The sequence below is a fragment of the Haliotis rubra genome, unplaced genomic scaffold (genome assembly GCF_003918875.1).
Source record: "Haliotis rubra isolate DU_JTF1 unplaced genomic scaffold, ASM391887v1 Scf13, whole genome shotgun sequence".
Classification (NCBI taxonomy): Eukaryota; Metazoa; Mollusca; class Gastropoda; order Lepetellida; family Haliotidae; genus Haliotis; species Haliotis rubra.
The window spans coordinates 4,264,595-4,377,062 of NW_025765225.1; the positions used below are offsets into that span (position 1 = coordinate 4,264,595).

General features: G+C 38.4%; 6 protein-coding genes and 2 long non-coding RNA genes across 12 annotated transcripts in view; 6 read left to right on the forward strand and 2 right to left on the reverse strand.

The window, feature by feature from the left end:
• The window catches only part of LOC124267195 (nuclear migration protein unc-83-like), a 131,735-nt gene extending 122,828 nt beyond the window's left edge, over positions 1 to 8,907 (forward strand). For all 3 annotated transcript variants that reach the window (XM_046702110.1, XM_046702109.1, XM_046702111.1), the window contains 8 exons: positions 1,104 to 1,271; positions 1,717 to 1,878; positions 2,421 to 2,526; positions 2,856 to 3,043; positions 3,605 to 3,759; positions 4,134 to 4,311; positions 4,687 to 4,973; positions 5,331 to 8,907. In XM_046702110.1, the coding sequence (XP_046558066.1) occupies positions 1,104 to 1,271; positions 1,717 to 1,878; positions 2,421 to 2,526; positions 2,856 to 3,043; positions 3,605 to 3,759; positions 4,134 to 4,311; positions 4,687 to 4,973; positions 5,331 to 5,586 (1,500 nt within the window). In that variant the 3' untranslated portion in view covers positions 5,587 to 8,907. The remainder of the gene's footprint in view (positions 1 to 1,103; positions 1,272 to 1,716; positions 1,879 to 2,420; positions 2,527 to 2,855; positions 3,044 to 3,604; positions 3,760 to 4,133; positions 4,312 to 4,686; positions 4,974 to 5,330) is intronic.
• A 6,881-nt stretch (positions 8,908 to 15,788) lies between these two features.
• LOC124267198 (double zinc ribbon and ankyrin repeat-containing protein 1-like) lies at positions 15,789 to 42,200 on the forward strand. Its single transcript, XM_046702112.1, has 20 exons — positions 15,789 to 15,848; positions 22,928 to 23,074; positions 32,137 to 32,284; positions 32,522 to 32,648; positions 33,031 to 33,127; positions 33,273 to 33,367; positions 33,799 to 33,911; positions 35,231 to 35,351; positions 35,597 to 35,806; positions 36,167 to 36,292; positions 36,473 to 36,591; positions 36,702 to 36,729; positions 37,670 to 37,868; positions 38,007 to 38,110; positions 38,273 to 38,447; positions 39,148 to 39,239; positions 39,698 to 39,778; positions 39,998 to 40,131; positions 40,775 to 40,849; positions 41,016 to 42,200. The coding sequence occupies exons 2-20, from the start codon at positions 22,966 to 22,968 to the stop codon at positions 41,164 to 41,166; spliced, it is 2,304 nt and encodes a 767-aa protein (XP_046558068.1). The 5' UTR covers positions 15,789 to 15,848; positions 22,928 to 22,965; the 3' UTR covers positions 41,167 to 42,200.
• Positions 42,201 to 42,998: 798 nt separating this feature from the next.
• On the reverse strand, positions 42,999 to 50,160 carry LOC124267199 (transmembrane emp24 domain-containing protein 10-like). Its single transcript, XM_046702114.1, has 5 exons — positions 49,868 to 50,160; positions 48,190 to 48,310; positions 46,289 to 46,359; positions 45,559 to 45,685; positions 42,999 to 45,106 (listed from the first exon to the last, which is right to left on the reverse strand). Exons 1-5 carry the CDS (start codon positions 50,045 to 50,047, stop codon positions 44,985 to 44,987), a joined length of 621 nt encoding a protein of 206 aa, XP_046558070.1. The 5' UTR covers positions 50,048 to 50,160; the 3' UTR covers positions 42,999 to 44,984.
• A 167-nt stretch (positions 50,161 to 50,327) lies between these two features.
• Positions 50,328 to 52,593, forward strand: LOC124267200. The gene is made up of 4 exons (XR_006895979.1): positions 50,328 to 50,377; positions 50,648 to 50,700; positions 51,739 to 51,845; positions 52,326 to 52,593. It is a non-coding gene; the product is annotated as an uncharacterized LOC124267200 (long non-coding RNA).
• Positions 52,594 to 55,737: 3,144 nt separating this feature from the next.
• On the reverse strand, positions 55,738 to 66,648 carry LOC124267202 (DNA replication complex GINS protein PSF1-like). Its single transcript, XM_046702118.1, has 6 exons — positions 66,518 to 66,648; positions 66,222 to 66,286; positions 64,853 to 64,948; positions 58,206 to 58,296; positions 56,754 to 56,945; positions 55,738 to 55,886 (listed from the first exon to the last, which is right to left on the reverse strand). Exons 1-6 carry the CDS (start codon positions 66,590 to 66,592, stop codon positions 55,818 to 55,820), a joined length of 588 nt encoding a protein of 195 aa, XP_046558074.1. The 5' UTR covers positions 66,593 to 66,648; the 3' UTR covers positions 55,738 to 55,817.
• A 59-nt stretch (positions 66,649 to 66,707) lies between these two features.
• LOC124267201 (lysophosphatidylserine lipase ABHD12-like) lies at positions 66,708 to 81,688 on the forward strand. 3 transcript variants are annotated; one of them, XR_006895980.1, is made up of 13 exons: positions 66,708 to 66,860; positions 70,307 to 70,437; positions 71,791 to 71,896; positions 72,152 to 72,271; positions 73,341 to 73,417; positions 74,304 to 74,433; positions 74,938 to 74,975; positions 75,542 to 75,621; positions 76,218 to 76,300; positions 76,798 to 76,876; positions 77,519 to 77,646; positions 78,480 to 81,224; positions 81,261 to 81,688. XR_006895980.1 is itself a non-coding variant. In XM_046702115.1 (12 exons), the coding sequence occupies exons 1-12, from the start codon at positions 66,763 to 66,765 to the stop codon at positions 78,514 to 78,516; spliced, it is 1,107 nt and encodes a 368-aa protein (XP_046558071.1). In that variant the 5' UTR covers positions 66,708 to 66,762; the 3' UTR covers positions 78,517 to 81,688. The 3 variants fall into 3 exon arrangements, 2 of the variants coding, with proteins under 2 accessions (XP_046558071.1, XP_046558073.1); XM_046702115.1 differs by having other exon boundaries at positions 78,480 to 81,688; XM_046702117.1 differs by lacking the exon at positions 66,708 to 66,860 and adding an exon at positions 66,995 to 67,076 and having other exon boundaries at positions 78,480 to 81,688.
• Positions 81,689 to 87,286: 5,598 nt separating this feature from the next.
• Positions 87,287 to 102,065, forward strand: LOC124267204 (lysophosphatidylserine lipase ABHD12-like). The gene is made up of 12 exons (XM_046702120.1): positions 87,287 to 87,398; positions 94,750 to 94,882; positions 95,333 to 95,435; positions 95,602 to 95,700; positions 95,906 to 95,982; positions 97,657 to 97,786; positions 98,718 to 98,755; positions 99,188 to 99,267; positions 99,668 to 99,750; positions 100,596 to 100,674; positions 101,067 to 101,185; positions 101,695 to 102,065. Exons 2-12 carry the CDS (start codon positions 94,798 to 94,800, stop codon positions 101,723 to 101,725), a joined length of 924 nt encoding a protein of 307 aa, XP_046558076.1. The 5' UTR covers positions 87,287 to 87,398; positions 94,750 to 94,797; the 3' UTR covers positions 101,726 to 102,065.
• On the forward strand, positions 91,032 to 104,531 carry LOC124267205. Its single transcript, XR_006895981.1, has 3 exons — positions 91,032 to 91,044; positions 92,001 to 92,002; positions 102,075 to 104,531. It is a non-coding gene; the product is annotated as an uncharacterized LOC124267205 (long non-coding RNA).
• Positions 104,532 to 112,468: the final 7,937 nt, after the last annotated feature.

Here is a 112,468-nt window from a genome sequence, read left to right on the forward strand (position 1 = left end):
AACAAATTGAATTTTAAAGGAATTTGTTTGTGTCTGTTATCTTTGGTACATGAACAAAGGAGTTGGTGTATAAGTCAAAGTGTGTGAACATTTTACAAACTCTGTGAACTGTAGAATACTTGTCTTCAAGTAATTGAAATATGCAGATATGTTTTAGTTGTTTGACAAATAACACCATTTATTAACAACTATGAACAATGTCTTAGCTTTGTTAAGAAAGAGAACAAAGAGAAGATAAAATCTAGAAAGCAGACTTAAGAGGTTTTTTTCAGTGATTCTGAATTCTGATATAAATTACATTGAGTTGTTTGTGAAAGGGAAACTTCACTTTCAAATTTATATATATATTAGATCAAGGTATACTGAATATGTTTGATTGTACTTCCTTAAGCATTAAATGCTGAAACTTTTTTAAGTGTGTGTGAATGTAACACAAGTTCTGCTGTATAACCTGAAGTCATTTTATCTATCATATATATTCTGTTAATGGAAACTGTAAAGTATCAGGATACGTATCATATCGCCACCATTGCATCGTGATGATAATCGTCTCGCAGGTTCCTTGCCAATACTTTCATGATATATAGCTGGCCTCATTAAACTGGTATCAGGATATATCGTCTGCCACTTAGGCCACGATACACAGCTCTAGTAGAAATCATATGTGAAACCTTCTGCTTAGTTAGGTCAAATTGTAGATACAGGTTTGGAGTGGTAAAATCTTACGTTAACAGAATATGTAGTAAAACAGGTTAGAAGAAGTGTTAGATTTAGGAGCATTAAAGATGCTTACTTAGATAATACAATACATTGTATCAAAAGAAGCTCTGCATTATGGGTTTCGGGTCATGCATATGTTCAAAGGGAGATAACTACATTGCACCAAAACAAATCATCAGCCATCATCAGTAAACCTTTTGTTGTCCACCACTGCCACTAATGTGTATTTGAGGACATGGATGTGTAGGAAAAAAACATCCCATGAGGTTGTCTCCATGTTGCAAAGTTGCTGTGTGCTGAATGGGTTAACATTGTCGTCTGCCTGCAAGTATTGGACATGTTGTTGACAAGAAAAACATTCAGTCATTGCCCGACTTTTCCAGTCCCCTCTGTACCCAGCGGTGTCTGATGACCCAATGGAGGAGAAGCTGCACTGGGAGCCCAGCGACGAAATGGAGTTTGATGACGACTTCCTGTTGCCAAACAACAGATCTGCTGCCAAAGCTGCTGCTGCTGCTGCTGAGAAGAAAAAAGCTAAAAATAAAATCATGGTGAGAATCTTCTGACAATAGACAAACTAATTATTCTACCAAACGTTTTTAAATCATTCCAGATTGTTTTGGTATTCCCAAAAATAGAAACTGATCCAAGTGTAGGTCGAGGCAGCTAATGATTCATTAACAGTTACACTAGATCATTGTGCATTAGGAGTAAGTCGGTGCCACGTGGACAGTATTTTAGTATTTCAGTTATTTCAAGATATGTTTTAACTAAAGGTGATAATACTCAATATCTTACACCATGCCCACTTCAGGGAAACCCACAAGAATAGGTATGTGCTGAAATACTTTACCAAAGAGTAAATCTGAGATTCAAGCTCTCAGTAAGTGGATCATGGTGCAGTTAAGAAACCACAACTCTGCATAGTAAAGATGCTGATACCTTATACGTTATGATGAATTCAGTATCTGACAAGATAATGCATTTTGTGTCTAGATCCCTGCCCCTGCCCAGTACGATGATAGTGACTCGGACATAGAAGACTTCCACTACGTGTTGGACCAGTCAGCTGACCAGATGAGGCTGGCTGACCAATCACTGAAGAAGAAGAGGAAGGACCCGATGGGAACTGGCATCTACCTCAAACCTGCTAAATATGTAAGTTCAGGCTCATTATGTATCATGAGGTGCCATAATGTATAGTTTAATTAGATTCAATACCATCAGTTGTCTAATGGCCTAATATGTAATCATTTAGAGTGTTTCATGTGAAAACCTGTGTCACTAGATTGAAGTACTAGTCAGTCGGGGCGGTGGGGTGGCCTAGTGGTTAAGGGTTTGCTCGTCAATTCCGAAGACCCAGGCTCGATTCCCCACATGGGTACAATGTGTGAGGCCCATTTTGGTGTCCCCCGACGTGATATTGCTGGAATATTGCTAAAAGCTGCATAAAATTAAACTTACTCTCTCACTAGTCGGTCAGTACTGTTTGCTTGTGATAGCTTATCTGATAGTCAAAAATGTTTTAGTAGTTTAATTGAGTTAATATGAAATAGAACATGCATTTATCCTACATTTTTTGCTTAGCATGTATTTATCCTATTTCTGATGTATATATGTTATCCTACAAGTGAAACATATCTTTATCCTGCCTCTGAAGTACATGTATTCTGTCATTCATGTGTTGCGTTGTGTTGCAGGCTGAGATCATGGCAACCTGTGTGACCAACATCCGCTGTCTGGAGAGCATCAGTCAACACCTGGATCCCACAGATGTCACCATGGATGACTGTCAGCGCATGCAAGGTACAGACCTAATAGAAGCCATGTACAGAAAACATTTAGTGAATTAACTTAAGTTTCATAATTATTAGCAAATGTACAGACACACAATACCTTATCCATGATGGCGTAGCTCTGTGAGCAGAGTTGCTTCCCTTGGGAACCAGCATTCACTTGTAGGTTCACTGTGATCAGTGGTCCTTGCATTCACTTGTAGGTTCACTGTGATCATGGTCCTTGGTGTGTTAAACTTGTTTCACTTTTGACTTTCCTCCTATATTATGGTGACACAGCAAGATACATGCTGAAATACTATTTAATAGAAACATTCAATCACTGACTCCATATTTCAGACATCCTTTATCAGTGGGAGAAGCTGCGAGCACTGGCGTCGGAGCGGCAGTCTCAGTCAACGCAGCTGGCCGGCGTCTACTCCAGCATCAATGAGATGAAGAAGAAGCATGAGGAGATAGAAAGTCTGATGCACACGGATAAGTTTGGCTCTGCTCAGGAACTGGAGGCAGCCATTAATTTACTCAAGGTGAGGTATTTAAATGGGCACACTTCAGTCTCCTGTGTCAGTGCAAACTGTTTTATCTGGAGCAGTTGTTGAAACTGTACATTATGTCTTCCCAAAAACATGATATATTGATAGGTCTAGTGCTGTACTGGTGCCTTTTGTTAATTCAGGGTTTTTTAAAAATTGGTTTTATGAGTTAGCAGCAACTTTGACTTGAACTAAACATTGCAGTAATGCTTGTTTCCGGGACAGATTTTCAAAACCAGACAGTATTGTTTCACCAAACTTGGCACACTGATAGGCTAAGTAGTGAATTGGTGCCTCTTGATATTTTGGAATATTTTATGCAGATATTTTTCAACATTCCATGGCAACAAGTTTCATACATTTATTCACAACTTTTGCCTTATCAATGACTTTTTCCCTGTTGTTTGGGCATCGAACTCCAAAGTTCACAATTACTTTCTTGCTCAATCACTGTCTTACTGAAAATATATGAATGAGACTCACTTCAACAGATGCTGACATGCTCAATCCCTTGTTTTACTCTTGTTAACTCTGATTGTTCCACTGATCCTGTAGGAGCAGCAACGAAGTCTCCAGGCACAGAGGGCGGAGGTGGGCGACCTGGAGAAGGCAATGGACATGTTTAATGAGCAGTATCCTGCAATCCCTATCATCAAATTCTATACTGAGATCGCCGACATCCAGGAGACGAACATTGAACTGCAGCACAGGTAGGTTGTTCAGAACCGCTTAATCCTACTCACGTTGTGGAAGCTTTTTATAAACATGTGTGTGATTATAAACAATGATGTTAAAAACTCATTAGTAGTTTTAATTATTGTCTGAAAGTAGGTGAAACACAAAGTGTTGACTGCAGGAATAAGGTTCTTCAGTTTTGAGAAATCTGCATTACTTTTAACCCCCAAAGGACCATGGGTAAGAATAGGGCCCATGTTCCATGTTTCTTGTTCCAAGAGTCAACTATAATTGTCAGTGGTCAGGCTCGGTTATCTAGTTATGGGTTATCATTGTAACATGACTTTTTCTGGCCCTGACTATAATCTGCAAAATATAAAGTATCCTTGTCTGTTTTGTCCGCTTCCAGCCTGCAGCAGCATGTATCAAAGCAGGAGCACACACTGGCGATATGGTTCGAGTACCTGGAGAGCTGCAGGGAGATGGACCAGCTGCTGTCTCAGGACCGCGACCGTCTGCAGAAGCTGCTGCGTCAGCGTGATAATGGGATCGTTGTGTTGAGGAAGGACCTGGTGAACGAGGTGGCGGTAAGGACACATGCTCACACTCTACTGGTCATGTCTTGAGGAAATGTAAAAAAAAGTCACGATTTTACAGCAGTCTCTGATCTATTGAAAGCATCTGTCAAACTTGAAACAGGGGTGCTGAAGGTGTATTCAAATTGGCTGAAGAGCTTTCATCTTTCTTCCTCACTTACACTAATTTGTGACTAAAGGAGCAAGGGGGTAGCCCAGTGGTTAAAGTGTTTCCCTGTTATGGCAACAGTCAAGTTTCAGTTTCCACATGAATAGTGTATAAAGCCTAGTTGTGGTGTCCCCCAGCATGATATTGCTGAAATATTCTCACTTAGTTAGATGGTTTATTCAATATTTGATCTAACCCATTCTCTGTCTATGTTGCAGACCCTCCAGTCTAGCTTGTCCGTGTACGAGTCTAAACTGTCCCACCTTCAGAGTCTCCGCAAGGAGCTCCACGGATCATCTGATGAGGACACACAGACAGAGTTCCTGGCCTCCCTGGCCGACATCCGCAACCAGCTGCTGGTGTATGAACAGAACTGTCGCCAGATTCAGCGCAACATCCACGACGAGGAGGATGAGGAGATGGCCATTGAGGCGTCACAGCTTGGACAGCTTGCAGTATCTGCTGCAGCCCTGCACGAGCATATTGCACGCAGTCGGCGGGAATCGTAAGTCACATTCAAATGCATTACTTACTACCAGCAATGGCTTCTAACTATGTCGTCTTCATAAAATCAAACTAATAATTGTTTTGGTGCAAATATTTATGTCTGATGTAGGTATGGTATTAACTTTATTCAGAACCTGATTTGGGTTCATTTCAAAGAATTCTAGGAAGAAAAAGTCTCCAGTGTAGTGATAGTCATACAAATTCAACTAAAACTTGAATCAGATGGTCTCAGGATGTCATGTGTAAATAGTACCCAGATGTTTGATGATCAGTTTAACTGTCAGCTGTGGCTTGTTTGAGTGTTTCAATACTGACTTATGGAAGCAAACTAAGTTGAGCCCTGTGTTTGTTACAGTGAGAGCGATGAAGTGGACGCAACTGAAGAAGCCAAAGCTGTCGGCACCAGCAGCTGGTTGTCATCGTGCCCAGTTCAGGTTGCCGCAGTGATGCTGCTGGCCGGGATCGTGTACTTGTTTGATCCCAGCATCCTTCAGGACATGGCTAACTTCTCTATCAGGATCTCACCAGAGCTGAAATATGTTAACGGTCCTCCCCCCAGTCTGAGTAAATCAGTGAGCCAATCAGAGATCAGAATGCTCGATCCGATCTAGCTCCCGCTCAGGTCCCTGTCGGACCAGTGTACAGTTACAACGCCCTCTAGTAGCAGATTAAGACACAGTCTAAATCTGCGGCGTGTCACACAGCGGCCTGGATGTACATAAGACCATATCAGGCAGATAAGTAGAGCAAACAGGGCCAGGCCCCACACAAATGCACACCAAGATTCAATAAAATATATCCGAATTAAATAAAAAATATCCAAGAAAACATATCAGGAACAAATTAAATTCATGTTATTAAACACAATATCCATGACATATTTGGTATTAAGACTAATAGTGATATATCTATATAGTGCATATTGTTGGGGCCTGGATGGATAGATGCGTACAAAGATGTACATACAAATCATACAGCCAGGGGCTGAAAACACTGAATTGTACATACAGTTATCCATGATCACAGCAGCCAGCACGACCAGCAGTTGAACGAACGTTCAGGAGTGTAGATATGGAGCTGGTAGTGAGTTGGTCACAGTCTGACATTGGTTGCTTCAAAGTTTTTCCTCAGTGGATTCTGTTCATACTACTGTACATTCAGTCAAGTCAGAAGTAATTCGCTACAGGTCTCCGATCTGTGGCTAATGAAACTAGGCTCAGAACCAAAATCCACTCACAGTGGTACAGTACCCGATGGTACTTGGGTATCGAAATGGTACCTCCATAACTTGCAATAATAGCTGCTTGAACAGCAATAGTCTATACACAAAAAGTTTAATATATGTATACTGTCTTAATATTTATACAAACATATTGTTTCTCTTTCAAGTACTTGTAAATAAGTAGATTATATCTATCAAGATAGGTATAAACCTATTATTGGGTATGAAACCACACATAATTGAATTGATGAGATAATATGTAAAATAATGTATATTTGGTAGGAATAAAACTATGGTTAAGGAAGTGATGTTTAATTTCCAAAAGTGTATATAAATCATGTTTAGTGCAAGAAGTGAAAACATTTCTTCATAAATATTTTCACTTTATCATGAACAATTGGCCTCGTACAGCATAACAATAAATCCTTTCAATAAATATGCACTTTTTGATAAATGGTGTCTTAACAGTTCTTCATGCAGTATGATCCTGTCATCAAGATATATGCTGTATTCTATCCAATGTTGGATACTATGTACATGAAGCTGAGAGGGCAGTTAATAGTGCTATGATTTCTACGTCCTAATCCAGTGTGTACCTGTCTAGTCAGTATCCGTAATCAAATTTTGGACTTGAAATGTACTTGTGAATAGGCAGCAAACTTTTTATGTGTTTCTGAAATTTTATCAAAATTGTTATTTTGATTTTGATAATTAGATTTGTCTTGACTTTTAAAAAACTGTTACTGCCATCAAATGGATGAATCATTGCTGAAATATTAAACTCCAGTGTGTTTTGTATTCTTTGCATGAGACACTTTGGTTAATATCATAATTTCATCTATGCTAAATATCAGCATGTGTATACTATCATCATGATCAGGAAATCTTTGTGTTATCACCTTAGTTCTGGTTGATAACATCTTATCACTGTTATGATATCAGAGAATGTGGGTATCAACAAAAATATTATTGTTAATATCATTCTTAAGAATAATGACAGTCATTCTTCTTAGACAAGTTACACATTGATAAAAACGAACACAACTGATATTAATTACGAAATATATTGGGAAGAATATATAACGATATCAACCTACTTAGAAGTTTGTATTGGTGATAACAAGCCACAAATGAGATTTCACTTTAGATTCTCATATTGGTATTGTTTTCAGGAAATAAGAACATAACCGGAATATGTGGATATTAAAATACATATATCGGTTTATTGCTATGACTAAATAGCAAATGTTTCTACAGACAGTAATCCTGTCAATGTAGGAAACGGGCTATCAAGGCGAAATGTTACCATCGTCAGTATACTGTGGCTGTCAATCAGGAAGTGTACAAGATACCAGCAGGTGCTTGTTTGATGTACACTGACAGCGAAATGTACACATGTATATAGGGTATTTTGTTGTAATCAACACCTGTCTTTTACACTATAATTCTTGGCAGCAGGGAAATAGATTTGTAATCAAGGAAACACAAACCACACATAGTATATTCACAAACACAATGATTATGTCATCAATGAATTGCCACAACTAGGTCTATTTTTAGGACAATCGGCTCGGACTAATTCATATCGTGATGTTTGTCAATTTCTACAACAACTCTGGGAGTGGCTTAGTTAATGTGATAAGACCTGTGGTGATTTGTCCACCACATATTAGTATAATGATTCTCACTAAATGTTACAGCTCTGGTGAAGTATTGATGGGAGGAATGCAGTGTTGTGACTTTTAGCTGTTGTTTACACTGTGCGTGTGCGTGTTGCATTGTTAATTGCTTTGTTTGTTGTCTTGCATTGTGATGCTAACACATAGTCAATACAATTATTATTTACAGATTTTTGATATTTTGTTAAAGCTTTGAAAATTGAAGCAGCATAAATGGTTTTGCTTCTAAATTTCATATTTCCAGTGTTGATATGATTTTGTTAAACAATCTTGATTAATTTAATTTGATACCGGTTTTCATGAACTTACAATAGTTTTGTAAACTTTGCTTGTTAGATAAGTGAATATTGTGAGGAAATACTGCCATTTTGACTACCCAGATTTCTTGATGTCTTGTTAATGAACTTTTTCAGTGAATTGCATTTGCATTTTTACAACACATTGATCATTGATATATATTTTCTTTGTAGACAACTTTTGTACCTCTTGATTAAGTGCCTGTTGAGTTACTCAATTTTGTACCTTATTTCCTGTTCTAGTTGACAGTTTATTACAGTGTTCATTTTGTCTTAATCACTTTTTATATTGTAGTGCAGAAAAACAGAATATTTCAGGTAGAACTTTCTAACATCTGTATGAGGGCATAAATGGGAATATCTTCCATCTTGTTTCTTATTTTGTAAATATTTTCAGAGTACTAGATTGGGAATATTTTTTATAGTATAACTCAATATTTACAGAAACTCCTAAATATGCTTTGGGAACAAAAATATATGCATGTCACTACTGATGTTATGGTTTGTAATTGAGGCAGTTTTAACAGGTAAGTGATTTTGTTTCCTGACAAAAATATCACACTAAATGGTGCTATCCCAAGCAGATGTAGCAGTACACTGCATTGTAATGCTAACCCAATTGTTTGTTCATTCCCTGTCTGGTGCAGTGAATTTGAGATGATATTCTCTCTTGAAATTTTTGAGTATTCTGAAGTCTCAAACACATTTGATGGGTAATAAATAATTTAACCTCTACCACTTGTCTTGTTGTTTATCATCATTGTGAGAGTGGTTTGGTTTGGTTGAGAGACAGATGGAGCAACAAATGTTTACATGACTTTCGGAAATAATAAATAGTTCATAGTGATTAAGTGAGGGTTGAAATAATTCATGGGAAAATGATCTCATGTGTCATAGTGAATTACTTTGGTGTTGGTTTAAACATATATTTATTCATGAAAGAATCTGGTTTGGTAAACAAGCAAAGCTTTGCTTTTGTGAATACCTCACCAGTACAAATATAACACAAACAGAACACACAAGAACTAGACAAAAGACAGCATGAAATAGACAAATGAAAATCTAAAATCGGAACATCGTATGTGCATTGAGAATTGTAATTAACAACGTGCTCACAGTTACGTTTCATTACTTTTTGTTAAGATAATTGTTATTTATTATTTCCTTTAGACCGTTTTATCGAAACGTTTAGTCTTGCAAATGAATTGGTGGAAAGACTCCATAATGGTGTTACACTCCTTTTAGCAATATACCAGCAATATCATAGCATAGACACCAGAAATGGGCTTCAAAACATTGTACCTATGTGGGGAATCAAACGCAGGTCTTTGGTATGAGCGAACACTTTCACCACTAGGCTACTGTAACGACCCCCCCCCCCGACACAGGTGGGGGCTTACTGAAAACCATAAACAAAGAATCAAAGTGTTGTCAGATTGAACATTAGTGAACAAACTCAGTTCAAACATCCATGTAACTAAAACATACTAAATATGATCGTTAATTGGTAATGAGTGTGTTCATCCATTCTTCAGTGGATGCTTTCTGTTAAAGTAAACATACACACATGGTGGTAAGTGTGTGCTCTTTGGAGGGAGTGCTTACATATCAATCAAGATGACTTATATACTGGTCAAGAAGCTGGAGGAAATATTTCGGCCATTTCAGTTCAAGATATAAAGAAAACAAAACAAGTCTGTAAAATAATGTCTGAAATCTAATATTGCACAAGCAGAAATAATGAAAATGTTCCCGAAACTATTAAGCCAAATTCCCAAACTACACTATTCCTGAAAACTAATTTTCTTCCTGATAATGGAAAACTCGGCCAACTGGACTACTTTTGATGTTTTCATCCAATGACAACACGTCTCATGAGATTCAGAGCATGTGAAAATTAACAACTGAAAAACAAACAAATATGCTGCAAGATGTCTAGCGATGGGTCCATTTGTACGAGTCGTTATAAGACCTGGAACAAATATTCCTTTTTGATAGGCAGCTTCCCAACGCAAGGGAGATACCTGCTTTAGAAGTGGAAACAGGGCTTTTTATCAATTATCTCCCTTGGCTCGGAAGACGCCCCACGGAATGATCGAATCTAGCACGGGTGCAGCACGATGTGAAATCAGCAGAAACACGCATTTGGCTACATAATTGATCCTCTTTTCTCTTTTCACCAATCTTACATACCTCCAGCTTTCCATCCTTGTTCTGTGAATACTTCAGCCTGTTCAAGCGTCACCTATTTGGATATTTTAAGGTAGATCACTCTTCTGATCTCTACTGTAGCCCAAACCCAGTCTAATCAACTGTATACACACTCCCCCCATGCTCGTGTATGAACCTCTCAGCCACACCCTGCCGTGTGCACAATACGCCCCAAATCATGTGCATTATCATGAACATCACTTGCTCGACATCAGTGTTGGAACCTATAAACAAAAGGTTCATTACTGAAGTTGTTCCATTATATATGCACATGAGCATAAATTACGCACCACCTAAATCTGAGATAAAATGATAAATTTGATCCAAACAGGCCATCATATCCTAGCATACTGGAATGCACATATAAAGCACGTGCGTGCTATCACGTTCACCTGCTGATAAGGCACCAAGCACATTGAGGTATATACATTTCTTAATTGCAGTATGTGCACTACATTTTTCTGAACTGATATAAAAGACGACAGAACTACAAATTAACTTCAATAGACATGGCAAGACGTAGACTTTCAGAAAATATTAAGTTAATGACATGTAAAACGCAGGGATCAACACACGGTTTTTAGTCGACTTGTGAGGATGCACGTGGCCATCCGTGAAGGAAACAATTGTCCAAGATCTGGAATCCTAATTCGTCCAGCAAGATATGCAATCTCATGACCCATGCTTAAGAACTGCGCCGGCAATGGAGAATGGTGAGCGAGTGAGGGAGTTTAGTTTTACGCCGCACTCAGCAATATTCCAGCTATATGGCGGCGGTCTGTAAATAATCGGATCTGGACCAGACAATCCAGAGATCAACAGCATGAACATCGATCTATGCAAATGGGATGCGATGACATGTGTCAACCAAGTCAGCGAGCCTGACCCCCGATCCCGTTAGTCGCCTCTTACGACAAGCATGGGTTGCTGAAGATCAATTCTAACCCGGATCGATGGAGAATGGGAGTCCGACTCTCCACCAGTACCATCAGAAGGGCGCTGTGGGCTGCTGGTCTGGGGGTACGTCGTCCGATAAAACGTCCCTTCCTCACACACAGGAACGTTCAGGGCGTGGTGCAGGCTCCGAGAAAACCTCAACTTTAGTACATGGCGAAGGGTTCGTTGGTCAGATGAAATTCGCTATCTTCACCACGTTAACGGCGCCTGTTGTCGTCGTGACGAGACTTATAAAAATGAGATGCTCTGTGTAGCTGAGCAGTTTGATGGGGGATCAGTGATGATGCGGGGTTGCGTTTTCCTCGACATTAAGCTGGATCATTATAGTACCTTGGACACTCAGTAGTCACCCTTATCAACAGGAAGTACTGGATACCGCCGTCGTACCACATCTTAATACCCATCCCCTTGCCAGTCGTCCCATATACATGAATGAGAACGCTGGACTTCACCGTTTTAAAACTGTCATCGCCCATTTTCAGAGCAATGCCATTGAAACATTACCACGCCCAACAAGGACCCCTGGTTTGGACACCACTGAACCTCTTTGGAACTTTCACGGACGTCAAGTTCGAGCTGGAGACCCTCCTGTTCAAAATCTGCCGGAATTTTCGAAGGCACTCCATGAGGAATGATAGAAGATTTTGATGCTGAGAATTCGACGCATGGTTGTCAGTATGAGGAGGAGACTGGCAGGTTTTATCTGAGACTGGTGGCTACACCAGGTACTGATGTGGTCGCCAATGGTGGCTCATACAATCACAGCAATCATTATGTGTCAACAGTGTGACAGTCAGATTGGTGACGTAGTCATGATGACTATACCTTGCTGATATTCACATTTTTGTGTATTTTTCTCAGATTGCAAGTAAATAAATTATTGTCACAAAATTGTTGTGTGTGTTTAAACGAGAGTACAATACAGGTTAAATGTAGGTTACCTTTACTATTTTAATACGCTGAATTTGCTTTTGAAATCATGTGCAACAACATGCAGTGTTTTCGTACTTATATAAACAAGAAGTGTGCGGTGCTTGATTTATGCTCATGTGTTCATCTTTTCCTTGCTCTCCTCTTGTCCTATCTGAAAGATGTATATGCTGTAGAAATCCATGACAAAATCTAAAGTAATAGCCATAAAAACTGAAACCAGCAATAAGTCAACATTGCCGTCGCTCCAGGCACTAATCGGAACCAACTGGAACGTTACGACGTGTCACAGAAATATGCAAGTGGTCACGAATATCCCGAGAGAATCATGCATATATTACAGACGCTTCGATGAGTGATAGGACTGTTCGACGTGAGGGCGAAAACTGAAACGTTAGCAGAAATGAACTTCCTTAAGTGGCATTTAGAAGCTGGTATGATGAAGTGGAAGACATTTTATGGATAAACAACTTCTTTGTCGTAGTAGTAGTTGCGACGTTTCGGTGTAGATCCTAACACCGTTATCATTTGCTTTGCTACCAATTTAGAAACCCGAGTCACACTGAAGCAAGCCCTAATGTAGCAAAGATATTCATTCCATAAAAGTCTTTTACGCAGGCTATAATGGCCCCATGAACTAAAATTCATAGTCATATATGATTCAATAGAGAAGAAACCCATTAAATGTACTCGAAATTAAGTTTATAACGTAAATACAAAACAAATATAGGTGAAATATATGCAAAAATAACCCCAAAATAGTCAATCAGCGGTTTTTGCCAGTGTAGGTAGACATGACCCCAATCAGTTAATCTATAATAGATGAGGTGGTGCGTTGTTGAATGGCTGATCACTTGATTCAGATACACGAACCATTTGGCTGGAGAAGGCCTTGTCATCAATAACGAATGTTAAAGCGGTTTCAACAAAATGGGAGAAGCAAGACATGCCCCTTCTGCATTGATCAGAATGTATAGTTGATACATTTATGAATCTCTAAATTAGTATGTTTTGGTTCGGGTAACACATCGCCCTTGTGGTAATCCCACACCAGTGTTCACCAGGAAATGGGTTCGTGCAGGTTTGGTAATGGGTATGGGAAACTGTATTTTCTATCCAATTAGCAGTGGATAAGATGAGCCTCAGGAGTATGGTGTCTTCCCATTCTGCCTACACGTTAAAACAAAATGATACGGTTCAGTGATCAGGAAGTAAGGTTAATGTGATGACCTATTCTACCTTTACTAAAATGAACTTGACCAAAAGTCAACTGTAGGCAATACGGGAAAAATGACAAAATAGCGTTTCAAGGTTTAAGGTATCTATATTCTTTCTGAATGCATTTCATTCATTGGAATTGACAAAATGTCATGGAATATAATTCTCACATCAGGCAACTTATGATGCCACTCCTCAAGATGGTTATTCGTCCTGGGCCCAATATTGCCGAACTGTGTTCAGATTCCCACAGGAAAGCGTGCCTCATAGTCCACCCATGTGCTTGTATGCGGAATGCTAGTCTGTCTCACAGTCCATGAACCACATTAATTTCCCTACTGCCAAGCCCTCTCTGCAGTGCTAAAGCCCTAAATAAAGCAAGTCTAGATTTCCTCAGTCTGAATCTCTGGTCTCCCTAGGGCTCCTTTTCAATATAAATGGGCTTGCTTGTTACTATCAAAATTATATATATTCAGAGACTAAGCCTTAGTCTAGCGGAATGCACACACATCCAATTAGAACATAAACATACTGTGTTAGAAAATCATAGGTCAAAAATTATTTCCCGTTCTGCCTACAGTAATATTTGTAGGCAAACTGGGATGTAGGCAAATTGGGACTGTAGGCATAATAGGATGTAACCTATTATATATCGGACACAAAATGGTTAGATCGTTTTACATTTTACTGCAACTCATCAAACCATCAAGGTTGAACAAGCAGGATGTGATCACTGATCACCGCTTCGCTTTACGACCGACAGTCCATACAACTTAATGTTTCCGGGTCAAATAGTTGAAGTACAAAAGAATTCACATGAGAAAATATTCCAGAAATGTCCCGTCTTGTCGTTTTTCATTTTAACACAAACATTTTGAATCGACTTTAACTTTTAACAAATATTTCCACTATGAATATTAAGTCCACCAAGTTTCAGGCAATGTTCAACAGCATCAAGGAATATAAAAAAGTGCTGCTCGCTCTTGGCATTGTCGTAGCACTGTGGGTCCGGAGTGGCAAGTGTGGTATTTAGCCTGCTGAATTGTTGTCACACTTCTTACCCCTGTCAACTCGTGAAGATCCAGGTTAGAATTGGTCTTCAGCAACCCATGCATGCTTTTCCTAAAAGGCGCTAAACGGTTCGGGTGGTCAGGCTCGTTGACTTGGTTGACACATGTCATCGGATCCCAATTGCGTAGATCGATGCTCATGCTGTTGATCACAGGATTGTCTGGTCCAGATTCGATTATTTACAGACCGCCCGCCATGTAGCTGGAATATTGCTGAGTGCGGCGTTAAACGACTAACCAACCAATCTTATCCCTGTCCGATGGATGCACTTCAGCGTATGTTCTGTATGGAGGGTGGGCGTTTTAAAACCGTAGAGGTTGAATTAAACATGGAGCGGATCAACCAATGTTTCCAACATTCATTCCTGATGGACAAGTTCACGTTATTATCGAAACATAACATCACATGTCTAAACATATGGAGGTTAAGACCAGCGGATATAGCTTTGTAACTTTTCTTGAACCTACCAGGATTAAGTGTATGAATGTGTAATACTTTTCACATTGGTATCCGCTTTAAATCGTCAGAATGTTCCAAACTGATTTCATTAACCATGTCTCCGATGTTTTAAATATAACCGTGTATATAATCGTATATTCTTATTCATCGGCAAACATCGCGATGGTAAATTCAAACTTCAAAAATGGTTTGAACATATGAGATATTGTTTTACAAAGATGTGTACATCTATGTAAATAATTCTAGACCATTAAGTAAGATATGATAAAGGAATTTTCTCAGTGTTTCAGAACCACGTTGCCATGATCGTGTCCGTTTTATTATGGAAAGATTTTTGTTAGTAATCATATGCAATCATTCCTTTTAATTTGTCATTTAAAGTGGCAATTTGGCGTATGTGTATGGACATATTGATGGGTTTACAACGACCCACCAAACACAGTGCCCCTTTAAAGTCAGAGCTTAGTGATCTCCTTTATTGATTAGATTTTAATGACATTGACCAAACCATCAAAAACCCGATACTAAGTATTAATGAAAGACCTAGCGTCCTTTCTAACCCACTTTCATCACAATAAACAAATCAAATTAATTCAATAAAAGAATACATAAAATATGTTTCCTATTGAAGGCAAAATATATAACAATTTGGTTCATCTCGGCTGCATGTAGTCTGAGCTAAGTCAGCTTCAGTGTGTTAGCGGTTAACGACTGTAACGCTTACCACATTATTACTTCCCCTGTTTAACCAATGAAAACGCCTCTTTCATTCTGTATCTAGGACGCTTGTTGCTACATGCCCAAGCAAGGTGTTCGGTTCGATTTGACAGGTAATTTATCGAATATTTTCTTAAAGATAAGCTCTCGATTAAATTTTAACATATTGATATATGAGCTTTTGTCACTTTAAATGCTGGAAAGCGGTTTATATGCTGTATAATATCCAATTTATCTTCGCACGAAGTTTTGGAGAGAGTGTTGTTGCAGGTGTGTGTTCCCGGTTGTCCGCGTTTGTTGTCGCGTTGATGGCCGCTCATCAGCATCGCGTTAACACGTTTGTCATGCTTCATTAATTTGGCAAGAAAGTAATAAGAACATTCTCTGTAGTTTGGGTTATGTCTGGATGTATGTTGATGAATAGCAAATCTTGTCACCTAAGAGACGGTAGATCTATATCACTTTCATCAATATCAATAAAGACCTATGCGTGAACAGATTAACGATGTTGACCCCAAACAAATGTAAACAAAGGATGTGGTTGACAAGTATATTTCACAATATACATATCCGGACAAGGGCAGCCACTGAATGACAATGTAGATTGTCCTATTTATTTCATGCTATAGGGTGTTAATGCATTTACATATTATCATTTAGGGGTGCTATTTAAGAAATTCAGTTTTCTGTACCCCCATATATAATGTAATAAAATACAGTTTTGCCCAGAACTGTTAAAGGATGCATGTGTCAGAGTGCCTTAATGTTATGATAGTTATTTATACTATATGTGGGGTACAGAAATAGGTATTTCTTTTCTAAGATGCCAAATTTGATATCCCAGTGTCAGTTTTTTTTGATGATGTACGACAATAGCGTAATTTTTATCTTTAATATTATTTAAAGTTTTTATTTTACTAACCTTGAGTGATAAAGCATATATTCATCTATTTTACACAAAGATATCAAGTGTATACTTCAAAACTAGCGTTGATGACATCGTACTGGCACAACTGTTGCCGCTCTCAACATCCAGGGATTTTGTATGCGTTTTCGATGATGAGCCATACTTTTTTCTCCGCACTGCGAGGGAGTGTTGTGATCATGTGGCTTCCTATTTATATACTGCCTGTCACTAGCAGACGACTGATTTTACTGAATTTGCGCTTGCTATTCAGTGTTCACGAATAGCGTCTGACCCTCTGACAAATCTGGTAGATTCGCCAACGGTCCGATAGAAGTCTACAACCCACCGGCCCCAGTGTCCGACTATATTTCACAATGACTTTGACTGAAGTTGTTATATGTGACATGTGACAGTTGTTTGCTGTTTATAAATCTTATGCTTGTTAATAATTTCAATGCCAATTATAAGAAAAGTTAAATCTGAAATGTGTGTCTAATTATATTCTATGGGTCCTGTGAATTTTCAATGGGTCAGACAGACATCTGAAACTTTCAGGACCCAATGTCCTGTTACTTTGAAACACCATTCGTGAACACTGGCTATTTTTTGTTTTAACGGAAACTGATTTTACATCTGAAGTGGTATTAACGATCTCGGGTAAATACTATTGATGTTTGTTTGCTTTTTAGATAACTTAACTACCAGATTACCATTCTCAATATAACTTCTCACAACAGCTACTGGGCATCCGCCCTACCAATGAAAATGCGTGTGCTCTTACTCCCCCGATATAGCGTGAGCAATGCAATTGTTGAAATCACCAGAATGTCAAATTCATCTCGTTTTGGGATACTAACTTAGTAACTGGAAATAAGGATAAACTAAGACACAAAACAAATACAGAACATTGTTGTCGGACACCCAAATTAACAATCATCAGGCAGGACTCACTGATGTGCTGTTCCTATTGATGTGCCTGCCCTCTAAGTTAAGATACATGTTACCAATAAAACCACATGATGAAAAATTTCAAGACTGTTTAAGTTTAGGTTAAGCATCTTGTTACAGTTAATATTATTGACTGGAGATAGGATTGCCATGGGTAATGGTGTTTCACCTTTAGATTATTACTGAACAAATGTGAGTGAAAGTTACCTAAGTGGAAGTTCCAGGGCAGTTTCCTGTAGCCAAAAACATCAAAACTAAAACAAATCATCCATCACTCAATGTTTTTGTGTGAAGAATATTATGTATGCAAATATAAAAGCAGTGTCTAAAAGTTAAATTTATTTGCCGGCATCAGTGTTTTGGCTCATGTTTCTTTAAATACAAGGGAAGTTGGCACAAACTGAGACCCCTAGCACAGCATTGTGCCCAATTTTCCAGCACAAAACAGAGCCTGCAAAGCTAGTGTTCAGAGCCCCAATATTTAGATGGGTGCAGGGTCAATAACTATATACATATAAACTGCTTTCCTTAGCATATTAATGACTAAAAAATACCAAATTACAATTTATCATTTCCCATTTATGATCCTTTTAATCCCTGTTTTCCTCTTAGTATGTTAAAACAAATAAAAGAGAATATATTTTAAGTGAAGGTGCTTTCATAAACACACTTGCTCTAAAATGCTATATTTAGTAAACAAATGTTATAAATGTTATTTTTTGCCTTAACTTCATGAAATATATCATCTCAGGACACATTTTTTCAAGATCAGTTTCAAACAATGCTTAAATTGGTGAAATGTAATTATTGTAAAGTAATTCTTTTAATATGATATTACAAATACTGTGTAAGTTGCTTCATGCAACACTCATCATGAGCATCATAATGCACTCTGCGAAATTTTCCTTGATGAACACACTCTCTTCAGGGATCAAGTTTCCTATGCAACCGTGCACCAGTGCAGGTAAAATATTGCTAGTGCCAATTACTTTTATTGTCATTTTGCACCATTTGCAGGTTATGTTTTCCACAGTTAGTGCATGGCAGCAGTTTTATTGGAATAAAAGTCTTTTCCTATCATGTGTACCAGGTTAATCTGTTACTGGAAGTAAAAAATGTATACAAGTTTGCTATCATGCTCATATATCAGTTACTAGACCACGCTCTGTGTACACAGTGTTGTGACATTTCATGAAAGGTCAGTGGTCACTATAATACATCACTTGTTATGGTGTACAAGTTGACTATGCCAACTGCAATCATGCTGAAAAGAAATTAAATTTATGAATGAAAATGTAAGTTAATAAATGACCACCTGTCAAGCAATTCCTCCAGACATGCAGTAGTGTGAGCTGTACTGATAGTGAAGATGGCCAAGGATATCCCTCTCCCACTGCTGGTAAGGAGAATTGTGTGCTGTTAGTAACAGTGATAAAACTCTTGGTAACATCGTGCAGCCAAAACTTTGATAGTGCAACCTGATCAGTTCACTTGGTTGCACTTGGTGCAGGTAGTGAAAAATAATGAAATCGTACCCTTTTTTCATGTTCATGTTGAATACCAGTTGTTAGTTCTTACCCACAATCATATGACAGATCACAAGTTTCGTTTGCACAAGGATCTACAAAGCTCTTCTTACTGACATCTCGTGTCACAACAAGTTAAGATAAAATGTCACCCCTGCTATCAAAACATTTCGGTAGCCAAGTTAATGACATATTTGGATTATTTCGATATCCTTGATGGATTTATGTTCTATTTTGACAAATGCCCAGGAATCATTTGTGCCATAGCTTCATATGCAAATTGGTCCAGCTATTTCTCAGCTACTTCCTTCAGAATTTCTTGTGAAAAGGGGTTAAATTTGATGGAGAACTGTATTATCACTGTGTAATTTAAAACCATTCAAAATGTGGCTGTTGTTTTGAGTGAATCTGGGGTATGTATAGTAATTAGAATGGAGATACACATGGTTATCAAAGTAGCTCATTGTCATCGACTATGATGATCATGACTTAAAACACCAAACAGCATAAAATAATAGTGATAGTGTTTCACTGAATAAATACTGTCATATGTAGTCTTTGCTTGACACTTGTATATAAAAGTGTTTGTGACCTCCAGGGACAAGGTCATCCCTGTGGTCTGTAGCGTCTGCCCTGACAGCAGAAGGTCAGCAGATCCCTGGCCACATCATACCCAAAAACACTGAATATGGTCATCCATCTGTTATATTGCTTCCGTTCATCATTAGGGTTTTTTAGCTTGGCTCTGAGTCTGAGTGGTGTATCAGTGTTACACTTCAGTACAGTACATGTAGATCATTTGGGTACTTAGTGACTAAAAACTAGCACAAGTCTGGACTGGGATGAGCAATAAACACTCATGCATGTACATTGCTATATGAGTTTTGTAATCTTGAAAACAGCTTTAAATCCAATGCCAATTCCCTTCCCAAACCTTCTACTCACTAGAGGGAAGACTGTCATGCTTCACTGAACACTGTTACAAATTCATTTGTGTCTTGTATATCATGTATCAAATTCATAAAGATGAATATGACACAGATATCCTTTGTACAAGTGTCAGATGTTTTCAAATGGGTTAACATTTATCATCATGATTTTTATGTAAAGTTAATCCTGTCTCACTAAAGAACTGCTTCTGCATGTTAGTACTTACTTTTCCCAACTCAGTTGTATATACTCTAGGGTGCTGTTGTACAAAGTGATCTTAGCGCTAAGGTGACTGTAACCCCCATACCTTGACATAGACTTAAGGTAGTCTTAGTGCTAAAGTTTTATTGTACAACAGCACCCTGATCCAGATCTGTCTGCAGTACTTGTAAGTGTTAAGTGATCCATGTCAGAATAACAACTTGGAAAGAAGCTAAGGTGGTGTCTTCTTTTACTGATAATCTTTCCTTTATGGACATACTGGGTAGCCAAGTGATTGAAGTGTTTGCTTGTCACACTGAGTTCACTAGATGGATACACTATGAAGAGGCCATTTCTGGTGTTCAATGCAATCATATTGCTGGAATATAAGCAACATAAAATCTACGAATACACATTGCCTTTTGGAAAGTGGTCAAATGCAGCATATGTTATATTTGGGATTAATTGATGATCCGTTGCATTTGACCACTTTGTTAGATTGCTGACTTTGTGTTCTCGTGATTAGGTGCCTCAGTCCGAGAGTGTGGGTAAACCTAAAACGTACTAGAACTTGTATTTTACTGAGACTTAACTTTACTGAGTGTTATCCCAAAAAATAACATAAGTAGCATAAAATCTAAATTTCTCACGCTTTTTGCATATTTCTCACATTGGATGACAGTCAAGTTTGTTGTTGCAAGTGGTGTCTCCTCCTGCCAGAGTAACATCAGTTAGGTTAAAAAGAGTACTGAAATAGATATTCATGTTTTCATGAGCCAGAGCCAGTCTTTATGTCGGCTGTTTTTAGTATTTTGTAAGACCAAAAAATAAAAAAATGTGTTTCCTCTTTTCTGACCAACTCTAATCTTGAGCCATGACCTTAAACTTTTCTTCTTGTTTTTGTTGAGATGCTGTATAGGTTTTGTCACTTATAATAGTCCTTATTATATGTCACTAGTTAATATTTGTTGTACTTCAATACTAGCATGTTGTAAACCAGTCAGCTTGCTCATTTAAGGAGAGAAAAAAAAGTTAATGTTAAACTTAGCAAAACCCTATCACATTTCTCAGTTGGTTTGAATAAGAAAACCCACATATTTTCTTTTTGACCCCTGTAGAAATCTACGGCAAGAGAAGATTCCCTTCCCCCTTGAGCATATTGTCTGGGCAGTGAATTATTCATCATCATTTGCTCCTGTTATCTCCCCAATCTATCTGTTTGATTAATTCAACCTAGGTTTGGCTGCTGTGATACTCAGTGGCATCATAGAAGCAAGTTTTGTAAGAAAGCTTCTTACACTGTTTTGTCATGGACTTTGTTTTGTAGGTATTTGTTTTCATTCATGAAAGTATGAAATGAATGTTTCATAATTTCATATTTTGATGTACCAGTATTAATTTTCAGAGCAAAATGGATGTTTAGTGTGTGAAAGCATGAATGTGTGCAAGCACATACATGCATGCACGCATGCACTATTTTTTATCCCCTGCCGCGCATTTAACGCGAAGCGGGTGATATAGTATTAGGCTCCGTACGTACGTACAAACTGGAATATCTTAAGAACCGTTGACTAGATTCTTTCATATTTGGTACCTAGCTTCATCACAGTATAGGAAAGGTCCAAGTCAGGTTTGGTGACCTTGACCTTCATTTCAAGGTCACAAAGGGACTTTAACGTTTTACCTGCATGTTAAGCTATCTCAAGAACCGTTCCCCTGGATTTTCTTCATATTCAATACCAAGCTTTATCTAGAGAAGGCGCATGTCCCAGTCGATTTTGGTGACCTTCACATAATTTTCAAGGTCATGGCGACACTGAAGATTTCAGCATGTAAACCTGCATGTTAAGCTATCTCAAGAACCGTTCACTGGATTTTCTTCATATTTGACACCAAGCTTCATCCAGGGAAGGTGCAGGGACCAGTCGATTTTGGTGACCCTCACTTTATTTTCAAGGTCACAGAGACAGTTTGAACATTTTAGCATGTTAAATTGCATGTTAAGATAGTCAGCAAGATATCGCAAATAATATTCACTGGATTTTCTTCATATTTGACACCAAGCTTCATCTAGGAAAAGGCCCAGGCTCAGTCAATTTTAGTGACCTTCACGTAATTCTTCAAGGTCATGGCGACACTTTGAAGATTTCAGCATGTAAACCTGCATGTTAAGCTATCTCAAGAACCGTTCACTGGATTTTCTTCATATTTGACACCAAGCTTCATCTAGGGAAGGCCCAGGGCTCAGCCAGTTTTGGTGACCTTCACTTAATTTTCAGGGTCACGATGACACTTTGAAGAATTCAGCATGTTAACCTGAATTGTCAGCAAGATATTTCAAGAACGGTTTACTGGATTTTCTTCATTGACTTTCAAGACTTCCCTGGAATGTTTTTCAATAAGCAATTTCTTTAGTACTATTTTTGCATATTTCATACACTATGACATTCATGTCAAGGTCAAAGTCAGTCTTGAAAATATTTGTGTGTTTGAACAACTAAAGAGCAAGATATCAAGAGAGGTTGACTGGTCATGTTTTTGTTGACATTTACCTTCATCTTAAACTTTCATTACTTTATAGGTTTGATTTGATAATTTGCGGCTGGGGATTATGTCACCTTAGTGACAATGCTTGTTGAAGTATATTTTTGAGTACAGTATAGTGTGATTGTTATTTCAGAGGTATATTGGGTGGTGTAGTTCCTGTCTACCAACATCATGACTGCAGGCTCTATCATTGTACCAACCATCATCCCTCTGCGGGCACCGGTGCCAGGGAGGTCCAAACTCTCCATAGACTCTGCTACCAAAATAGAAGTGAGAACAGGTGAGTCTTTACATCTTCATCATGTTGTGCTGTGCTAGGTAATGTTGCACATTTCCATAAAGCTTGTTCTCCAGTGGGTTGCAAGATTCAATCAAATATTGCCATGTGATGTGTTGATGTATAGTTTATTTGGATACTAAATTCAAAGAATTGAAGAACATACAAGCAGGGTTTTACCTTGTCCTTCAAAACTTAGGATCCAGACGATCCCCAATTATCAATATCAAGGTTACTTACAGAAAATATGTGGGTCCTGCAAAATAATTACATGGTGTACAGTTCTTAAACAAAGATTTAGTAATAATTTTAACTGAAGGAACCTTGTTGTCAAGAATCTGTTACAAAGAATGTTATTGTGCATCAGTTTGGATGCAATATATATATTTTCTGTGTCCATTCTGTACGTTTGTGCATACTGGATGCACATTTGTGTGTTCCGTAAAACCCTGTAAGAAATAGTTAATTTTTATGGTCGACTGAAAACTGAAAAATATTTGGAGGGTGTTGACATTTAGTCAGTTCTCCGTTTCACCATTCTCACATAGTTATCCATACAACATTGCAAGGAGGATACCACACATACATCAGGATGTTTTGCAACAGTGTTTGTCAGTTTGAAGCATACACTGTTTTCACTACTTGTTGGTATTAAATTCTGATCTGAGCAATGCTGAGGTAATGTCTGTAAATCTCAGAGGAGCACACGGTGCCCAGACAACCTTTAGATGATAACACAGCAAACTTCTTCTTTAAGTGGCATTGTAGAAGTTGGCAAGTACATTATAGACAAACTTTATGATGGATAACAACTTCTTTATTTCATGAGTGCGATGTTTTGATACAGACGGTTCTTGTAATGTTGCCAAGTAGGAATGTAAACATGCTTGGCAAAGGTACAAGAATTTGTATCGAAATGTCACACACATGAATTAAAGAAGTTGTTATCCATGAAGTTTGTCTATATTGCACAGTAAACTGAAGTTTTGATTTTCTTCATGGAGGCCAGCTGCCTCTTCTTGACTGAATCAGTCTGTTTCATGTACACACGCCAGTATCAGCAGACAGGATGTCTTACATTATTGATCTGGGCCCCAGCTTGGGCAACTCCTGGCTGATCATTAGGAGATTCACTGACAAAAAAAACCTCTTTTGTTTCTACTTAAAGATTTACAATACATCTGTGGGCTTGGATGACACTAAATCAATAACTGTACCCACATGTTTCTTTGACATGTGTCTGTGATAAATAGCTTGAATGACACACATATCATTGCAGTGTAGTTAAACGTTCTGTTCAAACATTGAAATGTGAACCAGAAATAACCACAGCTGTCCCACTTTATTTCACATGCTCATGATCATTCTTAATCATTCAGAGTAATATATACCACATATATTGACAAAACTCCCACATGTCCTGAACTGAAAGTGTATCATAGGCCATTGCAAAATAATAATGCTTTATTTCTGAATATCAGCAGCCAATCAAATTAATACCTGGGTTTAGTAAGATGCATAAGTGAATAACATTCTGACTGATCAGACTTCATTGATTTGAATTATAAAACTTTAAATCTTCAGAGTGATTTTATTTCTCCAAGCATGTTCTATTTATTGCTAAACATATCCACCACCATTCTTGGAACCTCCTTTAAACCTGTGACATTGGTGTTCTGTGGGAACACAGCTTCTCCTCCAAACGCCTTACAGCTCTAGCTAATTCAAGATGAATGCATTACAATTTCAGTTTAGCTTTTTGTCCCCCGTCGCAACGCGGAATGGGGGACTATGTATTCAGCAACTTGACGACTTTTTTAACGCTTGTTAACGCGATATCTCCTGAACTATTGTGCCCAATGTCTTCAAATTTCAGTGAGAGTCTACATTGGGGGATTACGCAGACACCAGTCGATTTTGGTGACCCTGACCTTATTTTCAAGGTCACCACGACACTTTTACCACTTTTCTAACTCTTGTTAACATGATATCTCATGAAATGTTGTTCCCAATGTCTTCAAATTTGGTTGACAGCCTACATGGTTCATTCGTGTTAAGGCGACTTTTTTTAGCATGTATAAACATTGAGCGAATTTCGTTTTCGCCTTCCCACGAATGCTGTCGCCTTTCCAATTAACATAAACAATGGGCGTGCGAATGTTTGTTCAAGTCCCTTCCATGGATGAACAGGCGATGTCGACAACAAAACAACTAGTTCATTTAGATATTTTGCCTTGTTTCTGGCAAAAAATAACAAATTTATTCACATGTTGTGACGCATCTTCACATATGAAACAGTCATTAAGCAAGTTTCAGAGTGTATGATGCCCTTTCAACATACCGATGACAGAGACGTGTCCGGTGTCAAGCCTGGTCTTCAAGTCATCCAGTTTTCGCTGAAGGTCTTGTCATACTTCTTCTTGTTAGGACGGAGGCGTTGTCCAGCGGTGTATTGAACCAAATGCATTTCTGTTGTCTTATGTTCTTTCATCAGGAATTGAATCAGTTCGAAAATATTTGGGTGGGCTCCAATAATTAACATCATTTGCTTTACTAATACGATACATATAATTTCCAACACAGAGATATCTGCCACCTCTACAAGTGGGAAGATATTTGTACTTGAGTTGTGCATTCATCATGATGATAGTGATATTCTTCGAAACAGACCCATTTATAAGAAACTTTAATTGCCTTGCTATCATAGTTAATTGATATAAGCTCACGATGACACATACTTATAAAACTAAACGTGAAAAAGTTCACTTTGCACCAAAAACATTGATGATTTAAAATGTGTTCACCACTGCATTCTTTTTCATATATTCCGCCATGGGGTACATATAAGCATTTAAATGTCCATTTAAAATCCCTATGACAGTTGTAGCAATATTTGAATAAAAATATTTACAAAACAAAAAACTACGTTTTTGTCTTGTGAGACCACCCATACAGGGCCCCACGGACCCCTACAGCCAAGAGCAGGTAACTCTAGCCTATAACCTTGTACCTCACTTTCCATGCTGTCGTTTGACTGACTAGACGTGGTGTCCAGATCGACAAGAGAGTTGATATTTGAAAATTCCCTGCTAAAGATGAGTGGTTCCGAAACAGCTACTGTATGTATGGTTCTCTTTTTTCCCTGCATGGGCGATTTAGAGATTGTTTCTGAAATTTTTTCATTCATCTTTTGTTGTAACATTGTACCTGTCCCTGTCGGCTTGCCATGTGCTTGTCAAGATGGCGGATGGGTACCTTTGCTATGCTTACCTTTTTTATTTATCCTCTTAAGGTTTATTCAATGTTTTGTGTAGTTGTAGTGTTTCAATTGTATTTTGAAGTTAGCATGTTAGGGCGTGTTTTCCGCTGCTAGTATTTTCCTATATACGATTTTTGTCGTATTATGGTGGTATATTGCGGCATGTCCAGCCTATTATTTGCTGGTGTTCAACTTAATGCTTGCTTTATCTTTCACATGTATGTGTTAGTTACATTAGCATTAGTTTTATCGCCCATGTGTGTCGTTTATGAATATGTTATAAGGGCAGGTTGTTGCACGTTTTTTTCACTTTTTGCAGTTTAAAACCTGCACTTCGTGCCTCGCATCCATACCCGTGAAAGACACTCACGAGGTGTGTTTGCGTTGTCTTACGGAGGGTAATCATGCAGTGAAGGGTTGTCCAGCGTGCGAACGTTATTCCCCCAAGACTATTAAGTCTCGAAGGGCGGATGCAATGTTCTACAGCAACTTAATCAGGGCGAGGGGTGGTATCTGGACCCAGGATCCCCCATCCAAGCGTTCGCACAAAAAGAAGGGGTCTTCTGGAGTCGCCTCCTCTACCGAGTCAGCTCCTAAAAAAGCTAAGGCCGTCAAGGAGGCCTCTACTACCCCTGTCTCCACCCCTGTCTCTACTCCTGTCTCTACTCCTGTATCTACCTCCCCTACACCTACTGTTACATCAGCACCTGTAGTTACATTCAATACTTTATCAACTTTATTTCAGGAGCAGATGTCGTCCGTGAAATCCTTGATTGACACGGCGCTAGCTGGCTTCCGCAAGGAGCTCAGCACACCTGTCATCAGCGATGGAACGGACGCATCTGGGGGGGGTTGGATGCGGCCCGAGTTTAGGCTCGGGAAGCCTGTAGGGGCAGGTTCTTCTCGGGTGCCTCGGCACCCCAGCGTGGGTTCCACCAGGGGGCAGGGCGACCCGAGCCTTCTGGCTTCTCTTGATCTTCTGAGCACTTCGTGTTCGGCATCAGTGGCGCCCTTGGCAACCTCTCTTGATTATGAGAGTACGGGAGCCGAGGAGTGTGTAGATGTCGACATGGAAGAGGATGAGGAGAGAAAGGAGTCGGAAGTCTGGGTTCAGTACTCCTTCGGGTCGTCCCTGCGGCAAGTTCACGAACGTATTGTGGAAATGCTGCCCCAGGTGGCTATACCGGTTCAGGCGCGCGATCCCGAGGAGTTTAGACTCCCGGGGGAGGTTTCGTGCCTAGCCGGGTCGCCGATCTACGTTTGCGCATTCTGCCATCACTGGTGAGTGAGGTAGTGAATCCTCTGCTGACTGGTGCACGGTCTCGGTTTGACTTACAGACGTTGGCAAACGGTATCAGTTGGGGGAGAATTCACTATTCGAACCGCCAGTGGTGGACGAGTGTGTGTTTGCCTCAGTTACCCTCGGGGGGTCGTCCACGTCCTCCCTGGCTTCGGCCAGGCAAGGCAGGCGGCCACCACCCTTTCAAGCCAATGCACCCACGCTGAAGTCTGCATACCGGTCCTTTGAGGAGGTTTACCGGTGTGCAGCTCAACAATTACGCATGGCTCTCCACTCTGCTTACCTGTCGGCCTTACAGGGGCAGCTAGTGGATCAGAGCGATAGCGGTGACGACTTGTCGGCACCCGTGCTCGCACGCCAGCTCACTGACGTTCACTCTCATCTGGCTAGGGACAGCATTAGGTGCTGTGCCAGCCAGATGATGGGTGCTGTCATTGGCATGCGCAGGCAACAGGCGTTACTTTCCCTGCCTTTCACAATGGGGTCTTCCCTATTTCCTTGGGCATTACAAGTAGTGCGGGAGGCGGTGTCAACTTTCAAGGATTCTATACCGTTGTTAGAACACCCCTCCACTTCTCACCAACGGCCTTTCCCTCTTGCTGCCGCATATCCTTCTGCCTCGGCAAAGGAGCCTACAAAGTGGACTGCCCCTTTGCGGAGCAAGCGTAGCAAGAGAGCACGAGGCAAGGGCAGGCCTGCTCAGTCACAGCAGCCTTTTTGGGGCAAGGGGAAGCCAGCCCTGGCTTCCCGTTGATTTTTTCCCTCAGAGCCCTTACTGCCCCCCACACAAGCAAGCGGAGACTTGCTGACTGTGGGGGTGAATTGCCTTCTGCCAAACATCCCTGTAGGTGGCCGACTGTCCCTATTCCTTCGGGAGTGGGAGGCAGTAACTTCAAATCCCTGGGTCCCGTTGATTTTTCCCTCAGAGCCCTTACTGCCCCCCACACAAGCAAGCGGAGACTTGCTGACTGTGGGGGTGAATTGCCTTCTGCCAAACATCCCTGTAGGTGGCCGACTGTCCCTATTCCTTCGGGAGTGGGAGGCAGTAACTTCAAATCCCTGGGTCCCGTTGATTTTTCCCTCAGAGCCCTTACTGCCCCCCACACAAGCAAGCGGAGACTTGCTGACTGTGGGGGTGAATTGCCTTCTGCCAAACATCCCTGTAGGTGGCCGACTGTCCCTATTCCTTCGGGAGTGGGAGGCAGTAACTTCAAATCCCTGGGTCCTGTTTCTGGCTCAGCCTCCTGTACTATTACCTTTTCGACTGGACCTCCTATCCTAGAACAGAGCGCCCCGCCCGAATCCCAGGATTCAGTGGGTGGTTTGGCCACTGTCCGGAATCGCCTTCAAGGGAGAGGAATTCCTGCACCAGTTGCAGACACAATTCTGGCTTCGCGGAGGGATTCAACAAACGTTCAGTATGAGGATAGATGGGCCTATTATGCGTGCTGGTGTGTCAACTGGGGGATTCTCGATCCCTTTTCTGCAGATTTAGTCTCTGTGTTAGAATTCCTCCAGTCTCGGTTGGAAGCCAGTCTAGCGGCTTCAACTGTTCGAGGATATTCAACGTCTATTTCGGCATTTCATATTCCTGTTGATGGTGCACTCTTGGGGCAGCACCCTCTTGTTCAGTGCTTTTTAGCAGGCGTGGACAGAATCCGTCCGACTATCCGGCGGATTAGTCCCCGTGGGACTTGTCAATCATTCTTGATTGGCTGTCTGGTCCTCTATTTCACAATGTGTCGGCTCTTTCCCTCCAGCTGTTAACGTGGAAGGCAGCTTTTCTTGTGGCGGTAACTTCGGGCAGGCGGGACGGCGGGTGGTGATATTCATGCAATGTCAGCCGATCCCGCGCTAACTGTTTTTCATAAAGACAGAGTTAGCATTCGGTTGCCTGATACTTACCGTCCTAAGAGAGATAGTGCCTTTCATGTAACGGCGCCTATTGAGCTCCTGGCTTTCACACAGCCCTCCCTGCCTGGTACCTCTCTACGACGTGCTCACGTCTTAGATGTCCGTAAGACCCTTAAGGCTTATATCAAGCGAACAAGGGGTATCCGTAAGGATAACCAATTGTTTTGCTGTTATGGCGGGGGCAAGGCTGGTCTTCTGGCAAACCATTTCTAGGTGGCTTGTCTCTGCCATTTGTATGGGATATACGCACAAAGGTCGTATACCACCTAAAGGTTTGAAGGCTTATTCGGTTAGGGCAGTGGCTACGTCGAAGGCATACGCTACAGCCCTGCCCATTGAGGAGATCTGCTCAGCGGCTATATGGAGTCGACCGAGTACGTTCATCCGTCACTATCAACTTGGCAGACACTCAAGCGAGCATGCTCGGTTCGGTCAGTCAGTTCTCTCCAGTGGGCAGGGTTCCACCTCTCCAGCTGATTGAGCTTTCGAGGTTTTAAGACATGAACCATTTATCTGCCGATTTTACCTGGTGTTGGGTATCTAGAACTTTCCTACCTATTCCCTTGGTGTCAGGTTTTATGGTGGTGGTTTTATCCCATGTACTGTGCATTCCTCAGTACTGCTCTAGTCCTATTGCCTTGGAAACCTTTGCTTGTATTGTACGGCAAAATATTTCTTGGGTTTATTGATAAATTCCCTTAACTTCGCTTCCTACTACCTACAGCAGGGAGGGGGGATTATTTGAGCAGTTTACATTAGCGAGGTTTCGCATTATAAACATAATATGTTTGACCCCTGACCCTGGCTCATGCCCCGCCTGGATTGCCTGTGGTGGACATGTGACCAGGTAAGTGAGCTTTTCTGCTATATTTAGCTCGGGAATTACTCTTATTGTCGGGGTTGTTTTTATACAGACAGAATACCACTCCCTAGCTCAGTCTTTAGGAGTCTGTCTAATGCTTATATGTACCCCAAGGAGGAATATATGAAAAGAATCGAACTAACCTGTAGAGGTTTCAGATTCTTTGAATATAGTCCTCCTTGGGGTACGGCCACCCACCTCCCCACATTCTGTCTGATTCGTTCAGCATGGAAAGTGAGGTACGAGGTTATAGGCTAGAGTTACCTGCTCTTGGCTGTGTATGGGTCCGTGGGGCCCTGTAGGGGTGGTCTCACAAGACAAAAACGTAGTTTTTTGTTTTGTAAATATTTTTATTCAAATATTGTTACAACTGTCGTAGGGATTTTAAATGGACATTTAAATGCTTATATGTACCCCAAGGAGGACTATATTCAAAGAATCTGAAACCTCTACAGGTTAGTTCGAATTTCGACTAGGTAAGTCGATAATCCTTTCGTTAATCCCTTAAACAAACATTACTAAAACAACACCAAACATCAAAGACTACTGCCTGTCACCTTAACGCTAATGCCTGAAACTAAAAAGTAGCCTTAACGCGAATACCCCACCTACATTGGGGGATTACACAGACACCAGTCAATTTGGGTGACCTTGACCTTATTTTCGAGGTCACCACAACACTTTGGCCACTTTTCAAACTCTTGTTAACGTGATATCTCATAAAACATTGCACCCAATGTCTTCAATTATGTCAACAGCCTACATTGGTTGATTTTGCAGACACCAGTCATTTCTTGTATGTGACTCAAAAATAAAATGTAATAAATATGTCATAAATATTTCATTCTGTTTTAGCGGTTGGGGACATGTTAATAGTAACAAACACTTGTTTGATAATAAATATCATGTTGTTTTATGCCAGATTACCCCAATGGATATTACAGATTAACATATTGGTCCTCAGCAACATATACCTTTGTTAAGAGGATATGAAATATTGCACATCCATGGGATGTTGCTCATAGTTGGGTTGCAGCACTAGTTATACACAACAGCAGACTATATCCACTCAGATATTGATCTACCAATAACTATTTTCAAATATGCTATAATATCAGCAGCTGAAGTACATTAGAATTAATACACAACTGCTAATGCTTTAGTCATGCCTAACATGGGGTAGGACTCCGTCTACATGATCTTAAGGTTAATGATTTTTATTGATCAACACAAATACTTTTTTTCTTTTTTGGGGGGAGAATTATATTTTACTCACTACTTTCACCAAGTTCGATACACTGTTGGGGTCAGTTCTGGGGTGGTGGGGTAGCCTAGTGGTTAAAAGCGTTATGCTCAGCCTGGCTCCATCTTGGTGTGATAAAATGTATCCCTTGTTTTTTAAAACCCAGGTTCGTTTCCCCATGCATGCAATGTTTGAAGCCCATTTCTGGGGTCCCCTGCCATGATGTTGCTGGAATGTTGCTAAAAGCGGCGTAAAACTACATTCACTCACTCACTCGGGTCAGTTCTAGCCTGGCTCCCAAAAGTTCCGATTATCTTGGTATGATAAAATGTATCCACTTGTTATTTGAAATATCTTCCACTGGAAATGCAGGTTTTGAAACTTACTGTGATGATCCCCTCATCCCTTCAGAGCAGAACATCTGTCGCTGCGGCAATTGTTTCAACCACATTTCAAATCAACTCAAATACTTGATTCTGGTTTTCAGAGACAAGAGATACTGACATTCATTACACAATCAATGGCACCAGACCCAACCCCTTCCAGAAGATGGGTGAGAAGTGTACGATGCAGTACCGGGGACCTTTCACACTTCCTCCAGGGAAACAGACAGTGAAGGCAGTAGCTGTGTCCAGGTGAGTACATCATGCATGCAGTATTGTAGACCTATCACACTGCACACTTGCACACTTGCACCAATCCTCAATGTTTTCCAGGTTATGCTAAGAATATTTCCTTCAACTTATCCTCAAATGACAATTTTTTCTCTTCTACCCCAACTTGTTCCATTATTTACTGATTATTGATAGCAAGGTTTTATGTCCCTTCTGACATGTTCATAGCTGAACACATGTGTATTTCTGTATTTCCAGGGATGGGTTGAGAGAGAGCAGTGTAGTTACAAAGGTATTTGACGTGGAATATGTTCCCCCACCTGCCCTGGAGCCTACTGATGATGACCTTGGCTTTCAAGAACAGTGGGAGAAGGAGCAATCAAAGGTATTTCAAATGGGATACATTCAGTCCTTTTTGCTGCATGGGAAAGAAGGGAAACCTAGTATTAAAATAGTGTTCAATACCCAGCACAGGTAAAATGTTGAGAAAGTTCCTGCTTGATGCCCTCTATCATAGCCAAAAAATGTAAAACCAACTTACTTTTCTCTTGTGGGTATATGTTTGTCATATGTTTTAATGCATATATTTTGTTTAGGATCTGACCATTGCTAAATTATTGAATAATCTGACAGCAAAATTTTGTTTTGAAAACTATTTGACACTAATGCTATGTAAACTTTTCATTTGATGCACTTTTGTATGTTGTCATCCTGATTAATATGCTTGACTATTCTGTTTACAATATTTTCATCAATCCTATCGGCAGCTTGATTTGAAGCGAGCAACAACAAAGTTGGCAACTTCATCACGTTCTGCCTGGACAGACGTCTCCTCCATGAAGCAGACACAGCAAATGATGGCTGGTGGGTTGATGTTTTCATGTTGACAAACAACAGATGGAAAGATTTATTAGGTTTGATTAATATTGTTCCAAACGTTGCAGTGATAGTGTGCCTAAGATTTATGGACAATGCCATCTGTGTTTTACAAAACTGTTCTTTATTGTAGATATGTCAGTTGGAGGAAGCTCACACAGACGTCCTGGGACTGGACCCAGATTTCTCAACTCTCGTCGAGGAAATATGTCTGAAAGAGGAACAGTGGTTAGTGTTATCTGACTGTTATAGTTTTGAAATGTTGATTGTCCAGTATGTTATATCTCCATTTCATCATGATAAATACATTTGACTCATTCATCACCTCTGCTCAAATCTGAATGACATGCTATAAATAGCCATCTGAATGAAACTCAAGGGCAAAGGAAACTGAATAGTGTTTTGGATGATAATATCACTTCCGACAAAACAACTATGATTGTTAATGGGTAATGGATAATTTTTACAGAATAGAATGGATGACAATTTGGATGGTCACATTTAAGAGAATGCAAGCTGTTAGAAGAAACTTTTTCTATTTCAAACATTTTGAAACAAATATAATTATTTATTGCATGCATAAATGTTGCACGTGGTAAAATCATTGTTGTAAGTTTTAAGGTACGAGATCATGACAAATTTTTCATGAATTGCTTCAGACATTTGACCACTCAGGAGAATATGGAGGCTCTGATACCCGTCGGTCTGAGAGACGTCTGCCAGACAACACCACTCAGGCCATGAGGCTACAGAGGGAAACAGACTTCCTCAAGTATGTGAAGGTTTATTGTCCCCGCCGCAACGCTGAACGGGGACTATGTCCTTATTTTCTTGTTAAAGCAATATCTCATGAACTGTTGTACCAAGGTCTTCAAACTTTGACCACATTGGGGATTACCCAGACACCAGTCGATTTTGTTGACCTTGACCTTCTTGTTACACTTTGATATCTCATGAACTTGTTAACGCGACATCTAATACCCAATGTCTTCAAATTTGGTGACAGCCTACATTGGGGGATTACGCAGACACCAGTTTATTTGGTTGACCTTGACCTTATTTTCAAGGTCACCACGACACTTTGACAGCTTTTCAAACTTATTTAAACGTGATATCTCATAAAAAATTGCACCCAATGTTTTCAATTATGTTGACAGCCTACATTGGTTGATTATGCAGACACCAGTCATTTCAGGCATCTTGTATGTGACCAAAAAATAAAAAGTAGTAAATAGAGATATTCGATTCTTTAGCGGCGGGGGACATTGCCATATCAGTGGCAAACACTTGTCAGAGATGATTTGCACATATGTTTGATAATATTGGCTTGACATATTTTTGTCATGGTAACACTTTTTGTCCTATTCTTTGAAAGGTTGCATCTCACTTTTTCATGTTTTCACTCACTTTTTACCCATTGGCCAAAGGCGATTCTCCACAGTGGTAATGTCTTTAACTCGATTCACGGAAGGCTTCCTTCCACATGCTGTCATATAGCTAAAAACACCGAAAAGAAATGTTAAACCCAGTTCATTATCTCACTGTCAGTCAAGGGGTGTAACACCAAATTGATCGAAATTTCATCCATCCAATCAGAGCGTTGCTTACCAGATCAGAACAGTAGTAGTGGGAATGTGTTTTTTTACTATGCAACCTTGGAATGGTTAACATAGGGTGTTCCAAAAGACATTTTTAGACTTGGTTTCATTGAAACCATGATCTATATCTCGCTTTAGTGGGATAAACATTTGATTCAGAAGACACTTTCAGTTGCCTGTAGGAAGTAAGCTGTTCGGTTCCCAACAGTGGTTATAAAGAATTCAATCACATGAATGTCATTAAACAGCTTTCTCAGGCTTTGTGGCACTAATTTCAAACTGGCAACTTCCATTCCAGACAACACTTTGAAAAGTATTTCAACAAAGCAAATTCAATACTGAAAACTGAGGAAAACAGCATTCTGTAATGCCTCATGGGCGTCTAAGATGAGATTTACCTTATTCCTGGCATCCTGTGTAGACGGGAGATGTTGGGTATGATCTTTGTCCCAGCTGATGTCTGTTGGATTCACTTCTACTGCCTCAATTGCAGGTGTATGTACTGTTTTGCTGATCGTCCATCTGACCCATATGCAAGGTTCTGTACAACTTGTGGTCAGCCTGTCCCTCCCATCCCACAGACACACAGAATTGCACCCCCTGAGCCTGGACAGGTCAGTTATACAAATTGTTACTGTGTTTGTGTGGCATCTCGATATCGGAGGTGATATGTATCTAAGTAAATCTAGATATATGGAATGACATTTTGAAATAGAATGAAAATGTGTCTTTTTGAATAAAACTGAATTAAGAAATTATCAAAAATCAAAATCAGAATGACCATTATCTATAGCCTTTTAAGATGGATGTTACTCTGTAGCTTGAGATTGTTTGTTCATACTGTGGGCAACTATTTCAGATGGGAATGTGTGTGTACTGCAAGTCCATGGTGCCTTTCAACACTGAGACGTGTGTGGTGTGTGAGGGTCCAATACCTGTCCAAAACCGCCCCCAGGCCAGCGTCAAGCTGTCTGACCGTCTCATCTGCACACTGTGTGGTACAGCCAACCCCAGCAACCTTGTGCTGTGTATAACATGTGACAGCAGGCTGCCTACCACAGCACAGCAGGTTAGTATGGATCTTCATGCCTGGAAAGATTGTAGCATTAGGCCTGTATGGGAGTCCAGGTTAGAGCAGGTCACCAGTTCCCGATCATTGTCACCATCAACTAAAATGATGATCGAGTGTCTGAAGATGTAACATGGTCATTAGTTATCCCAACATTTGCATTGTCAAAATTTTGATTGTTTTGACTATTTTTACAGTGTAAAACAATTCACTGCTTTGAAAATATGAGGCTTGCTGATTCTTTCCCATTTAGTCTGACAAACAATTTCTCTGTCACAAGTTTCAGATAATCTGTATGACACACCTACATTGTTGTTATGTCTTTTTGTTCGTTTTGATTGTATGACTTTGTAATGTCAGAATGCCATCCTGAGTGGAAGATCAGCCCCTCCGATCGTCAACCCGGACAAGCGTCATGTCACATGTAACAAGTGTGGCCGTGTCAACAATGGAGATGCCAGATTCTGTGACTGGTGCGGCACAAAGGTTGGAAGAACACTATTAACATTGTACTCTAATAACTGTCACTTTTTAATAAGTAACTATTACTGTATATAATGATTATTATTAGTTATATCCCCGAACTAATATCTAATTAATTGACTTAGTTGATCCAGATAACCTATGAAATGTTATAATAAATATTCTTGTACTGCTTTTATTCAGCCAAGCCAGCCAACAAGTGCCATGGTATGCTCCCAGTGCCATGCCAACAACCACCCTTACAGCACTTTCTGTGGGTCATGTGGTGTCAAAATGGATGCCCCAGTCAGGACAGAGTACAGGTAGGGGTCTTTTCCGAATTCCAAAGTTCGTTTGTTGCATTTATCAGTGTGAAGGATATATGTATTTGATAAATCTGTAATCTTGATCATTTGTTTGATTTTTATTCCAGAAAGAACCCTGCTGGCGGATCAGGCGATGTGAGTACACCATCACATTGTCTTAACATCTATATGTATCTGTTCCCTTATTTTACTGAACTATATATAACTTGTTAATCACAACCTAAGTAATAACTTGACAGCATGTATAAATAATAACTATATACACTTTCTCAGTATTCACTTGATGAAGGGGCAAAATGTAGGTCATCACGAAGAATGAAGAAGTTTGTCTTCCACAAAATGTTCCATGTCTATGTTCTTCCAACTTCTACATGCCAGACAGACAAATAGTGCAACAGTATTATGAACAAGCTTGTAGTATTATGAGAGGCTATGGTATATACATTTTAAAAGAATACCTTTCTTCACGTGAAAGTGCAAAATATATGTGATTAAAACATGCTTGTATAAACATCACCAAGTGTAAGGTACATGAATATAAAATGTCATAAATAATACAATAAAGCCTGACCTCAAGATAGAATATAATGTAGGATTTTGGCAAGTCAAAACACTCTTTGTTTTGACATTATATGCTAATCAAGCTCGCGTAATCACAGTTTATTTAAGAAAATGCAGGTTACAGCCAGTGTACATTCCATGGTGTTACATTCAGTATAATGTACATATACATCTCCCTCCTCTTCATGTTATGTTTCTGCTTGTCAACGGCACAAATACAATATACGAAGCCCATTTTCTGGTGTTTCCCCACTGTGATCTTGCTGAAATATTGCTAAAAGCGGTGTAAAACGTAACTCATTCACTGTATCGAAAGGTCACACTCATGAAATACAAGAAGCTGTTATCCATAAAGTTTGTTCAATATAGTACATCCCAACTTCTAAAATGCCACCCAAAGAAGTTACAGCTTGTGTATTTACAGGAAGTCAAGTGACACAAGTGATTGTTGACATTGTACAACAATGTCTGATATAAACAAGTAAACTGTATGAGATACCTTTGTTCCAATCAGTCCAAGTGGCTGCCAGTGAGTTTCCCTGTGGCCAACACACCCAAGCCGATGACCACTGTGGCCTGTCAGACTGTGGGACTGTTCTACCCATCCCAACGGGGAATGGAGAAACAGAAGGAGATTGAGGAGGAGAAAGCTGCCTTGGAGAAGCAGATGAGAGACAGACGGCCATTGCTCACTGCCATCAGCCCAGGCAGAGGTGAGTCATAGATTCCAGGGTTCCCCTGACAAGTAAAACAATTAAGCCAAAATTATAGAAAGGTTATGATAGTTGAGCTACAGTTTCTGCATCAGTTGTAACCATGGATATTCCAACTCTTCTCTGTTTGTGTTTCAGGTTACTGGCGTAGGCAGATTGAGCACATCTGCATGCACCTGAAAGCTCATGCCCAGAATGATGCTGAGTTCCGTGCTCTCATTGGAGAACCCAAGATGGGCAAGGTACTCTTTACTGAACTCTCATGAACTTATGTTAGTAGAAAGGAATCTATAATTAGTTTGAGGACAAAGGCTTTGAAACTTTTGGTTGTAAATGTGCTGTATTTGAGTGTTTTTTCACCTGCTTGGTAAAACACTGTTTACAGCTCTACTCTATTGTTCCAGCTGATCACAAGTGCCATCCAAGAAGACGGCTATGAGTTGAGCCTGAATCTGACGTTTGCTCTGAGGGGAAATAAAGACCCATTTGTGGGGAAGAAGCTTGGGGTTTCTCACCAGGGCTACCTGAGTATGCACACTGACAGGGACAGCATCAACAGCTACAACATGGAATCAGAAGGTAGGGACTACAACAGGGCTTTGTCTCGGGTGTACAGAGGGGATTTCCTCTGCAGTCAGGTTGGTATGGGTAACCTTGTAAAACCATCTTTACTACAAACTCCTAAATACTCTCTCACTCTCTACTCTTTTGTCAGTATTGAGAATTTCACAAAACATGTTGATGGTTAAAATATGGATGTTGTGCTTCTTGGTTTGTTTGGCAAGGAACATAATTTGCAGCTTTTACCTGTTATTTTTTTTAATTTCTTCCTCTAACATAGTGCCACCTGTGAAGATCCAGGTTAGAATTGATCTTCAGTAACTCATGCTTGCCGTAAGAGGCGACTAACAGGATTGGGTGGTCAGGCTTGCCGACTTGGTTGACACATGTCATCGTATCCCAATTGCGTAGATCGATGATCTTTCTGTTGATTACTGGATTGTCTGGCCCAGACGCTAATATTTACAGACTGCTGCCATACAGCTGGAATATTGCTGAGTGCGGTGTAAAACTAAACTCACTCACTCACTCACTCTAACATAGTGCAGGTAAGCTTATTCTTCTCAAACAATGACTTTGCAAAGATTGGTGCATGCTGACAACCTTATTCATATTTAATAGTATGAACAAATATTCTACCCTGTTTGAAATATATGACGATGTGTTGAGGAACCAAGACTTGTTTTGTGCAGCTTCAGTATGAGTGTTTGTCTTACAGACAGTGGAGAGGACACAGCCAGGACAACCAACAACAAGAAGTCAACTAAGAAAGCAAAAGCTAAGAAGAAAAATACTGGACCTAAACTCTCAGTAAGTGGATGATTTTGTTAGTCATAAATTAGCATGAAATATTTCCCATTTGTTGAACAATAACGGCATGTATGCTTAGATGTTGCTAATATGTGACAATGTTTACAAATGTGGTCAATCTTTAAGCATGTGCTTAATCCCTTAGGGATATCAGGTTAGACTCGATCCCTAGTACTCAAAGTTGTTTCTTGTAGAAATCAACTTGTATGGATGCAGATATCACAATCTTACGATACTTGCATGAATTGTTTGTCATGCTATCAACCTTTTGTTTGTCTTAAAATTTCATTGCAGTACTGCTGACTGTGGCTTAAAAGTATATCCCCCCAATTACCTTTAGAAAGTTTAGCATATGAATAATAGCAACATTTCAGCGTGTATCCCTTCTTGATAATGACTGTTGTGAGTTCTTGTCTCTTAATCCTTCCATCCTGCATGTTGCATGTCTTCTTTTGCAGCCCATTAACTCCAAACTGATGAAGGAGATAGGAGCTCATGGTGATGGTTCCCCCAGTGAAGTGCAGCAACTCTTGGATGAGGTATGAGACAGAGTGGTCCTCAAGAAACATGATGTGATGCATGCAGTGCGTTGAAATATCCTGCTTGATTTAGATTTGGGTTTAGTATTACTGTGAACAAATTTTTTCAAAATAAAATTTATGCTGACATTTTTTAAGACTTGTGTATGGTAGTGCTGAGCCAATGTATAGGCTGAGTATAATGACTATTGCTTTGAGTTACTACTCTTGTGTTGCCAGGGAGCTGACCCAAGCTGTGTTAACAAGAATGGTCTTCCTGCGCTTCATGTGGCATCCAAGAATCGGCACCTAGACTGTATCCCAGTCCTGGTTGATGCAGGGGCTGATGTCAACAGGAAGGGGCCTTCAACAATGTAAGATTTTTAAGTCCAAGAACTTTTCGCTTCAGAAAAAATATTGAAAGGACAGGATAAAGTCATGAAGGCTTGGCGTAATGTTTATCAATTGGTCACTGTTTTTGCTATCACTCACTCACTAAATTATATTTCAACATGATTGATGAATTTTATTAAAATCATAAAGTAAATATCCACAGGTGACCTTGATGACAGTTTTAAATAAGTTTGAAATATGTTTTCTCAGGATGGAATGAAATCTGCATTTGTTTTTTAGTATGATAGTGTTAGCAGTTATTTTTTAATTTTTTATGATCAAAGATAGAATATTGTAGGGCACTGTGAATTTTTATGCTAATTTTAGCCAACCGATGAGTACCAGAGAACCTGTCAAACCTGTCTGTTAGCGGTTTCTGTTAAAGTTAATGTGTTCTTATGCCAATATTATTTTTAATGGAATGTATTGTAGGCACATTTGTATCACAATACAGACTTTACAGAGATGTAATGTATCATGGGTCACATAGTTGGATAGAATAATGTATCTCTTTCACTTCTAAATTTTAATATTTAAGGTTCAAGGTTGGGTTATTTTTCTTATTACAATATATAGAGGTGGCATCTGACTACAATACATCTTCATGTTTCTACTTTCTAACAGAAAAGGCAACACCGCTCTCCATGAATCTGTGAACCTTGGACCCTCTGGTCTCAAAGTCATCGATACACTGCTAGAGTAAGTGAACCTTTATACACAAGACTTCAGCTACTCCTATTATGACATTGCATTTATTACAGAATTATTTGTCAAGGAAATACTATCATATTCAAGCAGTTATTACTCTTTTAATAACCCACGATGTATATGTTATAGATTGATATTTCTTTGGTGTCATTTTCAGCCTTGGAGCAGATCAGGCCATAAAGAATGAGAGAGGAGAAACACCATATGATCTCGCAGCAAAAGCTGGCTATGACTCGATCATCACAAAGTTTGCCTCGGCCCTTGGTCAGTCGCAGCTACATAAGATGACCAAGCCTAGAACAAGTTAATCTGACTGGCTGACCACAGTTGCTGACCACAGTTGCTGTACACAGTGTTGCCTAGATGTCCTGTACCTCAACCCTGAACCATTGAACCTAGTTGATGCCTTATTACCAAGTGCCAGTCGAAGGAAATGCCCATGAAAAACGCTTGTGCAGCATTTATCAGATTTTATGTTTATTTGTTTTCATTCACAAATTTGTTTGGTTTCATTATTGATAATCTTGACTGGTATTTTCTCGCATTGGAAGCATCATGATCTTGATTCTTACAAAGTCTTGGAAAATTATTTCTCATGGACTTTGGCTGAAGATAGTGACTTCAGATCTCAGGCAGTGAAACTTTGTTTGAGTGGATTAATAATTTGTGAACATGGAGAATGTGGAAAAGTGTTTCGTCATGATATCCATTTGTTTTACTGAAGATATCAAGTATTTTAATAGATCATGTATTTGCTGACTGGCAGTGCCTAAGAACCAGGATTTGTTTTTCCTTTAAGCCTTAGATTTAGTGGTAGATTTACATGGTTAATATATTTGTAAATAATATGATGACAGCTATCACATTTTACCTATGAAAAGCTATAGGAGCAGGCACAATGACTTCACCTGCCAGTGAAGGTGATTATCAGATTCAAGACTTGTGCTTCTATGTTATGCTGGTCATTACCTGACAATACTGCCACCTCAGCATAATTGTATATAACACTTCATGTTGTATTTATAATTATTAGACTTCACATGTTGCAAGTATGGATTTAGAAACTCTTGTTTATTTATATTTGTCAGAAAAGATGCATTGTTCACTATGTAAATGTTACATGCTTCAGAGGATGTTATTGGTTCAAATTTAAAACTCTTGTAGTATCCTAGTGTTGTGGAACTCCGTCCTGTGTGTCTACTATTGCCTATCTGTGATATTTAGTATGTGAAAACTTACGTTCCTGTCATGACTAGCCTTCAAACTACAGTATATTTACATGCTTTTATCTTAGAATCCTGTAGTTGTTTAGCAGATAACATGAAATAAACCTTTTCTAGCATTTTGTTTCACAGTTTTCTCTTCTTGAACATCTCAAATGAAGTTTTACAATGTTGGCGGGATTTAATCACCAATTATATCTTGGTATTGCCATATGCTATATGTTGGCATTTGAATAGGCTGTGGGTTGGGGAAGTGGTTCAAGCATTTCCAGGTCACAATGTCTGATTCCCAACATAGTAACCAATAACTACATTGTTACGAACTATCTGGTACACAGTTCAAGGCATCCCAATTTCGAATGTGATCATTTGTTTTGTGCTTTTGTCATAGTTTGAATCAGTGGTACAATGGCATGTGTCACCCTGTGTTCGCTCATCACGCCGAAGACCTGGGTTCGATGTGTGAAGCCCATTTCTGGTGTCCTCGCATTGATATTACTGGAATATTGCTAAAAGCGGCGTAAAACTAAACTAACTCACTCACTCAAAAAGCCATTCTTGCAAGTCAGTAAGAAATCCCCATAAATATGTCAATCAATACTCATATTCTTCAAATATATACTGGACAAAAATAGTTAGGGATATATGTAAATTTGGAAATTATGAATAAAGATTAAATTATGAATATCAATCTTAAAAGTACCAATATCCCTAACTTATTTTGTCCAGTATACTAGAGTGATGGGGATTGAAGAATTTGCTTGTCAAGCCAAGGGCCCTGTAGTATTGCTGTAAGAGGAGTATAATCCAAATCACTCACACTGTGAAGCCCATCCTCCCTGAAACTGACTGAGGTGTACTAAAGGTGGCATAAAGCCATCCTCCCTCAGTGACACATTCAACTTCAAAACAAATAATTTGTTTACTACATTTATTGCTCTTATAATACAGTGCTGGATTTAAATATTAACTAAAGCCTAACCTCACTAAACAACAACACACCATATGCATAGTATACCTACACTGAAAGAAAGATCACAATGCTGTCATCTACAAACTCAAAGCAGAGCCACCTGGTAAACACTAACAACAGGCCTTCATAATTATAATTCACAGAAATAATTTTTACCAGAATAAACAAAAATGCAAAGCTTCAGATACAGAAAAGGTTAAAAGAAATATGTACATCTTGCAAGCACTTGTCATGCTAGGTGCAGTTTTCACACAGTTCAATGTATTATTACTGCTAGCACTGGTGCAATACATACTGTCAATATAATCTGGTTAATGACATTCAATGGGCCAGGTGAGAGATGTTAAATGCTTATGTACCTGTCAAACAAAATTAACAATCACACTTCAGCTAAGCCTGCTTGTAACAGTGTTTTTAATATCAATATGAACAATGAGAGGTGTAAAAATAGATCAATGGACATGTTGGATGTTGATCTATGTGTTGCTTTCTTACGCTCATGCTGATTGTGATGGTCATATACAGAAATGTCCAAAAACAATTAAAATGACAAATTAGAGAGATATGATTTATAAATATTAAGGAAATCAACAATAGCTGTATCTCTTGAGTGCACAGTACCTAGTAGTTAATGATTTCAACAGAAACATTTCAACAAAGCATGGATACTGGAGTTCTGACTAGTGATCTGGCTACATTTTGACTTTGGTGAAAATACATTGTACTACCAGTAGTTAGTTCTCACTGTTCAGTCCATGACACTACATGGTAGCAACATGTGTACATTTCTGACTGCATTGAGGAAAATAACAAATGTACCAAAACGAACACATTCTATGGAAGAGCCTGTTTATATTTATTCTAATTTAGCATTCTCTCAAATTGTCATTGCCTGGGGAGCCTGTCTAGTAAAATAATATAATCATGAATATTTGACTTCAGATCTTATTTGTAGTTGATGTTATCGACTAGCCATCTACTAGTTTCTTTCCCATCTTGTAATTGATTTGCTAGCATTGCAAGCCCTATTCTCCCATACTGAGAGTTACAGAAACTGCAAGGTGTGAAGCGGTGCCTGATGTCATCTGGCATTGTAGTTTGCCCATCTTCATGAAACACAAGTATACCACACAAGAAATTAAATACAACTTCAGAATACACAATATGTACAATCACTCCATACGACTCAATGATCAGACCTAGCAACCTGTATTCACTAGACACCTGAAGTGAAGATTTTTACAATGAGCAATGGCAATGAAGGAATGACATGACATTAAGCTGAACATCCTCCTTTAAAACTCTGTTACATAGCTTCATCCAGTCCCAACATGAATTGGTATGGACATCCTTGTACAAAAATAGTTCAGATGGACAGACATCTGACCCAGCTCAATAAACAATTGGTTAGACAGCTGTTTAAATCTACCAAACTGGTGATATTTATCAGTACTTGTATTTTGAAATGCCCTTGATATAACAATTCAAAACATATCATTAAACTTGTTTCTACCCAAATCGAAGGGTGTATGTCAGTGTCCAAATGAAAACATCTCAAACAGACAAGGCAGATAACTCCAACAACTCTGCCACTGAAATTACAAATATGTCCAACAAACACACTCAAAATAGACATTAAAGATCAAATATGGATTAAAATCAATAAGTTCATATCAACTCACTGCTAATTAATACTGACAATTCATGATGGCGTACCCTGTCAAAAATGTTCATGCCTCTAATATTCTTACAAATCTGAGGAATCAATATGTTGAAGAAAATAGATTTTACAGTCTGACATGTGTAATGGCTTCTGGTGTTTTGGTACTAGTTCCACTGTTCATAATTCTTGCATGGATGACAATTCAGTTAGTTTAGTTGGCAGAGTGTTGGACAAGAGCTGGCCCTTGATGGTTATCAGGAAATGAGTTTATTCAATGAGTTTCTTTGCCTTGAAGTATCTGCGGAGATAGAGCACCTGCCATGTAGCCAGCCCAAGGAGGCAGCACATGGAGAAAAGGCTGAAGTACATCACACGAGAGTGGGTTGATTCTGGAAAAAGATGCCATTTGAAATCAACTGCAAAACATGACAACATAACCTGTCAACATTACATCATTGACTGTTTTCTAAAGTCTTCAAGATATATTTTAAATCTTGGTAATGGTTTGGTAGAATGGCCAGTCAACATGCTCCTAAACATCCAATGGAGATCTACTGTTCCAAAGAAACCACCAAGTAATATTATAGTTTTATATTGTTTCCTAAACTACGGTTAACCAATGGACGATTAGTCAAACACTATAATTCTTCAATATAATCCAGTCCCAAAGTTGACCTTTACAGTGAGAAATGTGTCAAATACTTTCTGAATTCCAACCATGGTATGAACAACCAGTAAAAACTGCTACTGAAATCTCCATTTTATTTTTCTTCTTGAACATGACTAGAATATAGTTTGCATGTATGAAGGCTGCTTGTATCTTTGTGAGAACATGTCCTACCATTAGTGTCCCTCATTTCTTCCTCCCTAGCCCTCATGTAGGCGAAGTCATCAACAATTGATTTAGACAAATCTTCCAACCGACGCAGCTCAACCTCAAGAGGCTTCAACTTCTCTGCTTTGGCAAGCTGAACACAACAGACAACAGTGGTTTAAAAAGACAATATGGTCAGCGAAATATGTTACTTTTGTAAAAGTAGCTGTATCCACAGTATTTTCTGGATCAGTCATCATTGCCATATTACAAATTTACCATTTTAAGTTTTCATGAAAATGGTATATTTTCAGACAACAGTATGAAGACAAAAGTGTGTTCCTGAAACTAGTACATGTATGTATTTCCAACTACACTAAAAATATGATGAAGACAGATACTACAGGGGTGGAAATAACCCATTGCCCGACGTCCGAGTCCAGTTTCTTTTCTGTCGGGCAAGCAAATTTGTATATCACACTGTACCGTTGTCCAGTTGACTTTCCAATGTTAATTATGTTGTTTATATAAAAAATCAACGAGAAAACGGCCGGTGTAGTGGAAAAATTATCAGAGCAAGTGAATTTACATGTGCCACTGTACCGGAGTACACTAGCAGTTTTAAAGTTATTTCCACCCCTGTACTAGTAGTATTCATGAAACTAGCATCAGTTCAGACAACAAAGAGTTTATATACTTTCCTAAACTGTCAAGCACTCGGGTTATGGAATGGCAGTTGCATCAACATGAATCTCACCTCTTCATAACTCTTTGCTTCCACACCATGCTTCATGTCAAGAGAAATTTCTCTGTCGCTTCCCTGGCCACCTGAAAAACAAACATTTCACATCATATCATGTGTGTTAAGAGAAAATTTTAAAAGATTGCGTTTTGGTTGCAATACTTCGCATTTTGGTCCAAATCACCATCTTTGTTGATATGTTTGATTTATTCTAATGATACTTTTTCAGGGGAAAACATTTAAATGAGCTTTGACTTGATCTATCGGAGAGCCAAGCCAACTTTCAATATAGTAGAGAAAGGACAGCTGGATAATCTCAGATTTGCTGGTACTTATTTAGCATAAACACTACTCGAAACATATATTACATGCAAAACATAGAATTTCCATTGTTTCCGTAAATGAGAGTCTAATCATATGGTTGTATTGAATGATATTGTAAAGTGAACAAAACATAACTAATTTCATTTTCTGAATCATCAAATGTCCCTGAACTGTGGCACACATGACTATCAGTGAAAAACACAAAATTCATACTGCTTTTAAGGTTTTTACCCAGCATCATAGAAAGCATTGATAAGGAGATTCTGAACAAAATACTGACAGTTAAACAAATCAAAACTCAGTACAATACCATAATAAATTTCTGAATTACACAAAACAGATGACCATTGTTCAAAATCCAACTGTTGACTTTTTTCACTTTGCCTTACATGATAACCATATAATGTGAGCGAGTGAGTTTAGTTTTACGCCACTTTTAGCAATATTCCAGCAATATTATGGCAGGGGACACCAGAAATGGGCTTCACACATTGTACACACGTAGGGAGTGTTTATTAGAGTGATGAATGAATGCCATAACCACTTGGCTACCCCATCACCCCCTATAACCATATCAATGTGCAGCATTTTGATATACTGCAGGGTTGTTTTTACACATAGAACAGTTATACAAGTCACTGTTTTCTGTGAATATTACTGTTGCCTCCCCACTTAGATGGCGAAAAGGTCAGATGTGTATGTTGACATGTAACAACCAAACTACAATTAACTGGACTTCTAAAGTGTCAGACTTGGGGTGTACAGGAAACAACATATATGTGTTTTGGGACCTACTGTAGTTTCCAACACAAACAGACATGGTAATTGTGACCGCAACAGGCCAGTGAAAATGTTGAAACCATCTGTCATTTTCTCACACACTTGTCTAACATTACCTATTAATCCAGGGATAGATATGTCATTTTTTAAAGGTGTGATTGGTATGCCTTTGTCAAAATAAGTGTACCCATACGTTTTGATGATCCAATTAAATGTAAAACACCACAAAAAATACATCATTTCAATTCTCAACGCCTATTTAAATCAGTAAACATCATGTAAACCTGCAAATTTAAGAACTGGATTTCCTGAACAATATCCTGACTGCAAGAATAGTTGTTCATTTCTTCTTGACCCATAAACTAACCAACAAACTATGTTATCATCCAAAACAGATCTCTTGTCATGTGCACTGGCACTCAAAATGGCTGTGCAACCAATACAAACATTGATGGGGCCCAAAAATAGGTTTTGAACCATTTGAATTGGCCACATTCATCACATTTCCATTAAATGAATCATGGTGAGTATTATTTGTATAATTTTTGGTGTGACACCAGGGCAGTGTGAAAATATTTCAGCCAACATTTACAGAGCCATGATTTGCAAATTAAGCACTATTTTGATCACTAAAATCCATCAAGATCATGAACAAAAATAACTGTTTAAAGCAGTTATGAAGGAATCCTTGGTTGGAATCTGAAACCAATGGTTATGTTCCTACCCGAATTCCTGATTCAGTAAGCATGATAAGTGTAATAATACTAATATGAAAATTACTCATAATGTCTTATTCAAACAACAACACTTACCTCCAACCATTTTTGTATCAAAGCACACTTCAAACATATCATATTCTTCTGTTGTAAATGCAAATCTACCCTTCTTAGCATCTTCTTTGGAGTACAAAATATGGCTCTTTGAATCTGTCACCTGCAAGAAAATGGAAAACAATATGTGGTTATTACAATCTGAAAGAAATACAATATATTGTTACTCCATGGTATCTCACACATGATCACGGGTGCATTTGTTGGGAGTTTCTTGTTTTTGTATATTGTAATCCAATAACATGATTTGAGATTAATTTGCTATGCCTTTTAGGCCAAAAAGAAATATATGTCTGTTTCCTATTACATGCTTTTTAAAATAGGGCAGGTGGATCGGTTTTATCTTATCTTTTACTCTTTTTCTTTTATTTCTTAGTGGCACCAAGTGGGCACCTGAAATCTTCAAGAGTACCATATCATGTAGTGACAATGCCTTGTGATGAAACATTGAAAGAATTCTTTATCAAATCATTATTTATGTTATTTATTTGCAGATTTGGTCCGTGAAGACCCATTATGCTATTGCTCACTCATTCAATGCAATCCATTTTGGCCCTACGTACACTGAAAAACATGAAAATATCATACTCAATATGGATGAAAATGATGAGTTGAAATGCATTCCAGTCATGATATTGACGTGGTTAAAGAAAGATTTAGGGTCGGTGTGTGTGTGTGTTAGGATAGGGTCGGTCGGGTTACCGGAAACGGACATTTTTTTTTTTGCCTTATTGGGCAAAGCATGGCACAGTAATACAGGATACCCATTGGCCTACATAAAACACATACCAGTATCAATTATTACCATACTTGATTTGACCATGATAAAAGGGAGCTGTCCTATCACATCTATGCCAACTGTTGCCACTTTAGTCGGGTTACACACTTCTCAGTTTCGCTGTTATTGTTAACGTAAGCATGGTTTTGCCGCTATGAATTAAGAGTCAAAATGCAAATCTTCACAAATCTGCACATAAATTGGAGACTATGAATTCATAACTGTTAATTGTGTGATTTATGTTGACAGCTTTTCAACATGTTCAAGAGGGTCACCATACCTACTGACCTCTTTTTCCTATCAAATGATCCGAATAGTTTAAAAAAACAGTTGATATATTCAGTATAACTGCTGGAAATAACACCCCTATGAGTATTAAGAGGCATGACATGACCATGCATGTGTACATCTGTGATCATGGGGAGGAATAAACAAACCTTATTAAATATATGTGACAAAAGTACTCATACAGAAATCTAAAAATATTGTTTCACTTTCAACTTCCATGACTGGCCCTCACTTGCTATTAATGGTGGAAATGTGTTAAATCATGCAAAGTCTGTTGACTTGAAATAGATGTAGACCAGTTCAGTTCCAATGATCAGAGACATGGCAGAACGGTGGAACATTCAGTATCTGCCATAGAACAGAAATCAAAGGGTTCATACACGTCTTGTCACTAAATGAGAGACCGAAATGTTTCTTGCTGAGAGTTGGGCAGAATGTTCGGCCGTGTGACAGATGTGCACTTGATCAGTCGTGTTCATCAGATTGAAAACTTTCACTATCCCGCTCACTAAATCACATTGACTGCACAGATAACATCGTATTTTTCATTTACGTTATGCTGTAAAAGTTACCGTCGTAAAGTGCAACACTTACCATAAGGTTTGCTTTCTGACCAGGGGCGTCCGACACTTCGTAGTCACCGGTAACCAGAACATCTTTATGAATTTCCTCTCGAAGGCACTTCTTTTGATTAGGTGATAAATGGAATCTTATGGCATCTATTGTGACTAAACATAACGTAAATAAGACAACAAATATGTTACTGAGGTCCATGATGAAGCAAACTATTCCGTTTGGCTCTATAACAACCGTATAAGTGACTGTAATGCAAGCACCTGTTCGCGTTGCACGTTTGCTAACGTGGCATTCGGTTATTTCCGTGTTACTCCGGTAACTTCCGTTGTAGTGCCGCAGTATATCGAATACAGAAAACTGAGGAATTAATCCTTTGGTTTTGATTCCATTTAAAACGGTTACCGCATCAGGTAAGGAACTTGTTCTGATTAGATCTAACGTACATGTAAATGTTTCCATATTATAAAAGGCGGCTCGGGGTGAATACGAGTTCTTGAATGTGAAGGTCGTCGTCGGTTAATTTTACAGGTGCGTGCAGCATGCATGGTGGAGATTTCATTTGATATATAATTTCGACGGGAAGCAAAAACACTTTATCCATGCAATTCCTTTCGAAAGAATATATAGATAATTCGACAATGAGACAAGGCCCCTCAGATAATGTTCATTGTAATTATAATTCACTACATGGTAACATGCATTGGTACTGAGGTGCTCACAGTCACACGTCTGAAAACAGAACGAAAATATTGTTCCGTTTACTGATTTAAACAAGTTGTGTATCCCTTCTTTTTTCAGACACATGAAAGTAAATATGTTTCACTGACATCTGAAATGGGGAAAGGATCGAAGTAAGTTAAAGGTTTTTGAATGATGGCTCATCTTACTGCAAGTTCTATATTCTAAGACTGCCACAGGTATAATCTTGATGTCAGCAGTGGTACAGGTCGAGATACAAGGGTTTGCCATTTATGAAATTAAATGAAATTCTCCACAGATTTATATAAATATGTTGACAAGAAGTGACCATCCACATGCTGGTGTATTATATTCACCGACTGCAACTTCAGCATGTTTAGCCTGAAGCCCATGTAAGATCACATTGGTATGCCAGGACATGTTATGTCAAAGTGGGATTTTAGGGGTTTTTTTGCTTGTCAGTTTCTCATACCAGCAAATCCAGAGGTTTATGCATGGCCTATTTCTGTTATTGTGTAGTTGTAGAACAATTAAGATATGCACCACTCTAGTCTGTTCCTATGATGACAGTTTATTTGAGGCAAAAAGACCTAAGTCAGGCCTGTTCTGAGGCAGAACAACCTAAGCCTTTGGACTTTTTTGCATAAATCATGCAAATTCAACATACTGTAATTCTGCAAGATATTAATGTATCAAAGTGAAATTTCATCACAATATAGATCTCAACATGACAATTAGAGGGGGTATTATTATGTCCAAACAACCAAAGTCTGACTGTCACTTAGGTTGTTCTGCTTCTCAACTCTTCATTTTACATCAAAATCAACATTTTTATCAAAGTAAATTTTTTTTAAAAGAAACCAAATTATTCATCAAAGTCTACATAATTTTACAACAAAGTCAACATTAAAGTCAATAAGGGTGGTAATTGTCCTCTCTGTAATGGTAAAATAACTGGGTGGCTTTGGTCCTAGGTGGCATTTGTCCGGTGGCTTTTGTCCTGCTTACAGTGCTGCCAACTGAATGAGGCAGGACAAAGCTCTATTGAGACCTATTGTCCATCATAACAATATGACAAAATATGAGACTTAATTACATACTTGTTATTGACACAATTGGGTGTGCAAATGTTTCTTTTAAGGTGAATAGTTTTGTACAGCTTTGATCTTACAGTATGAACTTAATTGCAGGATAATTATGGTGCTTCTGGAGAGCATGGCTGGCACAGGCCACAAGGTTATACGTATGCGTCCAAAGTTGGCAGAGAAACTAGAACAAATTGGCTTTGACCCACATGGTAAGCATTAACTACATTATTGAGTTTTTGTCCAGTCTAAGTAATAAAGCAAAGAAAATGGCTTATGGATTTAGAAATAATTGTTACAGTAATTAGTTATACCACAAGTTTTCAGCGCTGCTGGAAAATTATAAGGTTAAGAGCATTAGTTATGTGAGTGGGTTTAATCATTTAAGTTTTTCATATGTCAAAACAATAACTAATCGGCTTGAATATGAGAGTGATTTTTCGCTTCATGGGCATGGTTCATTGCAGTACTTTGTGCCATATTATGATAATTGTATCCTGAAATAATTTAAGTATACACAATGATGAATTCATGTATGTAGAAAAAGAACTTGGAAAGATAATGTTTCTAATAACTTTCTTAGTATGTATGCAAGATATCAGTTTCAGTTGTTCACATGATTAAAGTAATGAGTCATTGAATGAATGTTGTTGTTTTTCTGGTTAAAGGAGTTGTATTTCTTTGCTTTTCAGTTCGAAAACGTGTTCTTTATAAGGAGAAGAAGAAAATACGTTCAATGTGAAATATTTGGTCAACTCATGCCAGCTGTCATCATAATCATGTGTGCATGTGTGGATTTGGGAGTGCTTCATCCTTGTTCATAGGATAATAGTTTTGTTGAATCAAACCGCAACAAGCAACTGACATTGAATGTTCAAAAAAAGAACAATGGAGCTTTGTTGTGAATGCAGTTAACTACCGTGTCATGTGTTGTTCTCAGAATAAATATTTATCAATTCGTGCTGAACTTGTTTCTTTACAGCACAATTTGCTGTCCAGAGTTATGTCCCTTCCTCATGCCCAATGCCTATGATTGTGGGTTCAAATCGTGCTTCCTCCGATTGTTCAAAGTACCATACCCATGATCATAGGTTTAAAAAATGGGGTAAACATCCAAAACCTTCTTTTCCGATTCCCCAGACATTTATGCAGTGTGTAAAGTGACATGTGCATATTTGAGACAATCTCATTTAAAACAGATGCAGTGCTTGCTACTGTCACACATAGTGGTAGTGAGCACTGAGATCTGACTGAATAAGATTTTGTAGGGGAAAAGTGATGCAGGTCTAAGAAGTGAAACTCTGTGATTAAACCTTTGAGAAAGAGTGTTATGCTAGAATACAAAGACAAAGGATCATTTCAGAAGAGACCTGTGCTCCCTGCTGCTACAATTACCCACTGATTTATGGTGAGCAGAATGACAATATGGAGATCAATATTTTTAGGTTCCAGAATTTGTTTCTAACAAGATTACATATTTAAATAGGTAGGGGTAGTAACGTTGTCATACTTAGTGTGGCATCTGTCCTGTAATATTTTATTTACAGACCTCTGCCATTCAGCTGGAATATTGATGACTGCAACTTTAAACAACAAACAAGTCCTATAATATCTTGTGTAAGATTCTGATTAATTCTAATATTTATTCACATGTTTTACATCAGTTTAACTTGTAAAGCAGTAACTGACCCGTGAAGATCCAGGTTAGAATTGATCTTCAGTAACCCATGCTTGTTGTAAGAGGGATCAGATGGGAAGACTCAAGGACTTGGTTGACCCATGTCATTGTACCCCAATTGCATAGATCGATACTCATGCTGTTGATCATTGGATTGTCTGGTTCAGACTCGATTATTTACAGACCACCGCCATATAGCTGGAAAATTGCTGAATGCGGTCATAAAAATAAATTCACAAAGTAACTATTATTTCATTAGGATATGGTAGCTATGTTGTATGTCCTCGCTGATTGTTGTCATGTCCTGACCAGAATAGTGATGGATGGATGGATGGATGGTTTTGGTTGATTGATTTTGAATGATCATTTTGATCTTGAAAAGGGTTATTTTTGCAGACGAGTGAGTTTAGTTTTAGCTGCACTCAGCAATATTGAGTGAGTTTAGTTTTACAGCATGAGCATCGATCTGTGCAATTGGGAACCGATGACGTGTGACAACCAAGCCAGCGAGCCTGACCCAGAGCTCCAGATAAGATTTAGCTCATGTGGGTACAGTACCCACTGTATTTTTTGGGAGTGGGTATTATGAATGTTGAGTGGGTATTTCATTTTCTGTTACCCACTGCTTTCAAACATGTGCATATTTCAGTCATTTTACTTACCTAAGTATATGTCATTGAGTAAGTTTACTAAGCAGGTATGTTCTCTTATGTCATACCTAATCAAAACCAAGTTAAATATAATGGAAATGATTTCATAAAAAATCACTCATCCTATACTGACAGTACAACACTTGTCCTATACTAACAGTACAACTTGATAAGCGATTTTTATAAATATATTGTGTATATAACATTTTTAAATGCATAATTGGTACACAACAATTATTTTTTCAATGTGTAATTGGAAATTGTCTATGCGTATTTTACCCGGATACGCAGCTTATCTGGGCCTCTGCTGACCACCCGATCCCGTTAGTCGCCTCTTACGACAAGCATGGGTTACTGAAGGCTCATTCTAACCCAGACCTTCATGGGTATTTTTGCATATGAATAGCTGGCATTAAAGGACAATTCCCTCTTAATGTAACAGCCTCCTGATAGCTTATGGCTCCCAATAATAATCCACAGATTTCATTATATCATAATCACCAAATTTGGCATACATGACCTCTTCTGTTCAGTTGTTTTGCCTTTCAATGCTCCTGTAAGACTCTATGTACACAAACAAACCCAGTCACTTGACCTTGTAGCTCACCTGCATCCAATTCACATTCACAACAGGTTTGGGTTTTGGGAGACACAATGACCAAGGCCACACTAAAGCTGAGAGGTGAATCCATTATTAGCTCTGCTTACAATACATTTACAGTAAGATTATCTGTCATTAACCCCATTCACTTATGATCATTGTGGGGTACAGCTGCTATATTATGTACAAATAGAATCATGATCTCAGACAAGAATCTGAAGACAAGGTAATTAAGAAAAGTCATGAATGTTATTTCCAATTTAGTCGTAACTGATGAACTCATGTTCATGAAATTGTCATAATGTTTCAACACATATTGTATGACTATGATTTCTGGTTTCCCAGCTATGATATTGTTGGAATACTGCTAAAAGTGGTTTCAAACTCATTCACTGCTTCACACACACACACCAAAAAAGAATGTTTACTTCTGTAGTAAAACGAACATCTGAACATGCCGAAAGGTTTGCACATTGCCACACTAGGAGTGCCACACGTCGTCAGTATCGCATCATTCCTAATTTGGACACTTTCAAGGGAGGTCGATTTATCTTTTATTATTATTTTTGTCAGTCCTAAAGATTCTGCTTATCACACAATTGTGATACATTTCACTTTGTTCATTGTTCGTGTGTGAACTAGGGGAGTAGCACCTGTAACATGCAGTGCATCTACAGACTGTTGGCATGCTGCAAACTGTCTTTAGGTTACTGGAGTTATAGATCAGATGTGAAATCTTCTACATGTACATGTTGCTCATCCCCATGCTTGAAGGCCATATGTTGTCTCAACTTACAAACTGTCAAATCACCGATTTCAGTTAATGTAATTGTGGCTTGTCACTGAACATGACAGGTTCGTGGAGGACATGACAGGGAGATGTGTGTGTAAAGGCTGCCGACCATGTCAAATAGCCTGGCCATGCACCGAGGAATAGGACAGACAGCCTCAAAATGCCATTGGGAGACTTAAGACACTATGCCTTCTTGGGTATATGAATGTTTGACATATAATGACAATTTTGGGCTCTCCAATTACAGGGAGATGATAAGTGATGTCATTTGATTGTGATGTCATAGTGCCAGGTGAGCATCTGCCAGCACAAGTCCTAAAAGTAGGGCAATTGAGGATAAGGCATGCACATTAAAGTTTTAAAACAAAATACTAAAAACACATTTTTGGTATCAACTTTATAATTTAATGTAACATAAGACATAATTTACAGTTTGTACAGATCTTGATAATGGTGTGTTCATCAGTGCACTATATGCTCCAGTATGCCTTGTCTGATGAGGTGCTCGCACTCTGACCGGAGCAGGAAGTGCTGAAACAGAAAAGGATACATATACCTTTTCTGTAGAACCTGTTTCATATCAACTCCAGTAATGTATTTTATAGCCCCCAGCACTATGACTATCATATGTGTGGTGGAGTAACCTAGTGGTTTAAGTGTTTGCTCGTCAAGCTGAAGACTTGGGTTCGATTCCCCACATGGGTACAATGTGTGAAGCCCATTTCTGGTGTGCCCTGCTGTAATATTGCTGGATGGAATATTGCTTAAGTGGTGTAAAACTAAACTCACTTACTATGACTATGATACTCCCATAGTTTAATATAGATAGCTTTATGCCAGTAGGATCCAGTCCCTGGCAACTGAATACATGTGCATGCATTTTCGCCACAGATCTGAGTATCTATTCTGGTGTTGCATGTGGATACATGTTGATTTAAGTCCACTCCCCTCTCTAGTTTCTCTAATCGAAGCTGAGTCAATACAAATCATAGAAGATTAATCCAGGTAGGACCTAAATATACATTAAAACTAATTAATCTCCTCAATAGTTTCAATAGTTGTGGAAAGTGTGAAATATTGGTATGTGAAAATGTATGTTAATGAGTAGAGTTTTAGGCAGCTTTTAGCAATATGTGAAGAATATGTTGGGGGATGCTAAAAATGGCTCCACACATTGTACATTGTATGATTGTGAGGATAACCAGGGTTGTCAAGAGTGACAAGCAAAGTTTGTATCACTAGGGTACGCCAATAGTCCGCAAGATACGGCTACATAACTGTATACAAACACTTGTAGTCATTATACTTGTGATATTTCCTGATAAGCATATGCAAGCTATGGCTTTTTAATGAATGCAATCAATGTTTCACACGAAATCACATAGTATCTATAAGTACCTGACTATTCTTCTTGAGGACAATGACAATCCCATCCTGAGTTTCAAACTCGCCATGATCGACCTGACACCTCACTTCAACATACAATGTTTTGGGAGGTTTCAGATCCTGTGTAAGGTCAAGGCCACCCGCATCACCAATGGATCGCATGTAGCTGGCCAACATCTTGTTATACCGACTGAACCATTGTATCTGTGAACAATAAAAGATGTGACTTTTTTTCCATTTAATTTGAAGAGATCAATAAATCAAGGAATTGTAATCACCAGGTAACTAAATGACTTGATCGATTGCATGTCTTTGTGTCTGATGACAGGGATCCTAGCTTACAATATAGATCAATGGATTGTCTGCTCCTGTTTGAGGTACACATTTACAAGCAAGTGCATTAAAAAAATAAAGAAAAGCTACAGTGAAACTTTAGAAAAATGTTTAGGGTTATCTCAAGGTTAGGGTCAGTCAGGAAAGTGGAAACAAAAATGGTCAGAGGTAGTGGTGGTCCGATTAATTGAAATAATTGAAGATTGGTCGCAGTGACTAAACAACCAATCAATCGATCATGTTTTCTCATAATCGAACCCAAACAATTCTGGAACACTTGTTTGCATTAACAATATTTTCACAAGGTTGGTTTTGTCTGTTACATTTCATAAGCATTACAAGCTCGTTCCATGTCATGATTGAATTTATCTTAAAGACTCCAAGAAATTTATGTTCCTAACATATAAGTCATTCTTTAAAGTGGTCAAATTTTTTGCACTAACAAATTTCATAAATGACACTAACCAATTATTTTTGATGATTGATCGGTTGTAATGAACCAATAATCAATTATGATATTTTAACCAATTCCCAACACTAGTCAGAGGTCAGGGGTTCAAGTGTGTTTGATACTAGTTTACGCCATATTGGTGCAACATCACCTCAACGACATCAACAACCAAAGTTTGGCAGCAATAAGCAGATACAGTGAGACCCTGTTAGAATCAGTGGCTTGGTTAGTCATCTGACAACAAGCACAATGTATCATAATATCACACAGTCAGCAAAATTTTAATATAGATAATCATTACTGATGCTTCCCATTGACAGTATCTCTGATTATCGATCTTTTCAACCGACCATAGCAAGTGCAACAATCTTGAAAGTGATGTTAAACCCCAATTCACCACACCTTCACTATGGTCACTCATCAAAGAACATTTAATATTCAGCTGCCATTGTGTCCACCTGATTCCCCAAGTAACAAGCATGGGAGCATGTCCTTGGTTGTTATGTTGGCTGATAGGACAAAAGACTCGCAGATATCTGTTACAGATATTTTTCATAGATGTGAACATAATCTGATAATGGCCAACTATATCCAAAGGTATATAAATCACTAGTGTGGAATTATTTCGCATGCTCACAAATCTATAAAAGAATTCATGTTCATGCTTCCAGCAACCATACCTCTTGTTCACACAGGTTGTATTTGATATCAGTTGGAAGAACACTGCCGAATTCCCATCTCATCTTGCGAATCTGTACCAGGCGATTGTATCTGAAAATATGTACAAACCAAATGCTAACATGTCTTGTACTATGGGTCAAGGGAACAAGACACTTGTAATAAGTATACAAAAGCACTTAGTTTCGAATCTTAAGAAAGTAATCCAGTTCACATAGACTAATGCGTCCGAAACACACATTAATGCATCCAATATGTATACAAATGATTTCATCCTATGTACACAAATAAATGAACCCTAACCCACAAACTATTGCAGAGTGCAGCATAAAGCAATCTGCACAGCTGCAATTGATTTGATTGAAACATAATAGATTTACTCAGGCTTCTCACTTATGAGTTAATAATAAAAAGTTGTTTCTGTATGTACAGTGATAAAATTAATCATTGTAATTGAAAATATGAACTAGATTGATCCATTAAAAGCTTGAGGTAGAAATTTCTCCCTTCTCAATGTCAAATATAATCATGATGGAGATTCTTAAAAAATGTGAAGATTTCTGTGCCAGTGATTTGTTAATTGAGTATCAATATGTACAACTTTATCACTTATCGATACAAAAGAATGTAATTTTTACGATAAAATTATTATTTTTATACTTATCCTGACCCATGATTATTGCTTATCTACCTTCTTCGACCCTCGAGTGGAAACCTTGAATCCTATTCAAATTCACTGAAATGCTCGTACAATCACTCACCCAGAGTTACCTCCCTTGTTCCTGCCAAAACCGGTCCCACGTGACCTAAGCCTGTCTCATATCACTCTCTCTGGAAAATATGCCCGTATTGCGGCTTACAGTGAAGACCGTTATGCTGAGAGTGGGGACGGTCGGGAGGGCTTACCTCATGAGTCAGGATAAGTATAAAAATAATAATTTTATCATAAAAATTACAAATTTTCCTTATCCTGACTCATGATTATTGCTTATTAAATCCGACGGAATAGGTGGTGGGTCAGCCACCTACGGGATTCACTGTGGCTGTCTATATACAGTCTGATTGTTTACCCCCTGATAACTCCTGTTGCCGCATTCAGTTGTCAATTTATCATACAGGGGGACCACCTACTCTTAAGTGATTAAGAGAAGTAATCTTATAGATTTTGTGGTTTTAGACAATCTAGTATTCCAGATATCTTGGAACGAACCATATGTTAAGGTAAGGACTATTACCGAAACTGGAATCGCAAAACCGTACGTTAAGTAAGGACTATTACTTAACAAGGTTTATATCACTCATGTTTTGACTTATAAAATAAGACAATTGACATGGACTTTCTGGTGGTGGCAATTGAACAATTGCCTAGCGTCTACAAGTCAGCATGATTAGGGTGAGTTCTCAATGTCTGGTTGGATTTGTGAGCTGTTGAGCCACTACTAGTGGTCCGAACTGGTGAATGCCTGATATATCCTCTGTAGCAATATCTCGTAGATAGTGATTCACAAACACCATGTCAGATCTCCAAAAACAGCCTTCCATGATAGATGATAACGAGCTATTTCCATGTAATGCGAGCATCAATGCTAATGCTCTTATTTCATGTGGATTACATGCTGTAGGTTGGGGTAATCCTGCTGTTTTGTAGGCTCTTAATATGACTGCTCTGATCCAAAAGGATATTGTGGTTCGTGAAACCTCAATTGACGTGGTTGTTGATAAAGGAATGAAGAGACGTTTAAACTTCCTCCTTCTCGTAGCAGTCCGTTGTAAATAAATTCTTAATGCTCTTACTGGACATAAAGATAAATCCTCTGTGTCCTGATGTCCAAGGATTGATGATAGAGCTGGTATATGGAATTGACAATCTGGTTGACCAGGGAGTTGATTTTTTGCTATTAAAAATCCCATCTCAATCCTAAATGGACTGCTGCATGCTCTCCTGTGTCGGATCTGGTTCGTGCAAAATCTAGAGCATGTATTTCTGACATTCTAGCTGCTGTAGATAGAGCAAGTAGAAATATCGTTTTCTGAGTGAGTAGTTCAAAAGTTGTGTCTCATAATGGTTCATAATCCTCACTTGTGAGATGTCGTAAAACTATATTGAGGTCCCAAGTTGGAGCTCTAAACTTCTGTAGCTGATCCTCTAGTTTAAACGATCTCAATAATGCCACTAGTTCAGGAACTTTGATGAGTTTAACTCCCGAGTTCATGGTGATCACCGAGCTGATTGCCGCTAAGTACGTTGAAAGTGTTGATCCTTTCAAATGTTTGGTTGACCTCAAATGACAGAGATATTCTGCTACCTGAGGATGTGTTGCTTCCGCAGCCACAAATCCCTTTTGTGTAGCAAATTGATCAAAACTTCTCCATTTATCATCATAAAGATTACGAGTTGAACGTCTTAAGGCCAGTGTAACTGCCTTAGCAGCTCTCGTAGAATAACCTCTTTTCTTCAAGCAGTGCGTGAAACTTTCCATACGTGTAGCCTGAGGTTTGTTGGATTGCCGTGAAGTTGTTTTGTGTGAGGATGAATCAGTAGATTTGGCCAATCCGGAAGTTTTAGTATTGGTTTTGCTAATAACCCTATTAGGTCTGGAAACCATGTTCTCGCCGGCCAGTAAGGCACGACCAAAATCAGTTGTAGGGTTTTGGTCTGAGCAATCTTGTGTAGAACCCGTGGTATTGGTATAGGTGGCCGGAATTCGTACGCATGTAGGCCTTCTCATGGTATGGCGAGGGCATCTGTCGCCCATGCTAGTGGGTCTGGTACTGGTGAGACAAACGTTGCAATCTGATGATTGAATCGTGTTGCAAATAAGTCCTTGTTCTCTCGTTATTAGTAGAAACGCTTCCGGATGTAGTTTCTATTCCGTAGGAGATGGTTTCACCGGTCTGGCTAAAGCGTCTGCTAGGACGTTTTTCGCTCCCGGGATGTGACAAGCTCTTATCCACAGATTGAGGTTGTCTACTACAATAGTTGAAATGTTAGTCTTAGTAGCGTTGACTTTGTTGATCCTTGTAGGTTTATATAAAACGCTACTGTTAAGTTGTCTGTGTGAATCATGAGAACTTGATTCTTGAGTATGTGCGCCCAATGTTGAATCGCCTTTATGACTGCCTTGAATTCTAGTTGATTTATGTGTAATTCCTTTTCGTTTGGTGACCAAACTCCTGAGGCGACTTTTTGTCGTTGAAATGCGCTCCCCATCCTTGTAGGGATGCATCTACGTAAAGATGTAGTTTGTATGCCGGCTCTTGCAAATAAGTCCCGTTGCAAACGTTCGACTTGTTTGTCCACCACATTAGGTATTCCTTCAATTGTTGAGGAATGCTTATGGCTTGTAGACTGTCTAGATGTGGTGTCAAGAACCGTTGAGCTGGACGTAGCTGTAACCTTCCTCTGCGAGTTAGGGATTGAGCTGACGTTAGGAGGCCCAACAGTTTCTGCCAGTCTCTTATCAGTAGAGGTTCGTTCAAGGCGGTGTGTAGACATTTCTGTATGTCCAAGGCGGTGTGTAGACATTTCTGTATGTCCTCCCATCGTTCCTGTGGAACTACAATGCGATTTTCCTTGGTAAGAAACTTGATTCCCATGAATTGTAATTCCTGTGACAGACATAGTTCCGATTTCATCCTGTTAACTAACCATCCTAGTTGAGTTGGTAATTGAATTGTCAAATCTAGCTGATGTTTGAGTTGATTTGCTGACTGATGTGCCTGAATGCCGTCGTCTAGGTAGAAGGCATTGCGAACCTCTCTCTGATGTAGAAACGCTACAATTGGCTTTGTGACACATATAAATAGCCACGGGGCCGAGGAAATTCCAAAGGGGAGTACTTTCCATTGATAGTGTTTTCCTTGATATAGGAATCGAAGATATTTCTTTGATTCTGGGTGTATCGGGATGTGTAGATACACATCCTGTAAGTCTATGCTGGCTAGATAATCGTTGGGTCTTATTAGATGTCTCAGTTGAGGTAGATGAACCATCTTGAACTTCTGTGGTTTTAGTAGAAAGTCTAGGTTGAATCATTTCATATTGTATATGAGACGGAACTTTTCTGTGGAGTTCTTTTTGGGTATTAGAAATATTGGGGAATAAAATCTTGGTGTGAGGTTGCGTCCAGAGCGTCCTCTTGAGTTGTCATATGGTCGACGAAAATTAATTGCTTTGCCACCTCTCGCTCCAGTTGTTCTCTTATCCTTGGCTTTTTGTATGCCTGGGAATTTGGAACGAAATTGTCCTCTTTGTGATGATTGTCAATACATGTTATTCATCGTCTGCATAGATCTGATAAGCATCTGATCTCTGTTGTCTTGGCATACTTCTCATGATGTTGATCTATGACTTCCATCAAACGACGTGGATGCAGCCCATGGTTGTCGTAGAAGCGCCTTAATATGAAAATCTGACCCGTTGCAAGATGCAAGGAGACCTTGACGACAAAGTAAGGTTAGTCCTGCTGATGTTGATGCTAAATGATCCGACATGAATTCCTGATCCTTCTGTTGTGTGACTAATGCTGATAATATCATCCTTTCTGTTTCTGTTTTCGGATTCTGGAAGTTGTTGATTAGAGCTTCATTTATAGCTCTAGATCTAGCTAACCCGCAAAAAGTACGTCTTGTCGTCACATCTAAGTTGGCCAACTTCCTGTCTTCTACTTCATAAGTAAGTGGTTTAGATTCATTGATGAGATAATAATCATCATCAATCTCTGGTGCTCTGAAGAATGGTTCCATACTATGCAGTGGGAATTTCCTCGCATTAAATGCTGGTGTGTGTTGACCTTGATGTCTTGTAGCATTCGCAAATGATAACTTGAGGTTCAATGAAACCTGGGATACAGGTTTAATAGGTGGTATAGTCAAAGTTTCAAGATCATCATCTATAATGCAATAAAGTCTCTCCTGAATTCTCGTTGTGCGTTGGTGAAGTGATTGGTAACCCATCTGTTATCCAAGATAATACTTCCGCGTCTGGATAGATTGTAGATTCCTCAGTTTCTTGAAAACACGTTTCTGAAGTGTGTGTCTCTTCCTGAACGTTATCATTCATTGATGTATCATGTGTAGTTGTCTGTTGATTATATGATGATGATCGTTGTTGCAGAGACAAAACTACTTGGCATGTAATACTGGCTACAAAATCTTGATCGACTGATAGATTTGTTGAGTGTGACAAGTTCACGAAAGGTTGATTTGTATCTCTCTGTTGTTGAGGGTTCGCGAACCCTCCGTTCTGATGAGGGTTCACGAACCCTCTGTCCGATGAAAAATCTCTTTCTGTCTGAAGTGCAACAGTTGCTTGGTTTGACGAGCCTTCTGCTGACTTCATAGAGGTTGAATGGTCAGTAGATGTTGTCGTAGTGTGAGACGCTTGTGACGATCTATGTTGTTTGTCTGTCGAAGGGTTCGTGAACCCTGATGAGGTGGTGGATGATCTACGCTGGGACGAATGTTTCTTTCTCGACGATGACGATTTTGATGAGTGTTGTTGCGAACCTGAGTTAGCTAACTCTCTAGGAGTACTAGTAGATATAGTCTGAGATGAAGTCAAGATGATCTGCGGTTCTAAAACCGGTGGTAATCTATCAAGTCAAGATATTGCATTCGCAAATATCGTAGTTGTATCAGATGATCTAGTAGACATAGATGATGTAGATTTTGTAGATGTAGATTTTGCAGACAATCTAGACGATCGTTTCTTCCTCGTTAAACGTTGTAGTTCAGTCTCCTCTATCTGAGGTGACTTTCTCTTGGAGGTAGACTGCGTAGCTGTTTCTGAAAGTGTGATAGACATGGGAGAAATGCTAGGAATTTCCTCCATATTGTGTTGTGACATATTACTAGTTGTTATATGAGAGCAACCCCTTACCGCTGACTTGTTGACATGATGCTGTTTATTTATTGACTTGCGTAAGCAGGCTGATAAATATTTATTAAACAATTGTGGTGATAAATTATTACAATATTGACATTGTGATACAAAGGAACATGTATGAAGGCAACAAGAGGAGCAAACAGGATGTGGATCAAACGCAGATAGTCTCAATCTGCATTGTTGACATGCCACCATTGAGCAAACCCTAGCTGCAACGGAGTGAAAACAACGTAATTTTAGTAGAAATTTACATGATATTATACATCTAGAAGCATCCAATATTACTCTAAATACAATCTGCGGCCACAATTTGTAATATAAGGCCAAAAAATGAAGGATATTTGCCGCAAATAGGACCCGTAAGGTCCACCCAACCGTCGACTAGGGCGATGAAGGAGAGAGTGATATGAGACAGGCTTAGGTCACGTGAGACCGGTTTTGGTGGGAACAAGGGAGGTAACTCTGGACGAGTGATTGTACGAGCGTTTCAGTGAATTTGAATAGGATTCAAGGTTTCCACTCAACCGTCGAAGGAGAAAGGAGATAAGCAATAATCATGAGTCAGGATAAGGAAAAATTATACATATATATACACAAGTATATTGATGTTGCAACGTGTGATGACATTTCAAGTTTTGAGCAAATTGAGTGACTTGTTAGAAATGACGTCAGCTGAGCTCTATCTCCCATGTCATGGGCTAGTACAACTACTATATGTAGGACTATCCTTAACTGTACCAGAAGTTGATGTGAAAAACTTACAGATATGCTAACAAACATCGTTTGTTCCTTTCAAGTGCTGAATGTCGCAGTTGAACGCCTGAAAATAGTCCACTTTCTCCAGCAACTGTGGCACTCCTGAAACATTGCATAACATTGCATATCATTAAATTACATTTGTGACGTCATTCCATTGTCTGCTCGCTCCATTACTTTTCAGGAATGGAGCGATGTGTACCAGTTTCAAATTAAAGCCTTCATTTTGTCATTTAATTTTGATAACAGAAATATTCCCAATACTTTGAATGTAATTTAAGTAGGGTAATATCCTCGTAACTCTCCATTCCTTAAAATTAATGTGCCTTGGACCCTCCGGGGCCACGGCTCCATTATTGTTAAGGAATGGAGAGTTACTCGGCAATTACCCTCTACGTAGTTAACAGTGTGATAAACTTTGCAGCAGCATCAGTGATACACACTGGTAGTGTTTGGCACCACAAACATGTTACTATGGTTTCTAGAAAACAGTTAACAGCTACAGTTTTCCAGAGGTTAACCAATTCTCCAAATGATGTCCAGTAAAAGTTCCAAAATAGGAACTTCAAATATCCAACTCCATGCCAATTTAGTTATAACTACAGTTAGGATTTTTTGTAAGGTGACTTGGATGACGTTCTACATCATGGATAACAGGACCAAAGAGGAATAGTTCTTCAAGCTTTGTTTTACTTTTTTGGCTTGCATGCAGTGCTGAAATACATCTGAATTTAAGGACACTATTAAAACTTAAACCATTTTGTGTGAATTCATAGTATATGCATTTTGTATATATAATTGGGGTGAAGTTTGTATTCATGTGGGTTGTATTCATGTGGTAATAATTGCAGCAATATCAGTCCATCTTCTGGTTAGTTCTTATCATGTAGTGAAAACTAATTAATTATAGCAGTATAGTCAGCAACAGAGTAACTTAAGTGGCACAAGTGCGTGATAGGATTAACTCCACTGGTCTAGTCCATTATCAAAACAGGTGCATGTGTTAAGATACTTTCCATGAACTGCCTGTTAACTGTGGTGTCTGAGAAATCGACAAGGGATGCTATCACAAATAATTAGTGATCATTTGATACAAAATGTATGGAATGGAACTTTATGGGAATTATTTGTAGCTGACCCATACCCTGTCTTGCAACATTTACCAGAAAGGTGGCAAATGGGTGCCTAACCCTGAGAGGGGTGCTTGATCGGAAAGGGGATCCATGGGATAAAGATTGTTAGGTGTTACCCACCCAAACCCTAACACAACAAACACTAAAGATTAAAGAGGCACACAGGCGTCGGCAGTCTGAGTCAATCAGCGCCAGATTGATTAAGCTCGATAGACGTGTTATATCTAATATGATCAACTTACACATCTCTCTGATTGTGTTCAAACAAGGCTTTCATCTCCTCCAACACCTGACGCACTCCATCCTCCTGTTAAAAAACAAAATCTCCAGTTCTTACTTATATATGATATTTCAAGGAGTATCTACTATTGATCATAAGCGCTTTTTGTTTAACTGTTTATGTGAACTCGTGTAATGAAATCAGTGTTGATCAGCTGGAATATTGAGAAAGTGATAGTCAGATACGTGTTCAAATTCTTCACTATGTCAAGGACAACGCCTTAGTGTTGAACACATTTACCAAGTAAATTTTGCTCACGTTGTACGGAGGTAAAGTACCGTCGACTGCTCGTTTCAATTCACGAATTAATTCCAATACTTTATCCGCGAGCATGTTGACATTTCAAGTTTCGCACATACTCCCGCCAAGTTATATAGAAGGCGACTTTTGATTGGAGGAAAAACCTGTAACCTAGCCAATTACTATCTGCGTCATTGAGCCCATGTCAATCTATTAATAGTGAGCAAGTGTTTTCGTTCGAAGTGTTGTTGACATCAGTCACGATGTTTCGGGTTAGCAAATCGATGCCAAAGTCAAATGATTCCCTGAAAGACAAAATGGAAACTGCGAAGCTAGCGGGATACAATATTTTACCGAGCAGGTAAGATTTACACATTTAGTATCCAGTGTTGTTACAGTTTATCAGTGATAACAGTGAACCCGGAGCATTGGACTTTGGACCTTTGTTCATCGTTCATCGTCCTCTTGCACATGTTATCAATACAGATACATGAAGAATACACAGACCCGAGCTCCCGGACGACTAGTCATCGCCTTGTAACATGGAGGAAGAAAGTCTAGCTTATCATATATTCTGGTAATGGGATTTAGAACGCTGGAAACTTCTACCTGATTTTACACCTTAGGCTTATACACCAGGAAAAGACTGTAGACATCCAGTAATATCCTGGAAGAAAAAGAGCAAGCGGATAAAAGATTATCGACATAGTTTTCTGGTTGTCACCATGGTGCACTGCACTGATGGTCGACATGATCGTGTTTACTATTGTTTAGATATTATTTACGTACAAAATTTGGTAAATTATCAAATGATTTATTGTGTCAAACTGTTTCCTGCCACAGTTGTCCCAGATTAGTTATGTCATGGTAGACAAGGTTTGGTGTTGTCAGCTTTAATGATACATATATATGCATACATTTCTGTCATTTGTACACGTTTAGCCATAGGTTTCAGCCTCAGATTTTAGTCAAAATCCCTGTTTGATGCTGATACAAATCAGTACAAACATAAACCTCATTACTTAAGTAAATCTTTGTGATCAGGTTATAAATATGCTGTTTGAGTTTACAATCAAGAAGCAACCTTGAAAATGTTGATAGATGGATGACCATGTTTATAGCCCTGAGGGGTTCAACAATGAAAAAAACCCCTGTGTGGTCAAGTCTTGACTATTTGACCCGCTCCTTTCCTGTTTATGTATGATATTAATAATGCTGTTATATATCCAAACATTTGTGCTGGTCATTGTTGGAGTGCATTTTCAACCCATTTAAGAATCTGAATGATTTGATTACATTCATTTCTCATATACTTGAAGTGACAAAAAATGTGTTCAATTCATGTCAGTATTCAGTTGTAGGACAATACTTTACTCATAAACAGAGTTGATATATCAAATATGTCCTGCAAACTATGACTGTTCATGACAAAATGGCAGCAGGTGTGAATGTCATATAATGTTTAAAAGTGCAACAACAGTACCTAACTCCATGAATTATCGTATTGTTACAAACGAGAAATGTTGATTTGATGTTCTCAAAAAGCACAGCAAAACATCATACTACGGAAGAAGGCTGACAGGGTAACTCTCAGTCAGGTTACCATAGATTTTGTTTGTGTTTCATTTTGAACTAATATATGGGAAAATATTGAGAGTAGTAAGAGACAGACTTTCATCGTGGGCCGCTGAAAGTACTTATAATGTGTGGCTTAGTTCTAATAATTTTTATGAACCAACGTTTGTTTTGTTTTCAAATGCATTCTATATTCAGAATTAGGCATATTTGTTAAGGCAGATGCTATCGTGGATACATTTACAACATAGGCCATCTCAAGATTCTAAAATCACGGAACAATAACACGTTCATATGGATACAGGATACAGCAGCAAAAATCTGGGTACAATTCGATCATGGTTTGTACCTGTGGTGTGCATCTAATGGTAAACCGATCTCATTACCCTGCAGTATCAAGTATTATATACTGAATTGTTTCATGATTCCATTGAAGACAGTTTCTATTTATTTCCTAAGATTTCTAATTGACTCTAAATATAAAAAATGTAAAGCTAAAATTCCTTTAAATTCACGCATTAATTTTCTACACATTCATGACATTTGACTGTATTCAACAAGTGATCAAGTATATTTAATATAAGCATTCCAGGTAATCACCAAGGTTTGTCAAGTTTATTGTTAAACATACCAAACATTTACAGCATATACAGTACCCAGAGTAAGGCTGTTAAATAATCGTATTGGCACAGAGGGATATGTGCTCAGGTGGACATAATACACACTTCCACTTAACTGAACATCAAGGTCAGCAACCTCAAGTCTTTTGCACAGAGTATTATGTAATAGCTTTATGTCATATGTTGTAAGTACAGAAAATGAAATGCAGCAGTAATTGGTAGTGGTTTGCTATTTCCTATAATAATAGTTGTCTATATTAATTCAAGCATTATATTAGCTTGTAGTCATTGTACAGGCTACATTTCATCATTTTGTATGTAAAATTAGAGAGATAAAACTGAGAAAGAAACACGCACCTGTCAGTGATTAAAGATCAATTAACTTTATCTCCCTTAGGCTAATGACGACATTTTGTTCATCACTGGAGGAGGTGAGGTGCTAATTAAGGAAATGTTATGCAGCATTATGTGGACATGCATGCTGTGAGGTTGTTACCTGGATCAGTGTGACATGAGATGAGCAGGGAAGGTGTGTGTAGTGTTCCAGCATTAAAACATTCTGAACCAACAAACATGCATATTTAATTGTCATCAAACAGAATTTCTGTTTTATTTATGTTCTATCCAAATAACTTTACAGTGTTGAGATTTCTATATTCTATCAGTGTATATGTTGTGCATAATTAAAGGTACTATCCAATCAGCAGATTACATAAGTCAATTTAACAGTTCCCAAGAACTGCAATCCTACTTGCGTAATTCACGGACTAGGCAAGCTTCATTGCATAAGACCACCAAATGAGCAGTGATTTCCTTAATCAACAATAATGTATAAATGTTAAAGCTCAGACTGGGTGTCTGCATGATAATGAACTCCAAGTGTAACATCTCAAATATCAAACGTGTAACAGAGTTTTACACAGACTTTGAAAAATGGGAGTCATGGTGACTCACAATATCTATTTTTGGGAGTCATTTTCAATTATTTGGGAGTCATGAAAATTTAATATTTCTTTGTGTTTATAAATCAAAAAGCAAGAGTTTGGCAAATATTTTAATGTTTTATGTTGTATTGTCATTTATATAACTAGTTAGTAATATAAGTTGTATGCTTCTCTCGAGAGTAATATGGTCTGATGTACGTCTTTTTGTAGCAGTGTCACCCGAGCCAGTAGCAAGAATTACTGTCTCCTCTGAGTTCTTTGGAACAATCTTACAGCTCTGTCAAAGTCAAACTATCATTGAAAACTATCATTGTTTGCTTATCAAACTGATTTTATTGAATTGAATTCTGAGGGTCACCCGTAAAACTTGCGTCAAGTTGACTCGTATGATAGTATTTTGAGAGTCTTTTAGTTTTACAAAATTGTTGTGTCAAATACGCAGGAATCATGCGCCATGTAAAACCCTGCTGTATTGACATATTTCGATACAGATACAGAAATATGCATGGGCTTGGTGTACTGAAAATACAAATTTTCCCTTTCATCACATCCAGCCTCTGATTTTGTTGCTTATCAGATTCTCAGACTGTACTTTATTCTCCAATTTCGGTGGAAACACTGTCTTTATCAAAGAGGTTGGCATATCACAAGTCCAGTTTGTGTTTCAGGGAGTCGGCGAAGACAGCAGTGTTGGTAGCAAAGACAGTGTGTCTGACCGTGTTCATCATCTACGTTGCAGTGCCCATCTTTGTCAGAGCCAACTCTTGGATTTTGCCAAAGGTTGTTTTCTCTAATCTCGGTGAGTAAACAATATCCCAGTCTTTGACTGATTTAGTGACACCAGCTGTCTGCCATTGTTTGCCCTGCAACAGGTTGTTAAAGGTTTACTGTATTCATCAGGATTGTAGTAAACATGGTTGGGCCACACATTTTAGCTTACTTGACTAAAACACAATTTTCTAAAAAATTCTAAAAAATGCTCCTAAAATATTAATTCAGTTTTAAACATGGCTGCCATTTTTCTCCATTGTTCAGGTCAGCTGAAGAGCTATGTAGCTCTAATGGTTTTGTATGGTTTATGAACTATTAGTTGAAATTTGCTTAGGTCTAAAGAGTTTGCAATCTTGTCTACATCACATTTGATTTAATATTGTATCTTTTTATTTGATGTTTGCAATGTATCTGTTGATTTTCCTCATTTGTGAAAGACATAGGTGTCAGAGATGTCATGGCTCTGAATAGATTCCAAACCCCTACTCCATCCCCCAAAGTGTTGCTTAAGCTTTGGAAGTTTTGATAAACTGGGGTGATGTAAACACATTTAACACAATTTTATTCATGAATGAAATTGAGACATTTCTTGGATGTCTTCTTTATTGATTTATGTCAGCATACAAGTAATGTTGTGTTTGAACTAGTGGTGGTCCGATTAATTGAAATAATCAAAGATTGGTCGCAATGACTGAACAACCAAGCAATCAATCATGTTTTCTAATAATCGAACACAAATAATTTTGGAACACTTTTTTGCTTTAACAATATTTTTCACAAGGTTGGTTTTGTCTGTTACATTTCATAAGCACTACCAGCTCGTTCCAAGTTAGGATTGAATTTATCTCAAAGACTCCAGGAATTTATGTTCCTAACATACTATTCATCCTTTAAAGATGTAAAATTTGGAAAAACTCAAAAGAACTACATGTTTTTTCTTTATTATTTTTGCATTAACAAACACAACCAGGAAAACTTGATAAATAACGCCAACCAATTATTTTCGATGATAGATCGGTTGTAATGAACCAATCATCATTTATGAGATTTTAACCAATTCCCAACACTAGTTTGAACAAGTTTCAGCAAATTAGCAAAGCCTTTCCAGCTGCCTTATTCTCATGTTTGTTTAGCATGTTGAGAAGTATGACACTGACTGAAGTTAATAATGCTAGTTGTTAAATATTCCAGCTTGTAGATGTTTTTGCATTGTTGAGTAACACATCACACATTTGTAATCTAATACCATACCATAACAATATCTGATAATGATTTTCATCATTGGCATCATATTCTTGAGATTATCACCTGCTTATGTAAAGAAAACCAACCACACAATGTTACAGCATGATAGTTGTATAATGGAGATTCATCTTTCCAGTTCGCTGGCCTCCATTTATCGATTTGTCCAAGCCATCAGACTTTGGTCTGAATTCAACCCGGAACTTCTACCTCCAAACAGACAATGGCATTCATGTTGGAGTTTGGTAAGAAAAATTAAACTTAATTCAGTAAAATATCATTTGAGTTACAAGCACCTTAGTGCTACAATCGCCTAGTGGAATCGGTTCTTGAAACGTCTACTCAGTTGTTCAGAATACACAATCACAGTAAGAAATGATATACTAAATACCAAACAATCATACCCAATGTTAGTGATGACATGTGAAGAAATACAAAATATCTTACAAATATTGATGAAGGGACAAATTGAGGGACATTGTCTATTGTGATGCTTGTAGGCACACTCTACCATCGAGCCTGGTGCAGGATGGGAGTCCCGCAGATCCTTATGAGTATGAACAATTGCTGAAATCTGGGAAGAGGATTATTCTGTATCTCCATGGCAACAGTGGAACAAGGTAGGAGATATGTAGTATACAGCTGTTGTGCTGTGTGCCATGTGTGTGTTTATTGCACTGATAAATGGAGCAGTATGTTAAAGGAACAATATGAAAGGTTTACTTCTATAAACACGATAAAGAAGATATTACTATGGTTATAATATATATAACAAACTGAAAGAGACCACCAATATTTGGTTCATTTTAACTGTAGTTCACTGTACAGTTTGACTGTCAGACATCTTGGATGAAGTCATGTGACCACATCATATAACTCTGTGAATAACAAACAAATTCTTCCCATAGCTAACATAAGTAAATACAAGTTATATATTACTGAGACAGTTTCATTGACATACATGTTGAACATTGGTGTCTGAAGCTTTCAGTCTGTGAGATGTGTCTGCTCCATTTGAAGAAAGTATATTTGGTCGCTTATCATGCATTGATCATTCAGGAAATAGGACAAGGATTTGGGAATGTCAACCAGACATAAGGCCAAATAAAAGAAATGTTGTGGTTACGATTACACCTCTTAAATATTTAGGGTAGGTAGGTCGGAATTATTTTTTCAGAAGTAAAGTACAAACTTATAACACATTTATCAATGTGTAATTGTTTATTCAATCAAGCTTGTGGCCATCATATTGACTTTCTCTATCAGAGTGACAGATATCTGTTGGTGCCGGGAAAAGCATTGGTATCTGAAAGCTTATTTTATTCATTCCGCTTAAAAAGAATAGGGTCGGCACCAGAATTCAAGGGTCGGTCGGGTAGTCGGGTAAACCACAACATTCTATTTTTTAGGCCTAAGGAACCATACAACATTATTGATATGAACTTATTGTTAATTGCATTTATTTATGTCAATATAGCTTGATAATGGTGTTATCTACATCATAACTTCACTGAATGTTATAATCAAGTTGTTATCTGTAAATTTGTATGTTTCCTTATTTACTCTGGAATGTCAATCAAATACTCACAAAGGACATCATGCATATAGATTGTCAACTGTAGGAAGTATGCTGTTACTAGTGTTAGTAAAATTCCGTCTAAAGGTCAAATGCATCTGTTTTGTGTCTAGAGGGGGATTTCATAGAGTACAGCTGTACAAACTACTGGCCGGCTTGGACTTCCATATCATCACTTTTGACTACAGAGGTAAGTTTCCATGGAAACACAATTCAGTTTGTCTTTTGTATTGTCATGTTAGATATTTTAGCAGATGTTTTCTCTGGTAAATACTGAAGAAATCATGAATATTTTTGGACATATATTTTTGTTGTGAAGACTGAGCTAACAATTTCATGAAAATACATCCTAAATTTTCATGATCCCTTACTTTTTTCCTTCAGTATATAATAAGTCCATGGATCATGAAGGAAAATGATTATTTGATGAACTCTGTTGGAACTGTTTGACTGATCCATGATGCATATGTGTAATTACTCTATGTAGACCTTTCATCTCATGTAATGTATGCAGTGTGTGAAATAGTTTCCAAATGTTGCTAGCCAGTTGGCCTAGCTCTGTGTGTAAGGTATCAGCTCACAACATATTTCACTGGCCCGAAATTTGAAAGTAGACACGGATTTCATCATTTAGCTGCTAATATGATGTACATATTTATCAGGCCATAATCTTGCATGATTTAAAAGTGTGTTATAACTTAATAAGTCAGAGAGAGTGATATATTTACAAAATGACCACATGAAAATTCATTAGCCAATTGGGCCAGTGACTGTGGAGATCTACTGGCCCCACTGGATTTTTACTAGCCACGGACTAGTGGGCCAGTGGCTATTTGCATACTTATTGTATGTCTACAGATTGTTAGTTAATGGTCCAATGCAACATTACATGTACATAAAGCAAAAAAATGCTCTGTAACTGTCATAAAGTGCTTGTTAACTGACGTTCAAAAGAAAGTAGACACGAAATGAAGGTCTTCTTGGTATATCAAGGTTGTTTATTCCAAGGACACAATTTTTAATAAAGTGGTGTGAGTCTACAGTGTTTTCAGCCATGAGTCCTTGTGTTGCTGCAGGTTTCGGTGACTCCACTGGCACACCCACAGAGGACGGGGTCGTCCACGACTCCCACTTCATGTACCGGTGGATCAAGGAGAGGAACAATGGAGAGCCCATCTTCCTCTGGGGTCACTCTCTTGGCACAGCGTGAGTCATCCTTCTTTCAGTACCATTATCTTAAAACTTCGGAGACTTGTGTGAATCATTCTATGTGTGTGTTAAGGGGAGGGATTGTGGGCGGATTGTCAGAGACTTGAAAATGGGGAGCCAAAGGTAATTGCTGTACCAAAAATGGAGGAAATAGGAAGTCTCGAAGCGTTTTATAGATTTATTGACCTTTTTGGTTTGAAATGATATATATTGATCATGTTGATTTATATTAGAAAATCAGACATTGGCAGTAAAATTTATCATGGATGCCACTTTGCATGGCCATAGGTCCATAACTGAAAAGGCCTAATGACAATATTTTTGTGCAAATAAGTTGTGTCCAACAAGACACAAGTTTTTCCAGAGCACAGGATTCACTATTTTGCATCAGGTAAAAGTTTAATCTTGTTCCAACATTTTGTACATGGAATTGATATTTGTATCAGTATGCTCAAAGGCATGATGCCAAGTTGTGGTGTTATCATTTAATGTTTCTTTCAGAATAACTACAAAGTTAGCAAAGAAGCTCTGTGAACTGGGTAAGTTTCAAAAAGTTTGAATCTGTCCATACACCAGTGTACATGGTGTACAAAAGTCTTTCATATGGCTGCTGGAGGCTAAACCCAACTTGCATCTTCCAATATGCATATACATGCCTCTTGAAGATGCTACTCCCTTAAACTTACTTTAGTTGTTTTCTGTAATTTTTAAGAATTTTGACTCATGGTTATATTTTTGCATCAGTGTCATATATTGGCACAAGTCATGAAATGGTTTTATTCAGTGTGATAGTGCTAGAATACAGCAAGAAGCAGCTTATTATCACACCAACCACAAGTATACCGTAGTCATGCTTCTGGAGTCACGAACTAGCCTAGGAGGTAGGGTAGCTGAATGTTACAGCGTTAGCTACTCACACTGAAGTCTCATGTTCAAATCCCCTCATGGGTACTGTATGTGAAGACCATTTCTGGTGCTCCCTGCCATGATATTGCTGGAATATTGCTGAAAGGGTCATAAAACTTTATTCACTCAGTCACAAACAAGCTTTATAAAACAAGGGTGGTCTGCTGCTCTGATGTTATAATAAAGGCATGTATTGCAGATGACCATCCACCCGGCATCATCCTAGAGGCCCCCTTTAACAACATTCGAGAAGCTGCCGCCAACCACCCTTTTGCCCTGGTGAGTATCTGGTCTGGAACTATGAGAACTTAAGTAAAGCCAAGTATATGTCAACATCTGTTTATATTGCAAATTTGTTATGATTTTAAAAGCTCTATTGGTGCCAAGTAGAGAACACAATTATCAGTTGTAATGAAGAACTTATTGTACTCCTGTGGTAGTCTTGGATTGACTGTTGCCCAGTAATCTATGTTTTTCATAAGAATTGATCGTCACGATATGGCTGAAATATTGCCGATGTGACGTTAAATAATAACTCACTCACTCATAAGAATTGAGAGAAATGAATCTGCTGATTTGGTTGATTGTTGATTGCATGTCATACTGCAATGGGGAATATATCTTTATATCATTTATAGACTGCCATGAAATAAATTAGAAGGGGTACACCAGAAATGGGCTTCACACGTTGTGCCCATGTGGGGAATCGAACCTGGGTTTTCAGCATTACAAGTGAACGCTTTAACCATTACGCTGCGCCACACCCCAGGTGCCTATGATATGACTAGTATGCTGCTTATAGTGTCATTCAACCTAAAAATTGTATTTGTGACAGCTGTGTGTCTTCATAAGACTGACATTGTTTTTCTCGACAGCCCTACCGCCTTCTGCCATGGTTCACCTGGGTTTTCGTGGATGGCATCAAGGAAAATGGAATCCACTTCAGCACGGATGAAAAGTAATATTATCTCCATAGTACCTTATGCTAGTACTTGCCTTTAGATGCATCTTTGTAACCATATTGCTGTGTATTGCAATAAACAACAAAGATGCTTGTTTGGGTATTGGGTGTCTGAATGAATGTGTGGTGTGGCCTACGCTTCACATGTGACCACAACAGGTGTGATCTGATTGAGTTTTGTCATGGCACCATGGGTAGACATCCATACTATCAACCTAGGTGCTATAAAAGTGGTATTAACCACTGTGGTATAAATCCAATACACTTATGAATGAAGATTCTTGTAGTAGCCATGACCTTCTTTTTACTGACATGTTCACATCTGCTCTATCCTATAATGACAGTATGAAACTAAAATAACAGTAACCATGGAAACTATTATGGTATTCCTGAGTCTATATATCAATACTAAAATTTGTGTTCAATGAAACCCTAGAATTACGTAATGGTGATTAATCTAGCGCTTGTCCTGAATGTTGTATTTTTCTCCACAGTATTCGGAGTGTGAGTCCCCCGATTCTGATTCTTCATGCTGAAGATGACGCTGTAGTGCCATTCCATCTTGGAGAGAAGGTGAGATATTTGGTGTGAATCTGACAGGATGTTACTTAGAGAATAGCATCCACTTTACTCACACAGCCAGGAAGACACAGCATGGTCAAGGGGAGATAAGTCAGTCAAGTTAACATTTCAGATGGCAGACTTGTTTATTTAGTTCCTGTTAGACTAGCGCTTAGTCTCTGAATGTATATATTTTTGATAGTGACAAATAAATCCATTTAAATTGAAAGGGAAACCCAGTGGGATGGGAGATTCAGAAATTCTGAACCTGAGGAAATCTAGACTTGCTTCATTTAGGGCTTTAGCATTGCAGGGAAGGCTAGGCAGTAGGGAAAATAATGTGGTTCGGGGACTGTGAGACAGACTATGTACCTGTGAGAAATTAGTCATACCTTTCTAGGTAATCACTTATTATTTTTTAATGACAGAGATGTTCCTCCACTTGAAATACTTCTACTTGTGGGTAGGGGTGTAAAGTTTCTTCAAACCAGTCTTAAGACTATGACTTATGGCAGTCATAGTGCTAAGAGCACATTGTGGAAATGGGAAGTTGTGTTCTAGCTGTCTATTGTTTGAACTCATTCAACTGAAAAAGTATAGTTGTCTTGTTTGTGTGGGTTCTATAATTCAACTGGACTTTATTTTGTCTCACAGCTGTATGAACATGCCAAACAGTCCAAGCCGGATCACCATGCTGGTGTGGAGTTCAAGCGCTTTCCTAGTCACCATGGTTACGGACATAAACACATTTTCAAGTCACCAGAACTGCCAGAGATTGTCAGGTAAGATATGTTTCTCTGATTATTTTATTTGAAAGTATTAACAAACATTTGGTCATGGTACTTATTCGTTGACATGTCTTTTATCAATAAAATATATTTACTGTTAGCACAGTTACGGTTAATTCACTGTATTAGTGAGTGAATGTGATTTTATCCTGCTTCTGGTAATATCTCCACATTATCATGGCAGCAGATATGGGTTTTACACTTTATACCCATGTGGGGAATTGAACCCGGCCTTCAGCTTGACAAGTAAACACTTAGTACCCCACTAGAACATTGATGTCAACACCGTCATTATAACATCAATGCCCATATACAAGCAAGCTTTAAATGTTTAAATGAAAGAAATGAATTAAATAAACGCTGAAATTCTATTGTATTTCATGTGTATGTATATGTTCAGTGTGTGAAATAAGGCCCGTCTGACAGCCTGAGACCAGTTAGATTTCAGATGGACAGTCTAGATTTACAGCTAGCCAGCCCGATGGTCTGGTAAAAAGTTGAGATGTTATATACATCTGAGTCATATCTTGGTGTCTGGTCTGGTTAAATCCATTTTGGACTGGTAACATTTTGAAGTTACCTGTCCTGATGTCTGGCTGTGGTTTGGGTATTATTTCATACTGATATGTTCTGGCATATTCCAAAGTTAAACAACTACAGTAAAACAACTAGGGTAAAATGAGGGCTTACCCAACCTTTTGGCTTTTTTTGATAATGGTAGCTACGCCCCTGATGTGTCTACAAAATGGCTTAGGTGGTGACATTTGAGTCTACTTTATAATTGAGGAATATGTTTGGTAACCTAAGTATTTTTGGTTTCTTTTCAGATCTTTTGTTCACAAGGCCCTGGAGAAGAAGAAATAATTAAGACGTTGCTAAACCTTTACCTTCAACCTCAGGGAATCAGAGATGATTATCATTCCAAAATGTGGAATATATGGAATATGTACTGCTGTTAATATTGTGATACACAAACTTTATTCTTGATCCTGTAGTCATATTGACAGAGAGCATTCTCTTACAAATTTGGAAGAATTCCTGCTGTTTTGGTTTTTGCTGATATTTTGAAACTACTGTATGTATGGCCCTAGTGGTCTTCAGTTCTGCGACTCACTGTACAGAGTTACTTCCCTTTACCAGTTTTTGTCTCATTGGGAACCTTTGTATGTCAAGACTAGATCTTTTCTTATTGGCTTCTGAGAAGTTAATAGCTAAAACATTGAGACATTCTCCTGTACATCTGACACACTGTCCTTATTGGTACAAGTTACTACAACTAAAATATTGTTAAATACACCTCACAAACTAGTGCCAGCTTGCAAGTTCTGAAAATTGGGATTTGTAAAATTAAAACATGCATGCTTGCTTTGTTTGCATGGCTATATCAGATTATAAAATTGATGATAGGCGTTTATTTTTTAAAGATCTTATGTTAATGAACTATATGAACTTCTTTAGGCAAGATATGTAACCGGTGGTCATCAAGGAATTCCAGTATAAAATATTTGCATACTTGGGTGGTATTGTGCTTGTGGTATTATAACATACAGATATGGAACCAAGACCTCATTAATGAAGATGCATCTTTGGTTCCATTCACAGTAGTGAGAAATAAGAAAATCTTGTTGTAGATCTTAAATAACATAACATTCATGAAATAGCCTCTTGCAAATAACAGCAGAACATTATTTATTCAACTTAGTTTGAACAGAAAAATATCATGTATGATTTTTCATCATAAGCAATGATTTTTTCAGTTGATCTCAAAAGTTTAGAGTTTTAAGACTCAAATAAGTCTTGATGATAGATATATACATTTCAGTTTTAGATAACTAGTAATTAGATTTTTTAATGGATGGATTGTTTGTTTGTACAGTTAATCTTATGTCAGGAGGTTGCATGGTATTTTTAAACTTAAAAGAAAATTTGTTTACTGTTGTTTAGGAAATAGTTTTTTAGCACTTACCGGTATTTATGTTGTGTGTTTAATTTGTGCATTTCATATACCTTCTGCAAGAGTTTACAGGATACCAATGACTTTTATGGCCTCCTTGGCTTGTTCATGGTGTGTTGATTTGAGTGGCTTTATGCATTTGAAGGTTTTATTAATGTAAATTATTATATTAGGTAAGCATTTATACACAGGACTACATTATGTTTGTTATCACTTTCTGTATTTGGAGTAAGGAAAGCTTCAATACCTAGTGGGCTTGGTGTTCAAAATCTCACCCTTAACACTCACATGCCCTTAACATTAAAAAATCCTTATTTTGCCTTTTTGTCAACTTTTGCTTACAATTCCTGCACCAAGATGGTTATATGTAGTTTTCTGATGAACTGACCTTTCCAATAGTGCTGGACTCTGCAACAAGATTGTCCTCTTGAAATGTGTTCTTGGAACTGCTGTGTCGATTTTTTCACTCAGTTCGTGATATTGTATCAGTTCTACAAACATATGTATCTGAGTCGAAATTGAAGGTGGAATCCTTTTTTATGACGGTTATATAGAGGATGGCATAAACATGTTACTAAGGTTCATGAATAGTTATACTGGTCAGTCATGTCAAAGTTATACATGGCCAGTAGTCTGTGTTTTTTCGAGAATAGCTAATACTTTGATGGACTGTTTATGTTAAATTGATGACAACTCTGAATGATCTGAGGACCTAGATGTAACTAGTTGTGTCCAATCCTAGCCTGTCATCCTTAAACTTGTATGTCAAAGTGAAATGGTTCAATCATGACATTCTGGGCACTATTTGCCATGGTGCGGGGCTCCCCATCCTGACAATATTGGTTTGAGTCTACCCCACTAGACACTGTCCCCTAGGGACAATGTATGTATTGTTGTGGGAGTGTCTTGAATCATATTTGTCCTGTTGCACTATCTAACCCTTTGTTCTTGAGTTGATACCCAATTACTGCTTATGTTATACTGGTATCAATTTAACCTAACCTGGAGCAATAGCCATTGGCCTCTTCCTTACACACTACTGTAAATACATCCTTATAACATATTTATATGTGTGTTGTTTCAGTGCCTTGAACACGGAAGAGAGTTATCTGTATTTTGCATAGAGCTGTGTTATATCTCTGGAGCATAATAACCACATTTATTCAGTGAATTTATTATCTTATGACAAGCAAACGCTTTAACCACTAGGCTACCCCACTACCCCCAAGGTGGGTAGGGACAAGAAACAAACTATTACTGGTAGTGGTCAAGCTGTGTGAAGGGCTTTGTGGTGCCAAGTTTGTGTCTCAGCAGGTCTCTGAGAGAAGTGTATGTTTGTGTAACATTGAACATGTACTAGGATAGTTTGAAACATGGAAAGAGGAAATAAAATAAATGCTGTGTCTTGGAGACATGGTATTGAATCTCTTGATATTTTGAGGCCTTTGAGATAATCGTCGGCTGTTTACATGGTTTGTTCAATAAATGTTGTCAGTTTGATTATTAGATCTGACATGTTGTTTGGGTACAGAGGAGACGGGTAGAAGTACATATTCAAGACAAAGGACATGGAAGAGATTACCGCAGTATCTTTTGTATTTTGACAGAAAATGTTAATGTGATTTGTGAGGTTTCTCAGGAGGATCATGAAAAGAGATGAACAGTCATTTCAGAGATATGTTTTTGTTCTTCAAGAAGAATTGACTGGCCATCAACCTGCAGATGTCCTTTCCTCGTGGCAGATGACCTTCCCCTCTACGAGTAGAGTAGAATTTTGTCACAGGAATTGTAATGGAAGGGTATCCTGGTTGTTTTCTTCTTAATTATATGTTGATGGTGTAGCTAGAATCTGTTATGTGAATTTTAAGGATGTCAAGTTTATGATTGAGGGCCTATTTCAGGTACTGTTGCCATGGATAGAGGAGCAGGTCAATATATGACCTGGTTGGTTTTTCTGGAAACATTTGTTGGCCTGCAAGGGGAGGTGTCGGCAGATGGTCCTCTTATCAAATTGAACAATGCAAAGATGTTTTTATTCCTGTGATATATGTCTGTGTTATTGAATAAATGTTGATAAGAGTTGGATTGTTTTTCTTGTTATATATTTCTACAGGAAAATTGTTCAAATTATGTCTTCATTAAATAATGGCCTATGTTCAATAAAGTAGAAATATTCTACACAGAATATACCTCCAGTTCTACAGGCTGCTCAAGTAGGTCCTAAAAACAGTGAGTGAGTGAGTGAGTTTGGTTTTACGCCGCTTTTAGCAATGTTCCAGCAATATCACAGCAGGGGACACCAGAAATGGGCTTAACACATTGTACCCATGTGGGGAATCGAACCCGGGTCTTCGGCGTGACGAGCGAACGCTGTAACCACTATGAAAATGATCATTAACAATTCAGTATGATAGGAGATGTTAGAGCAAATGTACAAAGTAGTATATAAAATGTTATGTGATGTGGTATATTTCCAGTTACTGGTTGATAGAAAATTTAAATAAAATCTCACATGAAATAGTCACATGACTTATCTCTCCGGGTACCCATATTCTGCTGGGTGAAGAGAAGCAATTTTTAGACCCCATGTATCACATGTGTTTCGTTGTGGGGCAGGACTGAAGTCCTAGAAACTCTCAGGAGTCAAGCTGCCAAACAAGGTCACCGATCCAAGGACTCTCCGCACCAACGTTACTTGTGACCCGAGCTCAATGCACAGGACGACACAGCTTGGATGGGCACGTTTGGAAATCTTGCAGACACGCCCACCTTTACATCATTGTTGGTACTGTCCAGTATCCTGGAAGGTGTAATATGTGGTGTTTGCCAGGTTGTAGCAACAGTAAACCAAATTAATGACCTTGTGTACACATACCATTTGGACTGATCTTGATGGAGGATTCAGCTGGGTCACCCATGTCATATGTTATTGTTTCAAACTGGATTTTCAAATGTATGGATATAAAAAAATTGGAATGAGTTACATTTCGTGAACATATTACGTAGCAGATGCATTGATATCCATGTCCAAACTTGGTATAAAAAATACTTCTTTATTTCAAAGATATTATGGATCATATAAATCATTACTGGAACCTAAATTATACATTCTGTTAAAAATGAGAACATATTTGTGAACCTGTTAGAATGGTTAATGAATATATGCATGGTCAGTCTCCTGATTGGATTGTAGGTCATTTCCAGTGCTATTATAGACAACACAACGTATGTCGCCAATATCAACTGGTTACCTGCACAAGTCGTCCTTCACTGAGGGAATTGTCAAGTTATATATAATCACTATCAGCTGTTCAATACACGCACAGAAGTTGGTATAGACGTTGCAGACGAATTAGATGCACCAGAAATAGGTTTTGCGCGAAAAACCTTCAAATCGTATACACATATTGACAGTAGCAGGTGACCTCGCCTGGATGGACACTTCCACGCCAACTGTCGTTCATTTCTCGATTTCAGTGTGTCGCATGACTACGTTGTCAGCCAAGCAGTGAGTTAATGAATTGACAATAGTTAGCGCATCATGGAATTGGCTCACGTGAATCACTATCTTCATCAGCTGACGAACGTCAACAATACAACGTCAGTCCTAAAATATTGACGGATGAACACTGCCAAATCGGCTGTAGTCAACTGCATTGTTCCAACAGACATTATGAAGCCACCAGCTGTGATCAGCAGAGCGTGCGTGTCTCTGGTGTGTGTGTGTTAAATGAAGGCAATCTTCTGCTTCGGATCTATATATTTATTTTCCAAAATACGAATACTAATATTACTAGGAGATTAGAGTTTTAAAATGCATTTCCCTCCTTGTACGAGCCACATTCGCTCTGTATCGCTGGGACCTTAAACATGCCAATAGTCTGTCTCTACTCCAAACTTTCCGCCCAACCCTTTCTGCAATGCGAAAGTCCGAAATAGAGCTAGTCTAGACTCCCGCTGGTTCTGAATCTCCGAGCTCTCTGGTCTAATTCAATGTAAACGGAGTTATCAATATTCATCAAACATTCTTACTTTCAGAGACTTAGAGCTTTGAATAACGTACCAGGATACTGTAATTATGGATCGAAACATGCCCCGGATATGCTTATTGGTTTTTCAAGGGCATACCTATATTTCTGAATTTGTCCCACATTAGACAACTGCTGTAAGATCCAATATTCAATTTGCACGCTGTGTAGCCTTTTTATGGCATGTGTGTGCGTGTGTGTATTTCTTGTTGCATTTGTATGGGCTGGGGTTAGAAGTGGCGAATGTTATGCGTGTACCATAAGCTCCCATTTCTTTCTGGTGACCTGCCTTTGCGTGTGTTTGTAACAGGTAATAGAGGTAGGGCAAAATGTGCTAACCTCTTCCGCAATCTTTGACAATTTACATATGTTTTCCCGCTCTTGGAAATTTCCATGTTTCCAACCCTAGTAAACTTAGAACGAAATCAGAAATTTCAACACCTATTGCAATTAAAAGAAATGCATTGGAAATACTCTATGGCCACATATTTGTTGTGGGTACCTGTATCTTAATTCATGCTTGGAAATACCTGGAAATCCGGCCACAGCATACATGAAAGAGGTGCATGTGCATACGAAAATATACCAAATGAGCGTATGTTTCAAAGGTATAGCATTGTATGTGTCGCGGGTTCCGGCCTTCGTCTTGCCAAGCAGACAAATATAGGATGGAGATCCTCGTTTGTGTTAAACATCTCGTTTATTGCCTGTGAATTATGAAATCGTACAGGATTAGTAAGATGTTTTCAGGTTTCGCCTGAAACGATCTTAGATGAAGATGACTATTCATCCGATCACATGACTGTCCTAAAGCGACTAACTCAAAGGACTAAGACTACGTTTCTTATCCACGAGATTCTACAGAAAGCAGAATGTTTCCTTGGCAGTCACTTTTGTCGGCTCTTCAGTCGTCACCATCCGGCATTGTTCCCTGCCCGGGTTAACCACCAGGATCAAACAGCTAGGTCCCGGATGAGCAACTGGTAGGAAACAACACCGTTTTCAACAAGACGGAGAGATCCGCTCAAAACCTCCGAAGTCGTCACAGTCGTCATATCAAAAATCGACGGAGATGAGAAAAGTTCATTTATCTCGTCGGAATGAACATTCTGGGAGATGGGAAACACTGAAAAGAAAACCCAGACGGCCTTACACCAATCCTCAACTTTATATGTTTGTTTGTTTTTTGTTTTGTTTTGTTTTGTTATTTAACAGTACGTTGACATGTTGACTGTATACATGTCTCACTGTATAAACTATATCTTGAAGCGAATTTAGGCAATCCGGTTACAATTCTTGCTGCTTCAAGTTGTAACATTTCAAGTTTATCACAAATAAACAAATAAAATAAATAGGGCAATTATCCCAGACATCAGATGCATATTCTAAAATAGGCCTAACATACCTTTCATACATACTGTTATCTTGGTAATACGTACTTTAGCGTCCGTAATGAGGAAACACGTTTTTAGGCCTTTTCTAGTACAGCAGATACAAGATGAGACCATTTTGTATTATCTGAAAAGGGTTCACGCCCAGACTGTCGAATGTTTTATCGAATACACACCCGGACTGTCAAAAAGCAGTGGAGTGTGGCAATGCTCAACCCTGCTCCAATAACACCCGGACTGTCGACTGCCTTGGAGAACATGAACCTGTGAATAGCAGAAAGACTGCGCTAATCCGCTCTACTCTAATCAGGTGAGGTGAGGTGAAATTGGGTTTTACGTCGTGCTTGAGAATATTTCGCTCATATGACGACGTGCATGCGTGTGTATGTGTATGTGCGGTATGTGCGGCTGCTTGTACTAGCCCAGACTTAAGCTGGTTTTATAGTGCTAGCCCACTGAGATACCATGCCGCAGTGAAGCATGAATACCCCACTCAGACACATTATACTGACTCCGAGCCGACCAGTCCTTGTTGTACCCATTAATGCCCGCGCCAGGTAGGGACCAACAAGTACCATATTTTAACGTCTTTTGGTATGACGCGGTCGGGATCGATCCCGCGATCTTCCGCTCTCCGGGCGGACGATCTAACCCCTACACCACGGAGGCCGTCTCTAATCAGGGATAATCTACAACGTTATATAGTCTCCCTGCTCTAATTAACGAGGGCCGGAAGACATGAGTACTATTGTTGTTGAAATGAGAAAGAGTTTGAGTTAACTAGATTTGTCACAAAACCACGGAGGGTATGGTTAACACAATATCTTGAAACACAAAATGTATATAATAAAACTCAATCAGGCTTTCGCAAAAAAAAAGGTTTAAAAGGGGCACTTCTAAATTTTGCATCAGCCTTTCTAACAGAGAGAGACTTTAAGGTCTCCATAGACCATCAAATCTGATGATATATTCAACAACCTCAGTAAAAACATAAACAAATCCCAGTTTGCCGACGATGGAGCAATATGAGTTTATGAAAACCAGCACTTAACGTGGAACAAACACACTCAATTCATACAAGAAAAATGCAAGTCAGATCTCAACATTATTAAATTCCTATCGCATAGAAAATGGGGTAGCAACAAACATTACTACTACTATATAAATCACTCATCAAATCTAAATTACTCTATGGCTGCGAAATATTTCAAGATATGACACAAACACCAATTCCAAGCACATTCTAACAAACCCCAAATTAATTAAACCATTCATTAATATGAATCAATATATCTCATTCATACAAAATTATACCAATCAATCTAGCCAAAAAACCCATAATACAATAATTCTACCTAAAAATTCGACCAAAAGGGAGACATATGCCGGTGCATGCCCGTATAACAAAGTGGCCACAATAAAGAATGTACTGTATAACGTATTTTGTTTTCCTTAATGCCCGAAGCGTCGAACGCCATAGTGTTAACGCCTAATTACTTCCTTACGTAATACCCGAAACATTGAATTTATAAAATTTCAATTTTCAACAGTCCGGGTGGACACCCTGAAAAGATGACACCGAGGTGTTTATGTTGATGTACAAATTGACGTTCCAAATGTTCATTATTGAAAATCAAGTCAGGAACTTGTGGACAATTTCCATTTTTTTTAAAAAGCATGAATTTGGTCTTATTCGGGTTAAACCTAACTAACCATTTGTCAGCCCATTCTTTCAATTTTGCTAAATCATAGTTAAGAGTACCTTCTATTTATTTTTACATCTTTTCCTGCAACACCAATTGAAGTGTCGTCGGGAAACAGTCTTGTGACATTTGTTAGAGTTTCAGGTAAATCATTGATGTACACAAGGAACAAAAATGGACCAAGGACAGATCCTTGAGGAACCCCTGCGGTAACATTTAATTCTTCTGATACTGTACCATTGATGGAAACACTCTGTCGTCTATCAGATAAATAGTTTGTTAACCAACTAAGTAAATGCCCACGAACACCATAATTTTCTAATTTGCGCAATATATCTGTTCTAGCACTATTCTCGATTATCCAGTGTATTATATATATGTTCAATAAATACTTAAAATTACATAATAACGCCAGCATGGACTGGAAGGCGAGAAATTTGAAGCCATTCATTGATCTAAGGGGGGTAACTCTAAGATCATAACCCCCTTCTTACAAAAATAGACTGTTCCGGAAGTCAACGTTGGGAGATTCCAAATGTAGGGGATTTCCAGTCACGAGTTGTGTATGACAACACGGGGCAGGAAACGTAACTGTGACTTGTGAAAGTCGCGTCATAAACAGCTGACATACTTGCGAACTTTGGACAGCCATGTGGTACAGCAGAGATAGGTAAGATTTACATTTTATGTCATGATTAGTTTGGAACGAACAATGTAATCAATTATATCTACCCGCTGTTTGTGCAGTGTTGCTGTCGACTTGCCTACCAGATTATAACTGTTGACAAACAAACTGTGTTGATGTGTGTCGAGTTAAAAATAGACCACTGCTCGACCTCACAAAGACTGTTACCACTTTGTAAGTTCGGGCGGTTCTTCTAGTCTAATCATGCTTATGTAATGTTTTGTTATACAATGGATGACATCAGCTTCTTCAAATGTTAATCAACAGTGATGAAATAAAAGTTCAACGATATTGTTGACCATTATATCTGTATATAGCTCCTTCTCGCTGTCAGAGATTTAGATGGACCTAAATATTTAAGATCAGACACACTGTATATAGTATATCATCGATGTCCATTGATGTTGATCAGGGAACGCATAGTTCCCTACATGCAAAGTCTCAACCTCATCTTGTTCAGTTAAAATGACAGGTCAGCGCATAGTCTGTACACTGAGTGTAGCTCAATGGGATGGATAGCCGAGCATAGATTAGCTCAAGTGCAAATGATCGGGATATAGTTGGATTGCATAGTTAAACACATAGATCTACACGCACGTCACATATATAAATGGATATATGTGACGTGCGTGTAGATCTATGGTCTATGTTTAACCTACATGCCGATAACGGGTTCCTGTGCACAAGTGGCATAACTTGAAAGTGACTCTAAACCCGATGTCAGCCCAACTCACAATGACAATGTGTTCAGCAGTTTTATTCAACGTGTACTGGCTAGCGAACAGTTATCACCATATTTTAGCGTATTTACAAAATTACTCTGCCGTTTGTTAAATTAATGAAACAGAATTAATGATGGTACTTAATTAGCTATTCACCGATGTGTCCAGCCCGTTCACTGCTGCCGATCATGTTTTTATATAACGCAGCGGAAGGGAATCATAGAAGAATAAATAGATATTTTCTCTCAACTAACTGTAACAGTTATCGCCATTCCAAATTTCTCATGCCATTCATGAAATAATATATATTTATATCATACAGTAACCTCGAATAATTGATTGTGTGACTGTTTGAGTGTTTCTTTTACAGTAGATTAATGATAGTGAATGAAACAATTAATGACTTGTGAACTTGAACTTGCTATTATATAGGTTGTGGGACATTCCCCCGACTAAGTTCAAATGTTTTTATAGGGTTCATAACTTTATCTTTAATTTTTCTCTTATGTTCACGTGCCGAGAAGAATTTCCTTTTTACTGTCCTTTATTGTTGTCAAATACCAAAGGAAAAAATACCGGAATTGTAATTGACCGGAACTGTGCACGTTTGATACTGATGTATTGGCGATAACTATTACGTTGCGATAACTGTTCGCTAGCCAGTACAGTTGCCAGAAGCAGTCTTAACAAAATAAACAATGTAAGAGTTATATCATTCAGCAGTCTATTTTGATAACTGACATTTTGTCTTTTTCTGGGTGAGGGACCAGCTGGACATTTCTTGAATGGGGTTGGGGTGGCAGTGAGATTGATCATACAACTGCATTGGAGCCGACTAGGGCTGTAACGATGCATCAAACTATCGATGGATTGCAATTGTTGAGTCTCCGATAGCAATTAATCGATGGTAGAAAAGAAAACTATCGATGCATCGATAGTATGTGAGACTATTGATAGTTTAGTAATTGAATTCCTATGATAAATTAGACTAAATGCGCAACGCAAAATACAGGATGCAGACTTCACTTCATTGAGTTTATGTTTTAACTGTTCACTTGATCCGGGTTTCAAGTTTCTTGTCAGTTATTAAAAGAAACTGAAACTGCTTCAACTTGTTTTTATTTCATATAAACTATACATTCACTTGGGAAATGACTTCAAATAAGACAATTCAAGAAGAACAAAAACTGTTGCAATAGTTGAGTTCGCGCATTAGTATGTTGCAATAGACTATCGCTATTGCAGTAGTTGCTTCCTCCTCAGTAGCCACCCCTAGAGCCGACAAAGTCCTATTTTGCTGACCACAGCCATTTTCATGACCCCTGACTTTTGCTTCATCATATAAATTTCGCCTTCTTTCCTCCCAAATATATGGCCATTCCAACGAATATAGCTCTCTTGTTGATAGTACTTTGAAATAACTGATAATACCTATGCAAGATGATTAAAGTATAAAGACTTTTTCTATCAAGAAAGATTGTTGTTAACTATGTAAACTACATTGTGTTTGGTCTGGACGTTTTGGCAGTTTGAAATTTCCTTGATGCATAAAAAACTGCAATCCAGTCTAAATGCCAGACCAATTTTATTTCTTGTTTTACAGATTTTTGTCCTCAGAAAAACTAAAGGCAGGAGGGTATTAAAAATAAAAACCACTAGTCAAATTAATTTTCCTTTTAAATACTAAAAGTATTTTATTTTTGGCAATTGATGAAGTTTATATGGGGAAAAAAACAATGAAAAATTTTGTTGTTGTAAGTTTACATTTTGACCAATAAAAACATGAGGATTATATATTTTTGAGTGGGGAAAATTAATTTTTATTTTTTATTTTTTCTTTGAACAAGAGAAATTATGTGTGACATTTTGAAGTGATAAGAGATGGAGATCACATACAATATGAAGGTACAGGTGTGAGAAAATATAACTTTAAGTCACATCAGTATTCTTACAGCCATTCACAGCAACAATATAATGGAATAGCCATTATACCCAGGATAATCCGGGTTGAGTGAGTGAATCTTGCTTAACGCCCCATCAGCAATTTTGCAACTTTGGTAGCATTCCAGTTTGAAATGTGGCTTTCCCGGCCTGACACCATATAAATTATGTCTGATAGACATTAAGGATGCAGGTAAGGAAATATAGTATGACCAGAAATTATTGAGAATTTTAGGAATATGTTTAATTGGTTTACTAGTATAAACAACCTTGACCAGCTATCAAGTGCTTGGTTTCATTCAAGAGAGACAACTTCGTTAATCCTTTTCATTAGTTTGTGAAGAGTTATCCCCTTTACTTGCTAGCAGACGACATTTTCACTGATCCTCAGTATGGATGATTTAGAAGAGGAAGTTGATTTTAGAGTATTATAACAAGGACATCAGATCAGCTAAAGTGATTTCAAGTAGGACAGACATCCCTTTGTCCACTTTTATCGTGTTTTGAAAAATATTGCAAATGGATATGGCATTGAGCACCAGGGAGGAGCAGGTAGGCCCAGAAAATTGACAGTCGGTAACAGGAGGCTTGGTATTCTTGTTTCTAAAAAACAAACGAAGGAGTTTAGAAAATTTAAAGCTGGATATGATTGATAGAGGAACTGTGTCTGTCTGTAAGGAGACAATTAGAACTGAGCTGCATGCAATGGGTTGGCAGAAAAGTCGAGGAATTCCATCACCGATCATGAAAGCTGAACAAAGAAGAGCGAAGGTTGAACTGGTGCTTACAGCATAGAAACTTTAACTGGGACAATGTGATTTTCTCAGATGAAAGTTCTGTGTAGCTGTTTCCTATTATACACTGAAATTCTGGACCAAAACAAACTGAAAAACCTTTGTATCAGCCAAGTACAGTCCGAAATTTAACGTGTGGGGTGGCATATCTGTGTTAGGGCAACACCTCTCTGTGTATTTGAAGGGAATATGAACAGTGAGCGTACACAGATATTCTCGAGGGACAATTGTTTCCATCTGCTCACGTGTTCTATGGAAATTTTGGATTTTCCAGCAGGACAACCACCCAAAACATCATTCAAAGCATTCACAGTCCTGGTTTCGGACCCAAAATATGACATTATTAGATTGGCCAAGCTATAGCCCTGACCTAAATCCAGTAGAAAATGTTTGGGGACTTATGAAAGAAAGTTTTAATAAGAGAAAACTCTGACAAATATTGCTGAAATGAAAGAAAAGGTGGTCCAATATTGGGACAGCATGGACCACTCTACTTTCTAACTTCTTTGATCAGTAGTATGCCCCCGCCGCATTGAAGCCTGCATTGCTGCCCATGGTGACTTGACAAAATACTAACTGTTCACCTGTCTTTGAATCTGGAGTTATGTTCTGCTAATATTCACAGTTAATTCGTGAGTAATGAGTGAAAAAAATAAATAAATTACAATCTTTAAATTCTCAATAATTTCTGGTTGTACTGTATAAGGCAGTGTATTAGTTCTCCAGATAATTATCTTTGACTTTTAATCACATTATTATTAAAATATATCATTGTTATTGAGTATTCAATCATGCTGAAAGAACTCATTTTAATGAAATTTGGTATTCCATTCATTAAAACATATTGAAGAGCTGTGCATTTGTTGAATTTCAGAATTTTGGGGTTGGTCCATTATTGATAGATTGTCATCCAAATTGTCCAAAATTTGTGTTGAAAAGAAAAAAAGATACAATGAAGGAATTTGACTGTAAGTTTACTCAAAACCAACTTCAGGGTTGACTGACTGAATGCAATTACGTCATCGAACAATTCAAGTGGCGATCACAACAGGACGATGGCGATATTCGACCTTGGCCTTTGGCAAGACCATGGCCTGCAAAATGTCAAACTATGTCAGACACAACGCCAGTTGTCAGTGTTCGGTTTTGGTCCAACAACAACGTTAATAGTGCAATTGTGAAGGTTAGAACCAGTTAGAAAAGTCGAATGAACCGATGCACCCACTATGGCGTCACTTGACAACAGAACTGATAGTTGCCCATCGTTAAGGTTGAGCGGTCCAACATCATTTGCAGCTGCCCGCAAATTTCTGATAATAGGAGGTCCGGTTCATGATAATTGCATGTGTTTTAGCTATAAAGGAGAATATGCCATCAAAAGTTTATCTTGGAAATTTAACACATACGGTACTTTAAAATTATGAAGGACCTATTAACCAACATCAGTAAATGGTTTGCTTGAGATTATCACATTGCTGGCAAAGAAGTTAACAGATTTACTATGAGTACCAGATGGTGATTGTGTAAGCTGCAGATTGTGTGACAGTAAGCTTATAATATAATACTGGTTCATAGACTGTGGGTTTGTTATACAGTGGTATGGCCAGATGATATTGAATTTCAAAACAGTAGGGAGTCTATAGAATTTATTGAAATGCTAAACAGTATCAGATATCTTTTTGTTTGAGCACATTCATCAGTTAAAGAATTTGATATAAGTGATAGGACAAACTCATACATGCACACAGACATTGAGCATTGTAGCTGAACTCAAATTATTCCAGAACTGAGATAAATCTTGTTGTATATTTATTATGGAGGTTTGGAGAGATTCTCGGTCATCCCTCTAGAATTCAGCACAGCTAAGGTTATGGACACTCACAATACCCAGTGACAAAATTTGTGCAGTTTTGTTGCAAAACAAATCAGTGAAACAGTCCTGTGATGTCAGACTAGCAAAATGGTTGATGGGTGACGGTGTATGCAAAAACTCTTCTCAGTGATCTATCATCACTACGTGCAGTGTCATTGATTAAGTCCAGCGATGTTTAGAGTTTTCAATATTTGTTAAAATACAACCTCTGATGATACCCTTTTATAGCAAGCAAATGTTTTATATTTTCTGTGTATATATATTGTAAGTTTCAACATAATGTACGGGGCTAAAGTGATTGTAAATAGGGACTTATATAATCATTTTTTATGTGATAGTTTTCATTTTTGTGCACAGTAATGCAATTTGTTATGTATTTCTGAATTGACGGTGCACACATCCAAATGTGGCAAGGCTGAACTCCCACATTGCACTACCCTCAATATATAGCACAGCCAAGTACAGTCAAACCTTGGTTATGTGGACACTTGCATTTTCTCAACCATTTTCCTCATAAATGAGGTTATCCAAATTACTTCGCAACAAAATTTCTACTCCGAAACAAAAAACAGTACTGCAGTACCTCTATTGTGTCAGATTATTCATGTATTATGCTGAGTCAAACACTACATCATATCCCTTCAGTCATATTTTTGAAGAACTTTGTGATTACAAACTTTTTCTGTGATTTGTTTGATCAGCGTTCTGATAGTTGTAGAATCAATAAAGAAGCATACGATTTTATGGATAACACCGTCTAGTATAATAACACTTTTAGCTTGAAAACAGTGTAAGAATCTACACCGAAATGTTGGTTTATACAATTATAAAACAAGAAGTTGTCATCCATAAAGTCGTATACTTCATTATTGTTCTCGATAAAGGAGAAATGAGACAAGACTGAACCATAAATAGTAATCAGCTGGACACAAGCACAATACAAGTACAAGTCCAGGCATATGGTGAATATATATTGATAGTTAGTATGTATAATGACATGAGTAGATAGACACAGATCACATGATGCCTGTCACTTTGATATTGCATGCCAGATGATGTCCGAGCTTTTGATGTGTGATGAATAATCGTTGTAAACCAAACATCGTCAGTTGTTGTTGTCCTGTAAGGCAGACAGTGTCTCCCCATTTGTCAGACAGAGTACTTCAGAGCTTCATCCTGGCAGAGGCATCGGCATGGTAGGTTCGCACTCGTTTACGAAGGGAGCTGTAGGAACCAAGTCGTGTTTCGTCTGATGGCGGATGATTATGTTCACTAGAGTCTGACAAATCTGCTACAGTTGTGCACTTTCTCCTGTACACGTCTTAACAGTGTACCTCCAGTGAACACAATTCTTCCTAGTCTTCTTGTTGTTGTAGAGGTGCTACTGAAAAAGCACTTACCTTCTGCAAACCTGCCTTAGTTGTAATGTTTCCAACTATTGCGAAACATTCATATCTATATGCATTGCTTAGTTCAAACATCTGCAATATCAGTTGAGAAAGTTTTAAAAGAAGAACAATTATACTTACGGTTTACTCCATAGAAAGGGTAAGTTATATATTAGGGGAGTGGTGACCAGAGTTTGGGCTAATTAGGACTGCTCGGACTGATCTATTATTACTGTAGGGGTGTGCCTTCTCCACCCTCACTCAAGTAATGGTGATATCACCAGTGAGGTGCTATGTAGTTTCCATGGCTGGTAATTCTAATTCACTGTCAAGATTTAGAAGTAACATGTTATATTTGGGATTACACTTTCTTTGTAAAGTACAGATTATAGTACTTTTTGTTTGGTTGAGTCCCAATCAGGATTCGAACCCACATCCTCAGAGTCAGGCACCTAATCACCAGCACACAAAGTCAGCCACCTAACCCGCTCAGCCACCGTGGATTCAGAAGCTGGATTTCTGGCTACAAGTAAGATAATTGGTTACCAGGACATTAAACACCATTCACAGATTTTCACTGTGTTTCCTATTTGCAGGACGTTTCTGGGATACCTGCAGGGCGTTCTGGGATACCTCAAGAGCTTCCAGCTGCGCTTCGTGGTGGCGATGGGGGTCTTCCTGTATGTAGTCGTACCACTGTTGGTGTGGCTTCATCCTAGCATCGTCAACATTTTCATCTTTGGAAACTACTGTAAGTTCAGCTGTTTCTCCAGGCACTGTCAGTAACAGTCAAAACATTTGTTCGAAATATTACAAACTGTTTGGCAGAATCGTTGTACCCAGATTTTGAAACAATCCAGGAATCTTGCTTCATGTTACTATAGTTACTGTTAGATTATTTAAACATGATGATTGCAATGATAAATATGTGGAGTCAATGACAGGGTTCTATTGTAGAATGCAGTAATGGCTCTAAGATAGTAGTAACTCACATACTTTAACCAGAGACCATATAAAAAAATATTTTCTGGTCTCTACTGTGACATAGACAGTATTTAGTCATAGCAGATTGCTCTGTACAGCACAGACCTGGCCAGTAGTACTGAAAAACATCATTGTGATCACAGGTCACTAGTTTACAGTGGTTCCGATGACTGGTGCACTAAAACTCCATCGACTACTTTTATTGTTGCTCTTTCAGTTGTGCTGCCTTTTTCCGACCTCGCCCATCCCAGCTCCTATGACCTACATGACACTCGCAACTTCCAAATTGTCAGTGAGGATGGTTTGCAGCTGGGGATATGGTGAGTGACTTTGTCACAGCATTTGTAATGTCCTCATTCTTAGGTGTAACAGTTCATGTATTACAAATATACATGTATTTGTTTAGTACATCATGGACAGGCTTGCTTGGAGACTTTCTCCCCAGTGATAATGACACTAATACTAAGCCTATGACATATGTTCCAGGCACTTGTTACCAGCCTCACTTAGTGGTCAACCTTTTGAACAGGCTTTGGCATCGGGAAAAGAGATCATTCTTTATTTACATGGAAAAGGTCAAAATAGGTAAATATTTGCCTGTCCATTGCATGTCATTTCAAAAAGGCAGACTGTTTCATGTGCTCATTCACTGTCTCACTGACTGACTCACTAACTCACTCACTCACTCACTAAACCCTGCAACAAACACAACTTCTTATTCAATTCCTCCATTTATGATCATCATTTTCTTTATCAAAATATTTGAATATTTGTGTAATATATTTTCCAGAGGGAGTAAGATTCGTGTAGGAACATACAAAGCACTGAGGCGGATGGGCTACCATGTCATCACCTTTGACTACAGAGGTAGGAGTCCGACATGGTGTCTTGTGTGCAACCAATTGTGAATATGCTGGAGAATATTTCCTGCTGTTGATGGTCACCAGCATTTGTACTGTTACACCTCACTAGTAACATGCAGGCTGAGATGTAAAGGAGTGAAACAGCATTGTTGAAGATTGAAATCTCTTTCCTGTAATACCCGTGAAGGTCCGGGTTAGAATGAACCTTCAGTAACCCATGCTTGTTGTAAGAGGCGACTAACAGGATCGGGTGGTCAGGCTTGCTGGCTTGGTTGACACATGTCATCGGTTCCCAATTGTGCAGGTCGATGCTCATGCTGTTGATTATTTACAGACTGCCGCCATATAGCTGGACTATTGCTGAGTGCGGCGTAAAACTAAACTCACTCACTCACTCTTTCCTGTAATTAACACATCTCTGTCAGGTGATTCTGCTATGAGTTTGCATGTCTTAGGGAAATAACCATTTTGTTTGTCGTTGTCATGACATCAGTAGGTTCTACAGACATTGCACTTAGAAGAGTTAAAGTTAAGTTAAAGTACATGTCATTTCAAGTTATGAAAGTGTTTAATAAAAGATTGTGGTGTGTAAATATCACTTTGATCACCGTAAAGCCCATGGCATGTTCTGATAGGTTTTATTACATGGTTCAGTAGTATATCTGGGCATGTTAGGATTACATTGTATATGTTTATAACGGACATGCCTATAATGATCTACACGGGTATAATGAACTGGATTTTCTTCCATGGCCCATGGGGTACCCGGGTTCGATTCCCCAACAAGGGTACAATGTGTGAAACCCATTTCTGGTGTCCCCTGCCGTGATATTGCTGGAATATTGATAAAAACAGTGTAAAACCATATTCACTCATTCTTGCATGGCCACTTGTATATTTTAGTTAATATGTGTATAAAAATACGGTTATAACACAAAAATGGTGGTCCCTTTGTGTTTATTATATAGGGACCGCTCATAATTTATGGCTAGGGGTGATGATGATTTTAAGGGGGTCACCCATTTTGTTCTGGTGAGGTAGGGGGTCATCAATTTTGTACATAAAAATATATAAAAATTATGCTTAAAAATATGGGGAGGGGGTAATTGATTTTGTAACATGACATGCAGGGGGTCACTTACTTAGGGGGGTCACTCACATTGTACATTCTTCGCAATAAAAATCATCATCACCCCCCTAACCATGAATTATGAACGGTCCCTAACCATTGTTTACTTTATATAAAACATTTTGATCTAGAATCTTTTCATTTCCCAACTTTTACTCCTCCATAATAATACGCATCTGTTATCATGATGATGAGAACAATGAGTTTCCTTGCCAGGGTAAAACCCCCTGGTAATGTGTTTCTGAGGGTAAAACCCCCTGACTGTAAAACCCCCTGGTAATGTGTTTCTGACTGTAAATGAATCTGTCACTGACTCTGTTTCTGAGACAGTTACTGACTCCTGAATCAGTGACTGATTCTGAGGCTAGTACTGTTTCATCTGATTCTGAGTTTCTGATTCCTGAATCTGTGGCTGACTATGCTTTTGATGGTTTCTGACTTCTCAGCTGACTGATTCTGTGACAGAAGCTGTTTCTGAAAACATTTTCTGACTTCTGAATGTGAGGATGACTGTTTATTAAGCTGTGGCTGACTTTGTGATATTGCCAGGCTATGGTGACTCCACAGGATTCCCGACTGAGGACGGCCTCATGGCTGACGCTCTCACTGTGTACAAATGGGTGAAACTACAATGCCAGTCTTCCCCTGTTTTTATATGGGGGCACTCTCTAGGAACTGGGTTAGTAAATTTACCTCATTCAAATCTATGTAGTCAAGTGTATTCTCTTCCAAAACCCAAAATACAGTCAAATCCCAATGAGTCGAATCGCTAGGGACCAAGTAATAAATTCGACTTATCGATGTATTCGAGACATGGGTATGTCTGTGAGGGTAGAAAAGAAGATGATCCAGTCCTAATTCCTCCGCCTAAGCATTTGTTTATCTAATGATTTCCATATCACTAATAGGGGCACCCTATCAGTTCCAGTCTGATTAGCACAGACAGTGATTTCCGTAAAATCACTAATCTAGCTGCCTTTTGAACTCACCCGTCAATGGCGGAAAGGTGTGAGTCGCGCTGGTTTGTTAATTTGATCAGTTTGCTACACCAATCAACTTCTCATTGACTGACTTCGGCTTATGTGTACAAGATTGCTGTTGTTTGAATCTCATGGGACGAAAGTTCCTTCTCGAGTCATCGTGTGTATTTATGAGTCGAATTCGTGTAACCGGAAATCAAATGATGACAACTATAACAGGGAATGGTCGGGACCGACAGGTACTTCGAGTTATGCATAATATTCGAGACACCGGCATTCGACTCATCGGAATTTGACTGTATGTCCGACATAAATATTTTAGTAATGAGTGAGGAACAGTTCTTCTTGTTTCCCTCCAATCAAACTAACGAACACAGCTAGGACAACTTTTGACTCAATTCTTAAGCATGGATCACAGAATGTGCTTCATATGATGATGAATATTTTAAGAATATTTTTTTCTTTTTCACTACAAAGGATGGGAGGGTTTAAATTAATGAAACAGTTCTTCTTGTTTTATCACCTGAAGTGGTAAAGGCTTATTTTCACAACAGTAGAGGCTAGTAGTTGTGACTCTTGTTTATCTGAAGTACAGATCACACATGACCATCGCTGACAATCTCATTCCAGGGTAGCTACCAAGCTAGCCAGGCACCTCAGCTTAGAAGGTGAGTTGGCATGATTCTCCAGGTAGTCCAGTTGTACAGAACATGTCGAATGGTATTGTGATGGATATCAGTTTATCATATTTTGATGATATCACATTATGAGCTTTTTGCCATAACCATTGTATTGTGTGAGGTAACAAGCCAGGTTTTTTTCACTTCATCATGTTTTTGATTAACATATGGATGACAGCTTGTTATGAAACAAGCCAGTAATGAATGACTGTTAGCTTTGTAGTGTTCATCCAGGTGAGGTCTCCCGCTACTGTGATCTGTCATGTGTTCCTGCACTTTCAATCAGGATATAAATTTCTGTTTAATCATAATTCATTTTTGAGTGGCAGAATTAAAACTATCTTTTGCTATAATAGCCTGATTAATGCTACTTTTGTGTAAATTTATCTGTAATAGCGTGATGTGTGCTATGTGTTTTAGGTACACCTGCACTGGGCGTGGTCCTACAGAACCCCTTTACCAATGTCCTGAGTGTCATGGACTACTCCAAAATGGCAATGGTAAGACAGGAGATTTTGTCCAAAGTATGAATCAATATACAGCAAACATAGTAAAGCAAATATATACAGAGGGTGAATATGTGATTGTTGTCTTTAACCCCTTTTCTTTGGGAAAAAAAAGAATTCCTTTCTGCCACCATGTGTTTGAACATGGGGATTCTGTCATCCTGTCCTATTGATGTATGAAAGCTATTTAGAACACACAATTACATGTTTTAAGGATTTTCTTTGTGAAGGTGGTAAGATTTGAAATTGAAAGCATTGTTAGAAATAATAGAATCAGTACCAAGAGCATGCAGAAATCAAAGTTGAGATGGAGCAGACAGCTGTCCCAGATCTCAATTACATCACCACTGATACGCTACTCAATGAGATGAACTAACCTTTCTCACGTCCACAGCCATACAGGTTCCTGCCCTGGTATATGCCGTATTTCAAGAGGTCTCTCAAGTCCACAGGGACATCATTTTCCAGTGACATCTAGTAAGTATCTTTGATATCATGTTACATGTAACACTGGTCAAGTAGGTCTGGGGAAGACAGCTGATACAGTATACTGGTCTCTGGCTTGCCATCATGGTCATGACCAGTTGGATTAGGAACTGGAACTACGGATGAGGTCAAGTATATGGTGTGTGTTCCTCACATGGATTATTACTGATGCAGTCAGCAATACATTTGCCAGCTCCCAGACATGACTGATGCTTTAACATTGCTGTAATATTGCTGACTGCAATGGATTATGATTTAAGGCAGGTGGAAGTATCACACCTTGAATGAGTCAGTGGACATGTCATGTGTTGAATTAGGCAGGTGGTCATGTTGTCATGTGTTGAATGAGGCAGGTGGTCATGTTGTCATGTGTTGAATGTGGCAGGTGGACATGTTATGTGTTGAATGTGGCTGGTGCAAATGTTGTCATGTATTGAATGTGGCAGGTGGACATGTTCTGTGTTGAATGTGGCTGGTACACACATGTTTTGAATGTGACAGGTGCAAATGTTGTCATGTGTTGAATGTGGCAGGTGGACACATCATGCCTTGGATGTAGCAGGTGCAAATGTTGTCATATGTTGATTGTAGCAGGTGCAGATGTTGTCATGTGTTGAATGTAGCAGGTACAAATGTTGTCATGTGTTGAATGTAGCAGGTGCAAATGTCATGTGTTGAATGAGGAAGGTGGACATGTCATGTGTTGGATGAGGCAGGAAGACACTGCATGTGTTTAATCTAGCAGGTGCACATTATTTCTTATGTTGATTGTGTCTTTGGTTTAACTTTGCTCATTCAATAGATAACCAGTGATACAGACATGTTCTGTGTTTCAGCATCTGTGATGTGACATCACCTATCCTCATAATACATGCAAAAGACGACCGAGTGATACCGATAGAACTGGCATATAAGGTAATCATGGATTTGAGAAAGTTGATACCACCCTGGAATTACACAATTACTTGTTCATTGAGTTGAAATACACAAGACATCCCTGTTAAATAAAAACATGTGGTTGGACAAGACTTAGAACAGTGTCTTCCTCTCCCCAGACCCGTGAAGGTTAGAAGGTACCTTCAGTAACCCATGCTTGTTGTAAGAGGCGACTAACGGGATCGGGTGGTCAGACTCACTGACTTGGTTGACACATGTCATCGGTTCCCAACTGCGCAGATTGATGCTCATGCTGTTGATCACTGGATTGTCTGGTACAGACTCGAGTATTTACAGACTGCCGCCATATAGCTGGAATATTACTGAGTGTGGCGTAAAGCTAAACTCACTGACTCGCTTCCTCTCCGCAGCTGTTTGAGACGGCCCAGAATACACCAGCCAGGTCTAATGCCGTCACAGAGATGGTGGTGATGGATGGATGTGGTCACAACAATGCTTACTTGGATCCTGACTTCTCAAGGATTGTCACGTAAGTAACAATGTCAATGTTGCTTCATGGTTAGAAGGCAGTGTAAGGTAACAGTAAAAACCAACTGGACAAATTGTGTCTTGTTTCAGAGCAAATATTTATTACACATCTGTGCAGCTTGAAAGGGGTGTCTGATCCGTTCTTAAGAAAAGATTACGGTAGTAACGGACTGTCCTCAATGTACACCACAACCTGGTCTAAGTGTTAAGGGGCGGTGGGGTAGCCTAGTGGTTAATGTGTGCTAAGTGGACTAGTTCGCTCGTCAGGCGAAAGACCCGGGTTCGATTCCCCACATGGGTACAATGTGTGAACCTCATTTCTGGTGTCCCTTGCCATAATATTGCTGGAATATTGCTCCAAGTGGCATAAAATTAAATTTACTCACTCATTCACTTGAAAGGGCTTTTTGTAATATGTGTAACTATTTGGTTGATTTGATAGCATGTATTAAAATAATTCTGAACGTTTAGAAATTTGATAATAATGAGTGTTTTTGTTTCTTCCTCCAGAAAATTCACATCATCTCTTCTGCAAAACTAAAAGACTGTTTAATGGTCTGTCTGTTCCTGTTCTGTTGCTGCTTTGTGACCAGGAGTTTAGGAAGATATGTCAGTGCCTTGCTTTCATCCTATGTAACAACCTGAATTGGCTGATGTTTCGTTTTGTTTGGTGGCTGAACTGCAACGGAATAGCACGTCTGCACCATGAACATGTTACACATTTGTCACGGTTTCTGTCTTGTTGCTCAACTGATGCTTATACTGCTGGATTGTAAGATGTCTTCCTGTGCTGGGTGTGATTGTACAAAGGGTGTGACCATACTGACAAGGTGATGGTAACTACGATGCCTTTACATAGACTAAGTTACTCACTAAGTTTAGTGCTGAAGTGTTTTTGTCTCGTGATTAATGAAAAAGGCAGTTTATTTGAATTGATGATAAAAAATTGACAACCCAAGGGTCCACTGCCATGTTTGAAGAATTAATGATGAACAAATATATTAATGTCATGATAATGTACTATTTTTCTGAACTATAGAAAACAGTTCGCTATATTTTTCTTTATCTCAACATATTTCTAACAATATGAAAAATTCCTTCAAGTGCCATATTCTTGTCTGTGATATTTAGGAATAGAGTTTGAAAATCTTAACAACTTAAATTTAAAAGAACCCACGAATCCGTTGGTATATGACCAGATGGTGGCCACATGAACACCTAGTTGTGGGTACAGCACCGTGCTGTGAACTTGGACAAAGTACTGTGACTATGTGTCCCAATCCACCCAGCTATGAATATATAAAAAAATATCAAAAATATCTGACAGCTTTCCTTATGAAGACTTGAAGAAATAATGTTTTATGTTGACATGGTCAAGTGCGTGGAGTGTACCGTTTTTATATTTTGCAGCAGAAGATTGCTGTCATTTCTTTTGCCTCAGCTTTAACATTAATAATGAACAGTGCTTAATACATGTTTACAAGCGATTCTTGCCCTCATTGCTGGCCATAAATTTACATTTCTAGGTCAGTTTATACTTCAATGCTTAAAACATAAATGAGGAATGTTTCAAAAGAAGAAGGGATGAGAAAAAAATGTTCAGCTTCTGTCATAGAAAAGATTGCATGTTATGAATGAAACAAATACTTTGTATCCATCAAATTGTTCAAGTTACCCATAATTTTTAATGGTGGGTCGCTGTTATGTTACTTCAGTTGGATAAAAAGCAATACAGCATGTGAACTGTTGAAAGGGTAGCCAAGAGTGTTGCTGACACCAGAAGGGACAGCTAGCGTAGTCAATGATCATAATGTTAACTCAAGATTGTAGCATTTCTCATGTTTTACCATCACTATAGATGTATTTTTTCACATTTACGGGGGTTGTGTGTTTTCAAACATACCAGAATCTACAACGATGATATTAGGATATATGTTACACAATGAAGCATTATTTTACATATAACCAGTGTTACAGGTTTGTATGTGTGATGTGCATGTGGTGGGAATCTGGTCTTGGGATGCAGCTGACCTAGATAACATTGATGTACATGTAGATGGTATATGTCCAAATTGCAGATGAAGATAGTCATGGTTGATGTCTTGGTATTGATAATTCTGTAGCGTGTTTGCACTGGTTTGTAACACATTAGAAACGCCAGATTTCAAGTTGATGGAATATATAATTATTCTGTGATGACTATTTTCATAATTTTCTGAAGTGATAACAGTATAATATTACCATGAAGCACCCTTGGAACCAACAGTTCCACTGAAGTATCACATGTCAAACTCTTCCAGTACACAGTATATCAGATGCATGTAATCAGTAGCCATGGATGAATTAATTTTAGTTTTGCAAGACTGTCAAGATTTTAATTGACTTACAGTTCCTAAAAATGTTTTTAGGTAAAATCTGACAAAAGTTTTAATAACTGGTTTGACACAATTAAAATATCAATGTAAGATAATATTTAGTCTCGAGGATTTGTTGAAACAGATTTAAAAAATTCCCCACAGTTGTGATGATAATTATAGGAATGAAAACAATGCATTTATATATTTGACTGAGGCCATGCAATTTACTCAACATTGTAAAACATCAAACCATCTAAAACAAACGAATTTACTCAAAGACAAAATATTTCTGATCAACATCTATTGTTTTCAATTACCTCACATATGTAGTATGAAGTGTTTCTATATGGAATCTGTGTGTCATGGTGTCTTGTTAGTGTCTAGTTGTTATTCTGGAGGGATGGCACCGGGGAGGTGTTTTTCTCAAGCAGTACTGTGAACTCGTGGTCTTTGTACTGCTTTTAGTATTTTAGCAGTATTGAATTTTTGGATTCAAACTTGGTTTTCTTCATGTTATCAAGTCACACTAACAAGAGGCCTACCCAGTAACTTTAATATGCTGTTTATAAAAGCATTGCCTCTGCATGTTGTAAAGTAAGACCATTTTCAAAGCAATATTATGATATTCTAACATATATTTATGTTTTGTTTGTCTTTTAGGATTTCATTTCTTTTTGCATTAGTTTTTAATGATTAATTGTTCTAGTGCTATGGTAAAGATCTATCTTCCCAGAACACTTTTCTCAAGGACTCATGTTGCATAACCGGTATCAAATAGTGGTATTTATAATCTGATATCTGTAATACACACTCTGAAACTGTTTGGGATATAATTTGAGTTTTTTATTGTCCTTATTAATGTGCAGTTTACCATGTTTTACCTAAGGGATCATGTCAAAACTTCAGTGAAGCCAAAAGGTTAATTCTGTTTTGTTTATTAACATAATTACTGTATCATTATTTAAGCTTATAAACTGCTTTTTACTTTTCTGTTCTGTTTTAGTAAATTGATTGCACAATATGCTTTGAAGGCTTATGTGATTGTGACTGTGTTTTCTTGCTTTTTGATCAAAGATTTTTACATAAACTTCCAAATGAATTTTAAAGATGGTTGACCATAGCAGCAAAGCAGTAGGAAAGCCTGAAGTGACGCTGGTCTGTTTTTATGAAAAACCTGTTCTGACAAGTATAGTGCTGACAGGCCTAGTGAGTGAGTGGTTTTACGCCGCTAGTACCAATATTCCAGCAATATCACGGCGGGGGACACCAGAAATGGGCTTCGCACATTGTACCCATGTGGGGAATCGAACCCGGGACTTCAGTGTGACGAGCAAATGCTTTAACCACTAGGCTACCCCACCGTCCCGACAGGCCTAGAATCGTATTTTGGGTGGTCTGAGATTTGAATGTATGATCATAGGTTCCTGGAGTCCACCAGGGAAGCAACTCTGCACAGTGAATAGCAGCACATAAGACAACTGCTTTCTTATGTCAACAGTATTTTCCAGTGACATTCTTTGTTATGAAACTGTAGTGCTATGAACTCATCCAGGGTAGCTTTAGCGTTGGCTCGTCACGCCGAAGACCCAGGTTCGAATCCCCACATGGGCACAATGTGTGAAGCCCATTTCTGGTGTCCCCCGCCGTGATGTTGCGGGAATATTGCTAAAAGCGGCGTAAAACCAAACTCAGTCAGTCCAGGGTAGCTTAGTGGTTGAAGCATTTGCTCATCACACTGAGCCCATTTCTGGTGTTCCTCTCCAAGATATTGCTGGAGTATTGCTAAAAGTGATGTAAAACCATACTCACTCACTCACTTACTCACTCCTCGACACCCATTCCACATCTTGTGTGGTTCATTTGTATACAATCTTTGTATTTCCAGCTTCAGTTTATTATGAAATATATTGTTTGACAGTGGTTTACACAATATTTATGATTTATTTATTGAACAAAATAGAAATGTCAAAAAGTTACCTCAACAAAATCTCAACGCAGTCTTTAGCCAGACAGTACTCAAAACACCATGTATATCACATGGCAACTGTTGTCAGATGACAATCCTCTTTATCAATGACTACCTTTGGCATCTGTGATCTTTCTTGTCATAAGTTTTGTTATTTCTGAACAAGACACCACCCTAATACTGCTGCAATATTTCTGAAAGACATATCACCTGATGTTTATGGCATGTCAGGTGAATTTTTTGTCATCAAACAAACATATTTTTTCATCTGTGCAGCTTATTGTATGTACATTGTATTTCTGTCAACTCAGTGGTTTGTTTCTCATGGAATAAATATTATTTCTTTCCACATTTTATTTTTACTTCCAGGGACAAATAAATCAGAACAATTGCAGATGCTCACTTGCTAGTCATGTCAGTAATTAAGTGTAGGTAGATCTGAGATTTAGTGCAGTGAGACTTTAACATACTCTTTGATATACAGTTTGTTGATTGTGCTGTATTTTTAGATTGCTTTTGCACAAAGACAATTATATAAAATGTATAGCTGAAATGGATAGAATTTGCCTAAAAATTCTGCATGTTATCAAAAACTTACGGTCCACTTTAAGTTAGTAGCAGCCCATATTCTAGGAATAATGGGTTACTATTAAAGTATTGTTATGTGACATCATAATGAGACAGTGCTATGTTTGTTTCTGTATGTTATGTTCTATGACATTGCTGTTCTAATGTTCTAAGTATCAATGATCTCAGTTTGGAGGTGTTTATTATTTTCACTAAACTGATGCTATTGTTATTTGTCAATTCTTAGCTTCAAATTCTGTCCATTTTAGCTGTAATAGAGGGTAACATTTCATTCAGGGTATTGTTATATGCTGAAGCCCTCTGTCTCTACTGACCTCCATTGTGGTGCAGTTAATGGCAGACCTCAGGCATCTGGAAATGATATTGCTCTGCAACATATCATTATTCATAATACATATACGTATAATTATATAGGTATCTTGTTTCAAAACTCTGTTTAACAATGTCAACTTAGACTATAAACCCTTTTAAATGAGTTGACACTGTATTGTATAACAACAAATGAATCAAAGCTATTTTATTACATATGCTGTACATTTTTAATGCTGTAAGTGTTTTTTTTCTGGTAATGTTTACTCACTACTGTTGAATCTCTAGTCACCATTAACAGCATGCCATCTGTGACCAAATGAACAATGCAAGTGTAGACATACAGTTAACATCCTGAATGCTGGGAATGCTTTTATTGCAAAGTGTGAAGTATTGTCAATTACTGCTTGTCTGAACCAGACTAGATTCACAGCTGGGATGTAGATAGCTTTAACAGCTGTCACCTCCCTTGATCACTTGTTGAATACCTGATGATAAATGAGTTTTGATCATTGCATGGTTGCCCATTGCCAGTTTTGTATTTTTAATATGAACTATTTTGCTCAGAAACCATGGGTCCACAGAAGTTTATATTGGCATGCTTGTTCCATGGCATACACTCAAAATATTTTTGTGTACACCCAAACTTATTCCAAAGGTTTTTGAATCTTATTTTCAATAGGTCAGCCATAGCAGCAATACTGAAAACTAGGTTTATAGACATGACTCAGACATATTCCTCTGAATGTAACGGAATTTGGTATATGTATGTTCATAGTAGCACTCAACACAAACAAGTTGACATCAGGCATGTGCCTTTGACTATACAGTTTAAATCTTAGAATACATTCTTAGAAAACGTCTTTTGTCAGAAAATGAAGTAGTGATGCAGCTGAAATTTGTATTTTTCAAATAAATGATCAAATTTGTATTGGAGGGAAATATTCACACACGTTTGTATATTTTGTATTTCTGTCATTGTCATCTTATACAATAAACAGTCTTTCTGTAAAGCTGATTTGTCTTTACTAAACATGATGTGCTGATCAAGGCTTCAATCAGCATTCCTTATTATCTCTGTAGATTGAAGTACATGAGAGTTAGGGACTGCCTGTAACATGAGAGTTAGGGACTGCCTGTAACATGAGAGTTAGGGACTGTCAGTAAGAACAGGTCACCTGTAATCCATGCCTATTGCAAGAGGCTACTAAATGAATTGTCGGGCTGTGACTTGACTGATTGTGAGGCATTGTACACCAACGGGGTGCTCACAATATTGATCACTGGACTTGCTTGTCCATACTGAATCATTGACAGGCCGTTGACATATAGCTGGAATCTTTCTCAGAGTGGCATTTAACAAATCAGAAAGGTAAGACGGCGGTCTTTATATGATTGAGTCCAGATAATCCAGTGATCAACATCATGCGCATCGATCTACGCAGTTGTGATACGATGACATGTGTCAAACAAGTCAGCGAGTCTTACCAACCGATCCCGTTAGCCGCCTCAGACGACAAACATGAGTTGCTGAAGATCGATTCTTACCCAGATCTTCACGGGTGTTTTGCTTGTCACAAAGAATATCACACCAAAATTTGATTCGGTAAACGACTGGCCATTACAACTCAAAGGGACAACTAATTTTAGTTTATAACAGTAGTTCGTTTTACGCATTTCGAAGCCCCAAGAGGCCGGGAGCATAAAGGCAGATATATTTACTATAAGTTCGTTATTGTCGACTGTATGTTTCACCATCAAATGTTAAAACTTTCCCCCAAATATGTTCGAACGAGAAGAGCATCACAGAAAAGCCAATCAGAATGTGTTACTTGATCTGAGGGTATAGTAGAAAACACTTATACGATACATTTTGAGTTATTTATGATTGGAGATGAAATTAACATCAACGAATTATGACGAGTCTTTACAGAGCTGCTTACAAAGACAATTGACTTGTCCGGTATGTCAGCATTCCAGTCAATATTAATATATTGAAATAGTTTATTAATTTGTTTTTGAAAAACTGCTTAAATATTCATAGAAAATTTCAGTTTTTGTAATATTGTAAATCATAAGGTGTATCTATAATTGGAGGTCCGTATTACATAGCTCCTTTTAAACGTCAATTCACGTACATAAAAATCTCTGTCACTCTTTCACGTCGATCCTTCGAAATATTAATTTATTTGTATTGCCAGTTAAAAAGTGATATCATAGATATTTTGAAACTGATACTATATATCGCTTCTAAAATTATCGATAGACATCAGCATTAATACTTCCAACTTCCTTCCAAAGTCTTAATGAAATATTAAGTGACGCTTATAATGTATGAACTTTTCTAGCTGGTACTATTCTATTTCTATTCCATTTTCTAATTGTATCTGGGGGCGGTGGGGTAGCCTAGTGGTTAAAGCGTTGGCTCGTCACACTGAAGTCCCGGGTTCGATTCCCCACATGGGTACAATGTGTGAAGCCCATTTCTGGTGTCCCCCGCCGTGATGTTGTTGGAATATTGCTAAAAGCGGCGTAAAACCGAACTCAGTCAGTCAGTCAGTCTAAATGTATCTTTATATTAATTTGTCATTTCATGTTACAGTGTGATATAAAACAAGTTAAACTAACCTTATTATCTCCCTTTAGTCTGTTTTTTATTAGTCCATAAGAACACAAACCATTTGATTTTCCGAAAATGGCTTCATCATACAAAATATTGCTGAATGAAGCCAGTGAACGCTACTTGCCTCACTACATCTATGCCTGCAATGTCCATGTTATTTCTAAACACATGAAGCCTCTTTGAAGCGTCCCATATATATCTATACACATCAAGCATGAACAAAGTCAGATATAACCAGCGTTTATAAGTAATTGCGTTTTACATGTTCACCACCCGCAGACCCTTTGTGTGTCTTTCGACAAAAATATTCTCTTCAGTAGAACTGAACGTTTCAGGACGTTCGTTCTCGCCCTCAACTCCAGCATACAGATCTCCACATATTGGAATACGACACCACACAAACAACCGGGTCCAAGTAATAACCTTTCTCCTATTTGTTGTAGACTAACAACTAGTCTCTGAAATGAACATATTTTACTGAAAAAAAATATTGTTAAAAAAAAAATATAATGAAAAGGAGCCCTGAGACTTTCTTCATTTTCAGAAGTTGAGGAAATCTAGACTTGCCACATTTTCTAGTATTGCGTGGTCTTTCTTGGATTTATTTGCTTCAGGGTCTGTATGACAGACTACTATTTGTTGTAACAAGTGAACATTTCCACAGTTTAGTCATGGAACATCAAATTAGTTTCAAGACTCTTACAGTTTATTACCAAAATAGGCTAAAACCTCTTTCTCTCACGACAGAAATTCATACATAGCGTTTCGGTAAACGCTTCTCCGTTGAAGCACTGTAAAATAACTTGACTTGTGGTGGAAGAGAAGGGTGTTCATGTTAAACTGAAAATGTCATATCTAGTTTAATCAAACATCCAAATGCGATACCACAATTCATCTCAGATATTTCTATTTTTATTTCTTATACCGATGACAATGACACAAGTCTGGTTAACATGTAACGACTGACTGACAGACTGAGTTCGGTTTTACGCCGTTTTTAGCAATATTCCAGCAATATCACGGCGGGGGACACCAGAAATGGGCTTCACACATTGTACCCATGTGGGGATTCGAACCCGGGTCTTCGGCGTGACGAGCCAACGCTTTAACCACTAGGCTACCCCACCGCCCCAACATGTAAGGAATCAGTGAGGAATGTTCAGGTCTTGTTAGTGTTATGAGGCAATGAGCAGGCTTGTCAACAGACAACAGTATAAGGATTAACACCGAAATGCTGAATAACTATTAAATACAAATGTCATCCTCAGCGTATCTTGCCTTTTCTGTTACTGCCCAACTTTAAAGAAATGCCAAACAGTTCACACATAATTTGTTGAAATGGATGTGCCCGAAACTGAAGATAATACCATCGCAAAAACTGAATGAACGCCCGGCGTGTCCAGTGGTACGAGTGTTCAAATCACATATATATATCAATCAGCTTGAGGCCATGATGGAATGACCAACAGAAGCTGAGGCCATGAGACAGACAGACAGACAGACAGACAGACAGACAGATAATTTATTTGAGTCTCACCTCAACATCATACATATGTACATAGAAGGGAATAATAAAACGTTGAGCCAATCTTTACAGACTTATGAGAGACTATATCATATAAAATACAAAACTAAAAGAATATAGGATATATAATATATATTTACAGTACGAAGTTAAGAGTATAAAAGGTCATGACGACGCCGAATGATAAGAAAGCAGGTTTTGGCTGTATTAAAAGACACCTGTGGATTGGACAGTAAAAATCGGATCTTATCAAAGTCACTTAAAGACAAAAAGCTCACAATAAGCTGCTCACATTTACTAAAAAGGACATCTCTTTCAAAAGAATAAAGTGGACAGTGCAGTAAAACATGACATTCATCTTCAATAAAATCATTACAGTAAAAACATGTTCTTTCCTTTAGAGGAGTACAATTATAACGTCCAGTTTCAACTCTTAGAGGAGCAATACCACATCTAAAAAGTGCTAAAGCACGTCTATAAGAGCGAGGCATGTGGCTAAATAAATAAAATTCAGGATGATATTCATCCTTAAAGGTAGCATATGTTCTTAACTTATTACCTCCATTGCTGAGAGAACGACCAACAGAATCACCACACATGGAGGTGCCTTCATAATACGTTAACTGTTAAAATGAGTGAGTGAGTTTAGTTTTACCTTGCACTCAGCCGTATCCAAGCCATATGGCGGCGGTCTGGAAATAATCGAGCTTGAACCGAACAATCCAGTGATCAACAGTATGGGCATCGATCTATGCAACTGGGATACGATGACATGTGTCAGCCAAGTCAGCGAGCCAGACCACCCGATCCCTTTAGTCGCCTCTTACGACAAGCATGGGTTACTGAAGATCAATTCTAACCCGGATCTTCATGCGTTAACTGTTTAAAACATCATGGGTACATATCTCAAAGATTACAAGCTGACTGAAAGACTACTTGATAACTCCCCCAAATATCTTTCCGCTTTACGAAAAAGCAATTATGTGCGTACATCTGAAAAGAAGGAACAAGGAAAATTCAGTCAAGAAGGTGCGTTGAACACTTTCTGTAGATATTTGTTGAGTTGACTTTCACAATTTCAATTAATAAACAGTGTGGTAAGTGACCTGTGACAATCAGTATGTGTTGTAAAATTGAATTTGTTGATGTCGTGGCAATAAAAGCCCCTCGTTCATTGACCCGGAACACTACCAGGTATACAAACAAAATGGACTTTTAGAAGAAGATATTATTAGGTTGATACCAAGAATGGGCTTCACTCATTGTACCGAAGAGGGGAATCAAACACGGGTCTTCGACGTGACGAGCAAACGCTTTAACCACAAGGCTACCCCACTGCCCCTTGTAATGAAACCCATTGGTTTTGATATCAAAAGGTTAGTTACCAACGTACTACTGCCTGTCAGGGGCGGATACAGCTTTTTAAGAAATTGTGTGTGTGCGTGCGTGCGTGCGCGCACAGTTTAGAAAGGGGGTGCACAGTTCATTTTCACTCGTTTTCACGAGTTTCAAAGGACATTTAATAAATTTTCAGGACGAAAGAGGGGGTGCGCACCCCTCCAAACACACACACACCCCACTCCCCCGGGGGCTATGTATCAATACACTACGCTCTGTGGAAGAACATGCACCTCTATTTAAACTAATGATAATAACTGAATAGGAAATTAACATTGTGTCATCAAAAATGACATGTAATGTTCAGGTAGGTATTGTGACAAGCATGGGTTTCCCCTCACGCCGCTGTGCTGTTCGTTGGGAAAGTGATGACGTCGACGGGAATGCCCCAGGCTTCTTTTGTCAGTCAGTGACGTCACGTGGGTAAGCCCATCCTTGTTCATGATAGTGACACTTACGTACATCCTTTATTTTAGATTAATATGTAGCATAGGTAATCCTCAAACAAAAATTCAAAA

Bases quoted from the DNA above. Each gene is read 5' to 3' on its own strand.
- LOC124267199 (XM_046702114.1), bottom strand. From the start codon at position 50,047: ATGGACCTCAGTAACATATTTGTTGTCTTATTTACGTTATGTTTAGTC. The intron at 46,360-48,189 runs GTAAGTGTTGTT...TTTGTTTTTCAG, and splicing joins TGATACAAAAATGGTTGGAG to GTGGCCAGGGAAGCGACAGA. The intron at 45,107-45,558 runs GTAGGACATGTT...ATCTTTTTCCAG, and splicing joins AGAAATGAGGGACACTAATG to AATCAACCCACTCTCGTGTG.
- LOC124267204 (XM_046702120.1), top strand. From the start codon at position 94,798: ATGGGGGTCTTCCTGTATGTAGTCGTACCACTGTTGGTGTGGCTTCAT. The intron at 95,436-95,601 runs GTGAGTGACTTT...CATATGTTCCAG, and splicing joins GGTTTGCAGCTGGGGATATG to GCACTTGTTACCAGCCTCAC. The intron at 101,186-101,694 runs GTAAGTAACAAT...TTCTTCCTCCAG, and splicing joins GACTTCTCAAGGATTGTCAC to AAAATTCACATCATCTCTTC.
- LOC124267201 (XM_046702115.1), top strand. From the start codon at position 66,763: ATGTTTCGGGTTAGCAAATCGATGCCAAAGTCAAATGATTCCCTGAAA. The intron at 71,897-72,151 runs GTAAGAAAAATT...TGATGCTTGTAG, and splicing joins GGCATTCATGTTGGAGTTTG to GCACACTCTACCATCGAGCC. The intron at 75,622-76,217 runs GTGAGTATCTGG...TTTTCTCGACAG, and splicing joins CCAACCACCCTTTTGCCCTG to CCCTACCGCCTTCTGCCATG.
- LOC124267198 (XM_046702112.1), top strand. From the start codon at position 22,966: ATGACTGCAGGCTCTATCATTGTACCAACCATCATCCCTCTGCGGGCA. The intron at 23,075-32,136 runs GTGAGTCTTTAC...TCTGGTTTTCAG, and splicing joins CAAAATAGAAGTGAGAACAG to AGACAAGAGATACTGACATT. The intron at 36,293-36,472 runs GTTGGAAGAACA...GCTTTTATTCAG, and splicing joins GTGACTGGTGCGGCACAAAG to CCAAGCCAGCCAACAAGTGC.
- LOC124267202 (XM_046702118.1), bottom strand. From the start codon at position 66,592: ATGCTCGCGGATAAAGTATTGGAATTAATTCGTGAATTGAAACGAGCA. The intron at 66,287-66,517 runs GTGAGCAAAATT...GTTTTTTAACAG, and splicing joins GTACTTTACCTCCGTACAAC to GAGGATGGAGTGCGTCAGGT. The intron at 56,946-58,205 runs GTATGGTTGCTG...TATTGTTCACAG, and splicing joins ACAACCTGTGTGAACAAGAG to ATACAATGGTTCAGTCGGTA.